The sequence below is a fragment of the Arctopsyche grandis genome, chromosome 6 (assembly GCF_051622035.1).
Source record: "Arctopsyche grandis isolate Sample6627 chromosome 6, ASM5162203v2, whole genome shotgun sequence".
Taxonomy (NCBI): Eukaryota; Metazoa; Arthropoda; class Insecta; order Trichoptera; family Hydropsychidae; genus Arctopsyche; species Arctopsyche grandis.
The window spans coordinates 34,218,585-34,341,195 of NC_135360.1; the positions used below are offsets into that span (position 1 = coordinate 34,218,585).

At 34.3% G+C, this 122,611-nt stretch overlaps 6 protein-coding genes across 8 annotated transcripts; 3 read left to right on the top strand and 3 right to left on the bottom strand.

Annotated features, from left to right (window-relative positions):
- Positions 1–3,464: 3,464 nt before the first annotated feature.
- On the bottom strand, positions 3,465–68,813 carry hh (hedgehog signaling protein). The gene is made up of 3 exons (XM_077432300.1): positions 68,512–68,813; positions 18,134–18,395; positions 3,465–4,850 (listed from the first exon to the last, which is right to left on the bottom strand). Exons 1-3 carry the CDS (start codon positions 68,797–68,799, stop codon positions 4,246–4,248), a joined length of 1,155 nt encoding a protein of 384 aa, XP_077288426.1. The 5' UTR covers positions 68,800–68,813; the 3' UTR covers positions 3,465–4,245.
- Positions 68,814–83,992: 15,179 nt separating this feature from the next.
- LOC143912866 (J domain-containing protein CG6693) lies at positions 83,993–85,520 on the top strand. The gene is made up of 5 exons (XM_077432302.1): positions 83,993–84,167; positions 84,320–84,589; positions 84,689–84,816; positions 84,895–85,051; positions 85,126–85,520. Exons 1-5 carry the CDS (start codon positions 84,074–84,076, stop codon positions 85,287–85,289), a joined length of 813 nt encoding a protein of 270 aa, XP_077288428.1. The 5' UTR covers positions 83,993–84,073; the 3' UTR covers positions 85,290–85,520.
- twr (signal peptidase complex catalytic subunit SEC11 homolog C twr) lies at positions 85,300–87,532 on the bottom strand. 2 transcript variants are annotated; one of them, XR_013260665.1, is made up of 5 exons: positions 87,083–87,301; positions 86,736–86,995; positions 86,487–86,661; positions 86,028–86,411; positions 85,301–85,936 (listed from the first exon to the last, which is right to left on the bottom strand). XR_013260665.1 is itself a non-coding variant. In XM_077432305.1 (4 exons), the coding sequence occupies exons 1-4, from the start codon at positions 87,128–87,130 to the stop codon at positions 86,361–86,363; spliced, it is 534 nt and encodes a 177-aa protein (XP_077288431.1). In that variant the 5' UTR covers positions 87,131–87,532; the 3' UTR covers positions 85,300–86,360. The 2 variants fall into 2 exon arrangements, 1 of the variants encoding a protein (XP_077288431.1); XM_077432305.1 differs by having other exon boundaries at positions 85,300–86,411; positions 87,083–87,532.
- A 5,395-nt stretch (positions 87,533–92,927) lies between these two features.
- LOC143912867 (B-cell receptor-associated protein 31) lies at positions 92,928–93,626 on the top strand. Its single transcript, XM_077432303.1, has one exon. It carries the CDS (start codon positions 92,928–92,930, stop codon positions 93,624–93,626), a length of 699 nt encoding a protein of 232 aa, XP_077288429.1.
- A 550-nt stretch (positions 93,627–94,176) lies between these two features.
- LOC143912865 (venom carboxylesterase-6-like) lies at positions 94,177–101,112 on the bottom strand. Its single transcript, XM_077432301.1, has 10 exons — positions 100,869–101,112; positions 96,771–96,879; positions 96,521–96,700; positions 96,215–96,400; positions 95,932–96,122; positions 95,689–95,857; positions 95,429–95,613; positions 95,188–95,338; positions 94,944–95,070; positions 94,177–94,863 (listed from the first exon to the last, which is right to left on the bottom strand). Exons 1-10 carry the CDS (start codon positions 101,076–101,078, stop codon positions 94,662–94,664), a joined length of 1,710 nt encoding a protein of 569 aa, XP_077288427.1. The 5' UTR covers positions 101,079–101,112; the 3' UTR covers positions 94,177–94,661.
- Positions 101,113–110,390: 9,278 nt separating this feature from the next.
- On the top strand, positions 110,391–115,697 carry LOC143912869 (E3 ubiquitin-protein ligase RNF25). Of its 2 annotated transcripts, none has more exons than XM_077432306.1 (6): positions 110,391–110,585; positions 111,719–112,025; positions 112,091–112,309; positions 112,383–112,622; positions 112,741–113,260; positions 114,901–115,697. In XM_077432306.1, exons 1-5 carry the CDS (start codon positions 110,563–110,565, stop codon positions 113,002–113,004), a joined length of 1,053 nt encoding a protein of 350 aa, XP_077288432.1. In that variant the 5' UTR covers positions 110,391–110,562; the 3' UTR covers positions 113,005–113,260; positions 114,901–115,697. The 2 variants fall into 2 exon arrangements, with proteins under 2 accessions (XP_077288432.1, XP_077288433.1); XM_077432307.1 differs by having other exon boundaries at positions 110,428–110,585; positions 112,741–113,256; positions 114,901–115,591.
- Positions 115,698–122,611: the final 6,914 nt, after the last annotated feature.

Below are 122,611 nucleotides of genomic sequence, written 5' to 3' on the forward strand. Positions count from 1 at the left end.
AAAAATTTAAAATTAAAAAAAAAAAAGGTTACTATTCAAGTTATAATTTTTTTCCCGTATAATGAATTAACGCATATCGAGTTTGACCCAAATGTTATTACTGTATCACTGTGTCTAGGTATATTATACATACATAGGTTGTTATACCAATGAGATGTTCCGTATTCATATCAATCGCAATTCGATGTGGCAATGTGTTATTTATCGACGAAATGGAATTCAAATTTAGTATTATATAATGTACTGGGAATTCTCTAGGGAAATTTAATGTATTATTATTGAGTTGATAATGTTTTTTTTATGTATGAAGATTTTTAAATTTATTATTTTACTAGCTGTATTACCCGGCTTCGCTCAGTATTTATAATATAAACCGCTTAAACATGACTAATCTAATAGTAAACATTTTATTAAAAAAAAAAAATTAAAAAAAAATTTTCAAAATTAAAAAATAATTAAAAAAAAAAATCTAATTTTTTTTGCCTTCTAGGGCTTCGCCCTCGGCGCCCCCCTGAGCCTTTGCCTTCTAGGGCTTCGCACCTCTGCGCCCTCCTTAGCTTATTGCCGTTTAGGGCTTCGCCCCTCTGCGCCCCCCTTAGCTAATGCCATTTAGGGCTGCGCCCCATAAGGCTGCGTCCCATAAGGCTGCGCCCCCTTCGGGGCTTCTATGAATCGAAAAAAAAATATAACGAATCACGTGTTCGATGACGTCACCGATCTACGGACGACGAGCCAACGAATGAAGGATACATACAAAGTCTCTTTCCAAATTATATATTAGATTACTTTTGTATTTTTTCAAATTTAAAACATTTGAAATGAAGTATGTACATATGTATAATACAATATAAGAGGATTGTAAAAATATACACATGTCGACTATTAAATTGAGACGTCTATTGATAATCTGTAGAAGCTTTGTTTCGGTTTGTAATAGTATGCTTTTGTTTACGCTAATAGATGTCACTAATAAATAATGTGTTTTATTAAATTGTATTTACATGGAAAATATTATGTGTGTTCATTTGTTTCCATAAAATAAAATAAAATACAGTGAATTTGATTTAATTCTTTATTAAATTTAAATATATTAAATTACAAAATGCATAAATTACAAAGGCAACGCCCATAAATAGTTCAAATAAATCATAAATTAAGGCACATAAGGCACAGCATTCAACAACTGTATAATAATAATAATAATATTATCATATATGTCTATCTACAATACAATACAAAAATTCGAAAGTCTTCTTTCAAACAGACAAAAGCTAAATGGTCATTTATCAAATAAATATTAAACACACTCAATAGATATTCAAATTTTTATACACACAACTGATACATATGTATACACATATGTATGTGTGAGTGATTAAGATTTTTGAAAACAAACAGAAAAGCTTAACACAAATACAAATAGTATGTATTGGAGTTGATCGTTTTTAAATAAAATATATGATACAAAATTTATATAAACTAAATTGGCACGATATTTGCTAAGCTTAATAAAATAACACATTGCCATTACAATAACGTGTCCTTTTTTTTCTCACAATACATACATATTAGAAACTTTAGTATACCTACCTATTTAAACTATTTACTAGATAATCTTTTCATCACATTTGTAGAGATATTAATTGACATGTAACGAAAAATACAAAATAAATACCTATACAGACTTGGCAACGCTGAAAGCAACTAACGTTTCTTTAAACGAATTTAAATTATAATAAATTCTAATAGTGTTATTGAAAAGTTAAATTAAACAATAATAATGCCACATAAAGTTAATATTATATGTGTTACAAAAAAAAAACAAAAACAAAAAAACCAAAAGAAACAAACAGTAAATGATGTGGTAAATAAATAAAATTTTGGAGTTATCATTTAAAAATTTGTTTGAATACAAAAATTTCAAAGTGAAATTTTGTCGACTATATTGGATTATTGTTAATTTATTTATTAGTATGTCCACAATTTAAAAATTACATATACATGTAAACATGTGGTTTGTTTAAGTTATAATATAAAAATATTTCAGCAAGCATATCCAATATATCAGTCAAGCCTTATAATATAATATATTATGATATGATAGTTTCAATTTACAAATCTCGTGTATGCACAACAAAAATGCATGTACTGAAAGTATCAAAAAGTAAGTACATAAATTTATCCAAAAAAAGGCACATGAATTATTTTCGACACATCCATGTATAATATACAATGTATGTATTATATAACATGTAATATATAGTCTATACAGATATAATAACGTTACAAATGATGTAATCATGATATCGTGCTCTTAGTGTTAGGAACATTTTTACAAAAATATTACATGCATTGAATATGTAAATTATCTTAAGATTACATACATATGTATTATGTACGTATATGGTTTAAACGATTGCATTAGCAAGTAGAAAAAAATAACATGAAAAGTCATATATACATATTATACATACATACATAAAAAAGATTATATTTTTATTAAATATGAAATATATATGTATATGTACTGTATTTGTGATATGGGTAATTCAGAACAATCTAAATGAAATATTCAAATTAAGATTTTAATTTTAATAGTTTAACTAAAAGATATGATAATAGCATTTATGGCTTATTATTTATATTTGGGATTCGAAACTATTATTAAAATTACAGACTACATATATGTATCGTAAGCTACGTTCCAAAAATAAATCTTATTTTGATTATAATACTGATTATAGACTTATTTATATTATTATTAATAATTTATTTTTCGTTTCGGCGCGAAAGTACTCGCGTTATATGTAGAGTGAACAGTTTGTTTGTGTGCTCATGTTTGAATAGTTCATATCACAAGTATGTATTACATTTCCTAAACTTTATACACAAGTATATAATATTATATATGTATATGTTTACATTAAAATAAATAAAATTAAGTAATGAAAAGAATCATGCGTCGATTAAATATAAAAATAAAAAGTAATAACAGAATTGAAAACTATGTCATTAAAAATATAACAATATCTACGGCAACGAGTGCATTCGAAAGGTAATTTGAAAAAATAATAATTTTATGTTTTATATTAATTTTTGTCAGACTATTAAAAATTTACGAATCATAAATAGGCATAACGTGTAAAATAATAAGTGTGGTCTTCCAGCATGCATTCGAGACGTATGTACGTGCAATTTTTCAATTTATAATATTTATATATTTAACGATAGTACGATTTTTAAGAACCATTAAAATCTAAAAGAAAGCTACAAGGTTTTTCGATAGATATACATACATATATGTATGTATATATTTTGTCTTTAGACAAATGAAAGCTATTTAATGCAATATTTGCTTTGCAAAACCATGTATGTATGTACATGCACGCTTAAAAGTTAAAGAGCGAAATCACAAAGGGAAGAACGGCACGTCGTGTGCTTGGCTACCCGCTTTGGGGGGTCTCAGCAAGGATACAGTTTCATCGAAAACACTCCAGGGGGGGGGGGGCGATTTTGGGACTGTGTGTGCCAATTTTTTTTCGCACGTTTAAACCTTATTAAAAAAAAACAACCATGTGCCATGCTGAAAGTGACTCGAACGAAAGTCGAAAGATTGAAATTTACCATGCATATGTACATATGAAGAGCGAGTAGTATATTATATAGTACCGTTTAACATGCATATACTCTTTTCGATCTTTCCACTTTCGATATTTCGACCTTCGTTCAATCCAGTGACCCAGTCCCCATTGCTGTGTGTCTTCGCCCTAATATTCAATCGGCTCGGCCGTTTTGAAACAAACGCACAATTTAAAAATAACCATAAGTAGACGTCGAACGAAGGATCGCCGAGGAGTAAAAAAACAAAACGGTCGCAAGCGATAACAACAATCGGGGGAGACAATTTAAAAAATCCTACTTAAAAATAAAATAAAATCAAACCACACTCTCTCGGTCGGGGGGGGGGGGACACACTTTCCACCTCTCCGTCCCTGCACACTTCACACACACACACACACACACACACATACACACATACATACACAATATACAAAGTTTCACTCTCATCGCGGATGGGGATCGGGGGGGAGGAGGAGTAGGAGTGGGGGAGGGGGGGTGGGGCGGGCGCCCTCCACAGAAGGACACCCCTCAAGACTAGACGTGATCATACATATAATATATGATAGATGCGCACACGCGAATGTGACGAATGTGACGGGTACGGTATGGTAGGGTACGGTAGGGCTACGGCGAGTGGTAGAACATGGATTTGGGCAGGAGGTGGGTGGCGAGGGTGTAGAGGGCGCGGACGTAGGGGTGAACGCCGCGAGTGGGGTGCGGCGTAGGAGCGAGGGAGAGCCAGGCGCGTAGGGGCGCTACGGCCCAGTGGGCGAGCCGTTGGCTGGCTACGGCCGCGTAGCAAGAGGCGACGGCGCCGTCGACGACGATGGTGCCCGTTGCCGTGAGCGGCGCGAACACTCCTCGCTGCAGCACTCTCGAGATGCGCACGGCTCTGGCGAATCCGCCGGGCACCAGGAGGCGGTCGCCGGGCCGGACGGCGCCCGCGAAGACGGCGGCGCCGGACGCGCGCAGCAGCAGGTGCGCCTCCGTGGCCGTGACGGTGGTGTTGTCCGAGAGGTGGACGCGGACAAAGGCGCGCGACGCGCTCTCGTCGCGGTCCAGGAAGGTGAGCACCTCGGCGTAGAGGAGGCGGCCGCTGCCGTCGGCCGCCGTGGCCAGCACGCGCTCGCCGGCCCGCAGCTGCGCCAGGGTGGTGTTGCGCCCCCCCTCCAGCCGCACCACGGACGATGCCGGGAAGCAGCCCCCCGTGCGCGCCGCCTGCGACGACTCTGCAATCAAACAACAAACAAAAAATTATTATATATATAAATGTATGTTACAGTGAAAGCATATTTCAAGTGAAAATATATATTCACTAGTGAAAATATATATTCACTAGTAAAAATATATATTCACTAGTAAAACTATATATTCACTAGTGAAAATATACTTTTACTAGTGAAAATATATATTCACTAGTGAAAATAGCCATAGTGATGACTTGGAGCTAAGCTGTAAAGTCACTATGGCAAATTTGTAAATAAATAAATAAACGTTTACTCTATAAATTTAACCCTAATGATTATTCTATATGTTACAGTGAAAGAATATTTCAAGTGAAAATATATTTTCGCTAGTGACCATATATTTTCACCAATTCATTCAGTGAAAATGTATCAAACAATGAATATACAACGTTTACTCTATACATTTAACCCTAATGATTATTACATATGTTACAGTGAAAGCATATTTCAAGTGAAAATATATTTTTACTAGTGAAAATATATTTTCATCAATTCAAGCAGTGAAAATGTATCAAACAATGAATGTACAACGTTCACTCTATAAATTTAACCCTAATGATTATTATTTATGTTACAGTGAAAGCATATTTCTAATATATTTTCACTAGCGAAAATATATTTTCACTAGTGAAAATATATTTTCACTGGTAAAAATATATTTAGAGGGTTAAATAGTCAAATACAAATACAAATATCATTTAGAGGGTTATACATACATATATCATACAAATACAAATATCATTTAGGGGGTTAAATAGCCAAATAAAAACGAAAACAAAAACGAAATCAGAAACTTTTTCCCCAGCTTTCAAAGAAAATCTTCAACTTTAGCGTTTTCGATTCAGTACTCTTTTCACTAAAGGCAACAAAAATATCACATGGGGTTCATCGCATAGATATGGCCAATAAAATACTTTTTCCCTTCCTCAAAAGACACGGTATATATGTGTGAGTTGAAAATAAAATTAAAATACAAATAGGATGAAATTAAGTGAGTAAGGACAAACAAAATATGTATGTATGTATGTATGTATATTTACCGTTTACACTAGACTATTTTGATTTGTCGACTGCCATTTTATTGGGCAGATACATACATACATACATAGTAGGCCTTTGGTAATAGAAAAGATGTGTAGCAGGACATTGTGCTCATGAGTGTATTTTGTTATCTGGTGGGTCAGGTTGGACTGTTGGAGATGGCCGATCTCTTTTTTTGGAGTGAATTAATGTTCCCGTTTGTCCCTTTGGTCCGTTCCCATGGTCGGCATATAAATAAATGAGCGACAAATATAAAACGGCCCTTCGGAGGGGACATGCCATAAATACATTAAGATAAAAGGCTTCGCTTTATTACGAGACCTACCGTAAACGACACACCTTCGCATTATTTATCCTCCCATTCTATCATCCCCCCCCCCCTCCCTCTCTTCCAAACTATGTATTCTTACTACATACATGTACATATGTACATATGTGATAATGCAGCGGTTCCCAAACGGAGTACGTGTACTGCCTTATTCTATTATGGCTTATTGAAGAAGCAATCTTTTGCCAAGTATTACTTTACTATTTACGGTAAATGATCTCAAATATACATATGTTCAAATAATTCGCATACAAATGTATTCTAAGCCCTCAACATGAGGCCAACACCCCCCCAACGAATACAGTCTAAGAGACCCTTTCGTCGGAGAACGAGACGGTTGTTCATGAATATCGCACATCACTGTTCTAATAAAAAAAACCACACTGTACATAACCAAGTACAAAATAAACAACAACGCATGAACACATAAAGCGCGCATGCGTTAGGAAATAATACTTGAAATGTGCCGTGCGAATGCACGCCCACCTCAAGTAAACATACATGTATGTATGTATATGCGTGTATAATAATATTAATATATTATCATAGAAATGTATAATAATATTAATTATTATATACTAGCTGAACCCGGCATGCATTGCAATGTCAGAATAAGGCCCGTTCTCGTTCCTATTCCCGTTCCCGTTCCCTTTCCCTTTCCCATTCCCGTTCCCGTTCTTAGTGATGGTTGGAGCTCTACTAACTTCTCTTCAACGCCGTGTCGTCATAAGCCAACTGGTAACGTGGTTACCAACGAACACATTTCTTTGACTACACAATGGCGCTTCAAACTTTCGCGTCGGTAAAGTCGTAACAACGAATATTATCATTAAAAGGTTTTTCCCGTTTTTTTTTCACAGTAAGCTTCCCGAACATGCATACAACAAATCCGGAAAGTTCCATCGTAATCGGTTGAGTGGTTTAGGAGCCTATACGAGACAGACAGACATTCAATTTTATATATATAAATATAGATGGGTATAATTTCTGACACCTGCCAAAGCGTAGGTACATACATTGGAAGCCACTCTAATATTTTATCTTATATATAAAACGAAAACGGCGTCTGTAATTCGTTTCTGATTGGCTATCGTCAATGTTGTTTCTGATTGGTTGGATTGGTCAAAGACGTTTGTGATTGGTCGGTCATTAAATAAGATTTTTTTCGATTCAAATAAATTTAATAAAAAAACAAATGAATATTTTTTTAATGCTTCCCCGGTATTCTCAATACTAGACTGCATTTCTATTTCAATTTACTTTTATTATATCCGTGCTAAAACGGAAAATATCGCCAAAAGTGTAACCGAGCGAAGCCGGGTAGCACCACTAGTTATGCATAAATGTTCATAATTTTGTTCAAAGTATATACTTGTACGAATTCACAAATACATTTAAACATACGTATATACTATGTAATGTAATTGCTTGTAGAAGGAAAAAAAATGCAAACTCGATTGTTGTTATTTTGTCAACTTGTCAATGTTCTCACTCACGAAGATTACGCAGAGATTACCATTATACGTATACAATGAACTACCTGCCATTTAAATAAACTCGACTTTGAAACCTTTAAAACGAATATTCCACAACAATACAGCACAATACTCATGCAGGTATTGTCAATCCTTTTGCAGTATTACTTTTTTTTTTCAAAGCAACAGAGTTTTTCCGTCAAAAGTAGTTTAGCCATAGGTATGTACGTAAGTACTCGTAAATATAATAAATATTATTATTATATACCTATTATATTATGGAAGATGTGTTCGGAGAGAGTTTCGAAGGCCATACTCGGAGGGAAATACCGAAGGAGAAAAAAATAAAATGATATAAGACAAACAATAATCGTGAGGGGCACCTCACGTCTAGTCGTAAATTCCTAATAGGGAAATTTTTCGAATCGTGCAATAAATCAGCGCAAAAGAGAGAACTGTTATAACGAGACTGTTATTTATGTCGGGACAGGCGAGGACTGATTCTGATCGATTGCTCGTTTTATCGATTCGCTACCAAACGGCATGTCGTAAAATTTATATTATATACGAGTGGGTACCTAATGCGAAAACCATGATGCATGTGATTTTTCGCATACAAGTGTGCGCGCATATACATGTGTATTATATGTATGTGGGTACCAATATACATAATTGAAGTTTTGTGTAAGCTAGTCGACGCGTGCAATTGAATTATTATTATCATCTGCAGGCGGTTCGTCTTTTGCACTCGAGTGATGACGGTATAATCTAAAAATACCGAGACTCTATCTCTCGACACTTCTCGGTATTGTTGAGCTTTCGACAAATATCCAGAGTTAATCCCCTTTGGCGAGTCAACGGCACGTAAAATTGGAAAATTGCCGAGTCAAAAGCTAGCTCTCTCTCTCTCTCTCGGAAGCTTCTTATCCCAGTCTGTGAAAAGCATCATTTTCAGTCTATTATAATATGAGTGAATTTGCAGAGGCAGAGTTAACAACCCCTTTGACTTTTTAAATACAATGAAACCATCGAAAATATTACAAAAAATATTGTCGAATGTCTCATACATGTACTGAAATTCATTCGATTGAAAAATAAATAGATTTTTCAGCTATTTGCTGTATATTAACATTAGAATGATATAATACTATAATTACTAACAAAATTAAATTAAAATTGTAAAATAGAAAACGATCAGTAGAGCAGTAGCTATTAAAATAGATATAAGATGTATTGTGAACATATTTTCGTAATAATAATCATTTAAAAATCAAATTCGATTGCAAAATAGGTTTTTATGCTCTTTCTCCTATTATGCTGTACATTAATATTAGAATAATATAATACTATGATTACTAACAAAATTAAATTCAAATTATAAAATAGAAAATGATCAGTAGATCAGTAGTTATTAAAATATATATATAAGATGTACATATTGTGAACATAATTTAGTAATAATAAAAATCGTTTAAAAATCTAAAAATATTGGATTGCAAAAAGTGCAGAAGAACTCAAACTATCCAATACTGGAGATGAGGACCTCTCCAACGCGTTTTTATTCTTCTACACTTATCCATTTAACCCAAGGGTTTCAAAACCCTTTCGGGTACTACTCCAAAAGAAGTGACAATTTTTTTCCTAAAATAAATCCACAAAACCATTAAAATCCATAATAGTCGGGACTCTAAGCTCGTTACTCGTTTTTGCGTATTATACATAATGCTTTTAAAGTAAAATTCATCCATCAACTCCCCCCTCATCATTAAATTAATATTAAGTCTTTTAGGTATGTGTAATATCTTACTTTTGCTTAATATTATACATATTTGAAAAAAAAAACTTATATACATAGGGGTGGGTGCAAATTTTCCCCTCTGCCTCAGGTCACCACTAACCATCTATTGAACTAAACATTTAAATAAACGCTCATCTTGTCTCGTAATTTAAGCCCATTACTGATTCAATTTAAGTTCAATGGAAGCCTTTGCAATATAATCGTTTGCCAGGGATCAGATGTTCCAATCAGTGTCACATGTTTTTGACACAGACAGGCCACCGATTAGATAGATATGTAGATTAATCTTATTCACATAAAATAAATAGTATATGCAGTGATGTAGTGCTACATAAAAAAAGAACCAGGTCGGTATTTAATTAAAAAAAATTGTATCCTAATATTGTTAGTTGAAATATTTATAAAAAAAAATCAAATAATAATTAACAAATATTCTTACTTATTGAAATTATGTTGTATTTTTTTTATATTTCATAAAAACTTCCATAATGCACCCTCTTCAAAATCTTTAATTTTGCAAAACCCGTGTTTGTGTGTCAACATTTGCTTTTAGCAATGCTAAAATCATATACATATGTATACATACGCAAGTCAAAAAACTATCAAATTTTAATATGTGAATTCAGAGATGACTATTCATTTAAGCTTAAGAGTTCCCTCATTGTATCTATCCTCAAGTGCGTATGGTCAACAGTTCAAAGAATGTTTTCTTTCGAAGTTTTGGGTGGTTTTAGATAAAAAAAATCCAATAAAAGTCTTTTAAGTTTTGAATATAATCAGATTACTATTCGATTGTGGTCATCGAACTAGAGTCTGCTCACAATATTTCGTATACAAAATTTTACATGAAATAAAAGCAAAAATATTTTTAATAATACTCAAAAAACAATTTTTATATCGAAGCACCAGGGGTGGCGACCTGGCTCAAAAATAAGTACCAGGTCGGCGACCTGGCCCGACTACACCACTTGGAAAAGGTTAAATAACCAACTGTTATATATTTTTGTATAGCACCACAATACCGAAAGATACAAAAATATGAGATGGACCGAAGCGGCTGAGATACAGAGAATATTCCCATCGGACGATTTACTTTCACCGACTATGGTCAAAACGAGTTTTATAATATTATAGTGTGTGTGTGTGTGTAGGTACCTACGTATGATTGTACATATGTAGGTATAGGTGTATGTGTGTGTAATTTTTTTGGTCAGCGGTCGAATGGCAAACAATGCGACGACATTCTGACCGCGAGAAGAAGACGAAGACGCAGAAGAAGAAAGGAGCCGCCGGCAATTTTGACGAGGTATTATTGTATTTAACGACTCGTGTAATAATATTTATAACGTAATCAATGCGGACGATCGCCCACGGCCTGCCACCATCTTTACTCCCTCCCACTACCTATTGTACATAGTATGTACATACAATATTGTAGCCCACACTTCCTTTCAGCGGATCGATTTCGAGCTGGAATTTATTGCCGCGTTCGCCGAATTCTGCGCTTCCGCTTGTCCCGGTAGAGCTGATGGTTACGTCGGTGGCACGGGGCCATGGGTGGAGTGGCAGACGAGGGCCACGGCCATTGGTCGAGGTGCTCCGCCCTCCTGGGGACCACCGGGAGCGCCAAAGCCCCGACGCCGCCCACTCCTATTCGACAGCGCTCGTCAACCATCATACCAACGCAACGCAACTACGTACTCCACAAAGGAAAACTGCCCCCTTTATTTTATTTTATTATATACATATATACCAGGAACCCCAATGCGCCTTCCTGGCCAACAAGTCAAAGCCATGTTGGATGAATTGAAATGGTTGGATGTTGGAAATAGTCTTAAATTAAGCACTTTAAAAGGTAAAAGTCGGAATTGTCAACCCTCTAGGTTAGGAAGCGAGGCTCGGTCGACCCGCTCCTTCCTGTCATTGGTTGCTCTTTGCGAGTACTCTAAGTATTGTCGTGCCCTGAATTAACTCGATGACATATACTGCCTGGTTCGCATATAATTTCGGACGGTTGGGCAGTGTACGGAAATATTGCACATATTGCGAATGTAATATACACGCATTCGTTTGTGGTTCAAAATACAAATTCATCTAAATATGAATCAAAACGTGCACGTGTTGTGCCAAATTGACGCCTCTTCTTTCTTTCCACACGCATCCACATATTTTCCACATTTTGCGTATGTGTTTCACTATCATTTGGATCCACGAAATAATAACCACTTTTACCGTAATTCGGAATGTTAAAATTAAATAATTAAAATTCAAACGCCAATGAAATGCTATAAAACCGCCCGTATATTCCAAAGCAGAAAACACTCCGCTAAAACAAAATTTTCCCACATGGTTATCACTTCTTTCAATTCGATATTCGAAAATTATAGCAGAATAAACGTATTACATGGCATCAGTATTTTTAAATATAATTATATTTAATGTTTTTTGAGATATCTCTCGAAACGAACAAAGGTGGACTTATGCCACTTTCAAATACAACGTCTCATGTGTATATTATGCATATGTATGTTCATTTATTGGTATATAAGACTAGCAAACAAATGGGGACAAGTCATTTTGTTACCACAATAAAATAACTCGTAATGGTACAAAGCTATAAAAAAAGCGATTTTAATTACATATGTATATAATATTTTTATAAAAATATGCATATTTTCTAAATTTGAATAGTTGATTTAGGAAATTGCGCATTTAAAAAAAACATGGTTAAATGTGTAAATGTTCCCAAGCTCTGTAAAACTCGGATTTTCAGATAGACATTGCAAAAATTCAAACTATGTATCCTAGCGGTTAAAAAATATAGCAAAACGCTGCATATGTACTTAACGTATTTTGGATGCAACAGTTAATAAACAAATAATTAAATAACTAATGAAAGTCTCATTGCATATAATGGATATAAATAAGATTCCAATAAGAGCGTCAATATGTACCAATAGATACCTAGTGGAAATATGTAGAATTCAGTATGACATGCGACTATTTGTGTTTATAATACCATAGAAAGTGCAAGTAACCTTTTAATTTTATGCAAAAATCAAAATGGATTTCGAAATCGAAACTTACAGACGATAAAAAGAGACTATAAATTAATTAATTATACGGATACTTGAGATAAAAATCGCATATAAGGTATGCGAATGTCTGACATTTTATAGGCGAATCACGATCCGAATTCGTACAGCAATTACTCGAGAACATCTTTTGTCTTTTTCGAATGGAATGGAACTAAAACAACAACAACAAAAAATGAGATAAAATTGGACATTCGCTTTGCATAAATACGCTATAGCAAATGACCGCTCTAGGACACGTTGACCTCTAATTTAACGACGGTAAATATTTGTATTAATTCACTACACATACAGCGTACGTACATACATGGGTGTGTATAATAAATAAATAAATAAAAAAGCAGTGGATAGGTAGGTAGGCAGTACAAGTATCTTGTTACAAACACATCTATTATTCAGTCTGGCCAGAATTGAAATGAATATCGTAATGGTATCTGAGTGGTCGGCATCTCAACAGAGGTAGAATAGTTACCGTTCCGAAACAGTGATGGATGAAATCTTTTATAAGCTGTGAAATCGCATTCAACTTAGTTACCACTATACATATGTACACCGTATAGACAGAATAAGTAGTAAGAGGAATGTGTAGTCGTCAATAAAACATTTCATCGGGGTTGTGTAAATTAATATACACATGTGTGTGTTCAAGAGAAAGGGATACCCTTCCGGGATGTGGTCTGCCGCACTGTTGAATTCGCTTTCGCGTGGACATCGACACTCTTTGCTAGCTCCGGCCCTCAAACTTTCATCTTCATATATGTAAATAATACACGAACATATCATTTTTTCGGATTTAGGGAATGTTTTAACGAATTACGAGATTGCAGGATAACAAGGTGCATGTAAATGACGTTTTAACAAACAAACTGTTGACTATCAATTACAGTGTCACAATTCTCAACATATAAAGAACACATTTTTTGTATGAAGCAGCAACAATTAAATTGTAATTGAAGTAAAGTTTTAGTTAAATAAAATGTATTGCAAGAAGTCGAGTGAGAAATGCGATACGCGTGAAGAGTATGGTTGCCAAGTGTCATGCACAAAAAAAGAGAACATTTAACAAAAACTGTTTATTATTTACAAATTTCTTTATAATTGTTCTGGTTATTATTAATGTGACATACCATTAGTTTACAAGGTAATCGTAAAATTACATCACTACAGGAAAGATTATATCTACATATAAGGCTAAGAATCATAATGTATACATATACATATTTTTATGTAGTATCAAATCCTTCCAAAAACATCACACACTCACACAACATTACAATCACATACCAACGCATAATAAAGTCAACCGGTCCATTAAAATCATCACAAAATCTCCCACTAACAGTACTAAAAATATAAAATTGGTGCATCCGTGTGAAATCCAAAATATAATACGTAATTTAAAAAATAAAAAGGCACCTGGGCGAGATTCAATAGATAACATCACAACCAAACAACTTCCATTTAAAGCTTTAGTCTCACTATCTAAAATATTCAACGCATGTTTACTCACCGGGTATTTCCCAGAATACTGGAAAACAGCCAACGTAATTCCCATACTTAAGCCCGATAAAAGCTCAAAAAACCCGGCCAATTATCGACCCATTAGCTTACTTTGCACGCTTTCAAAAATTCTGGAAAAAATAATCTACACACGTTTACTTAAAGTCGTAAATAAGAAATTAATAAATGAACAATTCGGATTTCGCACTGGACATTCCACGACCCAACAACTAACAAGACTAACTGAACACGTGACGAAGAACTTTAATATGAAGAGAAGTACCGGAATGGTATGTCTCGACATAGAAAAGGCCTTCGACACGGTTTGGCACGATGGACTCATTCATAAGCTCCTTATTAACAAAATACCAAACTACCTAATTCTCATCATCAAATCGTACTTAACTCGTAGAAAGCTAGTGGTTAGCGTAAATAATGAATTATCGTCTCCAAAAATAATCGCAGCTGGCGTTCCGCAGGGGAGCTTGCTTGGCCCACTCTTGTTCTCCATATATATAAATGACATACCTATTCCAAAAAACTGTCACATAGCCCTATATGCAGATGATACAGCTTGCTTCACAAGTAGCAAAAAACCAGACACTATTCTTAAAAATCTTGAATTTGCAATTAAAACAATGACTGAACACTTCACTAAGTGGAAAATTCAAATTAATCAAACCAAAACAGACGCCATATTCTTTAGTGTTAGAAAACATAAGCCAAGTTCAGATCTGAAAATCCCCTCTGGAGAAAGTCTGAAATGGCAGTCAGTAATAAAATATTTAGGAGTAACGTTTGATAAAAGAATGAGATGGGCACCTCACATTGAGGCAGCGAAATGCAAGGCGATGCGGGGTATATCCTCAATATATCCAATATTTAATCGCCATAGTTCTTTATCAACGCTAAATAAAATAAAATTATATCGCGCGCTCATATTACCATTATTAACCTATGCTTCACCTGTATGGAATAACGCCTCGAATACTAACCTTTCCAAGCTCCAAGTAATACAAAATAAATCCCTTAAAATAATTTATAATACACCCATATATACTAACCTGAAAAAACTGCATGCTATATATAATATTCCGTTTGTTACAGACATTACTAACAAACTAACCAGTAGATTCTATGAAAGAATCACTAATAACCATACTAACACACTTGTGAAGAGTCTCGGTGATTACAATAAAATGTCTATACCCTTCAGGTATAAACACAGACTACCTAAACACAATCTGCTTTAGGTCATCGACTTTAGATAGTCTTTAATTAATATTATGTATTAGATGTATTATGAACATTTATAAGGATTGTAAATAGGTTTTTGAGCTCTTTTTCCTATTATGCTTTAGATTAACATTAGAATAATATAATACTGTGATTACTAACCAAATTAAATTAAAATTGTAAAATAGAAAATGATCAGTAGATCAGTAGCTATTAAAATAGATATAAGATGTATTGTGAACATAATTTCGTAATAATAAAAAGCATTTAAAAATCAAAAAAAAAAATGTAGTATCAAAATAATTTTTAAAACAAATTTTGGCAAAAGTACAATTATCTCAAACGAATATTATATGACTTATTCCACTTTCATAATAATCGTAACATACCTATGTATGTATATAGTTAGGAACATGAAAAGTGCGCTTAAGAATTAATTGTTGAATTTAATCATCTTGATAGTCCCTCCCAATTTCATCATCTCTGTTGCTATATTTATCTACACTGCTAATTTGGTGCAAAATTTTCTTATTTACTTTTATTTCTTTATAAAATTCTAAACATGAAATATTTTTTAAATTATATACAACTTATTTCTTTCTTTAGTCCACTGTCTACTGATCATGGAAAATATTATTTCTATAATACATTGGCATTTTGGCCAGCTATTGCAAACGTCTCTCTACTCACGTCATATCTTGAGAGAGAAAATATAGTACGAACTGCGTCAAATTATTGTCAAAATTGAAAAAGAGGACATTTTGGATATAATAAAAAAAAGATACGGAACAAAAGAACTGTGTTAAAATAGAGAACATGTTCTCTAAAAAAATATAGAGTGAAAAAGAAATAGTTATAGGCGTTATATATATATTAAAATCTGTCAAAACTAGATGACGGCGAAAAGGGATATTCAGCAAGAAAACGCTGAAGCGATCGCAGTGGGCGAAAAATGCGACAGAACATTTTGGGCGATTAACGTCAAGCACATCTTCGTGGGAGAACTTTCAAACGCGTCGAATACGATATTTTTTCACCATCGTAATGATACCTTTACTTAAATTGATGGCCAAAATGATCAATATGGCAAAGTATGAAAACGATCAGATAAGAGGCAAATTTTTTTCTTTGAAACATAAAAGAGGTATGTAAAAAGAAACCTGTTGGCAACCCTAGTGAAGAGGGCAAAGGACCATTTTTGAGTAAGCGATACTTTGAAGGTGAAGTCGCTACCCTTTTGTACAACAATTGACCGCGTCGTGGATACAACTGACCAAACTTCCGGCACAATCGACCCTCCCCCCTTCTCCCCTTTTGTTTTTGACAATTAATCACATTAATTGCTCCTCCGGTGCTCGGACATTTACGTCACTTAATGAAGCTGAATTGGGTCGTGGGAACGCGACACGCAACCGACTTGGTTCACTTTTGCACGAAGCGTACCAAGAAATAATAATAATAATAATAAAAGATGGAGGAGCGTGATGCGAGATCGTGTTTATGTGTTGGAAAAGCGATTTTCAAAAAGGTAGACACTTATATGTATATGTATGTATGTATATCGTCTGTCTCGGTTCGACCTTTGCATTCTGGGGTCTCTATGATTGGGTCCGAAAATGACTGTGTGTGTGTGTGTGTGTAATGACCCCGAGGGCAGATGCTGGCTTGAGATCAGGGCCGGAGCATCTCAGGTCCAGGTATATCATATTATTCTGCGGGATGTTTAATGCGTGCATCGTGATGAAACCGGAGGTTGCCTTTCTTATAAGGACATTCCATACAGAAGTATGTGTGTACGTGCATATGTTCGTATGTACGACCATACGAGTCATTTTTAAAGCAAGAACCGTTTTGTTATAATCTGATTAAAATATTAAAGTATTTAAACTATGAGTATATTCAATCAGGTGAAACAAATGTCTGTAAAACGATACACGCTAGACGGGTATCCGGTAAAGTTGATTTTCGAGCAATTTGCCCAGAGCTCACGATAAGATGAAGATATGTTTGCAAATGTTAATTGGAAAAGTTGACGATCGACAAGGTGAAAGATTGAAACTAACCGAAAGCGTCACAGAATATGATTTTTCTAAGTGGAATTTTATTTAATTCTCATATAAAGACAATTTAATATATTATCCCCATTAATTCAATTCAGATTCGTGTAAATACGAGTAAATACTAGTATGAGCTTTTATCTCGCAATTTTACCGATTTAAAATTCAGCACACTTCCAACAAAACAAAAAATAGTGTAGCCAGAACACTATCCAAATAAACATGTTTCAATAGAAAATACTCAATATAAAATAGTATTAACAGTGGGAAAAAATCCCAAGTAAAAATACGTACTTTTGACTTTTGATTTCAACAGGACGACTACTTAGAGAGATTTTAAGGCTGAAAAGTACTATAAATGAAAGATAAAATACCCGACTATAGATTTCAATATTAATTTTGAACAGGAAATTGACATTTTGAGACATCGACCGAACAACACGAAGGTATAGAAAATCCGAATCTCCAGCGAATCAACATTTTTTATTACCAGATTCGTGTTCACTGGGCATAGATCTATAAGAAAAGTCATATCTCGTCTCTGAACCATTTTTAGTGGCGAATAGTGTTATTGGTGATTATGTAAATTGACCAAACCGCGCAAAATGGCAAAGTTTCAAAACGATCGGAAGACGGTAGGAAAAGATACTGAATCGATTGCGAAGTGAAACTTATAAAGAGCCTTTAGTAAAGATATTAGTATACGTAGAAGGGTTTTTGTATTGGCATAAGTACCTGATTTAACACTGCAATGTATGTGCGCCCTGGCCTCATAGTAGACCCAGTCGAATCCGGCCTCAACAGCCAATCTGGCGAGCATGCCGTACTTGGAACGGTCGCGGTCTGACGTAGTCACGTCTACTGCACGACCCTCGTAGTGGAGCGACTCCGAAGCCAGGTGACCCTCCTCGTCCCAGCCCTCGGTCACCCTCAAACGCACTCCTGGCCACTGGTTCATCACCGATATCGCCAGAGTGTTCAACTTCTCCATACATCTCTGAAAATTAAAATCAATAAACCGATTAAAAAACTAATCGATATAAACATACATATGTAGCTGTTGGGGTTGGATTTACCAACCCCATTCACAAATAATTACTTTCTACATTCATACATATGTCATTACTAATTATAACACATTTGTTCATGCACATATCTATGACATCAAATGTTTGAAAATAATACACAAAATAAAAAATATATATGGGTGCCAGTTTAGTATGCGGTCTACCTGCATATATCTACTTTAATATGCGATCTACCTTCACGTTTTTACTTTAATATGCGGTCTCACTGTCTCAGTTCTCGCGTGTGACACTGAGACTGAATAATACCGACTCTAACAACCTAATCTTAAATGAAAAGGGCCAACCTTAACTTAACCTAGCCTATCCTGACCCTTAAATAAATATATTTTGGCTGCTAAGATATATATTTTTTTAAGTTTTATTTCATCATTATTTTCACAAAAAAAAAAAACATATCTTAACATCCAACACCTATTTATTTAAGGTTCAGGATAGGTTAGGTTAAGTTAAGATTTGGTAAAGACATATGTATCGTCGTTAATGTACAAATAAAGTTACAAGTAAAAAACATAGTCGACTGCGATTCAACGGTAGATCGCATACTAAACTAGCACCAATATATGTATGTATTTACATATTATATTTACGTATATACAACTAGCGGCTGTTACCCGGCGTTGCTCGGGACTCTAGACAATAAAATATAGAGCGATTGTTTACTGATTACATGTTGTATAGTATTAAAAAAAAAGAAAAACGCACATTTTAAATTATTCAATTGTTTTTTTATTTTATTCTTAATAAATAACTCTTTGTACTGGTAATTTTTTTACTTTATCTATGTTTTTATCTTAAGATAAGCGTCAGATCATCTTATATAAACAGCTAATTACACGTATAGATTCTCTGGATTTCAAAGAATACTCGTGCAAAATTCAGAGAATTCATCGTTTGAGTTTTATTTAGTAAATTCAATGCTTTTCAAGAATTAATCGAATTCGTTGTACAATATGGTTTACTATTTGAAAAAAAAAAACATAATACTTGATTTTTCTTTTAGAAAAATCAGAATAGTATAACCTCTTAGATGAAATTAATTTTTCATTAAATATTTTTATACATGATAGTAGTGGAAGGCATTTTTCTTTAAAATATTTGCAAATTCTATAAATCTCATAAGATAATTTGATGACTTTTTACAAATATGTTGCTCAATAAGTGAGATGTATAATATATTTTTTATACGAAGAGATTACTATTTCTGCAGGTACTATTATCATATTGTTTTAAATTTTAGACAAATGATTAGACAAGGAATAATATGAAAATTCAAAGATGCATGTTTTTGGGATAGGAGGTTTGCACACCCGCATAAATCATGCACATTCTCATGTTGTTTTTATGCTCGGTCGTTAAACACGTTACAGGTAGACAATTTGGCACGGCGCGGTTGGGGGGGATGTCGATACGAAAATATTGAGAAGCTCAAAGAACAGCTACAAGTATTGGTAAGTAAGCATAATAGATTCAACGGAAATGGACAATGGGGCGCGTAACGAATTCCAATTTGAAAAATGTCACCTCACAAAACGCAATTGTCCAAGCTGTGTAAATATTGATGGAGGTGAAAAACATACCTATGCATGTACCTCCGCATGCCCAATATTTATATTTATGTGTTACGGGAATGTCGCACGCTTTAAACACACCTTTATACGTCTCCTCGGAACTTATTCATTACCCTGTTGTTACTCGCTTGCTAGCTCTCTTGCGTGAATGAAAAATGACAACGCAACTATTTTTATTTCTTAACAATATTGTACCTATGTTCAACCAGATAAGAACACTATTTATATTATACCTATTCATATGATGTATCGGTTTGATTTTAATATTGGAATTTGTATTATACGAACATAATATGACTTACATACGTACATACATACATACCGATCGGTCTCGAGAGAATCGAAAAAGAAGACCGTTGTATTAGTTACCTATTCAATCAATTGTTTTTTGGGCATTAAAGGCTGTTCACTAGTGACTATTGAATAGCAAAAAGGTACTGACCAGTCTACCGAATTCCAATTCAAAAGGACAAATTCCTATTTCGAGCAATGTGACATTCGAAAAACTTACCTAGCACCGTTAGGAAGAGAACCTACATATGATACTCTTTTTACAAAATATATTCCCGTTTGATTAGTAATTTAATTGACATCAACATTTTAATTAATAAATGCTTTTTATTATTACTAAATTATGTTCACAATACATCTTATATATTTTAATAGCTACTGATCATTTTCTATTTTAATTTAATTTTGTTAGTAATCATAGTATTATATTATTATAATGTTAATGTACAGCATAATAGGAAAAAGAGCTCAAAAACCTATTTACAATTCTTATAAATGCTCATAATACATCTAATACACAATATTAATTAAAGACTCTCTAAATTCGACGATCTAAAGCAGATTGTGTTTAGGTAATCAGTGTTTATACCTGAAGGGTATAGATATTTTGTTCTAATCACCGAAACTCTTCACAAGTGTGTTAATATGGTTATTACTAATAATATGGTTATCACTAATAACTTATTAGTGATTCTGTCATAGAATCTACTGGTTAGTTTGTCAGTAATGTCTGTAACTAACGGAATATTATATATGGCATGCTGTTTTTTCAAGTTTTTTCAAGTCGATGATCTAAATCAGATTGTGTTTAGGTAATCTGTATTATCAAAATTTTAATAAAATTTGTTCAATGAACCAAAAATCAATTGGAAGAATCAAATTCCGCCAAAAGAATCAATTGTCGAAATACATATGTATTTAATAAAGTACCACGAACAAGTGACCCAGTGAGTGTGCACACGGCATCTGGGAACTTGCATCTAATCTTCGGTATTGTTTTATGTAAATTTTAGCACGCTTTCGCAGAAGTAATAAAAATATCATAGAACAATGTTCGAAGTCGGATATTGAAAAGAAAGTGTCAAGTGTGGGTCTTTTTACGCGGAGTTGCAATTGTTTGTTTTGGTCGTTTGAGCCCTTTTTGTCCCATGTATAATATGGCGATAACAATGGGTCGACAGTTTCACACAAATGTGCAACAAACAAGTGAACTCCCGCCGGTTTTATGCATATTTTATAGTCGATGGTGGATCATTGTTGTCGGTTTGATGTGACGAATCGATTCACCGGTCACGTTCAAACCCTCACATGTACATATGTATCGCTAAACTCTTGTGCCAACTCTTCACAGCCTACGTCAATCACTCCACATGCTACAAATATAATACTCTTTTCGTTTCAATCTAAACAAACCACCATTAACAATTACAACTCGTGTAAGTATAAAAATGCACATATGTACACACGAGAACTAAAAGAAGACCGGAATGGGTTTATCAATAGCAAAATTATACCTACAAATTTTGGAGAAGTGAGAAACTGGATGGAAAAGATTGTTAATAAGCAATTAAAGTCCGAAAAAACAAGTGGAGGGAAGAAAATCAAACATATAAAGCTACAGGCTAGTGTCACATGGCTTGCTGTCATCGTCTCCGAAATATTTGCATTCTTAAACGTGTTTATTACGATTATTCACTATCGAACTATCGGAAGCGATTTAAATTTCTATCGGTGACCAAACCGCGCAAAATGTCAAAGTTTCAAACCGATCGGAAGAATATAGGAACATCGCCTAAACGATTAGCGAAGTAAAACATAAAGAAAAGGTTAATGTGTATGATTTTTGTCAAGTGTTTATCCAAGTTCACACGACTCGTATGCAAGGTCAAACTTACCATTAGTATTGGACAACCTCAAAATTCGTTAAACTTGTCTGTGCCTAAACTTGTCCCATTGTTGAAAACAATTTTGTCGTCATACTACAATGACATATTCGAGAGCGTGAGAACATTTTCACGCAGAGTATCACACAACCACCCCCAAGTGGTACGTTTTGTCTTATTTCAATAAGCCTATGGCTATTTAATGTTTTTTTTTTCCAACAATACCATCAAAAGACAATTTCCCGCCTGTGAGGCATTGTTTAGGTAACCATTTAGCACACTTGTGAGGTTTGGTTTGATATATATTCTAACAGTTTGACTCTCATAAAATAAACGCAAAAAAAAGAAACAAGGTTAATAGAACAGCCGACTTGATTTACGGCTGTCTGAAGATTTCGACAAGGTGAAAAAAAAATGTTGGAATTTTAAAATGGTTTCCGGTTATATACGTACATACATACATCAGTACCGACAGTTAGTGATACGCTTTAATTTAATTTATAAAAATTTGAATCTGTATTGCTTTTGTTTCGATCGACGAGAGGCCAGACAGCCCACATCCCAATTTATAAACATAAAAAAGTGATTCCGAGCTAAGGCTTGCCCCCTCTTTACGAGATTGGCCGTAAATTCGACGGTTAACTCCCCAAAAAGTCGTTTTGTAGCCAGGTAGGGACGAGAGTCTCACAAAAAGGATGAATTTACATGCGTAGGAGGAAACGTTTGTGATCCGCTAAAAAAAAACATGTGCCGCCGAAAAATAATTTCGAAAATATTCAATACGCCCGCTAATGGAAAAATGCTTTGACTTTACAGAGAAATCGCCAGAGCGTAATATCAACTTACGGGGATGTAAGCTCGTTTAACCATGAAAAGTCTATTGGGCGATTCGAATTTCAAAATTGCTTTCTTTTCAAAGTTAACGAACCAAACAAAAGCCGGTAAAGATCTGCTTTGGGTACCTATCTATCTATCTATCCGTCAATAATGCTTTGGTTTGCATGAAAACGTTTTAATTTGTACTATAACATAAATGTTGCACATAAGAAGCTTGCCGACACACTTACATACAAATGTATATTTCATGCTGTCCATACTATCATACATGTTTTTGTATTTATAAAAGTTGCCCAATTTAATAAATATTGAAATCGCGTGGATGTTTTTTTAGTAAGTTTAGTAGTTTTTTAGGGGAAGGAAAAATTATATACTAGAAAATAAGAAGTTGTAGAAGAAAACAGGTGGTAAAAGATGTGAGAAATACGGTAGATGAAAGAGAAGTTGGAATAGAAAGGTTATTATTCAGTTAAATATTTATGCCAAGTCAAGTTGCAGGTTTTAGATCTAACCATTCGTCGAAGTCTCTCTCTGATACGAGGACTTTTGAAATATTTTTTTGGAGACTTTAGCGAATGGTTAATATTGAAACCCACCGCCCTTAAATATTAAAAATCAATAATAATAATAATGAATGGTTGTAATTTTGCCTCGTGTAGACGATTACACTCATGTGTACTTGAATGGACGTGTTAGATGTTTTAAAATAACAAATGTAGATTTTTTTTTTGAGCGGCGCCGACTGAACAGAGAGCCGGCTATTCTAGAAGAGCAAACAACGGTCCATAGAAGAAGAAAAACCACATTATTGATGGAATATTTGACTTTTCGGCTCTCTTCCTTTCAGCACAACAAACAGTCACAATACACGAGCCCACAACCATGTTCAAATAAATGTTAATACACCGCAATATTTCACGTCCATTCTTGCGGCGGCATCTTTCTCTCTCTCCCTCCCTTTGGTCCCATTTGATCCCACCGGCCGTGTGTGTGTGTTCTGGATCAGGGGTTCGATACTATTGTTGTTCGCTAGCACACGGCGATCTTTATCCCATTGAACAACCGCAAACAGATAAACATCTTTCTAAAGTTCCGTCGTTGAATTGTTTTTTTTTTCTTTTGTATATCGATGGCATTTGTTAAAATTCGATTTTATTTTGATATCCTTTTGCGCTGACTTATATGTAAATGCAACATAAAACAAAAGGTTGAACTCCTCTATGCATAAGTGTGGTAATGTGTTGGACTCACGAGGTGTTAGCTTAGGACGAGACTCGGACTTGACGATACTTTTTTTTGACAATTTACAAACTATGACTAGGTGTTTTTTTCACTCTTTCGGAAAGCTGATATAATATTATACTTTTATATTAAATAAATATTCTATTACCTCACTAAAATGGCTGTTTCGTAAGTCGATATATAACTATATCTACTTATTAGAATGATATCTATATCTACAATATGTTTCATTACGATTATGAGATGCTTTTCAAAGCTAACAAAGCTACATACCTACATACATTTGAATGTGCCTCAATTGTCTGGTCACCTTTTTATATATCCCATATTAATTGTATTGAAAAAGTCCAATTAAAATTTATCAACTCCTTACGCTACCGTTTTCCTGTCTACGCTCATACTACTGTTCCCGATATTTTAAAACTCCTATCCTTAAACAATCTTTCTGTGAGGCGACGACGATGCTACATTCCGTTTTAAGCTCCTAAATGGTTTCCTTGATTGTCCCGATTTACTGAGTAAGTTTGGTTCCAGGATCCCAGTTAGGTATTCTAGACACGTTGCACTCTTTTCACTTAATCCTTTCAAAACCAATTCCCTAAAATATACCTATCTACAGAGTGTTTATCGTATGCTTAACGGGGAGCTGAATAACGTTGATCTATTCGGTATTTACTTTGACTGCCATTAGGAGAGTCTTGATTGAATGATCCATTTTCTATTTCTCTTATATACATATAATCTTTATCCAATATTTTATTCTTTTCTTTTTCATTTGTTTGTCTCTATGTACCATTTTATGCAATTTTTAAAAGTCTATAATTGGGCTCAGATATTATTTTATTTTTATGCATTTCTACATCTATTGTCTGTTGATTTTTCAACAAATAAATACACATGTAAATATAATATTAAAGAGAATAAGAACATAACGTTGCACTATTTTCACTTAATACATTCAAAACCAATTCCCAAAAATATTCCTATATACAGCGTGTTTATCGTATGCTTAACGGGGAGCTGAATAACTTTGATCTATTCGGTATTTCCTTACATCAAATCAGGACTGTCTATTATACATATATACTTTATCCAATTATATTATATCACTTTATATTTAATTATGCATTGTCCTATTTAGTCATATTTTAGTTTTTATGCTTTTCTTTTTTATTTGTTTGTCTATATATATATCTAATAGATATATCATCTATATTGTAAAAATCTATAATTGGGCTCAGATGCTATTTTGTTATATTGATTCTTTATTTTTATGAATTTCTACATTTGAGGCCTGTTAATTTTTCAATAAATAAATAAAGATTGCAAAGGTCGAATATTAAATATATTGTTTTTGTTTTTAATCTACATACATATCTAATTAGAATATAAAAAACGTAATAAAATAGAAGTTACGCATGTATGTATGTCGATATGATTTGGTAAATGTCTTTTTATTTACAAAAATATATAAACAAAAAGTAATTTGCATATATGTAGCTATGTATATATGTACGTATAATATAAATTGTTTTTCATTGAAATGCAAATGCAACCGTGCTATTTGCTTTTATCTAGTAAAATTAAATTTCCATTGAAAGTGTGACTACATATGTACATATGTATGTAGGTATAGCATAGCATACGTAGCGTGGAATTATTCAAATGTCTAAATTAGAATTGATTCATTGAAGTGCATTTATTGCGATAGGTCGTGGTGTTAAGAGGAAGAGAATTAGTTGAATTAGAACTGCGATTTGTATAATATGTAGATAGATGAATTGAATTAGCGTCGGAGGAGTGTGTGGTGAGTTGTGTTGGTGTGTGCTCGGTTTGGGCACTCGCTTCTTGGCTCCTCACAGCTGCGTCTCTCGAAAAATGGCACCTCTGGTGGGTACCTCTTGCGGGTCACCCATTGGCTATCGTGGCTTCGGAACACGCCCACCCCACCACACCACACCACACCACACACTGGCACTCACACTGGCACACACGACCGACATCACAAACCGTGCCGCGGACGAGTGCCGGCTATCAAAAGCAGTGCAACCCCCGCTCACCCCACCCCACCCCACCCCACCCCACTCAACATCACCCCCGCGATGGAATGCAAGCCTCATCTTCTTTCTTTCCATCATCGCCGACAGAAGGTACCTACAGATGTACCTATGTACATACATACATGGACACTTATGTATGCTGGTAGGTACTTATTGCAATTCCAATGCCCAGCCTTGGAATTATCCTTTAAATGTATTTTTCCATAATTTTATGAATTTACTCCGAAAGATGATCTTAACACATTCAATGCGGGACGGGTATTAATAACCTTTACGCCAACTGATAGTTACTTGCGGGAAGGGTATTTTTACTTACGTCGTGTAAAGTATAGGTAAAAGTCGGAATTGTCGACAGGGCGGACCCTATAGGTTCGGTCGACCAGCTCCTTCCTGTCATTGCTTGTTCTTTGCGAGTACTCTAAGTATTGCCGTGCCCTGAATATATCTGATGAAATACTCCGACATATGTATACTGCGTGGTTCGCATATAATTTCGGATGGTTGGGCAGCGTATCATATACATATATAAAATATCATATCACCTCTAAAATAGCCATAGGCTTGGCGAAATTTAGGAATGAAAATTGCATTTGTATTGTTGGAAATGAAAATCTCATCCGATTTCCGGGAAAAATCTCAATTTTCATTTAATTTAATTTTCCTATTGTAAAATAAGAAAAGTTCAACAAAAAGATGCAACTTTTTATAAGAAAGTAGGTAAGAGTAATTTTTAAGAGACAAAATGCGTCTTTTTTCTTCAATATTCATTTTTATGCATAATTTTTGGTTATTGCGACGATTTTGGAATATAATCAAATACGATATATAAATAATTACTTGTAAAATTTTATAATAAAAAATTAATGCAGATACTCTTTGAAATGCAAATAATTTTATGTAAAATTAATTACATATGTATGTACATATAATAGGAATCAACAATGTACACATGTATGTAATATGCGCTGCAAGTGGCTTTTTTATGATAAAACTCTTTTATTTGAAATGTATATAAAGTACTATTAAAATTTTCAAAGAAGAATATTCGTTGTGTGAATTTTATTCAAATTTAACAATTTTTTAAAGTTAAAAACTTTTTAAAAGTATCAACGCACAAGCATTCAGAATGATGCGTTAGATATTTTTTTAGCCGAATAAATATTCTCCCGAATATTTAATTTTTTATATATATTTTAACAAAGGGAAAATTTCACATTTCTCACACCATACCTATACGAGTCGTTATAATCTCATAGATCTATGGAAATTTTAAAATAGAAACATCTCGCAAATAAAGATTGTTTACCTTGAGAGTATCTTCTATTTGACCATACAAGTATTTATTTATTAATTTTTTATTCAGTATTTTTAAGTGGACTTTTTGAGATTGTCTTATCGACGAATGCGATCTCATCGTCCGGAATGGGAATGAAATCACAAACTATTATCCTCCAATGATATTTAAAATTACATTAATATAAGGGCCACGAGCAGTTTGAGAATCGGAGGTTGGAGTCATCGCCGTTGTCAATGACGTCTAGGCGATCATCAGGTGCAAACTGGTCAGGGGTGCTGAAGCATTATATACGTACAAATTATAAACGACGAGACCTCGTTTGCCTTTTTTCCGCCCCGTTGAATATCATTAGCATGAAATTATCATTCAAAAATCATCACCGTCGATTCTAAATATAGGCAGTATACTTATATGTATTTTAATAATTGAAAAAATGATCCGTTAGCTTGTAAAGGTGACAATAATTGAGCGACCGCTACAAGACGTTTAACGGCTACCTGTATATATGTACATATGTATGTAATCGCGATCGAACTGATAACAAAATTAACCATTTTATGTACCGCAGGTTGGGAAGCCATTTACATAATGGCACGTTGACGATGCTTGCATGGAAATGTGCCCAGCGAGAAAATTGATTCTTTGTAAAAGTGTCGGCAGGGATTTCCATAGTAATTTGCCACCTCGTTGGCTGGAAAATGACTGGACGCTTCAATACACCAATTATATACAGGTGTCTAAGTATACTGAACATTCACGTGATTAACATTATTTTTGGGTCGATTGGCAGTTTCTGATGTGGCACAAAAGGATAAATAAAAAATGGTAAAGGAGTCGAGGGCGAGAAGGCTCGAAAATATCGAAAACGAGTTCTGTGAAAGGCCGCCCTCCTTCCGATCGGATCGAAGCCAATAAAATCGAGCTTTTATCAAACACACGTTACTCTTCATGTCATCACGTACATATGTACATTTTAAAATTAAATTAATCTTGATAGAAAGAGTTCAAAAAAAGTTTCATAGATGGTTTTATATGAGGAAATATACATATTACCCCTATTTATTTCTCACTGCCTTTTTACAAGGTATGCTAGGCTTTGACTCACTTCATCTTCGAGAAGAATTATTGCCATTTCCAAACATCTCTTTGGAGTATTAAGAGGGCTGGAGACCAGCGCCTTGTCCATACAAACGTATTACACTTCTCCCTTCCTCAATTATGGCACTAGAGAACTTATTTTTTAATATGCTATGGATATCCACCATAGGCATGTTTCTGTCTTTTTATTTTTTTGATTAGTAATTTTTTATATGAGCTAAAAGCCACCAAACATCTATGAAATAGCCTCGTTTTTACACTCAAGAAAAGAGTCCAGCGTGCTAATTTAACGGTTGATAAAAAAATACGAGCACACATATCTTTCTCATACCGATGATGATTTTTTTTTTAAATTGGTCCATTTTCGGAGGAGAAAACTGGAGAGTACGAAACCTCCATTTTGTCGATTTAAAATAGGTATTATCTGGTCGAGGCGCAACTGTCGCATTCACTCAATATATATATTGATATATATTGCCGCATTCACTCAATATATATATATCTAAGAAAGGAACGGCAACAAAATTTCAAGGTTTCGGATATCCAGCCCTCTTAAAGACAACCCTTCGATTTTATTAGAATCAAAATTTTCGGCGTCTGAATGTGGTATATAGAGCTTTGCGTCATCATTTACTTTTCCAACCTATTCCGGCGAAAACGTCTGCTTTCCGGTTCCTTAATGTGAAAGATGAACATTTGAACCTGTTCAATTGTCATTTTTATGAGCTGGTCAGTTTCATGAGATTCAACGCAAGTCTATTTGAATGATTGGTAATTTTTATTGTTCTTTTCTTTTTTTGTAAGACTGGTGTGACACTTTTGGGCAACCTGTCAGGTCACATTGGTCATATTATTTTTATTATTATTATAAAAATAATAAATATAATACATATGTGTACACACACATTCTAGAATTTTATTCTTAGAGGACGTTCGCTTCCGATTGAAGCGTAGATAGTCTTTTTTTCTTCCACGGTTTTTTTATTCGATGACAGATATTCATATATACTGGGGTCATCAAAAATCACTCGGCGCCATAAGATGCGATTGTCAATAAAAGAATGCAGCGTCATGTGAACGTCCGGGATGGCCCCACGATAGCGTAGGTGGATGGCGGTTCCACGAGAGGTCATCATCATCATCAGCATCAATATATAAAAGTTGGACAACGATTCGACCCGTGGCCGTGTAGGCCGGCAGCAGCACCACGGACTCGAGAATGTCTCGAGAAGAGGAGAACAACGAAAAAAAGAGAAAAAAAAAGACATTAGTCATATTTGTCGAGCGGGCCCCAAGTTTGCATCTGTTTTCCCATGGGCGGGTTATTTATCGTTTATTTGAGATTCGTCGTACATAATGGACCTTCTTAACACATTGTTTGCCGATGAAATTCGATGCGCGCATCTCTCTTTTGCGCTAATAGTTTCGTAAAACAATGACGAATTCACTAATGGTCAGGTCGACTCCCGCATGTGTGCTTTAAGCTTACAAACATTCGCATTCCTCAATAATGTCTATACGTATTCAGGTTGATTATAATCTAATATATCTACCTATATTCAATAATTTCGAAAGATACTTTATATACATATATTTAAGTATGTAAGGTTTGGGTGGTAGAATCCGTGACGTTAAATGAATATATTCAAATAAATTTAATAAAATGTTTACTATTACATAGATAAGCCATGTACATTAACATTAGAATAATATAATACTATGATTGCTAACAAAATTAAATTAAAATTGTAAAATGGAAAATGATCAGTAGATCAGTAGCTATTAAAAAAGATATAAGATGTATTGTGAACAAAAGCATTTAAAAATCAAAAAATCAATTGAAAAAATTTCGTTGCAACACAAATAAACGTTCCGAGAAGGCCAGAAGATTTAACATGGAAACATTTATCGGCAGGGAAATCGAAATTTCTATTTTGTTTAGATAAAATACTTGGAGGGAATGTGTGACCTAATGTTTTGTGTTCTGAATAGATAATTTTTACGATCTCTAATTTTAAACAAAGCTCAAGCCTCTTGATTTTTAAATGCTTTTTATTATTACTTAATTATGTGCACAATACATCTTATATCTATTTTATTAGCTACTGATCTACTGATCATTTTCTATTTTACAATTTTGATTTAATTTTGTTACTAATCATTATTCTAATGTTAATGTGTAGCATAATATGAAAAAGAGCTCAAAAACCTATTTATGTACAATTCTTATAAATGCTCATAATACATCTAATACATACATAATATTAATTAAAGACTCTCTAAAGTCGATGATCTTTAGCAGATTGTGTTTGGGTGATCTGTGATCTGTATTATACGAAGAATTGTATTAAATCAATTTATTTTAATAATAATAACATTTCTGATAAGCGGAGTATGTACCAAAAAAAATAAAAAAATATAACAGTGGTAAGTTTGAATAAGATAAAATTGATTATAATGCGATTGGACTGAATAGAAAGAAACAAAAAAAAAAAGTATCGGAATTTTGGGCACGCAAAGTCCACGTACGAGTGTATGGGGTAACAGGATACGGATACGTTAATGGATCCATAATCCAAGTCCAATCGTCCTCTCGGTCCAGTCAACCGGTCACATCCCATCACGAACCGGGTGACGAAATCAAATCGCACCCGGTGTCAAACACGATTTTTATCTTAGCGGACCGAAACCGAATTCTTTGCGCCAGATGATGTTAACATGCCACCTACTCTTCCTTTGATTAATGTTGACGCTAACTCGAACCCTTCAACTTATACGCATCCCTGCTCTACTGCACACTTTTTTTACTACCTGTAATATACATACATGTATTATGTATGTATGATACTCAATTCACTGAGCAAATTGTGTGTTTTATTTGTATTAAGGTGACCATTCGTACTGTTTTTACCAGAACGGTATTGATAAAATCAGTACCCTTTTTATCTAAGAGATGAAATCAAATATAAAAAAACTTTCAGTGAAAATGATGTCTCTTACAAAATTATTTTGCACGACTGTAAAATAAATTACACGACATATCTATGTATATCAAAACGACATTTAATGCCAAATTAAATACACAGATTACCTAAACACAATCTGCTTTAGGTCATCGACTTTAGAGAGTGAGTGACAGTTAGATGAAATTTCACATCGGTTTTTATTCTAATGGCATCTCATCAATTTACAACTAATAAATTGTAATCAATGTTTATTTTTTATAATAAATTCACTATCAAATTTTATTTTAGTTACTGGCAACCCATTTGACATTTGATTTGAGCTATTTTAGGGGCACTCTTTTTATTTGCAGGGCGAAATGTTTTAGAGATGGCCATTTACATATAAATACCTAATTTGTCTGGAAATAGGACTACTTTGCCGGGCCGATAAATGTTAACCAAAATTATTGGCAAATTAGACGAATATTGTCTTTGTTTACCAGGAATATATGTATGTATCTACAGAATGATGTCTTTCATCGATGAACAATATGTGGCCCAGTGATAAAATGCAATATTGAATGTTAAAGCTTTAAAATGTTTGCTAATCGATAAGAATAATTTTAACCAGCTCTGTGCAGAATTTTATAAGAGCATTAAAGAAAATCTATTCTTTATGTTAGTGTTTAATAGTTGAAGTAATTACAAAAAAACATCAATTTGAAAAAAATGGTTACCTTACTGTTATGTATTTTACATTTTACGAGGTCAACGTGTTGAAGATATACATAGATACGTACCTACCTACGATTAAATTTTATTATATTATAATAGATATGGAGAAGCGACTTTTTTATTATGCCACATTAAATTCACAAACCTGAATATAATATGACACGAGAGTAAATTAGCACTTCCGATGTGTATAAATTCCTCAAATCCAACCATTCATAAAATATGCACGCATTTAGAGGCGCCATTTTAATGACACGTTTAGTAAATCGTGTTCAATTAAATATCTTATTTTCATTAACATTTTAGTTTCGGAATGTTTCGCACTGACAAAACCAGAATATCATACAACGGCTAATGCTCTTATGATGGCTCTTAGACACATACGATTTTTTAACTAAAACAGTATTTTAAACATCCATGATATGCGATTAATTTAAATTTAAATAAAGTCGCATCTTCGATATTATAGAAAGTTACACTAAATATAATCCAAGACCACTATAGAGTAGAGCATTTCTAATACATCCGTATATGTACCCATGTACATGATAGCACGTCGATCTTGATTATGAATCGAAGCTTGCGAAAACTTGGCAAACCCTAAATCAAACGTCTTCGATGGTGAGTTTGATATCTGTGGTCGATGTTTTGGGACAAAGTGTCCTACGAGTGGTATCGAATTACAAAGGTGGTTAGAGTTGTCTCGGCATAGCAGACATTCCTGTGGCTGGCGCTCAGCGGACAATGATCCCCTCAACACTTTTCACAAATCCATTTCACTCGTGAATTGAATCGATGAGCCCTATATATTTTACACCCTGGATGTACTCCTTTTTTGGATGATGGGTGTTGACATGTACGGTCGGATAGTCTGGTGAGCAACGCGACGGCCCGTGAATGATGTGTTGTGACACCTGGATTATGATATTATACACATATTTAATATTAAACCATTGTTTGAAACTGAACACCGAAATGGCGGATTTCGCGATGACAGGCAGCACAATGCGACTGCTAATTTATTTTGCATTTAAATTGAATGACAACGAGTAAATAAATATCTACAATATGATTTTTTTTTCTTGTATAGTTTCGGGTTTCGTCTCTCGACGCGTCGATGTCACACGGTGGGCAACTCGATCCCACGGATGCACTTTATCATGTCTTGGCAAGTGACTGAGTGTGTGTGTGTTCTTTGTATTGATAATCATGGGATTTATTGTGCGTATTTAGTGTTTAATTTTATTGCTTTATCCGTATATGATGCTAGTATACAGGTATGTGTGTAAATTATATTGTGCGTGTCAAACATTATTTACATTCATCCGCCCACCCTTTCTTTATTTGTCTGCTATTAGTAAATATTAAATAAATATCTGAACAATTGCATGAAATACAGTTTATTCCTAGCGTATGTACATATATATATATTAATTATTTTTCTATACGAAATAATTTAGAAAACGTCCGTAACAACGGCAAGATAAAATAGTCTCACTTTTCGTATTTGTTTTGTATTTTCATCTGTTCAACATGTACCAATAATAATGTGTTTATATGTACATATCTATAAAAAAAATACTACCCGTAAATGGCATAAAAAACCATAAAATAAAAGGCTTTGGCAATTGTATCAATATTTCTAGTGCAGTGTTCATAGAAATATAAAAAAATGTATACCTCTATGATAAAAATAATTATTTTTTTTATGATTATATATAATAACTTTATAGCATTTTATATAATATGTTACATTTCATGTATGTATGTACATAAATATGAATGTAGGCATATGTTAATACATAGGTGGGTATAGTTTGATTAAACCCGGTTTATTATAATAAACCTTAAATAAAATTTGTTTACATACATACACATTAAATTTAGGTTCTTTACTTTATTAACGAACTTGGCATATATCTATACGAATAAAAGTAGATATTGTCAACGCAATAATATTACATTAATTTAATATTAAAATGGGTTGCGATAATAGCGGCGCGTTGATGTCTCTTGTTTATGTCGTCGAATTTTCATAACAAAAATACTTTAATGTCATCATAAAAATAATCGCACGTTGGAAACGTAATGTTAATAAATTTGACATTATACGATGTGACTAAGTTTACACATAAAATCGTTTCGCGGTTTTACAATTACTATATATAGACCAAACACAATGCAACATCACTTATGGAAGCGCCTACTAAATAAAATAAATATAGCTACACATAATATTTACATATAGGTATTAAAAAAAAAATATATATATATCCGAGTACTGCAAGCCGTGGGTTGGAAACCCTTAAACGCTGAATTAAAATAATAATGTCGATCACGAGATTTATGTGACATTGTAAAATTGGCCGATTTAGCTCGTGCTAGGACTTTGCATTATTAACGCATTAACTACCGCATTTTTCACACATTTAAATATCAATGTGTGAACAACTGCGTAAATAAAACGCGGAACGAGCTACTGATGCAATCTTGCGATGACAATTTTTATCATCGTAATAACATGTAAATTTTCATTAATTTACATAATGAAATTTAATTATTACGATTTTTTTTACTACATACATATGTACATACATATTTCTTTAGTGTATATTTGTTTCATTTTAAATAATGTGTTCTATACAAATGTTCATATGTATGTACATATATATAAAAAATAATTTTGTAGTGATGTTTTAGAAATATTCATATTACGAAAATAAGTTTATTACAAATAAGGTTTTTCCTGAGGTTTTTCGGTCGAAACTTTCACATTTACCGCATTCACATCCCAAATATTCGTCGACTTCAACTATTCGAATATGGAATAATAAATTAAGAGCTATTCGAATATTCGAATATATTCGAAAATTAAAAAAAAGGTAATAACATATGTACTAAGCATAAATTTTAATGAATCGTCTTATCATAGTTGCCATTGAATTCTATCTCGTGTTTACAGCCAATAATAATTTGGCTGGCCGGTGACTTCTTAAATATTCGTATTGTTTTTCTGATGTTTTCTAAAAATTCGCAGAGATTATTATCGATCGAAAAGTGATTTTCTTCAAATATTTCCGTATTTAATTAATAAAAATCCGTTTCTTCACATGTAGACATTTCATTTTCTTCATTTTCATCACAATCATTCCCATTATATATTTCATTTTCTTCATAATCGTCGGCTTCTTCGTCATCACTCTTTTCATGTTGATTTTGCGTATTTAGTTCATAAAAAATATATACACGAATAATATTCGAATAGTTGATGAAATATTCGAATAACAAATGGCTGAAAAAGCAGATGAATAATTCGAATATTCAATTGGGATCCCCACTGTCGACATTTCAAAGGCATAAAATGTTACTAAGCAGTTGAGTTTTAGTATTATTACGGTCATGAAACACTTTTTGATTCTAAAATTTAATTTGACAAAAAATGACCAGAAATCATTTATCAAGAGGTTTGTTTCTCGTAAGAAGATCGTCAAACTGCAGACAGTCAGTTGCCTCCAGAAGTTTTCTAGACATAACTAATCTTTCATACATACATAGATACATAGATTGAGCACCACTTCGAGTTGAGTAAAATTCCCACAACAATCCATATCTTTATGGCCATTATGTCACATTGAACCAAAATTAGCCATAAAAAATGAAATGACGTGTCACTTGAATAAAATGAATGGCGATCTGCCACACCGGTGATAATAAAACGTTTATTTTTTCGCTGGAGAAATCAGTGGGCGGACGCGAGGTGCCTTCTTTATTTAACATGATAAATTACGAGAGACTCTCGCGTGATTTATTCCCGCCTTTTTCGACGTCATTACCGCCACCTATTTGTCAAAATTCCGATACATTTTCGAAACCCATCCGAGCAGCGAGAGGGTTAACGCAAAACAATACGGTTCGGGTGAGTACTCTCACATACATATGTGGACATTGAAATCGCACGGTTCCCAAACATTAGCGTCAACATCATTCAATTCGGTTTCCGTGTTGTCCCTCAAAGTGCATCTCTCCAGGGGTATTCAATTATTTACACTGCCCATAAAGCGCATAAACCACGTACACAATGGCCAATAACTCTCGCGTTGTAATGCTCGCTCGCTCCAGACACACCATCCGAGACACAATTCTTCCACTTCACTCCTACCGATCGATATACTTGAGCGAAATCCTTTTTTTTTACCAAGTTTTAATCAACGAGTTAATAAATTACGACGTGTACCTAATGCTTTTTATGCCGAACGACTTGATTTATTGAATTAGTGCAAAGAAACAATACCATTTTATAATATACTATGTAGGAACATAAGAGGCCGTTTGTTATTTCAATGTCTATTCTACACCTGTTCAAATAAATTTTGATGCACCTGTGTATATGTAAAATGCATGTATACACACCTAAGTTTTAACTTTGAATCTGTAATATGGTTAAAATAATATACGAAATTAGGACAGAGTGCGTTTGGCAGAATGAATACTGTTTTTTTTTTATATAAAACTTCAAGCAACTTTTGCCTGAAAGTAAAAACGAAGAAAGACAGAAAGTGAAACTAAGATGTGACTATTAGAATGAGTGAAGCGATTGAAGTGGAAAAAGACTGGTATAGTTAGAAGAATAAACGACAGACCAACAAAAAAGTGCTCGAATGGTAACCAAGAAAGTAAAATTTGCAAAAATTAAAATAGCTTGCTCAAAATAGAATATAAGCGTGCAGGAGAGATCGTCATCCAGCAGTGATGATTATGCTGATGATGATGAGTAAGTACGAGTTCAATACTACATACATACATACATGTGTTCAACAGGTGTAAGGTAGTCATTTCAGCATTATTAAATTTGAATGATGGCTGAGAAATAAGACCAAGTTTGTGGTTAGAGTATGCAAAGTGAGAGCAAATCCTATGAATATTTAAAATTGTTCTCAGTTGCGATGTAGGAATACGAGAGTTGTGAGTAAATTCCATTGAAGACATGAGATATGTAGTTGGGTATCTTGGGATTTGGGTCGTTCGAACGAAGTTGAAGCAGCTGCGTTTGCTTCTCTCATTCGCAGCAAGCACGCGTTAATTGAACCGAGATAATTTTGCTATTCAACAAGCCGTTAAGTAATATTAGGTATCCTATTGCTGCTATATGTATGTATATCTAGTTGGAGCCGATAAATCTTCAAGACTTGAAGAAAACCTACGCACTGGACGTTCATTAAAGATCGTCAATAATATTTACGGCTGATTCTGTCGTTAAAAATGGAGGAAAATTGATAATAATCGAAAGTGTCGGAATGTTAACGTTCGATAATATTTTGACGTGTGGAATATATTTTTTTTTTCAACGTGATATCGAATTGCCGTTTACGCGTATTTCGTATGCTAATCGCACCATCGCGATCGGCGTTTTTCTTTGAATTTTTAAACGAATAATACACCTCGTGTGTGTATCATACGTTATTGAATATTATATACATATTTAAATTTTCAATTTTGAGTTAGCGAACGGTCGAGCGAGTTTCGTTTTGTTAAGTGTCGCGTATGATTTACGAGACCATGACCTCTCTCTTGGCCACCGAAACCATATAAAATCAATGAGAAATTTTACGGTTTCGCTTCGCGAAATTTAACCATCCATGGAACTCCACTGCGAAAGGTATAATATTAAATTTTATTTCAAATTTACCGTACGCTTACATTTTTCATCTCAATCTAAGGAATATGCTTCATATGAATTATGAGAGGTGGCTTTAAATTTCAAAGACTAGTTATTTTTTTTAATTTGACAGATCGTACAGACATGTACAAACATATGTAATAGTAATGGATTGATGAATAATACAAATATTTATTTTTTATTAGATATATTGACGAATAATCTATGGCTCGAGCTAAATTCGGTGACGGGCAAGTGATAACTTTTTTGTTCGCAATTGGTCAAAATAGTATACGTACTATCATTTAAGTAATATATTTTTATTTCAAACAGATTACACAAACACAATCTGCTTTTGATCATCGACATTAGAGTCTTTAATTAATATTATGTATTAGATGTATTGTGAGCATTTAACAAAATTAAATTAGAATTGTAAAATAGAAAATGATCAGTAGATCAGTAGCTATTAAAACAGATATAAGATGTATTGTGAACATAATTTAGTAATACTTTTTTGATCAAGAAATCACACTTTATGAGGATGTATCACTTCCTACGGCAAATTTCATAGGCAGAGATTTATCAGCAGACTTGTTGGAGAATGACCTCGAGACACCCACACATTCCATTCTGTCTTTTCTGGAAGGAAAGTGTCTTAGAAAGAGCATTCCTTCACTGATTTTCCAATGATTTCGTTTGATAGGATGACATTGTGGTGCTAATAATAAAACTAATTAAATCGTGGCGATTTATAATAAGATCAAGCACACCAAAGAGTGAACATTAGAACGAATTCCAGTGTCTTTCATTTAAAACAGCGTGTAAGTTGAATTTTGTTCTACCTATTATGAAGAGTCGAGAGGCGAGGTGTGAGAATTGTGGTGAAATATTGCACATTATTAGCAATATTATTATATTTTTATTGCGCACATCATTCAAAATCAACACGGTTTTCACATTAAGCTGATAAAAAATAAATATATATGTACATAATACATGCATACATACATAGATATAAATAATAAAAAAAAATGAATGCTAAGTGCCGCGTGAATTCGGTTACGAAAATCCGGACTGCGCGTTTTATGGTTTTATTGCGATCGATGGATGGCTATTTTATTGAATATAATTTATATTAAAATATCCGATTAAATATGTATGTGCATATTATATGATATAAATATGTATACATATGTATGTATAGTAGGTATGCGAATGGAACGAGACGGCTATTTATTTAGTTGGAATTAATGAATTAGGTACATACATATATATTTTATTATATTATATTTAACGATTCATTCAAATTCTGATGTGATTAAATGGCTTCTGATCTGGCAGTCACGATCCGTGCGATAATGCACTCTTTCGATCAGGGGGATTATTCTTGTTTCTGTTTTATTTTATTTTAGACCAAACGATAGACTGTTCAAATTCCACGGTAGCACCCACTCGGATGAGAGACGGTGTCAAACAAAATAACAATTTACATAAATACATTCGTCTCGAAATGAGTCGATACGTTTCGTTTCATTTCGACGACTTATGAAACACTTACACAAAAAATATTCCCAATACATCAATATATGACCAACCGAAAATTTTTTGTACTTTGAAAGCTTTATTTTTTCTTTAAGAGATGTATGTATGTATGTACATACCAACCTACACAGAATACGGATGAAAAAATTGAAAAAAAAAATGTATATATGATATGTTTGAATAAACTACTTTTAAATGCTTTTTATTATTACTAAATTATGCTCACAATATATCTTATATCCATTTTAATAGCTACTGATCTACTGATCATTTTCTATTTTACAATTTTAATTTAATTTTGTTGGTAATCATAGTATTATATTATTCTAATGTTAATGTACAGCATAATAGGAAAAATAACTCAAAAACCTATTTATGTACAATTCTTATAAATGCTCATAATACATCTAATACATAATATTAATTAAAGACTCTCCAAAGTCGATGACCTAAAGCAGGTTGTGTTTAGGTAATCTGTGTTAATTCTACATACGTATGAGCAATGAATTGTACTACCAGTTGTAATAAGAATGCGTCTGTAAACTCCATAACATCTAACGTACATGTGTAAGTATAATACAGACGTTAAAATCAACTGTCAACTTTCTACACTTTCAAAATTGACTACTTTAGTAGTAGTAAGTCAAGTGAAATTATATTTTATTATAATTTGAAATCATTACATTTCAAGTCTTTGAAAGACCTGCTACCCACTACCTTATAGTTTATATTGTACGTGGACATTTTACGAGCGATAAATCGCTCAAGTAAGCTTGTGTACAACTAATTGCAAGGCGAATCTAACCGTTCCCATCTTAAATAACATTAGTGACTAAATGCAAGCAGGGGTGCTGCAGAATTTGGTTTGTGTGTGATTTAAGTACAAACAACACTCTGCCATTTGCATATGTAAAATGTGCCAGTGACAGAGTGTTGTCTACCTATTAGGGATCCCAATCGAATATTCGAATTATTCGTCCGGTTTTTAAGGCATTCGCTATTCGAATATTTCATTAACTATTCGAATATAATTCGTGTATATATTTTTTTATAAAATAAATACACAAAATCAATATGAAAAGAGTGATGAAGAAGAAGCCGACGATTATGAAGAAAATTAAATATGTATTGGGGATGATTGTGATGAAAATGAATATAATTAGGAAGATGAAATGTTTACATGTGAAGAACTTTTTCACTTTTCGATCAATAATAATCTCTACGAAATTTTAGAAAATATCAGAAAAATAATACGAATATTTAAGAAGTCACCAGCGAAATATACATTTTTAGAAGAAATCATAATGAAAAAAGAAAATAAAAAATTATTAATTGGCTGTAAAAACAAGGTGAAATTCAATGGCAACTATGAAAAGACGATTCATTCAAATTTATGCTTAGGACATATGTATGTATATAATTACCTTTTTTTTTTAAATTTTCGAATATATAAGAATATTAAAATAGCTCTTGATTTACTATTCGATATTTGAATAGTTGAAGTCGACGAAAATTTGTGATTCCTAGTCAACAGGCTGTTATTTTGTGAATCAAACGAATCGCTCCTCGCTAAGCTTAGTAAAAACGAGGTGAAATTCAATGACAACTATGATAAGACGATTTATTCTTATCATATTTAGTTTACGAAGAGCTTGAGCTCAAGAGCTATTCGAATATTTGAATAGCTTTTGATATCTAAACTATTTGATATTCGAATAGTTGAAGTCGACGAATATTTGGCATTCCTACTACCTATATAAATCAAAATGTTGAAAGTTGACACCTGAATAAACTCGATCATTGGACACACCTGTCATATATGCAAGTGTTCGAACTTGAACCAGTAACCTTGGCGTGATGTTAATCAAAGTGGAATGAAAAGCGACCGGAAGATGCACCCATAGGTATAATATTATAACTCGACCGTTAGTTTCTCGCTATGCATATATGTATATGATTTATAGGCTTTTCTTAACGAATCGACGTCGTCGTGTAAACCCATTGACCGCGCTTAATAGTCTCGAGAATGAGTAAAAAAAATGAATTGAAAAAAAAGGAGAATTGGAAGGAGACAAAGGCGGAGGCAAAGGCATGACACGAAGAGCTGAACACTGCTAAACACTTTAGATGTGATAAGGCAACGGGGGACAATAAATCCCCGGCTCCTCTCCCACGCTTCTTTGTCCGACACGAGTGTGTGCTGCTTTTTATTCTCTCGTGTTTCGATTTACCTTTTAATGTTTTATTATTGGTTTTGTTCCGTTTTTATGGGTCATACGTTATCCGCGCGTCCGCTCTCAAATCAACTGGCCGTTTTATTAAGTGGCCACACGGCTAAACACCCCCAGCCTCCCCATCAATCATGCTGTCAATTTATCAACGGCGGCGACACTTTGACGATTTGTCACCATTTTCAAAAATCCCCACTACTAAAAACTACATACATATACACCTACCAGTTCTATCTAACCACGGATATTTATTTGACCTATTTTTATTTTATTACATTTTATACCAGGAAGGCCTTACAGGTAGACCCCAATGCGCCTTCCTGGCCAATATAGCATTTTTATTATACAAGTCGCTGAATTACGAGACACTGAAAATTCACAAATTAACGAGACATCTATGAATTGTACATTAATCATACTCAAATAGTGGTGACATAGTGGGTAGGAAAGTTTTAGCCAACTTTTAATCGGGAACCGTTTCAACAATGAAATCAGAGAAAATTGGCAAACTCTGATAGGAAACGATCGACCTAGAGTCACAAATATCCAGATCTGACCAGCAGCACTACAGATATACTCAATTCAACTAAATTCTTTTCAATCGAGGTCAGCTCATGGTGTAAGGCAGAAGCTTAACGACTGAGCTATGCTGCTGGCTAAAAATCTCATATTGACCCGAAAACTTATTGTTTATTTAATACTACTATTGTGTCCGTTAATTTCAACGGGTGATTTTGGAACGGAATTGATACATTAATTAAAATAAGGTTATATATCATATATATATAATTTCGAAAGAGACTTTGTATTTAAGTAAATATTGTTGGTTGGAAAATGGTTGGGAACTTCTCTGCATATGTATGTATTGATCTGTTACAATTTCAGCTATTATAGTCATGTCTATGTATGGACTAGAAAAATATTAGTAAAAATTGAAAAAAGCATTGTTACCAGTGGTGTCACCCTAATGGTTTCTTTGAAACTCGTTATTTAATCTAAAAAATCATATAATTTTAGTTAAAAATTATACAAATCTTGAAAATTTAATGAACTTTCATGTAATAGTGCCTTGGACGAAAAAAAATGTATATATATATAATATATTAAAATATTTTCAAAATAAAATTTTTGAAAAACAAATTGGAAATTCGTCGTTCCAAAATTGGGGTGACACCACAGATTGTAACCAAGTGAAATTCCCAGTTTTCCACGTTTACGTGTGCAACAATGAGTAGATGTTCTCTTACGTATCATAGGTATATGTATGCAGATGTATTATAATAGAATGAGTGGAGTTCATTGACGGCGGAAAACGACATCGATGACGACACCACAGCCTTCGCCCGGGTCGGTGTAAATGAATCTCCGCAAGCATGAATGGAATGGACACAGTCCATTGTGAAACCATCCGAGTAAAGACCATCCGAAGCCTTTAAAATGGACAAACTGTGGTGTTTACGCGGCTATTTAGCGCGACAACACGCACTCTCTGTCTCCCCCGACAATCGCTACGCAAATTGGACAACTTTAACCGTCTGTTTGACCAACAAACACACACATACACACACACACACACATATCACATATCCGCATCCACCATCATTATTTTTTAATATAATCTCATTTGTAGCAGTTAAAAGTCGAGTTATGGCTACCCGCTCGACTACCAATGTGAATTCAAACTTTAGTAAACAGATACCGTCCATTAGATAGAGAGAGAGAGAGAGAGAGAGCGATTTATAAATAATATAATAAAATAAAAAAAACCGCACCGTGACTAAACGAGTGCGAGTGAAAAGAATATACGTATTCGAATGTTGGAACGGAGTGAGAGAGGAAAAGTCAGGCTCTCAATGAAAGAGGTGTTCAAGCCGTGGAAAACTAAATGAACCACTCCTCTTTACACTTTTTTTTTTCACCGAAAAAAACAGTGACTGTTTCGATATAAGGAAAAGCATTCCAATTTGGGTGTTATTATTCATATTTTTTTATAATGAGATGCAAATTGATTTTAAGTGTTGCAAATTGTACCTCTTTAGTTTTAGTTCTTAGAAGAGTTCGTTTAGTCATAATATGTATACAAGTCAATTCATATATATATATATATATATATATATATATATATATATATATATATATATATATATATATATATATATATATATATATATATATATATATATATTATATTATTATATTATATGTATATTATATTATAGGTATATAAAAACAATAAATTATGCACAAACAATGTGTACAATACACAAATACATTGGTAATAAATTTCTGAAAATATTTTAAGTTAGGACTTACATATGTATGTATGTATATCTAATATATAATTTCAAAAGAGATTTTGTATGTAAGTATGTATGTTTATTAGTATTTTTGGTTGAGAACTTCGAAAACAAAACAAAGTTTCTATGACGACAATTCAATCGGTTGAATATTATATTTTTTTCGATTCAAATAAATTTAATAAAAAAACATATGAATATTTTCTATTAGATTGGCCATGTTTAAGCTGTTTATATTACAAATACTGAGCGAAGCTGGGTAAAACAACTAGTTATTATATAAATACGTGTGCTCAAATAATGAAAACTTTTCGCTTATAGAATGAATTTAAAAATTAAAGATTTTTCACTTGTTTTGTCTCTTGATAGCAAAAATTCTATTGATAAAGAAATTTTTGTTATTAATCCACAAGAATAGTCGAAATATGAATTTTTCTATTTTATGAATTTTATTTAACTTTCATATAAAGACAATTTAATATATTATCCCTATTAATTCAGTAAATACTAGTACGAGCTTTTAGCTCGCAATTTTACCGATTTAATATTCAGCACACTTCCAATTAACCCTTTTAAACGAAAACAAAAAATAATGTGGCCCGAACACTATTCCAATAAACATGTTTCGATAGAAAAAACTTAATATAAATTAGTATTAACAGTGGGAAACAATCCCAAGTGAAAAAACGTACTTTTGACTTTTGATTTGAACTGGACGACTACTTAGAGAGATTTGAAGGCTGAAAAGTATTATAAATGAAAGATAAAATACCCGACTATAGATTCCAATATTCATTTTGAACAGGAAATTGACAGATTTTGAGACATCGACCGAACAACACCAAGCTATAGAAAAATCGTGCGATTTAAAAAACACACATATCTCCGAATCTCGAGCCACTCAACATTTTTTTTAATACCAGATTCGTATTTACTGGGCATAGATCTATAAGAAAAGTCATATCTATAGTCTCTGAACCAAAAAAAAAGTCGTCATTTGTCGAACAGTGTAATATCTGTAGAACTAGCGTACGGGCTCAGCTGCGCTCGTCTTTTTTCGTTATGATGTCATATAGTTTATTTTGTGTTGTTATTAATTAGCTCAAGAGAAATAGGTCAATGGATTCCATTGGTTTGCAATGCCTGAATCAAATTAATGCCGTCGTCGATCTGAACATCGCAGATGCGTATCATCTCGAGTGTCTGTGATAAAAGCCCTCAAGAAGAGGACCACAGGTAGACGGCAGACGACAGGGCAGACCCAAACGAATAAATTTTCACGCAAAAAAAAATGAAAACCCATATTTTTCGGTAGTGGTCGTCATCGTTTTATATGGTTTTTTTTTCTAAGAAAAAAATCAATTTTACGCAAAAGGCGTTCGCGAAATGATAGTAAAGAATGGACGCGTCAAATTTGTGCGAATTTATTACGGTCAATGAACATAAAGAATGAGTCAACATAATATTAATAAAATTAATATCGTTATTTTGATCGCTCAGATTGTGCTGAATATGAACTTAAAGTCATATTGGTATTACACCTTAATATAAAACGTATGAATTAAAATTGCTCCATTACCTACAACGGAATTCGTGTTTTTCCGTGAATTACATTGAAATAACATGATTCTGGGACAATATGTGTACAGATGTAATACAGATTAAAGCAGCATACTTATTATATTTACACACAGAGTGTTCCAAAAGTAATCTAGGGATTTCAAAATCGCATACTCAGAAAATTACTCAGCTAAACATCAAATAATTGGACAAGAGCCTGAAACACTGAAGATGTTTAGAATGTCTTTGCATCGTTAAAGCCGATTTGCACCTGTATTTTATTTTATCTTGTCCATTATGTCATATGATTTTCTTTTGTTGTTATTATTTATATTATACGATGTACTGAATTGGGCTTTTACCTGTATAAAATAAAAATGTATCTATAGATAAAAATGCAATTGGTACAGGACTTGAAATGAACGGAAACGCATGGAAACATCGGTACATTTCGTAAGTTTTGAAAAAAATTGAAATTCAATAAATATTACCGAAAATAATATTCCGATATTGCACTATTGAATCACAATCGTTAACTGCAAGTAAAATGCTTAGATGAAAAATTGTAAGACTTTTTAAGATACTCTTCTTCAAAAAGTGGCCCATTGAGCCCATGTACATCAGGTTTTCGCAAATATCCGAAAAAATAATCGTCTGTGGCGCATACTTTTTTTTAATTGAATATATTGAATTCTAATCTTAAAATATATTAACTGATATTTTAAATATTATACAATGCTTTTAAAGTACAAGTCATCTATCACTCCCCAATTAAATTAACACTAAGCTTTCTCTCAAGTGTAATATTATATGTGTAACATCTTATTTTTGCTTAAGAAATACTTATTATACTCCAGGCTCTGATATGTACGTATAATGTATTATAATACAATAGAAAAAATTAAAGGGATATTTTGAAAATAATCGAGCGCTCCCATTAGTGAAAATTTGTATTTCGAGCTCAGAATCAGTACGCAAACTTTACGTCACCTTTTAATGAATTTTCAACATTTCTTTGGGGATATAAAATATATGTACATATGTATAATGTAGTAAGCTCAAGAAAAATATCTGTACAGAAATTTTATGATATAATATAATATTATATGTACCGACTATGCGTTTGATGCAAAGTGAAAATCGCATTTAAGACTTCAGAATTATCATTTCTCCATACTAATTACATACATAGTTGGTTAAACATAGTTGAATTAATCTATAAGTCATTAGGGTAAAATGACTAATTTCAGCAAGCGAACACAATGGACACATACATATATGTATGTATGTATCAAACGACCGAAACCGACAAGGCAAAACTAACATAAAACCGAAATTGAAAGATGGAAAAAGAAAAAGTTTTCCAGGTGTAGCGGTAGCCCTGCGTAGGTGGACAACAAGCGCCGGTGTCCGTTGTAAATGATTCTTGTCCCCTCTGACAATTTGTAGTAAGTAGGTACCTTGTACCTATAGGTACATATTACCTTTATACATATGTATATGATATGTACATAAGGAGACATGCACAAAAGTGTCAGATTGATTTTCATAGGTGAATCGGGTGTAGGTATCGGTCGGTCGGTCGGTCGGTCGCAGGAAGTCAAAAAGTAAAAAGGCCGGTTTTTCGGTTGAAGACAACAACAACGACTAAACACTGCTAATAGTCTGTGGGGGTCTGTAAATCTCTCGGGTTTGGCGCTTCGTGTGGTCCCTCTCTCTGATATATGGTCCTTTAATACTTCGCTTCTTCACCTTTGTCCGCAGCGACACGACACCGCAAAAAAATCTATACACACTGCCAAGCCCATATATTATACATACATGTACATACCTACTAGATATGAACATCAGAGCTTTTCCAAAATCCAATCCAATTATATTGCAAGTTTAAATCGTAATAATAATCTTGTTGGTTGTCATGCAGACGTTTGCATGAATTGTTCAATTCCGTACCTACATGCAACATACTATACAATTACTTATGTACTAAGGGGTTGATAATTACAGGAAATTGTTTCACAGTTGTTAGAATTTGAGTCCACTGCTGGATGATGCTTCCACTCTCATCCATTTCACCCAACACATTTTCCTAAATTCGTCTACCCATCTTCCCTGCGGTCTTTCTTTTACCCTTTTGCATTCTCTCGGGTACCATTTTAGCACTTCTTTTGTCCAAATTTCGTTCATTCTTCTATCCATATTGCCTGCCCATTGCCATTTCAATCTCATCACACCATCCAATATATATACAGCCCTTGTCATACTTCTCACCCACGTATTCAGTTTCCTGTCTTTCCTCATTATGCCAATCATACATCGTTCCATACTTCTTTCATTGCATTAGACTTTGTGTAACAACTTGGCGTTCAATGTCCAAGTCTCACATCTATATATAATCACTGGCATATTAAACATATTGATCGAAGATCTTTTTCTTCAGGCAAAGTGGCATTTTTGATTTAAAAACTGCATTCATTCGTCCAAATTCACCCCACCCTAATTTCATACGTCTTTTTATTTCTTCTTCTTTACTACCGAATATATATAAATTATTTGACCTAATTATAAATAATTATTTACTACTTTTACTAGTGTTGTGCCCGATGGACTATCATCGCATGGACTTTGGCATATTAAGCTATTAAAAAATTAAAAGAAATGTGTCGGTTCTGTGTTCAATCCGCACGCGGTCGAATTTTTTCAAATACCTATTAAATATATTTAATTTAATATTTAAAATTAATTGTTTAGTATAGAAAAATGGTAAAAACTACCTACCTACCACATATAAACAACAATAAAACACCAATAGAAAAATTAATTAAATAAATTTTCAATGGATGGCGCTAAATGCTCGGAGACTATTTTTTTTATACATCAATTAATCAATTAATCAAGCACATTCGTCTAACAGATTGCTACAAAGCGACGAGTCTGCTAAACAGATTAAGAATGGAAAAAAGTACATGAAAATGCAAGTAAATTTAAAGTAATTTGCCTTGAGGAAACATTGGTAGCAAACAATGTAAATAAATTTTTTTTGTTGATCTGTTATTATGTTCGTATTATATTCGTACGTTTTGCTGGCAGTGTTTTAACTGTGACGTAAATATGTCGAATCGAAACGACTATTATATTACGCCAAGCGTTATCTTACACAGACACACAGACACCGAGAATAGCGATATTATATATATGATATATAGATCTATTTTAATTCGTGTATCAATTCCTTTCCGAAACCACCCGTTGAAATTAACGGACACAACACTAGTATTAAATAAACAATAGGTTTTCGAGTCGATATGAGATGTCAAATAAAAATCCAATATTATATATGATGATGATCATCTAATGAAATGCTATGATACATATTGAACATGAGTTTGGTTCGGTCTTATCTACGAATTTAATATGGCCAAGTAAAATGGTGTTGAGAAGCCTCGATTCGTTTGGAAAAATGTGGCAAAGATCGCGAGGCTGTCGTCCTTCGGGTGGAAACTATCGCAAAGAGGACAGCAAAAATTGATCGGACACAATAGATGCATTTTTGAGATTCCTTTTCGGCGAAGCATATTCGCGTATTAAAATTCCAAACGCATTCCCAATTAATAAAAGATCGGGCAGACAATCCGAGTCGATTGGAATAGTAAAAGGTGGATATGGAAGATGGTACATATGGGCTCACCCCCGGCAACTGGCAGTGGTGGTAAGAGGCGAAATGCCTTTTGTATATTGTATTGTAGTCGAGTGGTATATGTATGTATGTCCCGTGGTGTAGAGTGTAGAGTGTACAGTGTAGACCAACGCCTCTCAGCAGGCGATCGCCCGCCACAAATATTTACGTCACACCTCACTCGTTTGTCATGTTTTTTCTTTTCTTTTTTTTTTTCTTCTTTTTCTCTCTGCTCTTCTTTGACCTGATCTTCTCTTGTTGTAGATGTTCTAAGGACGTGCCGCCCCTCGTATCCATTACAAATATTATGAAATGTAAGTCAAAGCGATTCTCTATTTAATAAGCCGACCCTTTTGTGTGTGCGGTTTTGCGACTGACGCTCTTTTTTGTCCCTCTGCTAGCGCCTCATTCAACACAACCTCATTCTTTCCAACACACACACACACACACACTCTACCGCTCTGCCACTATTATATTTCATATGCACTAGTCTGCATGTGTCTTATTAAATTCTGCATTGCTAAAATTTACTTTTGAAACTTGTATGAATGTAAAGCCCACTTTAAAGGTCAAGGAATTTGACCCTTAAAGCCCTCAACATGAGACCCCCCACCCCCCAACGAATACAGTCTAAGAGACCCTTTCGTTGGAGAACGAGACGGTTGTTCATGAATATCGCACAAGATCTACCGCACATCACTGCTCTAATGAAAAAAAGGTTGTGGCTATTTGCAGGTATGCGCTATATTATAATTTCTTATAATTTCTGCCGATTATAAGTTCACGCGCATGCGCAGAAGGTTTTGCGCCTGTCGCAGATATAGTACCTGCAAATAACAAATAATTTGCAGATATAGTACCTGCAAATAGCCACAACCATGAAAAAAAACACACTGTACATAGCCAAGTACAAAATAAACAACAACGCATGAACACATAAAGCACACATACATATACATATGTAATAGATAGAGTATGTAATAAATAAATAGCTACTTTTATTTTTTGTTTCTTTTATTTATAAAATTCATCTTATTTATCTCTCACAAATTCAAGTTTATAAGCATCTCAAATTTGCTGATATTATAAAATGCTACCCCACTCTGTATCTATCATACTACATACACAATTGTTTGTAATTGGCCAGGTGCAGTAAAGTGCATTGAGGATTTAGTGTTAGGCTTTCCTGGTATACATATATGAATAAAATACTATATGTACACACAAGTGGCGTGCGGTGACTTTTCAACCAGAGGATCCTGTCCAAAACACGATCAGTTTATTTTTTTAAATTATATTTTATTCTTTCAAACATTGTCATATTTATATTTATTAAAATGTCTTTGATATGTTTTCGTTTTTGAATGAATAATCAATATTGGTGTGGGTTTTGGGCTCTTAACAATAATCTCTTTTTCATTATATAGTAGAGAAGCAAATGTCCTTTTTACTACATTTTTAATTAAACAATTTTAATTATTACTAACAACGGTGATAAATCCACTTGCATTGTTACTTTGGCTATTTATATTAAGGGCCATAATAAATAATAATTTGGGACGTAATAAATTACAATAAAATAATAAAAGTAATAACTAAGGACGTAACGTACGAAATATCAATCAACGAATCAAGCGAAAGTGTATACATAAAAAACGAATCAAGTCCATACATACGCAAAAGGAGATTTTGCTTCCAGAGCAAGTGTCGCCCGAGCGAGACGACTGTAGAGTCGTCTCACTCATGCGCATACGCAAGAGTGACAGCTCACTTGTGCGCATGCGCAAAAGATTTGTAGGGAACTTCAGCATCCATGGTAGCACAATCTTGATGGGAAACGCGCACCGGTCGCGCAGATGGCTACGGCCTTTCATCGGGAATGCTCGTTTATATCAATTTTGGATCAGACAAAAGATCGTATATATCATAATCATATAGTACATATAATACAGAAAACAAACGGTATGAAATTTTTTTTAACGTAAATTTTAAGGGATGCGCAGCATCCATGGACGGCACGGCACTGGTACACACATATGTACATACATACATATATTTTATTGCAACTTAAAAGATAATGCGCGGATCAAACGAGGCGGCTGGCTAATGATTTTACTGCCACCTGATGATGGTGGACCGCAATATGGAAAACCCCCAATATTTATATGGGGTTTTATTGGGGAATCAAAGGCTGCCGCGGATACCACCTTTGTGCCCCACATTTATAGTGATCGCCCGTAATGTTTGTTTTACCAATTGTAGGTAGATACTGATACTAATAGAGAACCGAAACAAAAACGTAATTAATTGAGTCACAAATATTATATAATGAAAATTACGCATTGTTTACTGGAAGCCACATATATTATATGTGTGTGTACATAGGTAGATAAGAAGAGCTCACGATAAAAAAAAATCAAAATAGTTTTAAGCACACACACACACAATATATCTTATTTATACAGCACACGACGCGTAGCTAGGTAGTATGAAATACAATATATGATAATGAGGCGCCTCTTACGAGATGAAATATCTCTACCGTGCTTAAATTACACACACACACACACACAATGTACATATAATAGGTATAAATAAACAGGTTCATTTACAAGTATGATCCTTATAATTCCCCATTCCGAAGTACGGGACGCATAAATATATATACGCCGCCTATTATAATATATAATACATACATACATAAATGCATAATGATCTGACTCAATTATGATCAATCATCATAGGTGGGGGATCATCAAGAATTTATGACTTCGCTAATACCTACGAGTCGGGGTCTCTAGTTTGTAGCGGCACCATTGATTGTTTGTTCAAGACTTTTACAAGCCAATCGGACTTTTATGGCATTTCACTCTAATTTTACAACGGCCTCGAAAATAAAACACATTTTAATCACAATGAAAAGCCGCGCTCAATTATGTACCTCCACTTTTTGGATACTAATGCGTGGGATTTTTTTTTTTACTATTCTTTCTGTCTTCGCAAACACACACACACACCCATAAAGCGAGCGGTCTCAAGAGAGCTCCTAAATAAACCCAAATATTTACACGTCTCCGATATTATAAAAAACCGACCAAGTTTATAAATTATTAAAGTGCGCTTTGACGGTCCGAAAGGTAAATAAATAAAGTCTGCGCCGTTTATGGGTCACTGGTTCAGTAGTGGTCATCACTTGAGACCTCGTTGCGAGACTCCAAAATTTGAATAGCAAATTATTGGGATTTTACTTATGCGATTCGATACGATGCGAGAGTTTTCATGTACATATATATGTACACATGCTTGTGCCAAAATTATGCAGTTTGTACCACACACATGTATGAATTATACATATTTATCTATTAAATATGTCAAAAACCGTTCTACCTGCTATGTCACAAATATCTGAATTTGATTTATGTACAATTTATGTAAAAATTTATGAACAAGTCTAAATCCAAAAATATCTGTTTGGATTAATTAATTGTTAATTTCGTGTACTTCAGCCTCTCGAAATACAGCGATTTATGTAATAAAATATGCTGCCGTGTTTGTAATTAATTGTCTAGGAAGGCACATCGGGGTTTACCTGTTAGGTCTTCCTAGTATTTATCTATGTATGCAAAAAATAAAATATGTACATTATATGCCAATAAATAATGGGAACCATTTAAACGTCCATTTTATAATATAAATGTGCATTTAAAAAAGCAATTTAAATAAATTTTGTACATTACAAAAAAATTGTTTGTATTTCTAAATGACGGATACAGATTGCATTAGAAGCTTTGCTTTGATCATTGAAAAAAACATTCGCCACTTAAAATGTGGATGTTTGCTATTTAAATGTGTATTACAATGATCAAAATACGAACCGATAACGACTAACGCTTCTCTCTACTGGATTCCTTCTTTTATACTCTTCGGCTTGTAACCTTCGACACCTACGACCTTGGCTTCAACTCTATGATCTGACATCATCATTCATATTCATACGTAATACACAAAAAAAAATGTAAACACTTTTGACAGTTGTCAAGTTGTCTATTCTAATGCTATAATCTATTTTTTCGAATGATCGTTTCATATTACGTCAAAATATTTTATTCGATTCGCAATACGAGATTGTTTAACGCACCGAAAATTTTTAATGCACAAACATTTTTTTTTAGATACAAATTATTTTTCTCAATGTACAGTTGCCATAAATAACGCCAATTTAATTTTTTATTTTGAACAATGACTTAAATCACTGCACGTATGATATACATATAAGATATCAGTTGATCAATTTTAATGAAAAAACTGACTCGTGACGGTTATCGATACTGTTACCACACTTACAAATATTTTGAATTACGATTACATGTTAACCATAATACCATGACAGGTGGCCCCAAATTGACACTATTTCCAAACGTGCACCATATATGAATTCAAATATGTATAAATAGAATGGGTACCTACATAGGTATTTGCCAATTGTATTTTACTTATGATATTTCTATAAAATAATACTTCTTTCATTAAAACTATCAATGAAAAAATTCGAGGTTCACATCATAACTATTTGAATTATTTTAGCAGAGAGGTAAAGTTCTCATCCGCATATGATGAAAACATTCTATATGAAAATGATAATAATGACAGGCGTTCTCATTTGAATATGAATTTGGATCGTTCGGAAGCTGCGCAGCTTTTGTACATACATAGGTACATACGAAGCTGGTATTGAAGACAATGAGAGCTTGTGGGTAAGGTAACATTGTCCCAGGTGACCTTTCAGAGGTCCAGATCCACAAATCACCTGTTGCACTCCACACACACACACACACACACACACCCACACAAACACACGCATCCAACGCGTATAAAGCAATCACACTTATGCCAATAAACATTCGTAAGTGTATATTGTGAATGAAGAAGTGACGTCATAGTGTATGTAGATTAAAAATCAAACGTTTCGAAGCTGAGGCGATATTGTTATCGGACCGTTATTGCAATCGAAATTTCGTTCGATTGTGTTCGCGTTGAACAATGGTGACCCACAATGATAATTTTTCATATTAAATATCGACGCTTGTGTTTATCACGTGCAAGCAGATATGTATGTGCATACATATGTACTTATTTTTTAATATTTTATTTCCACCACAGTTCAATGACAGGTTGATCAAAATGGTACAATACAAATGTAAATTGAAGTTATAATTAGGGTTGCCAACAGGTCTCTTTTTAAGACAACATGTTCTCTTTATTTACACAATTCTTTTGTTCTCTATCTTTTTTTTTTATATAATATATCCAAAATTTCCTCTTTTCCAATTATGACAATAATTTGACGCAGTCCGTACTATATTTTCTCTCATAAGATATGATGTGAGTGGAGAGGCTTTTTAGAGGTTTTTGTTAAATGATCTCTTTTTTTTTCAAGAAACTTGGCAACCCTAGTCATAATCAGACAACGCTGAAAGTAATGAGTAGGTATGAGCCAATTAAATCAAACAAATTGACAAATTCTCATAGGAAACGATCGACATTGATTTTACAATTGTTCAAGCTGATTACAGTACCACACACATCCGAATTTCAGATATTTTTTCGTACTCGATGGACGAGAGTTGCAATTTTGTTTTTGGAAAAGATCACTGTTGATGAGAACCACCACTTGTTCGATCGTAAAAGATTTCTCGGCATCACAGTGTGTAAATCAACAGTGTACTTATCGAAGTGTGCTTGAAACCTGTAAATGAATAGCCATAAAGGATACCTGATCGGTCGATTGTACCTACATATATACATGCATAAATGTGTATAATAATAAGCGGTCGAGGTCCCCATCTCGGAATGTTCAAAACTGAAGTCTAATTACAAGCTTCGTTTCTAAAATTAATCGTGTTTATGCAGATGCCGTCAATATTGACAGCCGACAGGCGAACGTCAAACAGAACGCGAGTGTGTGACAATTGCCGAAAGTGACATTCAAAATGCTAATCCATCGGATAATATAATTCGTATAGTACATATCTACAATGGCTAACACAATTATTATGCCTCCCAATTCTAGTAATAGACATGTCAAAACTATCTCTGGTTACATAAACACATATTATAGATCAGTACGCATCCATGTATAATAATATGGTGTGCAATTTCTCTTTTCACTTTTGTGACAAACCCATTTTTAATTATTTGTGACGTGGATATTTGTCGAATGAAATGACTCATGAAAGAATCCCAAGGAGCAAGTGAAAATGTAATAATGGCAATGGACACGTAGCTAGGACGCTACCCAAATAATAATTTAGAAATAAGGCAAATTAAAAAAATATATGTACCAATATGTATGTGAAAAATAAAATTCACATATTGAAAAAAATGTGATAAAGTTATTGCGATCTCTTTGCCAAACGTTACATAGGACAGGTTCAAGGCTCGAAATAGAAATGTTCACGAATGGGAGCGCTTGATAATTTTCAAAACATTTGTTACAGACATTACTAACAAACTAACCAGTAGATTATATGATAGAATCACTAATAACCATACTAACACACTTGTGAAGAGTCTCGGTGATTACAACAAAATGTCTATACCCTTCAGGTATAACACACAGATTACCTAAACACAATCTGCTTTAGGTCATCGACTTTAGTGAGTCTTCAATTAATATTATGTATTAGATGTATTATGCGCATTTATAAGGATTATAAATAAGTTTTTGAGCTCTTTTTCCTATTATGCTGTAGATTAACATTAGAATAATATAATACTATGATTACTAACCAAATTAAATTAAATTGTAAAATAGAAAATTATCAGTAGATCAGTAGCTATTAAAATAGATATAAGATGTATTGTGAACATAATTTCGTAATAATAAAAAGCATTTAAAAATCAAAAATCAAAACATGATTATGATTTTTTTATTTTATAATACATTATAATACATATGTATGTATGTATGTACATATCACAGTTGGTATTAGACATTTTGTCAACTGAGGCAAAAGGAAAAATTTGCGCCCCTATGTTTTTATTCCCAATAAATAAGTATCTATGTATTATATTTCTTAAGCAAAAATAGTATATTAGTAAATTTCACATACATATAAAACTTAAGGCAGAATTTATTCTTAATTTATTGGGTGGGGGGGGGGGGTTATGGGGGTGCCAGCCCTACCCCTAAATTAAAAAAATATTTATAATTATGACAACTTATGAATGTTTCATTTGTTCCCAAATATAGAATATTGATCTGTTACTTTTCGAACTGGCACTTAAGTCTAAAAGACTCTCATATGAAAGATACGATTTATGGAAACGAATCATAGAGCAAGGGGTCAAGAAAACTATCGAAACATTGTATGTAGATAAATGAATCTACAAGTAAATCGACGAGTCTAGTAGTATTTTCATTTCTGCAATTTTGTACACAATGTTCTATAGTACATACCTAGAGCGTAGGCAGATTCTATTCGATTCCGATATACGTGATTTTACCCGGCTTCGCTCGGTATTTGTAATAAAAACCGCTTAAATATAGCTAATCTAATAGTAAAAATGTTATTAAATTTATTCGAATATATGTATTCATGTGTTTTTTTATAAAATTTTTATTAAGTCAGGGATTCTACGAACCAACGATAGTTACATACATACATACAAAGTCTCTTCGGAAATTACATATCATATATATATTAGAATATTTATTTTAAATTTGATTTGATAATTAACTTGTGGTGAATATGGCACGAGCATATCCACAGGTAGATTGATATTCGTACCTATGTACATCGTAGGTACCCACGATGTTTCCCAACGCTGCACCACCGCACCGCACCGCACCGGTTTTCAAATGTCGCCACTGCAGTGGAGAAAGTGCATTCGTTGCACTCGCTATTATTTATTTATTATCGGTGAATCACATTGTTTCGGTGCACGGCGACCGCCATTAGCATAATTCAATGTGGTCGGAATTAATTGTCGGGGGAATATGGCGGCGTATGATAATCATGGCGGCCGCATTCGACGCGCCATCTAGCCGTGGGAAACTCAAAGGAACGCAGCTTCAGCTCCTTCGCATCTAAACCGGTCCATCGCATCGCATCTTAACCCTTCTCTGGTCGGGATCAACCCTCCTTTGCACTGTTACCGTTCCAATTCACCAATACTACAACTTATCTATGTACATACATAGATACTCGATTTATCCACATTACATATGGCTGATGGCCGATCATCAATGTGTAACTGTCGTGACCGATTCGTTAACACGTCTTCTTATTTAAATATTTACGTCGTAAATAAATTTCGATTTCTAAGCGCGTTTGGAAAATCGTTGAATTTTTAAACGCAAATTAGCGTCGCACACTGATTAACTTTAATGACTTTAATTGATATATCGCTGATTAAATCATCGCGGAGCTACATTATACATACATACATATGTATGATATTATGCGTCGATTCCCATTCAAAATTAGTGCTCTTTTGATTTATCTTTTTGTCTAATTAGGTATACCTACTACAAACATTTTGTATTATACGTAAAAAATACATAGTTGAATACTTAATAATAATAATAAAATGGTATTTTTCATAAATATGCTTACTAAAGCAAGTTATGTATCTAGTATCTACATACATATGTATGATAAAAGCACGTAAAACTTATTTTCAACATGATTTTGGACAAGTAGCCAACAGTATGACTCAGTGGTTGTGTTTATGTTAAGCACTGAGAAGTTATCGAGTTTGATCCCGTGCTAATCTTAATGCTACTGGTTAGACTTGAATATTTGTGACTCCAAGTCGATCGTTTCCTATCAAAGTTTGCCAATTTATCTGATTTCATTGTTGAAACGGTTCGTCCATCAAATTGGCAAAAACCTTCCTACTTATAAATTCGCTCAATTCAATGCTATTTTTTTTCATTGTATAAAAAGCTGCACCTATTTATGTAGTTAAAAGAATTGGAATTGACCGAATTAATTAAATAATATAGTTTTGTTATCTAAATGTAGTTTGTTGCTACGAAAAATAGTTGTGATTGTCGCTGTGTCAAATTGCTTGACAGATAGTTACGTATGTACGTTACGTACATACATATATGAGCCTCTTAAGTCATACACTAAGCACATTTATTATTGTTCGTAATGTAATGAAGTGTTCTGTAGAGGAAAGTCCTCTAGTGATTTTCCATCTGGAAAATAACCACCCCGAATCTGATACATTGTAAATTTGTTATACTCAAAATAGTATGCTACTCTAACAATGAGAACCTATAAAGTGAATTTTATAAAATACTACATAGCTGAACCCGGCATGCGTTGCAATGTCACAATAATGCATGCAATTCCCGTTCCCGTTCTCGTTCCCGTTCCCATTTGTCGGTAAAACGCAGGCAGCGAACACGTTGGTCGCGACGCGAAAACATTTGAAATTATAGCGTTGCAATGAGACTCATTCCCGTTTTTCCCGTTTACGTTCCCATTTTCGGCGATTTTTTTTTCATACTAATCTTCCCGAACATGCATACAACAAATCCTGAAAGTTCCATCGTAATCGGTTTTGTGGTTTAAGAGTCTATTCGAGACACACAGACATTCATTTTTATACATATACGTAGATAGAGTGAAAAAAGAAAAAGTCATAGGCGTTTAAACAATTATAATCTGACATAGCGAGAGGGTCAAACGTCTCTATTACGATAATTTTTCACCATCGTAATGGCCGACTTGATTTCCACATATATTGATGACCAAACCGAGCAAAATGGCAAAGTTTGAAAACGATCCGATAAGAACCCAAATTTCGTCAGACGAAATCACACGTAAAAATCGAAAGCGAAGTAATAATAGGCTAGTAACAAAAACAAAAATGTTTTCATTTACTTTCTCGAGGGCGCAGAAATATGTCAAATAATGAAACGACGATCATAATCAACGTCTATTTTTGTTTATTATTTTTAAGAGTGGTGGTTTTTGCTGATATAATTTAGGCACCGATCGGCACACCTCCGAGGAGAGTGCAAAAGCTTCCAGCTGAGGAGCGAAGTAGCAACCGGGTGGGTAAGCAGAAAGACAAGCAGGCAAGCAAGCAAGCAAGCAAGTAAGCAAGCAAGTATCGATGTCGTTGAACCTGTCGGTAGCTACGAGCGCACGAGTTTCGGCAGGTTCGTTTCATTGTCGGTGGCCCATAAATCAGGGACGGGGAGTGGTCCAAGATCTCCCGACATGAATCAAAAAGACAGCGACCGCATATCCGTTGCGGATCTCTCGCATAACGAGGGACACACACACATACTCGCGCTCGCGCGCGCGCGCGTGTACAATTCAAGATGGCCGACCGGCGAGTGTTGCCCGGCGAAAAAAGAAGATGGCTGGTCAGTGTCTGCGTGTGTGTGTGTGTGTGTGTCTGTATACCCGTTGGGGGTATTTCTCCGGCGTGATTTAGTACGTCTGACCAGCCAAAGTCTCGTACCCCAGACAGCTCTTGCACCACGCGGTTGTCGATCCAATAATGAGTTTCAGCCTTGCACCGACTGGTCTAATTGTGAGCAGCCAGTGCTGCCACCTGTCTTTATGCCGCGTGTCAGAATACTACTGCCCATTCAATTCATCCCAATACTCTAAATTTGTCATTTTTCAACGAAAATATCTATAAGGGGATGTAGCTATACCTTTACGGGTTTTTGAGCTAAATGTTAGTGGTATATAAGATAATCTCTAGTCATTGGCCGTGTAATAAAGTTTTAAAATTGACATACGAAATAAAAGATTATTTTGAGGAAATATGTTGTATAAATCAACCACTGGCATTCCTCAACAACCACTCAACCAGATTAGTATATTTTATATTGAAGAGGTCAATTTCACCAGAAATCCGGTTGAGCAGATATATCGCCCTAGATATAGGAGCCGTTGTCAACATATTTGTGCGAGCCACAGGAGGAACAAACAAATCACGATTTCTCAAGTCCCTGAATTTACTAGGTGCATTAAACCTAAATTCATTTAGAACCTGAGGATTGTGTATTATCCCATTCAACAGCTTAAAAAAGTGCCTTCCCAGTAACATATTCCGACGAGACTCCAATGAGTTGAAACCTAACGCCCCTAATAGGAATGCACTAGGATATAGCCAAGGATAATAACCATACTGTTTCAAATAAAGTTATCTGAGAAACCGTTTTTGGATTCTCTCAATCTTCAATGAATGAGTTATATGGGTAGGATTCCATATAATAGAAGAAAATTCTAGAATACTACGTACTAAATAGACCGGACCGGATAGATAGATAGGACCGGAAGCGTGCCGTTCATTGTTAATTGTTGCTGTGCTTTGTTCAATTTTATGAAGAACATTTTTTTTTTGCACTCTAGCTTTGTAAATGGGCCCAAAACGCCCTGATTCCTGGAAAAAGCACGCTTCCTATCCGTCCATTACTTATAATACTATTTAATCAAAATATTTATATAGAGGTGCAACTCAATATGTATGTGTGTAGTAAACATTTAATTAAAGGGTTCTTTGTTTAAATTTAAAAAAAATACTGCGATAAATAAATTTCCAAAAAATTACTGTTGTTGAAAGTCGAAATTTCTTCTGAATCATAAATATAATATTTTTAGTCATATATGTAGATTTCCAATATGCGTAAGACACTGTATTTATGTAGTTACCTACCTACTGACTGGCGTCAAAGCAAAGGTTAAATTCAAACAATATCAATATCTCGAAACAAAGCCACTTATCTTTGTACAAATATTGGGATAACTTTTTGAAGAAAACTCATACAACTATGTACTTTAGTATACATACATACATATGTATGTATGTACACAAACAAATCTCTGTACCGAGAAAATGTTTCTTTGAAGCTACAGACTTAAAATACGTACACTAAGCAGACATAAACGACGGGAAAATACGTATTCGACAGTTCACGTGAAAAATCATTGCGCATTCTAACTTCTGCGAATTTTCCTGGATTTTCAGCGCTCGATAAACAAGGATAAGAATCAATTTCCTGCTTTACAGAATTTAATCTATTTATACACATACCCAATCAATAAGCAAACATCCGATGACTTACATATCATATTATATATTTTTTTGTAAAGAAAACTTCACACTAGTTTTAACGCCACAAATACATACATATAATGATCAACTTCTTTAATACATATACGTATGTACATATGTAATTTTACGTAGAGGGCTCTCAACACTCGGCTCGCAAAATAAATTTGAATTTAATTTAATATGTATATCAATTACAATGTATAAAAAGAGTCAAAAAAAAAAAAACAGTATCAAGGTTGGTCAGAGTCAAGAATTTTTTAACGATTAGGGGTGACCTTTGCGAGCATACCTCGACCGACAGATGACGATAATGACGATGATGATGATGATGATGACTCGATGGCAAGGTGTCGAGATCGAACTGGGAGTTTATGCGATGCATTTTATTTGGTAATTTAATCTTTAAGCAATCAATTATATAGTGAGTTTTGCAAGTGGTAAAGAGGGGCCATTACGCACACGCGTTAAACATTTAAGTGCTTGTAAAATGCCAAAGAGAGATATTGGTGGCACTTTAGGACTTAAATGAATGGTCGGTTTATATATGTATTTTATATTTAACGGTCGGTAGTTTAATTAAATGGTCAGATAAGTTCTATTTTGTGCACATTGACTGAAAACACGCGAACTATTTTCCAATTTTATAGAATAGACATTCTGACGAATCCTATAAAGCAACTGACGAAATAAAAAATAATTATTGACAGTTTGATTATAAAGTTAGTAATGAAATCCGAATATTTGCACGCACCTAAAGAGATGGTAGGCGTTTAGCGACGATTCCACCCACTTTTGTCGAAGTGTGCAGATACAAAAGAGCTTTTTTACGAGGTTTATTATCTCTGGTCTCTCTCTCTCGGTATAATATGCTCATGAGAATAATACAAGAGTGGAAGAAAAATAACAAAAAAGATAGTTTCGAAAATGGGCGGTTGGTCCGCCCGCGGGAACCAATGACCGCTTTACACCCAACGCAACGCGAACCAACATTAAATTATTCACAATTACATATCTACAAATACATACATACATACATACATACATTCTTACTTACCATCGTATCAATCTATTGCACTTACATACATACATACATACATATCGCGTTTATTATAATAAACGCGAAAGATCAGCGTTCGAGGCTTTCATACTAAGTACGTACATATTCATTTTTATTATATATGTAGATATATTTTATTTTTTTAAAGACATCAATTAATCAAGCATACTCGTCTAACAGATTGCTCCAAAGCGACAAGTGTGCTAAAAAGAGTACATGAAATACAAGTAAGTACATGAAATACAAATGAAATAAATAGAAGAAAAGAAAAATAAATAAATATGACAAAATAAATTCTTAAAAAGTTCTCAATTGATCAACTCAACCGTTCTAATTGGTCGCGACTTCCGTAACTTATGAAGTGGTGCAGAAAATGACGAGAGATGTGACAAATGTCAATGGCACCATCCAGTGAATTTAAGAAACGGAGGCCACGAGGAATGGGAGAATTACTATAAGCCACAGTTCTAGCCAGGAGAGTGTGAAAAAGGGGAAGATGTGGCAGGTCCATATCACACTCTCCGGAGCATATCAGCCAGGATAGACAGACAGGAGATAAAGCCTCTAAATATGGAAAACAAGAACTTGATGAGGGCAACACTCCTCCTGTGTTCAAGAGAAGTGTAGCCGACCATACCCATTATTATACCAGGAAGGCTTGATGAGAAGAACCCAATGCGCCTTCCTGGCCAATTTTTTATTATTACACAAATCACTGTATTTCAAGAAGTTGAAGAACACGAAATAACAATTAATTAATTACAGAATTAATCTATGCATTTAGATTTTGTAAATATTTTTTACAAATTATACACACAATAAATACAGAAGATTTGTGACAACAGGAAAGATGACTTTTTCCCAATTTTGAGGAACCGTTTCAACAATGATCAGATAAAATTGGCAAACTCTGGTAAGAAACGATCGATTTGGAGTCACAAATATGCCCAAATCTAACCAGCAGTACGGCGGATTGAACCCACTGATCACTTGGTGCTAAACATACACGCTACCATTAAGCCATACTGCTGGCTTTATTATATACTAGTGGTTTTACCCGGCTTCGCTCCGCTGAGTATTTGTAATATAAACCGCTTAAAAATGAGTAATCTAATAGTAAACATTCATTTTTAATTTTTATTAAAATCAAAAAAAAAAAAATATGTTCAAACATCGTCATTTGATTTGTCTTTAAAGCTCCCAACCAAACCTAACAACCTTAAAAAGTCTCTTTCGAAATTATATATTAGATTTAGACATTTATAACGAAAATTATTAAAAATATATGTAAGGCACCTTAAAATGTTTCATTTTTATTAATGAAAATATCATACAAGTAGCAGATTGATATCACAAAAAACACTTTAGACGAATCATATTCACACTAAAAATAATAAAATTGTAAAATAAAATAATTGTAGACTTATCTAATATATAATTTCGAAAGAGACTTTTTGTATGTAACTATTGTTGGTTCGTAAATCCGTGACGTCATCGAACAAATGAATACATTCATATAAATTTAAATAAAATAAAACTATTCAAATAAATTTAATAAAACGTTCACTATTAGATTGGTCATGTTTAAGCGGTTTATATTACAAATACCGAGCGAAGCCGGGTGAAAACACTAGTAAATTATAATATAATAAGTTATAATCGCATCAATTTGCCATTTTCGCTAAAAAAAAATCGCATATTCGTCCGTCGGCGAGTTTGTATATGTACCATACATACACAAGTATGCCGCGTTAATCAAGTAAAATGAAAACACGATACGGATAAGAACTCATGTATATATCTAAGCATGTAGTTCCAGTTCTGTATGATCAATACAGAGGGTTTCATAAGTGCAAGGTGGATATGTACAGTTTAAATGTATATAAATAGAGATACATATTAAAAGCTAGATCAGTAATCGATTCAGAGTTGGAATCAGTCAAAATCTCGAGTTCGAATTTTCGCATGATCACAAAACTTCATCTATTGTGTTACTACGTACATAGATAAAGTAAAAAGATTTATAATAGGGAATGCTACATACGATATAGTGGAGGTGAATATTTTCGGCCTTAAAATTTGATAATTTTATAATTTCATGTACGTATGAATAAAATCACGATTGCACGTAAGTGATCACATCTAAATATGTAGTATGATGTACGAATAAGTCCACAATTCCGGATTTTGGTATGACGATCTAACCACGTATGTAGTTGTGCACGGACATACATATATGTACATACGTATATTTGATTAAAACTAATCATAAATGTACACATGCATACATACATATGTATGTACCCACTTAAAAGATGACGAACGAAACGAGCGAGTATGTTTAGTGCATAAACATGAGAAATGCTTAATTAATTAACTAACCATACTTTGGTTTGAACATTTGGCATATCTATGTACATACCGACTATATTTATGATAGTTTCCTAAATAAGAAATAGCATTACGTCTGTATGTTACATCGTTAATACGAAGACAAAAACGAATCCAGCATGTATGGATATTATACACATGTTACCATTTTCATGCATTATTATTTATTGTGCCATCAAAGAGATGTTAATTTGACGTCGAAAAAAATAAATATAAATAACAATAAAACAACAAAAAAAAGTCGGCACTGACTGGTAGAGACAGAGAGCTCGTATTTAAATTTTATCGCTCGTATAACATGTTATATATATTTATTTATGAATGTATTATTATAAATAATAAAAATGCCGATTGCCGTATGATTTGTTTCGCAGTGAAAATATTGTTGAACGAGATATGTAACGAGAAAGTTAACCGCATATTTTCAAATCTAGACTTGATACATATTGTTATATTAACAATGAGAGTGAGTGCAAGTGCAAGTGAATGCATTTGCATATGTATGTATGTACATCCAACATATAATATGAAGTGGTCAAATCAGCGAGCCAATTATCGCGCGTTTGTTCACATCGAATGGGACTTTTATTTCTTTTATTTGCTTTTTCTATTTGAAAAAAATAAGCACGCGAGTGATTTCCTTTGAAACGGCGACAAATGGATAAATAAACAAGCGCTCTTCTTGTTTACACACGCACTCTTCTATCCACATACATACATACATATTATATTATACACATCTACGACTATACATGCCTACGTACTTATTTCCGATAAGAAAAATTGATTCACTGTTTAAATATACCATAATGCATACACACATGGGTATACGTATGATGCGACGGCACTCACATCTAATTGTTACATTTTTTGTTTTTTCACCTCTATGAACCTAAAACTTTTCATCTGATTAAATGAAAGACAGAATACTACTCTATATATGTACATAAGTACCATTGCATTAATTTAAATAACACTAGTGTTGTACCCGATGACATTGATCATCGCATGGGTGTTGGCATATTAAGTTGTTAAATAAAAAAATAAATTAAAAGAAATGTGTCGTTTCGATCTGCACGCGGTCGAATACCTTTTAAATATATTTAATTGTTTAATATGAAAAAAAGGTAAAAAGTACCTACCTACATGTAAACAGTATAAAACACCAATAGAAAAATTAATTAATTAAATAAATTTTCAATAGATGGCGGTAAATTCTCTGCCAAGAAGAAACATTGGTGGCAAATAGTATATATATAAGTTTTTTATTTTTTTATTGTATTTGTATATACTTTTTGGCAGTGGTTTAGCTGTAACGTACATATGTATGTCGAATCGAAACAACTATTATTAGTACGGCGAACGTTATTTCAGACAGACAGACAGAATAGCGACATTATATATATATGATATTTTAAAGGTCAGATTTTGTCAATACAATATTATATATGAATGGACGCGTAATACTGAACGTTTTTGTAAAACAAAAATTCGGTATATTTTCTTTTTATATGTAATGCAATTAAACTCTGCCGTTGTGTTAGTCTATTTAAATTTGTTTCAAACAAAATGGATTTTAATTAAATATGTAGATGCATGTGATACAGTTTCATAGAAGCTTCGACTGTATACTATTTAATCAAAATATTTATGTATAGGTGCATAGATATGTACGCAGAGTATGTAGTTAAGGCTAAATATAATTTTAGCACAATTTTCCAAACAAAACCATGTCACTCATTGTCATTGCATTATTAGTTTTAAATATTGACAATATGTTTGAGAAGAGAACGGTCATGAATTTGAAGAGTCGTCGAACGCCATTGAAAAAATGTGAACAATGCGACACTCAGCTTGCAATTGCACATTATGAAATGCGTCCACAACACAATACCGAAGTGATTTATTTCAGTTGAGAGTGAAAAAAAAGGTTAATAAGGTACTTATTTAGAGAAGTCGGGCACGGGTGAGCCGAGTTGTTTGCAGACAAAATGTCAAAACAATCGTCCCCGATCCGCATGCAACAATACGACTTGGCTTTACAATTATGTACAACAACTACGGTAGCTTTCGTTCCGATCCGATCCGATCCGATCCCATCCCATCCCATTCCACTTGATTTACGAGTGTCAAACACAAAATAAAGTAAAAATTAGCCCGGCATTGTCCGGGTGGGACAAATCGCACAGAATGTGAACAATGTCGGGGGGGTATTGATTGCGAAGAAGCCCCCCCGCAAAGGTATAACAACACTCGTCAAATTAACAAAACGGTAAAATATACGATATGTGGACGAGCGTGCAAAACTTTTATCATGGGAATCCAATGGATCCATAAAATGTTGCATAAATTTCGACACGTTTGACAGCTATGTATGTATGTATGTAGTGCATAAATGCATATTAGTAATGCTCCATAGTTTTGTTTTTATTTAGATACGATATACATATGTGTGTTCATGTGTAAACTTAGTGTGATAATTTTTATATCTGTATTCAATTGCATACAATACCGTGTATGCATGAAAATAACTGCGTTCGCTAGAGATTCGAGTAGGCACAATAGATAAAATACAAATAATTTGAATTATATTTTGATAATATATTGCCAACGAGTGGTTTTACCCGGCTTCGCTCGGTATTTGTAATAAAAGCCTCTAAAACATGGCTAATCTAATAGTAGACAATTTATTTAAATTTATTTGAATGGTTTTGTTTTATTTAAATTTATTTGAACATATTCATTTGTTTTTTTTATTAAATTTATCGTCACGGATTCAAAACTTACAAAGTCTCTTTCGAAATTATACATTGTATATAATACTGGTGTTTTTACCCGGCTTCGCTCGGCATTTTTAATATAAACCGCTTAAACGTGGCTAATAGTAAAAATTTTATTAAATTTATTTGAATAGTTTTATTTTATTTAAATTTATTTGAATGTACATATTCATTTGTTTTTTTTTTTATTAAATTTAATGTTACAGATTCTACAAACCAAAACTTACATTAAAGCTTACAAAGTCTTTTTTGAAATTATATATTAGACTAGTGATTTTACCCGGCTTCGCTCGGTATTTTTAATAAAAATCGCTTTATTTTTTTTAAAAAAATTTTATAAAAAAATATTTGAATATATTCATGAAATTTAACGTCACGGATTCTACGAACCAAAACTTGCATTAAACCTTACAAAGTTTCTTTATGTTGAAATTATATATTAAGATGACGACAATGCGTATTGCACAAAAACGCAACCAAACTTCAGCACTTCAATGGAATCATTCATAAAAGTAAAACACTGAAATAAAATTTTCCGGAATTTTCCCTCATCTACGGCGTATTATACATATGTAGTCGCATCCGTCGGAAAAGTCGGAACTTAACAGTGGTTACACCCTCGTGAACAAATTAAGCTGATACTATCGATATCATTGGGTTTGAAGTTTACCACCACACTTGGCGATTTTGTCGGTGTTTAGTCTGGTTTTTCCAGATATTTGTGGAAAAGATAGAGATGATTTTTCAGGAAGTTGGTTGGGTTGGGTGTAGGTGTAGGTGTACCTGAGTCATGAGCCTGTCGGCTCCCGTTCCCTCCTCGTCTTTGAAGATGATGTCTTGGTTGTAGTTGGGGACCAAGTCCCTGAAGCGGGGGTCGCTCCTGGTGACTCTGCCCTCGGCGGCCCCCGCGGCTGCTGCCGAGAGCTCGGCCACGTTGGGCATGTGCTGGGAGTAGACGAACGGAGTCAACTTGCGCTGCTTTGGTCCGACTCCTCCGCCACGACCGGGTCCGCACGCGCGCGCCAACGCCAGCAGCGCCAACAGCGCCACCGACACCGACGCCGCACGCATGCCAACTCAACACTGCGCTTGTGCACTCCACACTCTCCGCACTCCACACCCCACACTCCACACCCCACACTCCACACTCCACACTCCACACTCCACTCCACGCCACGCCACGCCACGCCACGCCACTCTCTCCACACACCGGACGCCCAACCCCCGACGCGGCGCAACTACTACTACCATCCCGCCATCGCCATCGCCATCGACATCGACATCGACATCGACATTGCCATTGCCATCGCCATCGCCTCACACTTCCAGCGCCTCTTCAACTTCACCTCACCCCACCCCACCCCACCCCACCCCACCCCACTACTACTCTTACCTGGACACACTATTCACCACACTCTAACCACGATTTTGTTATGACTTCTTTGAGGGTGTGATTCCGACGAACCGACAATGCAAATCTAATATAAAATTTCGAAACAGACTTTGTACGTATGTAACTATCGTTAGTGATGTTAATTTTAATTTAAAAAAAAAACAAACAAATGAATACATTCAAATAAATTTAATAAAATGTTTACTATTATATTAGTCATGTTTAAGCGGTATAGATATATTACAAATACCGAGCAAAGCCGGGTAAAACCACCAGTCTAATATATAATTTCGAAAGAGACTATGTATGTAAGTTTTGATTCGTAGAATCCGTGACGTTAAATTTAATAAAATAAACAAATGAATATTCAAATAAATTTAAATAAAATAAAACTATTCAAATAAATTTAATAAAATGTTTATAATATTAGATTAGCCATGTTTAAGCAGTTTATATTACAAATACCGAGTGAAGCCGGGTAAAGCCACTAGTAATCTAATAAAATTCATCCTGCGCGGGGACTTCAAGTGGAGGAGATGGGGGATATTTTAAAAATAATTCGATAATTTTCTGCGTTACAATTGCGAATTTTTTGTGAAACACAGTTTGAAAATCGCTGAGAAATTAAAAATTTTATAATAAAATAAAAATTGTAGGGACACTGGATTGCTAAAATGATTTTCATTCAATTTAGAGTGAAAAATAAATCTTTTCGTATATTGTTTACAGTGGCGTGCGGTGAAATTCTCTATCTTTTTGTCGTACAATCTTACTTAATGTGCGCGAGCAGGTTACAAGGAGCACAGCCTATTCCTCTTGTATTCTGCTCGCGCACATTAAGTAAGGCTGTGCGACAAAAAGAGAGAAAATATAACTGCACGCTATTGATTGTTTAGGTACATACTCTATGCATAAGTACATGCAGGGCCTGTTAAAATTAATTCTGGCCAAATTAAACCCCCCCCCTCTCACCCCCCTCATTTACCCCCCTTCCCCTCTCGTCGGCCCTGAAGATATGTATGTAGATTGTAGAGTCTCACCTGAAAAAAAGCGTACGTTTAACACTAGCGATCTCCTTGTTTACACGTGTTATTTCACATGTGTTTTTTGTCTTTCAACATTTCTACAGAAAATCACTTCTTCTTTGTGTGCCAAGTTTACGAGTGATGTAGATATTATGTATTTTGTGTTATAAACAATTTGAGCCAAGATATAAAACACGGCGATGAATTAGCGAAGCTTTCTTTGTGTAATTTAAGCACACGAACATTGTTCGAATACAAAGGGGTTAAGTCGATCCTTTTCTTTCGGGTGAAACGATCGGTTAAATGCTTATTAAGATTACCAACAGAATAAACTGCGTGGGAAACGGTTGAAACAAGTGTTTGCAGAAATGGATGAATGCCTGCTTATTGGAGATAATCCTCGACATCGTTTACAGGTATTTTACTAGATAACCATTAGGGATCCATTACTTTTGCAAAGCCTCGAACAATTGCATTTGTCATTATCGGCCGCCATTCACGGAACTGTGAAACCAATATCAAGATATTGCACGCCATTCAAATTTGTGAATATTGCGTAATTAAAAAATCTAGTATATACATACAGGTACCTGCTTCGAGATTGCCGATCAAAAATATCAGATAAATCGCACGGAACCATTGTATTTTTAGATTACATTAGGTACATCTAAATTTAATATTCAGTTGTAATCTTAATAAATATTTGGAATGCTTTGTGCGTTTTGTTTGATAAATAGTACCGAAATATATTCGATATGTTTATATTGTACCCATGTACATATGTACATATATGTATGTTCGTTCATTGAAATATTATTATGATTTGTTTTTAGCAAACTTACCTACGCGTTTTTGTGTTTATTTTAATCTAAATATTCCGTAACAATATCATAATGATATTTTGTTTTACATAATATGGATATCGAGTATAAAATTATATTGTACCGCACTTATATAATATAAATCTGCTTCTAATATACAAAATATATATATTTGTGTATAAGCTAATGTATGTTCAAATATTGTAAAATAACAAAAAGTAATTCAACAAAATGAAACGTTGGAAATTCGATGAAAATATCAGTTTTCACTTTTCTTAAACTTTTATCTATGAAGGGAGAAGCGCACTGCAGGCGAATTTTTTTTTTACAAAAAAATTACATTTAAGTATACATAGGTATACATATATGTATTTACATATATGCATTTTCGTCAACATTTCACATGAAATTGTTAAAATTTTTATATGGATAATTTTTGTTCGATAAATGAAATATACTGTCGAAATGTAACATTGAATAAGCAACATTGAAATTAAGAGGCGATTTAAATTACATATATATATAAATATATAAAAATAATAAATAGAATATGCTTACAGATAAATTATCTCCGCGAGTTAAATTAAATCTTGTATCTTCTTGAATGCAACCTTAAAAAAATATAATATTAAAAATTAGCATATATACAGGAATAACATATTATATAGGAATATAGAACAATGTGAAAATTCACCAGCTGTGTGCAGTTTCCATAACAATAGTTTTACAGGAATTGCCAATCATCTTCTAGAATATGCATTCGATGAGACCAATGTACTAGTAGACCTAATTTAACAACCACTGATATTTACTTTCGATACGATTGAAAATTACTATACATATACATTATGCAAATATAATATATTTTTTAAAATTTAAATTCAGTTTATTTACCAAAACAAAAGAATTTCACACGCAAAGGAAAATTTCAACACAACTAAATATTTGAAATTATTATGAAGAACATGAACTGAGACGCAATATGCAGCTACATGTGTATATTTACAAATGATTACTTATATCAATAGATATTATATATGTAGGTACCTAATATTATCTGAGCAAAATATGCGGACTTGTGCGTCAAAATAAAAACTTGAATTATTCCAGCATCTATTCGATACAAATTCAAAAATGGACATACAATATCTGTGCACCAAGCCATCAATATACATATATAATACATAACTAAAGGTATGATGTGTAGTCGACACTTGAAATGAAATTTGAAATTTATATTTACGTGCAATTTTTGCTTAACATCCGTTTTTCATCGACTGAAATTAAATCAAATTAAACAAGTGAATTACATTTATTAAATTCAAATGCACATTTAAATACGTGCAATGTCATTTTTCTTTTTGACGCTTTTCTTAACTATTGTTTGATAATATAATACATTTGTACACCCTATATACAAATATACTAAGATTAATATTTGACAAAAACATAAAAGTTCTGCCAGTGTAGGTCTACATTCTACAGTGTAAAGTTTCTTACAACTAAATACAAAGTTGTTTTGTTACTTTGTATTTAATTCATTACATTGAAACCTCTTTCGGAACTACATTCTATAATTTTTGCAATCCTGCTTCTAGCCTGTAAAATACTATGAGGCCACTAAATATTTTTGATCGTATGCTAGCATTGAAGTAGACATTATACTTCAATGTATGCTAGATTATACTACATATATGTACATAAATATATATTCATTTTAAATTTCAAAAGTTTTTTTTGAGTGCTGGAGTGGCTAAAAATAAATCTTAACTAACTCCACTCAAACACACCCCAGCTCTGTTCAAAGTATTTAATACAATTAAATTTATACTAAAAAGAAAAATCCCAAATTACAATTTTAACCAAATGTTGAATGTTTGTAACTGAGACTTTGTATTATTATAATATTTCCATGAATAGTGGGTATCTATAGTCTAAGAAAAAAAGGAAGATGTCTTTAAAAATGTATCGGACGTTCATCTTTTTCGATAAGGTTCGATAAGCAAATGGCAATATAATGATTAGAGAGAGAAAAGCTCACGTTTTGAAACCGTGCCGAGGTGAGATTTTAGCAGTACCAGTATCAATATATTTAATATAGGTAGAAAAAAACCTTTTTCGGAATTGTTTCAGTCGATATTGTTATATAAACCTAGCCTATCTACCTATATCTGTGAGTCATCATAAAGTGCGACGCCGTCTGGACTGTAAAAGTTTATTAGTGAGCAACCATTCATTCATTCATTCAACTGAAATTCAGGTGATAAGTAGGTTTAGGTATATATTTGTGTAATACAACTACCCAACTTTGCTCACCAATGTAAGTACTAATAATAATAAATGTACTATGTTGGGCCTGTATTTATCATTTTTCGAGTTTATGAATGAACTGTGACGTTTATCAGTGTTGCCGATGAAAAAATTTACAGTAGGTGGCTAAGTGCTTTGTCGTTTATCGAAGAACGATTCAACAAGAAATGGGAGCGATATTTCAAAAGAAAAAAAATAAGGTAACCGATATTTAGACATGTGTAATGTAACATCAAACAACGAATTAGGATTTCGTTGAAAAATTCGGAACTGTGAAATCTTTTTCTATTGATTAAATTAAATTAATAATAACCTACATTCAAATCTTCACAATTTGCTGTTTATGATTGCAAATCATAATATTGTAAATTAAGTGTAGTTCACTATATGATTAGGCCAGTCAATCGTTTACATCCATTTCTCTTACGTACATATGTTTGCCAATTTATTTTATGTTCAAAATTGGCCTAACTATTTTGATGAACATTTTTTTCCCACCTATGCCAATATATGTACAATATGTTTCGTGCACAAAAATAGGTCACTATTTTGACCGAAAACTCATTTACTAGATTAAATTGTGAAGTTCTACCCGTAATAATTGAATAAAAAAATATATGCATATGAATTAATATAAAATTTTGAGTGCCTTTTGATCTTCCGAATATTATGAATGAAATTTTTCAAAATAATTAAAACTACAAGTGTTTTGCTATTTTTAGTATTCTTAAAATTAGTATTTTTAAAATTCACTAAAAAATATTCAAAAAAGTAAAATCCAGTTTTCTCTACTCTGTCGCACGATGAAAAATTCGGATACGACCAACCCAAGAATTAATGTACATATTTGAGAAATATAAGAAGTGTAAAAAATAAAAGTCGATGCGAAGTTAAAGCGCTAATGTAGGGAAAAGCACACAAGTCAAAACTTCAATTTCTGGATTTTTTTCAAATTTTTTTATCACTAAATATAAGAATACAGAAATGATTTAAAAGGTCAAAATAAAATATTGATTTATAATAAAAAAATCACTACTTCCAGTTTTTGAATTGTAACCAAAATCGTATAAAGTTAGTACACAAAGAATATAAATTTTCAGCTCGATACGTTCAGTAGTGTGGAAAAAATCATGTGGTCACAACATTTTTGACTTTTCTAAGTGGAAAAAATTCTACTTCCGGTTAATCGAATTTATTAATCTTTTTTTGTTTATGTACATAGCATTGATACAAGGATTAAACTGGATTTTTTTCGTGAAGAGCATACATATTTAAAGGGTCGAAAAAAATAGTGGAAGAAAATTCGAACAAGAGTAAGCTGTCACTTCCGGTTGAAAAAAAAAACGTTATATCGATAAGTATTTTAGTACCCGATACCCGAAGTTTCAGTTCCATAGGACTACTGATCATATTTTTCTAAACCATGAAAATGTGATCAGTAGTCTTCGGTGTTGATTGGGTGCTTGTCATATAACAATAGACCGCTTCATTAGTTTACAAAGAAAAATAGCAAAAAAGCTTGGTTGACAATAGTGAACCATTTTATAAGCCAAAAACATCGTCCCATTGCCGATCTTTGGTGATCAGTGATCGATACTTAGTTCGAATCAGTCAAAATCTCGAGTTCAAATTTTGACGAGATCACAAAACTTCATCTATTGTTACTACGTAAGTACGTATGGTACATAGGTATATACATATTTTATGATGGATAATTAAATTGAATAAATTTTGGAACCGTGGAACGCTTTTTGAGTGTCTCAACACTTAAATGTGATAGGTAGGTGTATGAGTACGAAGGTACATCCGTATGTACCTAGATTTGACAGGTAGGTAGTACTCGTAGGTACCTATCGCCACCGACGACGTCTTTCACACAACGCGAAAAGAGATTATTACGGGAAATAAATAAACAGATTCGACGGCTCTTGAGTCAACATCCGGACCGGAAATGGCGCCTCACCAAATATACACCGATTAACACCACCCCTAAACCTCTAACATTCCAACGTAACCAACCATATCTACCCAATTTCAACTTACCAAACAATATTCTGCAATTCAAATCCTTACGAAACTTCTTCATCAACGCATCTCGCGCAGACTACGAAATTTGGTGTAGCGAAAGACCCTTCTATGGCTGTGTTGGACTTGACAGATTTGTATTTGCAATGAAAAGTGCTAGATTCGCCATCACCTTATCTATGTATTTACATTGTAGGTGATGGCTAGGGTTGCCAAGTGTCATGGACGAAAAAAGAGAATATTTAACAAAAACTGTTTATTTTTTACAAACTGTTATTATTAACTGTTGTTTAAAGGATACCGATCAGGTATCCTTTACGGCTATTCATTTACAGGTACATTCAAGCACACTTCGATAAGTACACTGTTGATTTACACACTGTGCTGCCGACAAATCGTTTACGATCGAATACTTGTGGTGGTTCTTATCAACAGTGGTCTTTCCCAAAAACAAAATCACAACTCTCGTCCATTGAGTACGAAAAAATATCTGAAATTCGGATGTAAAAAATGAGATATTTAAATATTTTCATTTTCATTTTGGAAAATCAATTTGAAACATTTTTAGGCAGTTGAAACGGCATTCCCAATGACGATATTAATACACAACTTCAATTGAAAAAAAAATCGAAAGATATGTGATAATCAGCTTGAACAATTGTAACATCAATGTCGATCTTTTCCTATGAGGATTTGTCAATTTGTCTGATTTAATTGGCTCATACTTACCCATTACTTTCAGCGTTGTCTGATTATGACTAGGGTTGCCAAGTGTCATGGAAAAAAAAGAGAACATTTAACAAAAACTGTTTATTTTTTACAAATTACTTTATAATTGTGCTGGTTATTATTAAAGTGAAATACGTCCTTTTAGGGTACCAAAAATACTATTATTTTACAAGGTAATCGTAAAATTCCATCAGTACAGGAAAGATTATATCTACTTATAAGGCTAAGAATCATAATGTGTGCATATATTTTTATGTAGTATCAAAATAATTTTTAAAATAAATTTACGCAAAAGTCCAATTATCTCAAACGAATATTATATGACTTATTCCACTTTAATAATAACCGGAACATACTTATTTAGTTAGGAACATGAAAAGTGCGCTTAAAAATTAATTGTTGAATGTTTAATTTCTCTCAATTTCATCATCTATGTTGCTATATTTATTTACACTGCTAATTTGGTACAAAAGTGTCTTATTTTCTTTTATTTCTTTATAAAATTCTAAACATGAAATATTTTTGTAATTATATACAACGCTTAAAATACCCCGGATAGTTATTCTTTACAACTTATACAACTTATTTCTTTCTTTAGTCAACTTTCCTGATCATGGAAAATATTCTTTCTATAATACATTAGCATTTTGGCTAGATATTGCAAAAGCCCCTCCACGCACGTCATATCTTATGAGATAAAATATAGTACGGACTGCGTCAAATTATTGTCAGAATTGAAAAAGAGGACATTTTGGATATAATATAAAATAGATGGAGAACAAAAGAATTGTGTTAAAAAACAGAACATGTTCTCTAAAAAACGGACCTGTTGGCAACCCTAGTGATGCCGAAACATCATCTGAAGCAAAATAGCAAGTATCTGCCTACCATTCGTTAAATTATTTTTCTATCCTTTGTCTGCTTTTTTATTTGACCTTCTTGTTTTATTTTATCTTTAATTTATACCAGGAAGGCCTAGCAGGTAACCCCAATGCATGACCACAATGTTCAAAGCATTATAGATCATTTAGATCATGAACTCATATAGATCATGTAGAGACAATTCAGAAGCCTTGTCTGCGCCATTTATCCCATAAGACTGGTCTTGAAAGATTGTTACCAACTTATAATGACAGACTCTCTTTTTTCAAGATCGCAAGTTTGTCTCATCGCAGAAGGGTTTCTGATTTGTTACTTTTATACAAGATTGTTAATGGTATCCATGACACATCTTTTTTGAACGAAATTTATATTAACGTTAATGCCCGATTCACCAGATGTAAAAATCTTTTCTATCCACCAATTTTTCATAACAACACTTCATTTAATAGTGCAATCGCACGTATATGCCGTCTTTACGATGGTATGGATGATTGTCCCGACCTTTTTGCTGACTCTTTCAGTACTTTTAGGGCTAATGTGAAGTTTTTTAATATTTTCATTCATATTCGTATATTTTTTGTCACACTGTACTGCTTTCTTTTTTATATTTTATTCTGTATGTGTGCCAATTTAAATGAAATAATATAAAATTAGGGTTGTCAGATTTCATGCAAGTCAAATCGGGACATCCCTCCCTCCCCCAAAAAAATCAGATGTTTAACTTTTCTATAGATATATTTTCAATCAAAGTGATAATATTTAGAATATCTATAATCCCTTTTATTTTTAATATATGTAAATGAAAAGTGTTACAATTACAATGAAGAAACCAAAGATAGACTTCACTGAGAGGATAGTGAAAAAATTGAATAAGGTTTTTGTGGCTTTTTCTTCAGTTAAAACAAGATTTAAAATCTTCAAATAGCTTTAGAGTGCGTTCTATTGCAGATAATAGTGATAGATTTTTATATTCAATATTAGCAAAATCACAGAAATCTTTTAGTCTTTCTGTTCTGACGGTGTCTATTCCGTGTCTGTGTGTGATGAATCATTCCGAGTGTGAGAAAATTATCGATTCAAGATAAATTGATTTATGCCTAATAAACACTTTTTGTTTCCTTTCTACACATAGTTCTCCAGAAAGTATAAGACAGAGACAAATAGTTCATTGTTGGATATTGCTGCAGTGTTTACCAGACTGTCTGGTCCAGACATCGAATTTTTGTTTATAGTTTATGTTAATTCAGAGTTAAAAACTTCTGTGAGAATTTAAAAAATAGTAAACCGGGACATTTGAGCGTCCCGAGAGGTTTGTTCGGGACACCGGGGCACGAGACTTAAAACTGGTGACAATCCCGATTAATCGGGACGCCTGACAACCCTAGCTAAGCACAAGTCTATTCTGCTGGTTTTTACCATAGGCTTTCCCCAGACTTTTTTGCATAGGTAGGTACATTTAAAGTTTATACCCCTCGGGCGCATTTTCGTATGAATTTGTAAAATGAAAAATTGCACTTAAAATGTTGACCGGTGAACGTCCCGTTATATGTAATTGGTGGTGTTTGGAGAGGAGACGTGCGATGCAAATTTGAGGGGCAATTAGCACTGGAGTGTTTTAATTGAAATATGTAATACATACACAGAGATATGTATATGTATAGAATTTGGAGACATGGGTTCGGTTGAGTTGGTGTTTTGGTTGACTTCAAAGGCCGTGTGGGGCCGGCTAATGGCTCCATCCCGACAAGTGTTAACTCAACACCTGAACGGCGATAGTGTTTTAAACTGTTTACCCAGCCATAAAGCCCTGAATGACTTTGCTCTGCCCACGGCTCTCGGATGGACTTGTACAAACAATGACACGGGAAAACAAATAAAATAATGTGAAAAATTCCCAAACGCAACTCGAGGGCCATCCACTGGACCACAATACGAAACGTAAACCGCCCTATCGCATATTTACCACCTTCTTCTCTCTAGGGACGCTTCAAATGCTTACCTACCTACCTACCTACCTACATACACATGTATGTAGGTACCTATTTACATACCAGGCACTTGTTTGTGGAAGTTTTGCGACCGACGCTCACTTGTGTAAGTACCAATTTTTATTTACAAATCAATGGGATGTTTTATTCAACTACTAGCTGAACCGGACATGCCTTGCAATACCACAATAACGCATGCCATTCCCGTTCCCGTTTCAAGTGATGGTTGGAGCTCAACTCAGTGCCAGTTTTAGGGGGGAGGGGTTGGGTCGGGTGGCGCCCGAGGGTGCCAAATAAGTTAGGGCGCCGAACGATGCGCCAAAGGCGCTTTAAATTTTAAAATTAGAGCGCCAAAGGTGAAAGTTCTTTCTAAGGGTGTTTTAGTGTAAGGCCAGCACTGGGTCAACTAACGTCTCTTCAAAGCTGTGTCGTCTTAAACCAACTGGTAACGTGGTTACCAACGAACCCATTTCCTTCACTTCACAATGGCGCTTCAAACTTTTGCGTTTTTTTTCACAATAAGCTTCCAGTACATGCATACAACAAATCTTGAAAGTTCCATCGTAATCGGTACATTGGTTTAGGAGCCTATATGGACAGAAAGACATTCAATTATATGTATATATATGTACTTTCAACTTGTACCTTGTTCTGAATGTATCAAACACGCCAATCTAAATCTTCGAAATACACACAAAATGACGTGCTATCCTATGCAAAGCTGTCACATTTAATGAAATTGGTAGAAAACGTACCGTAGTACCGTGTGCTTTTATGTGCACGGTTGATTGTCAGTGGGTAGGTACCATGTTTTTACTGACATTCTCTAATGTTTTGTGACATTCTTATTTACTTCTGTTAAGTCCATACATACTTTTTAGAATATATGTATATATCACAGTGAAATAATAACAGCAGGGAAAATATATTTTTACTGACGTTTCAGTCGAATCATAACCAGTTAAATTTTCAGGGTTGGTTTTATTCATTTAAGATTAGGTTGTTAGGGTTGGTATTATTTAAAGATTAGGTTGGGTTAGGTAAGGTTAAGTTAAGGTTGGTTTTATTCATTTAAAATAAGGTTTTGGTAGTACGTTGTAATGTCATTGTTTGATATATTTTCACTGTTTGAATTGGTGAACATATATTTTCATTTGAAATATGCTATGGCTGTAACATATATATGTAAGTACATATCAATGGAGTGCCCTGGAAATCTCCCTGATTTTATCACACAAATTTAGGGCGAAATCACACAGAGAGGCATGTGGCACGTGGTTTTTTTTAGATAATTTTAAACATACGAAAAAAAATCTGCATCCTTTCATATATTCATGGCACACAGTCCCAAAAATCACCCCCTGGAGTATTTTCGGTGATATTTTGTCCTTGTATTGATATAAGCTTGACAGTGATTGATACCGGCTAATCCCATATTTGAAGAAATGTAGGGAAAACTTGTCGAAATAATAAGATCGTGCGAATTAATAATGAACTGGGAACGACCTTTCTTCCTAGTTGACATCATACCGAGTCCCCCTGTATCCTGCTCGCACACACTTAAGTAAGTCTGTGCGATATGAACAGGGAGATTTCCACGGCTAGCCACTGGTACATACATATGTATATCACGTGATTTTGAAATGGGTTCTTCGAATCCAGAATATTTCTTCTGCCTTTTTCTTTAATAAATATCAGTAGTATGATTTTATAATCATTTTATTTAGACTTCTAAGAGAATAATAGATATCTAGGTATACATATATGAATGTACTAAGTGATTTAAATATGTATGTACATATATGTAAATTATACTTCCAAGATTCGTTCGCAGTTAATGGTTCTCACGCTATCAACCCTCAGGTTTTACAAAAAAAGAATATGTTTCTGTTCCCATTCAGCTTTGATGATTCAGTATATGCATCAGTATAACTTAAATTTTGGTTGGAAATTCCCGTTAAAAAAAATCGCATGACTTTCCTCATAAATATTTAGCTCAGTGGTTAAAAATCGATGGTGAGATTGCTTACATTCAAATAAAATGTCATGTAAAAGAAACCCTTTTAGTTACATGGCTTTAAATGTTTCATTTATGAGCCTGTTGAATGTCAATCAATCGATATGGTATAATAAATATTATCAACACGCGTTAAATAAATTTATTGGTAGGGGGTCAACTCAAATTTTGTAAAATGTTCTCAAAAAAATTGGCGTCGTGTTTGTAGATCTAAAACTCACATATGTACATACATATGTAACTAAACAGCATCGTAAAATTAAACAAAACATTTTAACAATACAATTTAAGAAAAATTGTTGATTAAAAAAAGTTATAATATTAACATTTATTAATATAATATTAACATTTATTAAAAAAAATATAAACATTTATTAATATAATATTAACATGTATTAATATTATATGTATATGTACATATAGGTATTAACATACATATGTATGTATGTATGTGCATATACATATGTATACAATGCACACCTGTATAAGAAACTCTGATTGACGTCAGAGTTCGCTTGCTTCAGACGAATTTTCTCAGAATTAGCTAGTGATTCGTTGATTATACCTACATACATATGTATGTACATATGCATTCGTATGATCAGCACGTTCACATACTCATTTGTAGGTATATTTTACATGTACCTACAAAAATGATGTATACTGTATATTATGTCAACTTTTTTCACAATCCAATAAGAATTTTGAATGAATAAAAATCTTGTAATTATTAGTCTTATGAGTAATTAGACGATTGACCTCAAACGCCCTCGTTTTCGTGGGAAACATCTAAAAACAGTCGACACTCATCGACAGTTTATGTTGGTCGTGTTTAGATTAAAAGTTTCGTTGAAAATGAAAAGCATCGATGGTTATTATTATAATAATAATCACACGAATCATTCCCTAAATCCCCCTTCCCCTGCGATTCTGCTTCCGAGTGCTTCTCGTCACTCAGCGGCGACAAGATGGCCAGTCTAAACATCATTCGATCATCGTTTAAAACGGGGAATTACAATATTAGATCAACAAAAATCTAACTCAAAGCCGATTCATTGGGTTCACTAATGCGCGCTACGCCACAGTCGGGATTTCAGTGGGTAGCCACATATAATAAAATAAAAAGCACAAAAGTGTGCGCTTTTTGTGAAAAAAATAAAAAGATGAACTTTTCCAGATGAAGTCCGACAAACCGAGACCGAATACCTGAGGCCGGTCCTACAAGTGTCATCAATCGCCGTCAGCGCATCGTCTGCTCTCATCAAACAAAACCGTTTTGACCTCGTCGCATTTTCAGATCAGACTATGGAATTTTTGCAAATTTTATTTGATCCGATTTCATGTTTTCGAATACCTACGTTAACATACATACATACATACGTATTGTGGGCAAAAAAGCGCCGGTGTTTGATTTTGCGTTTCGATATTATTCCTAATAATATAAATAAATGGAAAATAGAATTTAGTGTAACGCCTGGCAGCACAGACCACCCCGCCAGTGCTGCCCGCTAATTGACAAATTGGAATCTTATTAGAAGGTAAAAAGTGGGGACGCGTGTAGTGGCGCGTGCCACACTTGGGTGGTCCACACGACCAGTTGCCGCCAACCCTGGCCCCAAACGCATAACCTAACTCCTCTTTTCCTCAAACGAAAACCTTTATTTTTACCAAAATGCTATGTATATACTTCGAAACATCAACCATTATTTTTATTTACCAAAAATAAAATATAATACTTCTCTTATTTGAGTAAAAAAAAAGTAACTCTGTGTCTTTTTGTAAGATTTGAATAATTTTAATTGCCTATGTTGAAAACGTTACATATCTTTATAATTTGAATGTATGTGTCATATCCGGTGTATTTTAACAGCATTTTCGTCAAACCTGTGGGATGACTAGCAGTGCCAGCCTTACACCCTATGGCGCCCTCAGGCAATTTTTTCTAAGCGCCCCTAGAAAATTGTGACATATTATTTTGTGACATTGTAGACCGGAGATAAGTTTCAATTTAAGTTTCGCCTTTGGCACTCTAATCTAAAATTTTTTAGGGTCTTTGGCGCCCTAATTTTAAATTTTAAAGCGCCTTCGGTGCATGGAGTGGCGCCCTAACATACTCGGCGCCCTCGAGCGCCGCCCGACCCAGCCCCCCCCCTAAAACCGGCACTGATGACTAGTCTCCGGCGCTGTGATGCGACAGCTCGAAATAAATGGGTTCCCTTTGTCAATTTTTATTGTTAACCTTTTTTTTTGCTCTCTAAAGAGCAAAAAAAGTCAGAAGAATAGTGATGGCTACAGATCAATGGGCTCACCGTTGTCAATTTCTATGGTCAACCTTTTTTTTTTGCTCTCTAGCTTTGTAGTTTGACTCTTTCCTGGAAAATAGCACGATCGCGCCGATCTCTGGTGATGACCGCAAATTTGGAACGTTTATTTTTATTTTACAATAGTTTAATCCATTTCATTTACAAAAGTTCACCTCCACATTCCATAAAAAAGCTCACACTAAGATTATGTTTTCGCAATGATCTTACTCATCTATTTTAGTATTTCAATTTATTTTTTATGCAATTCCAAAAATTGGTCATTGGTAATCAACGTCGCACATGTCCAAGGTATTTTGACAAATATCTCATGACGAGCTATTTGTGGATTATTCTGAAGTAAAAACTCACGTTCATCGAAGGAAAATATTATCAGTATGTACTTGTATAGAAACGTTCACACATGAAAATATTTTACCTTTATAGGGCTGCCAGGCGTACCGGTATTCCGGGTTTGTTCCAGTTTCAAGTCTCTCGTCCCAGCGTCCCGAAGGGACTTTTCGGGACAGCTAAATGTCTCGGTTTTCGATAGCTGCTTATTGGGCTTTCATTGTTCAGAAATACCGACCCCCCGCAGTTAAGAAACTGCAAAAAAATGCACGAATTTCAATTTCGATGTAACGTTTAAGTCAGTTGTTATAATTATTGATATTTAATCTAAACTGAGGTAATAATTAATTGTTCTGTGTTAGTTAGCGGAGGTAGATACGTACATTTGTAGTGTGTTGATGCTAGCGAAAAGATATGTTGAGAGCGTTGTTGGTCATTGCTCGTTGGACGCGTATCGGTTGGTAGACGTGGCTGTCACTCAGTCTCCCGCCAAGCGGTGTCAAAATGCCCGCTCTGCTCAGCCTTTGTCTCAAGTACTACAATTCGAGGGATCTCTACGAGGTCCTGCAGGTCGACAAAAATGCTTCGGAGAAAGACAGTTAGTCCTCGCATAATTTACTTTCATTTTCATCTACCGCTTTATTTATTTTCGTTGTTTTTCTACGGGAATCTACATGTGTATGTATTTTACTCAGTAGACACACTCCGACATAACCCCAATCCCTGACTTTGCTTTCATTTTGATTCCAGTCAAAAAGGCTTACCATCGACTATCGTTAAAAGTTCACCCAGACAGAGTGAGCGAAGAGGAAAAGTTGGAAGCTACGGAAAAATTTAAAGTTTTGGGTAAAGTACATTCTATTTTGAGCGATCGTTCGAAGAAACTCGCCTATGATGAGACCGGAGCGTTCGACGAAGAAGAAGATGAAATATCCGAAAGAAACTGGAAGGACTATTGGCGAATGCTCTTCAAACCGATCACAGAAGACGACATTGTCACTTACGAGCGAAACTATAAAGGTATTTACTTTAGCGAAGTATATTTTGATTTGATTAGGTTAGGGCGAGTAAAATATCAACCTTTCATTATTTAACTTTATTTAATCATTTATTTCTAAGGGTCCGAATTGGAAATGAAGGATTTGAAGAAAGCCTACTTGGAAGGAGAAGGCGATATGGATTACATTACCGATAGCACACCCTTCGCTCGTGTATCAGATGAACCTCGGCTCATAGAAATTCTCCAAGTACTATTAAATTAACTCATAGATCGTTTCAAAATCAACAGTCCATTTTCAAGTACTTAATTGTGTTGATATTTTCAGAAAATGATCGACGATGGGGAAGTTCCTGAATACGAATTGTTTATAAATGAGCCAGAGAAGAAGAAAGCCACGAGGCACAAGAAAGCAGCTAGGGAAGCTCAAGAAGTAGAAAATCTAAATAAAATGATCGAAATTCAAAATCAGGAGAAAGGAAAAGGTATATTGTTAGCTTTTTTTTTTACGGCGAGTTGGAATATTTCTAGTTTTATTTGATTTAATATGTTTCCGTAGAGAATGATCTCGCTATGATGATTCGTAAACGGCAGCAGGGTCGTGCCGTCAAGATGGACGACTTTTTCGATCAACTGGCTGAAAAATACGGCGGAGGCGCCAACAGCACGCCCCCGAGGGGCAGACGTTCGAGCGGACGCTCCTCGGCCAAGAAGAAGAAATGAAACAATCGGTTGTGTGATGTTACACGTGTTTTACTTTTATATTAATCTAAAACAATACTCGTTATAAATACATTAGTTTTAAATATTGTAATTTATCTCTTGAGAAACATGTATGAAAATTTTCGTTTCTATTTCCCCACATTAAATTGTTCCTCTGGTTGTTCATGTGTGATTTTGTGTATTATTTTGTTCGCGAATTTTTGCAAAAAATAAAAAAATAGAAACCCTGATTATTCAATTGTACTTAAAAATTATTCTCAAACAATTTTTAATATATCTACAACTGAGATTCACAGTTTTCATCTTGATCAATAGAATATCAATGTTTGAGTTGAAGTGAATATTCTAGTTGTAATATATTTTAACTAGTTGGAATATATTCCGTCTAACCCATGTAAGATGATTCATATAGCGAATTACATTCTAGTCGGTCAAAATGTACTACAGCTGAAAATACAGTTCAACTATAAGTAAAACGCATATGTTAGGTTTTCGTGAAAACGTCATTCGACAAGAAAATTGAGTTGGAAAGTCACATTATTACACATACCTTTATTCGTAATATCTAGTATATATTAACGCATTATTGAATTCTAAAGCATTCGTAAAAACTTAAGAGCTATCAGAACTTAACTATTATATTACAACTGGCGAACATTGTTGAAAGTGTATTTGCATTTGCAGATATATAATTTACCAGCTGAATTGTATTAGAAAACGCCAGTTGGAATATATTACAACTGAAAATACACTTCGACTGTAACATCGATACTTGATTACGAAAAGTTTATATCGAATTCTGTGGCTGTTGTGCAATAAAATTCCTATCGTTGAATTACAACATATGGAGTATTTTTTACAGCATAGCACGAAGGAATTCTACGATGATATACATACATATAGAATTTATTCATATTTTATTTAAAAAAGGTTTTTTTTATTTTAATGAATTGTTTATATAAATAAAAATAAAAGATATAGTCCAGTGTTCATCGAGTGAGTCTTAACGAGATAATTTGTAATAAATTAAACAAAGTAAGAAGTCTTATGAAAATTGGATATCAGTAATCATCATTCTCTATGCACCAACACATACACGGCTAGACAAATCAAAACTATATACTGAAACAAAAAATAAAATACGTTAGCGAACGGAGCTAAAAGAGAATATAAGATTTCAGTGTGAAAAATTGATACCTTTAGTTTCGGATACTCGTTCATAAAGATGGTCACCATCCCGACATACGGTAAGAAACCTCGCGCTCGTCCAACTACGTCCTTAGCGTGAAGCCACAGTTGACCCTGAGCATACAATCCTCGATCGTCGACGCTATTATTATCACCTTTGGTTAGAAATTTGACGGTGCCGTTGCTGCAATCAGTTGCAAAGAACAATGTTAGGATGGTGGAGGACTGGCGTTCGCATCCAATGTATGGGTGACTTACTTTTCGTGCAACTTTAGGACTCTGTGTACGATAGGAATGTCTCTGCCTTCCACTTTGAAGACGACGATTTCGCCGACTCGCACCGGCTCTTCGGGGTAGTTGGTGAGGAAGAGCAGGTCGCCTCGGTGGAAGGCGGGCTCCATGCTGCCGGAGAGGACGACGACTATGGGACTCTCGCTGCCGGTGACCACCATCAAGCCCTTCCATATCATCAGAGCGGACGACACGATCATGCCGACGCTCAGTATTTGGTATATGAGCTGAAAGTAAAAGTGAGCTGCTGTAGTAGAGTTGGAGCGAAATCGAGCGAAATCGAGCGATCGTACGGTGGGAGAATGGGGCCCGACCTGTCGCTTGTTCATGCGGCGCAAGCCGTCCAACGCGGCCTCCAGCATCTTGGCGGCTGCGATTCTTCGCGGTTTGGAAGAAGTGATCAGTCACCGTTCACCGTTCACCGGTCAGCAATCGCAGTCACAAATCGACGATGTCAGTTTCGGACACCGGTGGCCACACGTCACCGCTAGCCGTTCACGGTGGACCAGTGTTGACAATCTCACAACACTAATGCACAACACACTTTATATTATAGAAAAAGTGCAAAAAGCATTTCTTCGTTTTCTTTATAAGAAAGAGTATGGGTACTACCCATATCTCTATCCTACTCCTTTCCTTTTGGGCATGCTTGGGTATGATTCCCTTGAACTTCGGAGAAACTTAAGAAACTCGTTAATTCGTTTCGTTATCCAGCTATTGCGTGGTAATACGTCATGCCCGTTGTTGCTGGAACAGTTGGGACTTTATGTCCCTAATAATTATGTGCGTGGTAGACATCATCATTTGATGGTTGTACCTGCTGCTCGCACACTTCTTTTTCGAATGGCTCCTATTCCAAGAGCTATTCGACTTCTCAATGAAATCGTTGCTGCTGTCCCTGAATGTGATATTTTCCACCTTGGGGAGCGTAGATTGTCGGATATTATCTTAACATATTTATCTGGTAACCTGCGCTCATCATTACTTTCTTAATTTGAATGTGATGAATGAGTGGAATCTTAATCTACTCTCTTCCATTTGGGCCTCGCTGTGATTTTATTTTTTATTCATATTTTGTTTTATTTTATTTTACTTTTTCTTTCTCCTTTGTACATTTTTATATACTATTGTTGCGTACGGGGTGGGTGGAGGATCCAAGTAAAAGACCAACAGTCGTATCACAGCATTTATTGATGATTAAGGAGATACACGCAGTGTCACTGCTAAGTCCAGGATCCATGATATCGCCTACGTACCGCCTTATAAAGGGTAGATCTCTCAGTGCGCCTAATCTGTTTACCTGTTGTATAGTCACGTATTCGGATATGTATTTCCACGACATTGGGTCTTCCCGTACCGATTCTGAGAAATAACTAATAACGGTCATTGTTTAGCCTAAATGCACTTAGAGTCCAGATATAATCCTGGAAGTAAGTGCAAGCACTTACATAGTTAATCCAATAACAGATAACCCTTGAACGGTCACATAGTCTCCGGGATTCTATTCGCTTAATTCGCGGCGTACGTAACACTATTTTATTTTTGCTCAGTGTAAACAAAGAATGGGATTTATGGATTTTATTTTTAATTTTTACACTTTTGTTATTTTTTTTTCTCTCTGAATGATGTACTATTTTCCTTTTTACTTTTTTTTTTTATTATTTTATTTTACCATGTTTTCTGCTTTTGCTTTTTTCCTTTATTTACAGTTTACTTGTTTTTATATCATGTTTTTATATATTTTTCAAATGTAGGCCATTGTGGCGCATTAGGTTCTTCCTGTAATGCCACAATGGTCCAAAACTATTAAATAAATAAATATTCCAATTTTATTTTATTCTATTCTATTCTATTCTATTGAGCAGCCTTTAAATTATGGTAAATGGATTACTTCTCAAATGTAAATCGCTAACAGGATAACCGCTCGCTCGGATCTCCTGTCGTACAAAAATCGGTCGCATAGGAAAATTACCACACAGAAAACTGCCCAAACATTGCTCAGAATATGCTTTTTTTCTACGAGATTTTTATTATTTGACCAATATTTGGGCAGTTTTACAGGAAATCCGCGCGAGCGGTTATTCTGTTAGCGATTCACATTTGAGAAGTAATCACCAAATTAACGATACATACATACAAATATAAAATGGTATTTGGATTATTAGATACATTACGATCGCCCAAAAGACAATTTTTGCCATGAACATCGCGAATACGGAATATTCGGCATTCGAGTTCTCGTTAGTGTGATAGTTATTGTTAGTATGATGGTCTTTTCGGCTGCCAGATGTTCCGTTATAGAGATTTTAGTGACTTTTGAGCGAACGCTTTGTGACCAATAATCACCGAACCATGTAAAATATGAATATTGGCGAAACATTATTAAGGTCTGTTCATACTTAACAGCACTGCACGGCTTCAGCACTGCACGACTCCGTTTCAAATATGTCATTTAATTACATTTCTATTCATATCTACCTACACGTCACGTTTACAGCAATTTAGCCGAGTGCAAGGCAAAATCGGCTTACTTATACATTAGAGGCCATGACGATACGGCGCAATATTGCTTACGTCGTATTGTCGAGTACTTGCAATATGAATGCATACACGTGCATTCGTAGCTACGCGTCAGAATACAAGTCAGCAAAAATGTTTCGACGTTTATCGAACGAAAAATTATGTATAATCGCGCTGTTGTTGGAAGAAGAAGCTCAAGAAGGCAACAAAAAAGCACTCTCGCTCGGATCTCCTGTCGTACGAAAATTGGTCGCATAGGAAAATTACCACACAGAAAACTGCCCAAACATTGCTCAGAATATGCTTTTTTTCTACGAGATTTTTATTATTTGACCAATATTTGGAAATTTCTTTGTGGAAATTTTTCTATGCGATAAATTTTCGTGCCACAGGAGATCCGCGCGAGCAATTTTCGTGCGAGCGGTTATTCTATTAGCCATTCACATTTGAGAAGTAATCGCCAAACTAACTATACATACAAATGTAAAATGGTAATTGGATTATTAGTTACATTACGATCACCCAAAAGACAATTTTTGCCATAAAAATCACGAATACGGAATATTTGGCACTCGAGTTCTCGTTAGTATTGTGGCGGCTAACATGCCAGTCGTCTCATTCGTTAATCCTCTATAGTATGCTTAAGCCCGCTTTAAAGGTCAAGGAATTTGACCCTTAAAGCCCTCAACATGAGGCCACCACCCCCCGAACGAATACAGTCTAAGAGACCCTTTCGTCGGAGAACGAGACGGTTGTTCATGAATATCGCACAAGAACAACCGCACATCACTGTTCAATTAAAAAAAACCACACTGTACATAACCAAGTAAAAAAATAAACAACAACGCACGAACACATAAAGCGCGCATGCGTTAGGAAACAATACCTGAAATGTGCCGTGCCTCTATAGTATGATAGTTATTGTTACTATGATGGACTTTTCGGCTGCCAGATGTTCCGTTATAGAGATTTTAGTGACTTTTGGGCGAACGCTTTGTGACCAATAATCACCGAACCATGTAAAATATTTATATTGGCGAAACATTGTTATGAGTCACTTTTTTTGTATTTAATCAAAAATACATACGCACTAGCTTAGTACGTACTGTTATACACAAAGTTTTAATTCATAATTTTACAAATCACAATCGTCAAAATACTGACAACCAAATTATCAATAGGTTTAGAGAAATTATATGTGATGTATGAGTGGAATCTTAATCTACTCTCTTCCATTTGGGCCTCGCTGTGATTTAATTTTTTTATTCATATTTTGTTTTATTTATTTTACTTTTTTTTTCTCCTTTGTACATTTTTATGTACTATTTTAATTGTATTATTATTTTCCTTTTGTAACTGTTTTATTATTATTTTATTTTACCATGTTTTCTGGTTTTCAATTTTTCTGTTTTTTACTAATTTTACTTGTATTTATATATTTGTTAAATGTAGGCCATTGTGGCGCATTAGGTTCTTCCTGTAATGCCACAATGGTCAAAAACTATTAATTAATAAATAAATTGTTTGTAGTTTTTTTTATTTTTTATAATAGGATCGTTTATAAGAACATGAGAGTTAGATTCGCACCCTCGCGGGTAACTATTACGTGGGCACCCTCGTGGTCAAGATTTTAGTTTTATTTATTTTTTTAATTGGTTATTTTGATTGTAACCATTTCAATTTATTGAAGATGTTGCCGATAGGGAGTTTAATGCCGTATGACGTATGAAATGAGATATCCGCATCTTGGGTCGAGTACTTATGGGCACTTATAGAAACTTTTCACTTTAAATGCACCTCTTTTAAAAATGACAAAATAATAATAAAATTAACTTGAAGTATATTTCAACAATACGACGTTCATAAATGGCCAACCTCTGACGACTGCACAAGTACCATAGGCTGAAGATAAGATTATGCAAATCGGACCACCTGCTCTCATCTTTCTTCTTTCATTCATTTTTATCACCGAACACTTGAGTCCGCAAAACGAATAAAAGTCCACCGTACGTGCCGTGCCCATACTCTTATTTGTCTCTCATTTACTTACCAAAGCAACGGTCGAAACCAATTATTTCATATACATCGCCCACACTACCTTATATTTCTTTACATTTATTTTTTAAATAGAGTTTTGTAACGAACGGTTTTACGCGCGCTTATCTGATCTCGCGGGGGAAGATCTAGAGGGCGTTTACGTCGTTCTTCTTCCAAGGGTCGGGTTATATGGAAACGTGGACTAACTGGTCGGGAAGCTGGCTCTGTGGTCCTCTGGTTGGTCGGTCCTCTCACGGCTGAAGTTTCTCCGGAAACGGCGTGAGGAATACAGGGGACGTTGGGCTACTCTTGGGAGGGAGTGATGCTGCACTCGACCTCACAGCGGTTCTTCAGCAATATGGTGGATCTCTGGGCCCCGTCTCCCCCTGGAGACGTGCACAGGAGAGATCTTTCTTCGTCGGTCGATGGCGGGTGAGAGAGCTCGCTCTTCATGCGCGCGCGCCTATAAGACTTTTTCCTGTGTGGCCACTCGAAATAAAGGGTGAGTGCTGCCCTATGGGACGATGGGGAGAACGTCACGTTACAGTTTATTATATTTTCCCACCACGGATGACAGAATTTGACCACTGACCAAGAGATTTTGTTTATAAACCCTGGGCCCGGAGATCGACCGCCAAACCCGGAATCTCACGGGTCAAAATGATTGTGTTAGAATTTCGTGTTAAATTGAAAAAAAATGTCAATTTTCAATATGCGTTCTATGCCTTCCACCATACAAATGGCCGTTGTATGGTGGAAGGGTGAAGGTGCCCCCTCCGGCGCCTTCGCCCCGGCGCCTTTGCCTCTGGGGACTTTGAATTGAAAAAAATCGAATCGGCGTTTATGAATCGAAAACAAAAAAAATCGAATGTGTTGTCTACGAACCAACGAACGAAGGTTACATATATACATACATATATGCAAAGTCTCTTTCAAAATTATATATTAGAAGAGATGTGGTGCTCACTGTGGTTCGGTGATTACTGGTCACAAATTACTCGTCACAAAGTCACTAAAATCTCTATAACGGAACATCTGGCAGCCGAAAAGTCCATCATACTAACGATAACTATCATAGTAACGAGAACATGAGTGCCAAATATTGTGTATTCGCGATTTTCATGGCAAAAATTGTCTTTGTGACCACCCCAATGTGACGAATAGTCCAATTACCGCTCACTGTATGTACATGAAATATAATATTTTCGTTTATATTTGTATATTTTTTGTCTCAGTGTACTGCTTCTTTTTTATATTTTATTCTGTATGTGTGCCAATTTAAATAAAATCAAATTCAATTAAACTGCAGTAGGTAATTGTTAAGCGTTTATTACCACTTTTTCGAAAATTCTGTCGAGACGAATCGATTCAGCGGAGACACAGGACAGTGTAATTGAAATCGACGAAGCTTTCGACACAACGAAAATCCGAAATCGGCATATTTCGCTCCGGCGTAGAGTGCACGTACGCGTACACGTAATTGAGGCAGAGCACGCATATTCGTCGACAGGTTTGACCCTTGACGTGTGGGTCTGCCCGTGAGTTGAGTCAGCGCCGGTTCGGGTGATCGTTGAAAGTCACACTTGTTTGCGGCAATCCAAGATGAGTCTCCAATGGGCGCTGATCGCGGGCTTCCTCTACTTCGAGATAGCCATAGTGCTGCTGCTGGTGCTGCCGGTCGCCTCCCCTCGCCGCTGGCAACGACTCTTCAACTCGAGACTTCTGCAGTTCGTGAAGGCGCAGGCCGGCGTGTACTTCGGCGTGCTGCTCGCCATCCTGGGTCTGTTCCTGCTGGACGCCATCAGGGAGATGCGCAAGTACTCGGGAGCGCCCGAGCACGGAGACCCGCACCACCAGCACTTGGACGCCGAGATGCAGGGCAACATGAGGCTGTTCCGGGCTCAGCGCAACTTCTACATCTCGGGGTTCGCGCTCTTCCTCTCCCTGGTGATTCGCCGTCTCGTCATCCTCATCTCGGCTCAAGCCACTCTGCTGGCCCAGTCCGAGGCTAATCTGCGCCAGGCCCAGAGCGCCACCACGGCTGCCAGGAGTCTGCTGGCCCAGAAAGGATCCGGGGAGGCCGCGCAAAACGACACCAACGAAGCTCACGACAAGGAAATCACCGCCCTCAAAGCCAAGGTCGCCTCTCTGGAGACCGACCTCGAAAAGGAACGCAAAGACAAATCGGCCGTCAAGTCGCAGGCCGAGGGTCTCAACAAGGAGTACGACAGGCTGACCGAAGAGTACAGTCAGCTGCAGAAGAAGATCACCATCGGTTCGACAAGCAGAAAAGACGAATAATTCCGAATCAAATTGATTTTTTTTTTTTCTATCATTTTGTTTGTTCTTTTTGAGTGCGTTTTTTTCACATCGCTTACACTAATTCTTAAGTTCTTAGATATTTTTTGTACCCGATTTTTTAACCGAATTTCGTATGATTAGAACTATTGCGTTATGTATCCATTATATTTATGAATTACGATTATTTGTAAAAGATGATGTAATGATGTGTATTATATGTGTATGATTACACTGTGTGTGTGATTATTAATCCAATAAAATCATATTTTTATACTGTTAACCTGTTGACATGTTGTGATAATTTAATAGATGTTATGATCAGAAATAGATTCTCCGAAATGCAACAATAAATACTGTCCATGTTTAATTGATTTAATAACAGTTTCTAAAATTGAGATTTCCGGGAGAGGTATAAAATGCATATTTTTGTATGTGTTATTTATGTATGTATACTGTTTGGCTGTTAAGGGATATCCTTGTATTGTAAATATTACATATTTAAAATCTTTTTCGTACTAATAAGACTGGTTTTTTTTCTTGTATTTTTATTGTATATGGAATCGAGTATACTCTTTGGGGTGCTAGTTAATAAAGTTTAAATCGTTACTAATTGTTTTTCATTCGCCCTTTTGTCTTTCCTTGATGATTTCTCCAAAAATTATTGACTACTTCTTGACAATTAATGACATCGTTGATTTGATTTTGTATTATGTGTAACGTTAACGGTGAACGAGAGCACACAAAGTTCCAGTTACGTGACCTATTAGATATCATCTTGTTTTATATTTTACATGAATGTAACGAGTCAACACTAAACATTTGTGTGAATTGGAATTTAAATGCATGTACATAAGTATTATGTATGTTAGGAACACATTTATTCGTGAAAATGTATATATATTTTAAAATAGATATTATGGTTTATCATCCCCGTAAAAAATAAACATTACTATACAATTATCTACGTATATAATATTAACATATTGATATTAAAATTCTAATGTGAAGATTTTTTTTTTGTAATTAGTATAATCACTATAAATCATCTCTACATGTCGTGCACTTTGCTTCAAAATTTTCATTCTCACTCAAAAATAAAGACTTCCAGAGGTCATTTACGCTGCGATTATTGAACTTTTTCATTGTCTGCTTGTTGGGACCTTTGATCTCCAAATAATTAATTTCATCAGATTTTGAATCGACAGGTAACCATTCCAGAGTTCCCACGTCAGGATTTCTGAAAATGTGTATACAGCATAAGTTTCAAGCATTGTATAATATGTAATATCAAGAAGCACATGCGTATGAGAAACATACCCGTGCTTTGCAAATGTGCTTATCATTGTTATCATGAATTCTATCATTTTCCTATCTTGAACAGTCTTCGTTGTATCCATATATTCAGCATCCAAACAATAACCAGTATCGTCACCGTGACTCACTCCTGCAAACATATTCTAAATAAATAATAGTTACATTGCACAATACATATGTATATATACATACATATACGTAATATAATACTCAACAATCATATACATACATATGTAATTTAACATACCATAGTTTTCGTTTGAGTGACTTAAAAACTTCCCCAAGCTTTCTTCACCAGAATATGCGAATTGATACAAATAAACTGGTTTTTTATTGACTGAAGCTTGACGACGTACACATTTTTCTACGTCTACTACGAAATGTCTGTCGCTTATAGACTGTAAATAGATTAAACTGTGTATGAAAGTATTGTATGAATGTGATATTTACATTTTTTTTTTACAATGTAATTAAAAATGTAATCTAACGTCTATGAGACTTTGAATTGTGTCGATCGATATGTCTTGGTCACCAAAGTAATGTTTTTTTATTATATCTGCTGCGTTTTTGTGCTCTTCGGCCGGTAAGGTATCGTTAAAGTCGTACAAGTGTGGAACTAATTCAGTCCACTTGGAATTCAGTTCTTCAATGTTCTTGCGATTTTCCAGAAATACTAAAACATCGTATTAATAATGGTCATTTTCATTTTCTATTTATACAATCGAGGGGTGGGTATGCATATTATTACCTGCAACAGGATATAACCCTTCTTGAGTGGTCAAGGAGTTCAACCAGGGAACGTCCTGTGTTGCTCCTTTACGTATTCTGTGATAGGGATGTTCGGTTAAAAATCCACCATCAGTTTTAGATGGCTCGATCACCGGTGCGAATGGAGAAAATGGACTGTGTAAAAATGGCTAAAATGAACAAAGGAACTTTAAATGAGAACCAAACAATTAATACAGCAAACACTCGGTATAAACAGGCTTGCCATGAATAGTTTCACAGTTGCAACTATGGACGCGGCGGGACGGTTTCTTAAACATTCGATCATCTTCTTTGAGGATTTGGTTGGACAACCGAGTTGATTTCCGATGAACTGAGCTTTCTCTAGCGGTCTCGTTTGAAGAGTCCACGGACAGCAAACTGTTCCACTCTGAGATATTCCTCGATGAAATAAACCTGGATATATGTACATACTCAGGTTGTGAAGAATCATCATTGCTGTGTACAATGTACATATCATACATAGATACTTCTAAAGTAATTGATACCTTTTGATAGCGGCGATAGCATGTGATAGTGTACGCTGGCTCCACCAGCTGACATTCCCATAATGGTGATACTGTCAGGATCACCTCCAAAGGAGCGTATGTTATCTTTTACCCATTTTAATGCCATGACTTGGTCTTTCATTCCATTGTTACCCGGAACTACTTCGTCTTGGGTGCTCATAAATCCTAATTTAAAATACATATTGTTTTCAACATTGTATAATACTACTTTCATGGAATAACAATTTTAGATATAAATTGTGAATTCGATTATTATTTGAACTACATATATAAATTACGAAATACCTAGAGGTCCTAATCTGTAGTTTATATTTACATAAACAACATCTTTATCCATGATGAATGTTGGTTGGTAAGTTACACCAGTGCCGAAGATAAAAGCTCCACCATGAATGTATACTATGACGGGTAGCTTTGCAGACAAATTAGGTGAATAAACATTCAAATACAGACAATCTTCATCACCTGTGGACAACGAAATGAATTAAATACACGACAACACTATAAATCACTAAATGGAAATGTAAATTTTTACCAACTATACTGTTGTAATCATCTCCAGGTATATGATACCATTGAATACAAACTCGTGATAAATTTTTCGCTTGTAAAACTCCTTGCCATGGCTTGGCTGGCTTAGGTTCCTGAAACGTTTAAAACAGGACATGTACCTACATGCATGTACATATGTAATAATCGATCAATTTTAATATATCGCTTTAAATTACTAATATGTAATTCTTATCTATCGATACTTAAAGTTTATTAATCGATATATGTGGCTTTTTACACCATGTGGACAAGGTTAATGTTTTAATTTATGGTTCACGTTTTTCTTGTAAATTACAATTTATTATATTGGGCTTGCTAACGCAGTGCGAGTAGGTATAACTATGCCGGAAATTCATTAGAATTACTAAGCTATAAATTCGACATTTTTAAAAATATGTTATGGCTTTTAATAATAATTAATTACACGTTTAAATAATTAAAATGAATATACAGTAATTTGAGACTTAGATATTGTTATTTTTTTATTAAAACAAAACCAATATTAATATCTATTGAAATAAAACTACTTTATTACATGCTTTTACTTAACATGACCTATGTGGACCCGGGTTCTTGCAATTACAATTTTGATCTACATATGTATGTATTTACACTGATCTAATTAACTTGAAATTCTACAAACATAAATATTTCCATGAGTGATAGAAGATATGTACATATTTAAAAAAGAAAATGGTATCTGTTTACATGGTTAGTATAACTACATATACATGTACATATGTATGAATCAATTAATCAATTATATAATCAAAATTAATTACGCGTATTGTAGTGTGTGAATATTTATATTCCTCATACTATAATGCAAATACAATCGTTGTGTTTAACAATTCGACATACATATGTACATTTGAATATGTCTTATTTTTTAATAGTCGAGAGATCAAAATGTAAACATTTTAAGTCACATAACTTAAAAAGTATTTTTACATAATCTTATTTTCAATATACAAAGAAATACAAGGTCAAAGAGGTTACGAATTGAGAAATTATAACCTGTTCTCAGGTAGTTCAGATACATACATGAAGTTAAGTCCAAGTTATTTTAAAAGAATTCCGTCTTAATGCGATGCAAATACAGAGGGTTTCGGAAAACTTTGAATGAAATTATTCGAAGCTAAGCTTGGCCCGTGGTTTTCCAAATTGTGGATAGTGAATTTTGTAATATTTCTTGTAAGTCGCGAAATTTTATCGTTCAAAAAGTGGGTCACCGTTCGAAAAAGTTAAAATTTTTGTTAAGTACATAAATACATAGTCCTCCAACTCATTTTAGAACGACATTTTCACATTTAACATTCAAAGTTTTTTGTGTTGCAAGACGTTCGTCGTTTTCTAATTTAACAGTAAACTCGCGAATACAATTTTATTATTGTGATAGAAATCATGATGTAATCCGAAACTATCGTATTTACATACCTGACATATCAATATGTAAATATGTGAAATCAATGAAATCAAATCTCAAAACGCGGAAAGTTACACTAAAATTCTAAAAAAATTATTCGATCTCGAAAATTTCCAATTTATATACGAATGTATTATATGTATATGGATTCCAAAAAATTTAAATATCTATAGGAATGGTTCAATTTTGAATATTAACTTCATTACTTTTTCATTCTAACAAGTTTTTTTATTAGATACTAATATATCAAAAGTTTATTTTTTGGATATTTTGTATTTAGATTGCACTACAAAGAGAAATGAAAAAAGAAAGAAAAGAGAATATGAAATGTGATAAAATTTAGAATAATTTAATTATAATAATAATTACACATATTCTAATAAATAATGAACATTTTACCATATTTTATTTTACTAAAATTAAATTAATTAATCCAATTTTTCCGGAATGTGCTTTTGTGTTGCAATATTTACTAGTTCGTACATTTTATTGTATATGTATATGTACATATAAAATAATAAATACACAAAAAGTCATTCGTATGCAGAAAATTTAATAATAATATAAGTGGCTTTAGGCGTTATATTGTTATTAAGTGACGATTGTCCACAGATAATTTTAGGATCAGTCGTATTTGATGCTTGGTGCTCGACGTATGTCCGATAAAAACTTCTCTGTTTGTTTATATCAATCGCAAGATGGGCTAGCATCATTAAAAATTGCACAATGCATTAAAAAACACACAGTAAACAACATGGGATACATTTTTATAAGTAAATTGATCTGATTGTATTCCGTGCATTGTAGCGTAGTTATGGAGACGTACCGCGTAATATTGACACAATTTATGTATTCGTAAGGGCCCTTCTATTATTATAACATTTCTCTGTACGTATGTATGTATATAAGAAGTACAAAAAATTCGACAATGACGTATACATACACATTTACTCATACTGACTATGAATTATAAATAGGTTTTTGAACTCTTTTTCCTATTATGCTGTAGATTAACATTAGAATAATATAATACTATGATTACTAACCAAATCAAATTAAATTGTGAAATAGAAAATGATCAGTAGATCAGTAGCTATTAAAATATATATAAGATGTATTGTGAACATAATTTCGTAATAACAAAAAGCATTTAAAAATCGAAATCAAATACTGGCTATGAGAACATTTTCGATACAAGTTTCAGCACTAATGAAGGGAAACTCTAGTAAGACAAAGATCCTACTTCTGGCTGTAAGATTTTGTTAAAAAAAATTACTTAATATCACCATTAATGAGGGATTTATATGTCGAAATTAAAAAAATAACGTGATATCGATAAGCATTTCAGAAACTAAACTGATAAGTTTCAGTGTGATAGGACTAATGGTGCCCAAATTATCTCCAAAATAGGTTTACCACGTTCCACCGACTTGCAATATCTCAATACTCGTTTTCCCAACTTTTTCGTCGTCGAGTTTTTATTATATATAAAAAACACTTATTCGAAAATGTTATACATAGTGAAATACTTATTTTACGAGATAAACACTAAGCATTAAAAAAATATAGTAAGAATAGATTTTTTTACGTTTTTTTTTAATATTTTAAAGGTGTGTTAATAGCTTAAAAATCTATGAATGATTACAATATGTCTCGTATATTAAAGATATTAACACATATGTATATAAAAAAGATTTTTGTAGACAATATACAAACTCTTATTTAAGCAAACGAAAAGTTGAAAAAACGAGTCTCGAGATATTGCAAGTCGGTTAAACGGAGCTCCAAAATACATACTAATACACTAGCACACACACAATTTTTTTCCAGATCATGAAAACGTGATCAGTTATCCAGTTATCGATGCTGAAGTCGAATCAGTCAAAATATCAAGTTCGAATTTTCGTATGATCACAAAACTTTATCTATTGTTACTACACACACACATACATACATCTGTACATATGAAGATAAAATAAAAATATATCCGAACGATTTAAACACGAAATTGGAGTCAGAGTCCTTTGAATTTTTTACTACTTACTATTATTTACAGCTCAAACGAAAAAAAAATCAACGAATCCGACTTCATAACTCTGCTTTATTTGATAGTTCAAACGAAAACAGAATATCATGTTTTTTATATTTTAAATAATGTAATGAAATGTACAGGAGGTATGTAAAAATGAAAATGTGGCGGCTCCAAAAATTTGTATTTTTTTATTTTTCGCTGTTTTGACCCCAGACCCAAAAAGGTTCATGACCATTGAGGTTAAGCCGATGCGACTGGATTTCGTAAAACATTCGCAGGAATACCTACACATTTTTAAAAATCACAAATACTCTACATCAGCCAAAATTTCGAAGTTGAAGTTTTTTTTAATCGCCAGATAATACATTTCAAATTTGACAAGTATGATTTATATAACATTATCTATACAACGCGGTGATTACAATCTCGCAGTATTAGTAAAGATTAAAATTTGCTTTTCATTTCTTCACGATATTATATTACATACATATAAGACATTCAGGAAAAACAAAAGGTCAATTAAATCGTTCGATAAGCATTGGGATTACGAACGAGCATGACCTGAATATGCAGAAAATTTCAACATTAGTGAAATGATCAAGAATGCAGAAGAATGAACTCACTTTGAACCTTCTATCGCCAACAGGCGGCTTTGCAAAGGGGATACCTTCGAAAGCAGCATACTTTCTTCCGTTCAGAGACTTCTTCCAATGTCCTGCCAACTTTCCCTGATCAATTTCCAATCGGACATCATCTTGTTGTTCCACTATTTGCCCCTGCACGAGAACAAAGATCACTAAGAATAACGATGCCAAGCGGTACATGTTCGTCATACGACGACTCGACACGAATTGAGCATGCTGACCGATAGCTGATCGTTTTTAAGCTAAAACCGGTATTTCACCAGCTTATTCCAAATGTGTATTTGATTTTGTATACACTAATGAGTGATTTTCATTTACCTGTGTTTCCTAATTTGTTCTGGCTTCTGGCCCTTCACAAATCTGTATCTAAACAAGACGACCGTGTGGCAGGATTCCAACCATGTACATACATACACATCTATAAATCTACTCCAAGGTTCTTCTGGGCAGGGGGTTATCTAAAGAGTTCAAATCAATTTAATTATCGATGCTGATTATTTAAATCATCAATTTACAAATAAACAAAAGCAAAACCTCGTGTCACGAAACATATCCGATCTCTACTGTCGAACATTGAGTTGAGGAGGGGAATGTCTTAATAGGTATTTTCGGGGCTGATCTCCTTCAGACGGGGACCCCAAAAATCTGAGCGAAAATAAATGAGGCCCCAAACATCTGAATTCGGATACTACCTGCTACTCACTACGACTTTCACTCCGATTCGTGGAGATCCTTCCACTTGTTCGTGCTACACCATCAGGCCCAGATATAGGAGGGGTGGGGGCAAAAATTGGTATAAAGAAAAAAAATTATAAGACATGAACGTCTCGTACAATTTCAAAACTCCGCGGGAATTGATAAATAATAAATCTTCAAATTGAATTAAAAAAAAGTAATGGTTTCAAACTTTAATTAGGATCGTAGCTACAGTCAAATTATTAGCAAAAATAGGTTGAGCATTTCGTGGACACAGATATAACAGGGCTGACGAGAGGGAGGGGGAGGAGCCGGGGTAAAGCTTCAGGGGCCTGAAATAATGCCTGTTATATCATACTTACTTATTCAATTATTTAAAAAAAATAGCATCTTTAAAAGATCTTTTTTTTAGTTTGTCATAGGGCCAGAAATTATTTAATCTCAAGGCCCGGTATTCCTCTCGGCGACCCTGGATATACATTTAATATTTATATATTTAGAAATTGCAATTTATCAAAAAATAATATTTTTTTAAACTTAGTCTACATAATGACGAAGGAAATTTAAGTTGTATATTGTATAAGGGTAATATTTTTTCTGATATCTTTATTTTAAAAATATGTATGTTAATTCATAGTTTAAGTATAAGTCATCATCCTACATTAAATTAAAATTAGGCCTCCCCCTTAAGAATAAATATTTTGCGACCTCCAAAACGCCCATGCTTTTTGACGGGTCTACGTGACGAGACAGAATGTTAAACGACAGAAAACGCAAATATCGGAAGGCAAAGATCGAAAATCGAAAGATCTTAAGTCGAAAGATCTTAAGTCGAAAGATAAAAAAAAATGGTGCATAGTAAACGGTACATACTCACTTAATTTGCGCGAGCAGGATACAACAGGAACAAGAGGAACATGCTTTTCCTCCCGTATTCTGCGCGCGCACATTAATACGGGAGGAAAAGCCTGTTCCTCTTGTTCCTGTTGTATCCTGCTCGCGCAAATTAAGTGAGTATGTACCGTTTACCATGCACCATTTTTTTTTTATTTTTCGACTTAAGATCTTTCAATCTTCGATCTTTGCCTTCCGATATTTGCGTTTTCTGTCGTTTGACATTCTGTTTCGTCACGGAGACCGCTTTTTGATATCCTAAATGACATCCCTGGGTGAGGGGAGATTGTATTTTTTGTCATGATTTTTTATATACATACGTTATTATACGTTATTATACGTTACATATATATTTTTTTATATTCATACGTTATTTTATAATAAGGTTTATAATTTTACAAATACCTACAAATAATCCCTGTCAATAATAAATATGTATGTATTATATAGAAGGGGGCAAAAATAGTTTTTGCCCAGGGAGGCGAAAAAGCTGGATCGAGGCGTACATACACATGTACGTTGATTCTTACGTACATTTAATGTACATGAGTTGGTATTTTTCATAAAGAAACAAATACTTCCATTATGAAGAAAATTAAGTTTTTTAACGCAAACCCAATTTCGAATATGGCTGACTTCACCATGCTTGTATTTGTACTATTTTCCATTTGGTTAAGTAATCTTGAGGAAGGTTTTTATCTCTAGACGTTTCTAATTTGTCTTTTTTTACCCTTTAACTGCTACGATATATCGTTGTTATGAAAACGCCGAAAACTGCAATTCGAATACTTTCTGTGCGCCAATACGTCAGGGGTGTGAAACAATTTATACATATACAATTGGCATATAAATATAGCATATAAATTTTAGCATTTCTCGTTAGGATTTTAAAAAACATCGTAACAGTTAAAGGGTTAAAGAAGAGTTCAATGACAAAACATTTAACGAAAAAATAGTCTAGAAAAAAGTGTTCGAAAAAAAATTGGACTATGAATTTTGTATGGAACCGTCTATCTGGATTTAACAATCGATTGATTTGCATTTTGACTATCACATACATACATACATATGTACATATGTAGGTCCTAGATCTTGAGAACAACGAGAGACAACGAATAAATATTTCCCTGTATGTATGTATGTATGTACATGCATATGTACTTTGTGACTTAATGAAGATAATAATGATAAAAGTTCGGAGTCATATTATATTGAATATATGTAGGTACATATGTACAGCAGTTTATAAAAGCGGAAAAATTCTATATCTACCTTTATCTGAAAGACTGAAACTATCTCAGAGTCAGGACTTCCAAGAAATTTCTTCTAATGGGTGGTCGAAACCTCTAATTTAAGCAATATATTCATAATCATTAGAGCAATCTTAAAATATAACACACCGTTTCAACAGTGTTCAAAGCAAGAAAAGAGGTTTTTCTACGAAATTAACAATAGCAAAACCATCTTGCAAATTAGATAGAGTAAAGAGATTGAAATGGCAACGGACGGGTCACGTGGCTAGAAAAATGGATGAAAGGTGGACAAAAGAAGTGCTCGAATGGTACCCGAGCGGAAAGGGTAAAAGGAAGACCGCAGGGAAGATGGGTAGACGAAATTAGGAAAATTTGTGAGGTGAGATGGATGAGAGTTGCGCAAAACAGAGACGAGTGGAAGCGTGTTGGAGAGGCCTTCATCCAGCAGTGAGTGGCTGTAGATCAGTGGTTCTCAAGTGCGGCCACCAGTGGATTTTACTGCGGCCACCAGCGACTTAATAGTAAATAATACTAATATTTAAAAAAAATATATATTTTAAAAACTACAAAAAAATTAACTTAACAATAATAGAGACATCATTGACAAACTAAAAAATATAGCGAAAAGCCTTGTGACGGAAGTTGAAAATGATAATTTTTCAATTTTATCTTCTGTTAGTGATTTGATAGATAAGATGACAGACACAACTTCAAAATTAAAATTAAAACTTATAATAATAGAGTGTCTTAAATCTCTGAATCTGGAACTTGATAAAAGGTTCGAAGAATTGAATTTTTTTTAAACTTTCTTTTGTATCTTCCCCTTTTATTATGATGACAAATGAAAATTTCATAGTACTACAAAATAGATTAAAATAATTTTCAGTACTGAGATTAATTAACTGGGCTAACGTAAAATATGCATTATTAGAAATTAGTCATGATCAAGTACTTAATAACCATTTTAATAACATTTCGGTTCAAAAATTTTGGTTGGAAATATACGTTGACAATGAAACAAACCAATATAAAGATTTGGCAACAATTGCTTTATTAATATTGTCTATTTTTCCCACTACCGTATATTGCGAAAGATCATTCAGTGTAATGCACTTTATTAAAAACAAATTTAGAAACCAGCTGACAGACGCAAACTTAGAAGCAGCAATGCGGCTTGCACTGGAAGAAAGGAGTATTGAGCAATTTCCATTTGCATCATTATTAAATAAATAGATACCAAAATGTTAAAATTTCTTTTATTTTATGAATAAATTGATCCATTTTTTTGTAACTTAAATTTATTTGACTAAATTTGGTGCGGTCACCAGACATTTCCATGGGACCACTATTATCACCTGTGCGGCCACGGTAAAATTTCGCCTGAGAACCACTGCTGTAGATGATGATGATGATGATGATGTACATACATACATACATAGGCTATAATGTTTGTATCCAGATTCATTAAACATATACATATGTACATACGTACATATGTTGATAGCGTGCTTGTACAAACGTTGGATTTTGAAGTGACTTATTGGAATTGGGAAAATACACGAAATATTAAAGCTGTAGCTTAAATTACTGGAACTATTATGAAAGTATAACGAAGCTTTTATGGATTTGCATTACCGGTTTAATTGACATTCCTTAGTAAAAGTAGCAGTATGCATAATTCATTTTTCAATAATATGTAGATATTCATAATTTTTATATATGTGTAGTATGATATGTATAATATGTAATTTTAAATATATTTTATACAAATTTTATGAATTATATAATCAGAATACATTCATTATAATGTTCACTTTTAGCATGTAATACTTACGCTCTAATTAGTTATTGTAGGAATATGTCTGTAGTTTACTAGGAAAATTAAAAATAATTATAAAACAATACATTTGAATGTGGAAATTAACATGGTATATATGTACATATGTAAATATGTATATGTACAATGTACATGTAGGATTACGTTTTTAAATCGAGGAGTGATTAAATAATTATGATTATTAAGTGATTAAATTGATATGCTTGGATCGAGTATGTGTTATGTTGATATGCTGCGTAATAACGCGATCAACGAAATTTTAAATTTTTAGCAAGGCCTGGAAATCATTTTTCATTTATAATAATCATTTATAATTTTATATTAGTTTCACACCGTTCGTAATTTCAACATCAACCTGTACGTTAATTCGAACATACTTTTATGAGAATTTCAGGTTTTGGCGTTTCTTATTTTTTATTATTTTTTTATCTTAGTATCGTCTCTAATGCGAAATGCCAGTCTTCAGCCGTTGAATGGATATTGGTTTTCAATTGGTGACGATCAAATCAGGTAAGGGCAATAATCGGACATTGAAAAATCGTGATGCTATTCAATCATCAGAAGAACCATACTCTGACGGGCTACGTAATCAGTGCACTATATTGATTTTATCCTAATGGAACCACATCTCTGGATTGTGCCCCCCCAAGTCCACTATAGCAATATTCTCCTCTATGTATGTCCATCTACAGGAGATTTAAGGCACCTTTTTTGTGCCGGTAACAACTAACAGCGAACCTCGTCATTCTCGTCGCAAACCATTAGTCAGTAATTAAATATTAACTGTATGTACATATGTATTATACATGGTCAAAATAAATAAATGCGATCAAAATTAAATAAATACGACTAAGATTTCAACCAAAAATCCACAACTCCGACACCGATTCCACAGCCCTAATTTTAACGTAATTACATATGTATGTGCCTTTGGTACATCTCAGATATTTATGAGTTTTCTTGTTATAGTATGCGTAATACAGCACCTTTTCCTTGTGTTACAATCTATAGTAAAAAAGAAATTCCGATGTGCCCAGCCCACAACATTATTTACATATGTATGTATGTATTTTATTTTTATTTTTATTTTTATCTTTAATTTATACCAAGAAGGCCTGACAGGTAACCCCAATGCGCATCCCTGGCCGGAATCATTGTACATTTGATACAAATATTATTAGTATTATACAAAGTACATACTAAATACATATCAATTAATATCCACAGAGACATTTATGGTCAAATTTTTAAATTTGCAGCATTTTAAGTTATTCAGTAAATATATATCAATTAACATCTACATATACATTTATGGTCAAATTTGTAAATTTGCAGCATTTTATACAATTCAGTGAAATGAGTAAGGTTGACATTTTGTTGGAACCGTTTCAATGAAAATCAGATAAATTGGCCAACTTTGATAGGAAACGATCGACCTGGAGTCAGAAATCCAAGGTCTGGCCAGCAGAAACCAGTTGGATTTGAACCCATGATCACTCTGTTCAAAGCATTATATTTTTATTTTATTTTATTATACATCATCAATTAATCAAGCACACTCGTCTAACAGATTGCTCCAAAGCGACGAGTGTGCTAAAAGATTAAGAAAGAACAAAAGGAAAAAAGTACATGAAATTTTACAATTAAAAATACTTAAATATGGCCATCTACACTTAAAACAGGTAGTGGATTTTTATACATCGCGAAAAACTTCCGTATACGCCTGTTTTCTAGACTTATCCAAGGCCTTCGATCGAGTGGATCATGATCTACTTTGGTCCAAACTGTTAAAAAGGGGAGCTCCAAGTCAAATCGTGAGGTTTTTAGCATCCTGGCACCGGAATCAGTTCAGCCATGTACGCTGGGGGAATTCATACTCTGATCCCGCTTCTTTGAAGTGCGGGGTTAGACAGGGTGGGTCAATGTCTCCTGGCTTATTCAACCTTTACATGGATGAACTTTCACATCGCCTTCGACAGACTGGAGTTGGTTGCCACATAGGAGGAATATGCAGTAACCACATCAGCTATGCGGATGACATGGTGATCTTGGCGCCTTCTCCGTCAGCTCTGAATCGCCTCCTGGAAGTTTGCTCGAGTTATGCTGCAGAACATAATATGCGGTATAATACGAGTAAATCCATGGTATTGATTTTCCGATACGGTCGAGGTCCTCATTTCGTCCCCAACATTATTTTAGATGAGCGTAATCTTGAAACTGTTAGGGAAGTCAAGTATCTGGGACACTTGCTGACGGAGGATCTATCTGATGACCGTGACATCGAAAGACAAAGAAGAGCCATTTGTGTAAGGGCAAATATGCTGGCTAGACGATTTTTCCACTCCAGTGTAGAGGTTAAGAGACAATCATTTATGTCCTTTTGTACTAGCCTCTATACTGGTGAATTATGGACCAGATACAAGCGGGAGACGATGAGGAAGATAAAGGTACAATACAACAACTGTTACCGTGCTCTTTTCGGGTTACCTAGGAGCTGTAGCGCGTCGCAAATGTTTGTAGAAGGGCATGTGCCCCATTTTGAAGCCATTCTCAGGATGAGAGCGGCCTCTCTACGTCTTCGTATATTTTTATCGCCTAATTGTCTTCTTGCTGCTGCATCTTCTCATTTGCATTCTTCATTGTATGTTCGATGGATGGAACTGCTACACCGACCGCCTTGAATAGACATAAAATTATTATTATTTATTATTATTATTTATTATCAGTAATATTTATATATTTACTTATGTATTTATTTATTTATTTTTTGTTTACTATTTTTCAATACTTTTTTTTTTATTATCTATATATTATTTATATGGGCGTTGGGGATTGCACTATTCTCCTCATCGTCTGGAATAAAAGGTATTATTATTATTATTATTATTATTAAATAAAGAAAAGACAAATAAATAAACATGACATAAAAAATTCTTAAATAATTCATAACTAAACAAACTATGATAACCACTAGTCTATTCTGCTGGCTATGTACCAGGCGCGAAACTACCATGCCGCATGGGCATGCGGTACATGCGGGTACATTGATGATTGGCAATTCTTAAAATTGAGTTGGATCTTTCTGGCAAGTTTAAAATGGCAAAAGCCGAGACAAAAGTATGAAATGAGCATGCGCCCGCTTGGTTTGCAATCGTTTGCAGCGCAGGGAAAAATTGTAGGTAATCCAAACAAACCATCCAATCCATAACTACGCTACAACGCACGGAATACAATCAGATCAATTTAATTATAAAAATATATCCCACGTTGTTTATTTTGTGTTTTTGAATGCATTGTGCAATTTTTAACGATTCTTGCCCATCTTGCGGTAATATAAACAAATAAATAAGTTTTTATCGGATATACGTCGAGCACCAAGCATCAAATACGACTGATGCTAAACTTATTTAGGAATGTCTGTGGACAATCGTCACTTGACAACAATATAACGCCTAAAATATCTATCAATATAACGCCTATCTGGTCACCTTTTTATTTATCCCATATTAATTGTATTGAGAAAGTTCAACTTAAATTTATTAAATCCTTACGCTACCTTTTTCTTACCTATACCCATTCTACTGTTTCCGACATTTTAAAAATCCTTTCTTTTAACAATCTTTCTGTCAGGCGACGACACACTGATGCTTTATTCTTCTTTAAGCTCATAAATGGTTTCCATGATTGTTCTGATTTACTGAATAAGGTTAATTTTAGAATCCCAGTTCGGTACTCTAGACGCGTTGCACTCTTTTCACTTGATCCTTTCAATACTAATTCCCAAAAATATTTTTATCTGCAGCGCGTTTATCGTATGTTTAACGGAGAGCTGAATGAGGTTGATCTATTTGGTATTTCCCTACATAAATTCAGGTCTAACATCAAGAGAATCTTGACCGATTGTTTCATTTCTTCTCCTATACTATTTTTCCAATATTTTCAATATTTTTATACTTTAGTTTAGTTATGTAATGTGCTATTTAATCATATTATAGCTTTCATTCTTTTCCTTTTCATTTATTTATTTTGTATTTACCTTTTTCATTTGTTTTATATTTGTAAATTTCAATTTCTTCTTATATTCTATGCGCCCCCTTTGGGGCCCCATGGGGCTGCGCCCCGTGAGGCTGCGCCCCCTTCGGGGCCCCATGCGGCTAAGCTTCATAAGGCGGCGCCCCATAAGGCTGCGCTCCATAAGGCTGCGCCCCATAAGACTGCGCCCCATAAGGTTGCGCCCCATAAGGCTGCGGCCAATAAGGCTGTGCCCCATAAAGCTGCGCCCCCTTTTGGGCCCCATGGGGCTGCGCCCCATGAGGCTGCGCCCCCCTGGGCCCCCTTCGGGGCCCCATGAAACTACTCGCCTTGCGCCCCCGCGGGGGTGAATCCATTGAATCGAAAAAAACAAATCGGCGCCCATGGATCGAAAAAAAAAAAATCGAATCACGTGTTCGATGACGTCACCGATCTACGGACGACGACGACGACCAAGGATACATACATACATACATATATACAAAGTCTCTTTCCAAATTATAGATTAGATTTTAAACCTTTTCCAAATAATTTAATACTATAGTTTAATTATGCAATGTTCTACATATTTTGTCATGCCTTTATTATTTACTTTTTAATTTGTTTTCCTCATATTTATCTTTTTCATTTTTGTAAAAATCTATTATTGGACTCGGATGTTACATATATTATTTATTTACTATTTGTTTTTTATACATATCTATGTACATCCTGTCTGTTGATTTTTCAATTAATAAAATAAAAAATAAAAATAAAATAAAACCACTTCTATTATTATAACATTTTTGTGGGCTATGGCCGTTAACGGCGCTGTGGGGGCCCCCCCGTGGCAGTCGGCAGATAGATTGGTATTGGCAGATCGATACCGGCTGGCTGCTGTCGTTCTCTTCGTTCTCTTCGTTCTCTTCGTTGTCTTCGTTGTCTTCGTCGTCATCATCGCTGTCAGGTGGCGCTCCACATCATGGCATCTGTTCCGGACGAGAGGTTACCCAATATTCCACACTCGTCCATCTCACATCCCCATCGCACATCAGAAACACCTACACCTACCCCATTATCAATTCACTCTGCCATTCTCAAAACTTCTTCAAACTTCTCTCTCTCTCTCCACTTCTATCTCTATCTCCATATCTCTACAGATATGTATTTATGTTCTGTCTCGTATTCGTCCAGTGTCCTGAAGAGCATTGCGCTAAATTGTTGACCATCATACTACCAGCGATTGGTCAAAACGTCCATGTTTATATGGCCATGTTTATTCGAATCGGAAAATCGATACGTATTTTTGAGGCTTTTGAACTTTGCAAATGTAGACAACAAAGACGCCTTACAAATATATACACTCGCATTCGGTTTCATTACTACGACTTTGATCATCTGCAACTAGTTATACAATCACAAACAATAACTCGCACACCTCTATAAACAATTATCGTATTTTTGTTATCAAAATATTGGTAATCAAACATTGTAAACCAGATTATTAGATAGTATGCGATGCAGACTTACAATAGATTCTATTCAATCGCAAAGGTACTGAAATCTAAATACACAAATCTATCACAATTGGATAAATTCAAAATCAAGAAAGCCACCGTCGATTATAACGTAAATTAAAAATATTTGCTCATTGATTTCGTTAATTTTTTATTTCTACTTTTATCCACTCTGAACCTGATTTACCTGGTCATTCAAAGATTTGCCGACCACCGCTCTAGACTGATTATATTTGACATTATTAACTTGTACGGACATACGCCACACGGTTTATGTATTATACAATTGTATGTAACTTAATGTATACTACTGTTATTTGTAATTTGGATAAATAAATTGACACATCACCAATTCACCAATCAATCAAATCTAAATCAGAAAGGGTTATCATCTAGCGAATTAAACAAATCGCTTTCTTTCACATCCTCAAAATCAAGTTTATTGGTTGTCAATATACATATACGATGTAAAGTGTATATTTTATCGAATTTTAAAAAGGCATCAGCTTTGGAATCACGATTTTTCGATACATTTACATATGTATAATAGATGCATTTCGGCTTCAAGTACATATGTATTGAGATTTAAGTGCGTTTAATTATCAATTTAAATTATTTCAGGGTTACTGACGAAATTGAAGCTCTAGAAGCGATACTCATAGACGATGTTATCATTCACCGTAAGAATTCAATTCCGACTGTGATCGAAACAGTCGTTCATCCATCCACAGGAGATGACACTGATCAACAATATGTCTGTGTCACTTTGGAAGTCTTGTTGACGTCAAATTATCCAGACACGAGTCCCAACGTGAAGCTGAGGAATCCTCGAGGGTTGGACGACTCTGTCTTGGATACTATTAACGCACAAATTCAAGACAAATTATTAGACTGTTTGGGCCAACCTGTCGTTTTTGAATTGATTGAGGTAAGTTGAGGTACGGCATTGACGTCCAATTGCGGCATTTTGTAAAATTTCATTTGAATTTACAGCTGATCCGTGAAAATTTAACCAACAGCAACCTTCCCAGTGGACAGTGTGTAATTTGTCTGTACAGTTTCCTCGCTGGAGACGCATTCACGAAGACTCAGTGCTATCATCACTTTCACAGTCACTGCTTATCTAGTCACTTGGTTGCCGGCGAGAGAAATTATATTGAAGAATTGGAAAAATTGCCTCTGTGGCAAAAACAACAAGCTCAACCGTACCAAGTATGTGTTTCAGCTATGAATTTTTTATATTATTCTAAGATGAATGTTTATTCAGATGTTTTGTTTATGTTAGCCGACTTGTCCCGTGTGCCGTGAACCTATCAATTGTGATGCGACATCTTTGGGAGGTGCTCCACCGCCACGAGAGCTTTCCGAAGCTCGTAATTTTGAATTAACTAGCGAACTACGAGATCTCCAAGAACGTATGGCAACATTATATCAGCACCAACAGAGCCGGGGCGGTATCATAGACCTTAAAGCCAACCGGTCGAAACTTTTACTACTCACCGGTGAAGAAGGAGCCGCATCTTCAGTTAGTATTAGTCACTTGAGAATTGAGTGTTGTTATGTCTGTGCAAATTGCTGTCGTTCAATTTGAAATGATTAGTATCGAATTTGGGTAGGTTTGATATCGTATTATTCTGTTGTAGGCTGACGCGCTGTCGTCCAACAGTCCAGAAGAATTGGAAGAGGTGAACGGTGAGGTCCCACCATTAGAAAACGACGAGGGTCGAGGCTCGACTTCGTCCAGTCCTCAGAGTCAACGGGGAGCGTACAGAGGTCCATTCCGTGGATACAATCGCAACAGGGGCTTCGGTAATCGCAGAAATAACAATCACAACAACAGCAGTAACAATCAAGGACGCGGACGCTCCGTGAACGGATCACAATTCTGCACATCTGCCACTAGATGACGATGGCTTCCCGAGAATCTAGCCGTCGTGTCTGTCGTCACTTAGCAGACGTCTCGTATTCGGTCGAAATCCATTATGGGGCCTCTCGTTCGTATATCCAACCCCACCTCCAACCCCTGTTTTTAATATTATTATATATTGTATTAATCAATTTTGATATGTAATAAATATCCCTGTTATAATTAACGACTGATTGTATATCAAATGATTTTGGGACTATCTAAGTACATACATGCATACATAGGTACATACGTATGTACACTACCGTCCATATGTTTAAGACCAAAGTGTTTTTGGAGCATATTTTACACAATTTTGGACCAATTTAAGAAATATAAACTCAGTTATGTTCAAAAAATACGCATTTATTAAAATAAATAAAGATATTACAACAATTAATAAACATAAAATTATAAAAAAATAAAAACGTCAAACTGAACTTTCGTCAAAAAACCCACCCTTACTTTTAATCACTGCTGCACATAGTCTCGGCATTCTATTTATTAAATTTTGAAGTGTGATGTGAGGTATGGACTTCCAACTTTCCTGTAGATGATTCCAAAACTTATTTATGGATGTTGAGCGATGGATTCTGGTTCGTCTGTCCAATTCGTCCCACAAAAGTTCTATTGGGTTTAAATCGGGGGATTGAGGAGGCCAGTTCATGATTTTTAAATTATTTTTTTCTTCTTCTTGTTGTAAGAAGTCCATGCATAGCTTTGATTTATGTTTTGGGTCATTATCTTGTTGGAATATAAAATCATGCCCACATAAGTTCCGGCCGCACGGCAAAACTTGTTCTTTTAAAATTTTCAAATACCCTTCTTTTTTTAAAATTCCATTAATTTTGATTAAATTCCCAACTCCAGCTCTTGAGAAACATCCCCATATCATTATGGATCCACCACCATGCTTGATTGTTGGCAGCACACAGTCTGGCATCATTTTTTCTTGGGGAGTGCGCCGGACGTAAACTCGTCTTTTCGAACCGAACAATTCAAACTTCGATTCATCGGACCAAATCACTTTTGACCAATCTTCAATTGACCAATTACGATGCTGAAGAGCCCAAGCTAGTCTTTTCGCTTTATTATTTCTTCTTAATAATGGTTTTCTTACTGCTATGCGCCCTCCCAGCTTCACTTCCATCAGCCGACGTTTAACCGTGGTGACCGATACTTTTTTGAAGGCTGTCTTTTCTATGTCAGAGGCGATTTTTGGTGCCGTTATCCTTCTATTTCGCTTGCTCAATAATATAATTTGTTGATCCAATGCTTGTGTTGTGATTCTGGGACGTCCTGATTTTGATAAATCCATAATGTTGTTAGAATTTTGGAATTTTTTTATCGTCTGTTGTACTGCAGTCTTCGAAATATTCAGATTTTCGGCGATATATCGTTGGGTTTTTTGCTGTTTGTAAAGAGCAATAATGGCTCCTCGAGTTTCCATGGTGAGATTTTTATTTTTTCCCATATTTCTTCAAAAATTTTTGTCCTCTTTATGTATTATAAATTTTTCGCTAATACGACTTCAAAGTCTGACTGGTCAGATTAAACTGAACCAAATTCATTTAGGGTTTATTATTTTGAACTGTTTCGATGTCATATCAGCAGGATAAAATAACAAAAAAAGTTCGTAACATAAACTGCGTATAGTAGAGTTGTCGAATTGCAACATGTGTCGATTCGTCACGCGGTGTCTTTGAGCCCATTTTGAACCCTTATATAAAAAAAACAACAAACCAATGGGATAATCCCTGCTTTTTTTTGCTCAAATTAAATCCAAGGGTGTAGGGAAACAAATGATACCCATTTCTTTGAACTATTTTACGCTAAATTATTTTAATGGACATTAGAAATCGAGTTATAGGTTTGGTCTTAAACATATGGACGGTAGTGTATGTATGTATGTATGTCGGTGATGAAAATGCCACATTCGTAATTTTGTACGTATATTTAAGTTTGATGTGGACGATTTGTAAACGCAGTGATCAGACAGCTCAGCGAGCCAATCGAAAATATTGGACTTTTAAATATGCAAGCTTTCTATGTATGTATATGTACATACATATTACGTCGATAGCTAGAATAAAAAGTTGACTTACAATGTGCACAATGCAGTCTCGAAATGTATCCGAAAGATGCATAATCTTATGCTATTACTAACCGCTGTGTGTGAGCGATTTCAAGTACTTCTTTTAAGAAAGTAGTGAAAAATAATAACATCTTTTTAACTATAAATGCATACGAAGATTTGATTTATTATTGTTTGGTTAATCTATAAATGAATAAATGAAATATGTTTCCATCCTTTTGGCATTAAGATTTGAGCTAAGTGGCACACAATGGGAAAACTTTTGGGTAAATCATGCTTTCACATATCTACTTTAGTATGCAATCTACCTTCTCGTTTTTACTTTAATGTGCGGTCTCAGTTCTCGCGTGTGACAATAAGACTGAATCATACCGACCCTAACAACCTAATCTTAAAATAATAGGGTCAACCCTAACTTAACTTAACCTGACCCTTAAATAAATAGGTGTTGGCTGCTAAGATATGTTATATGAAGAAATAAAACTTAAAAAAAAAAGATATCAACACCTATTTATGTAAGGGTCAAGTTAGGTTAGGTTAAGTTAAGGTTGGCCCTATAAAAATCAAAAATTATAATAAACAGGTCGTTGCTACGATACAAATAAATAAATAAAAATAGTCGCATTGCATACTAAAGTGGCACCAATCATTTACTATAGAGAGATTGAGTGAAGCGAGTATAATGCAGTGATACGTCCAGTGCATTTTGCACAAGGGGTTGCACTTTCTCCAATCGTATCGTATGCATTGTGTATATGTACAATAATTAATTTTAACAGTTTCCGTTCAATCAATATCCATTTTATATAGTTGGATATGTATTTCCCTATTGCACGATCGATCACATTGTATATGTATATGTATGTATGCACATAAAACTGAATAACTTGTGTAAGTACATCCATATACATATGTACAGATGTGTAGCGTGATTATATGTATTATGATTATTATACGACCTGGTGCTCCGTATTGGATTTTTATCAATACTTTATAACTCTATATTATAAAATTGCTGTCTGATACATTCCTAGTCATTGCTAGAGTTAAAACTTTAGCAAATATTTACCAATAAAATATTTGTCATACTTATTGATATTAATCTATAACGATTCATTAAACGTTTAGAATTAATATTATAAAAATACATATATGTAAATGAATGTGTTTGCATTATTATTATATTTATTATTATATACATATATGTATGTCGAAACGTAACATTTGTTTTTTCGCTTTTGAAACCGACAATTTTTTATCGATTGTCACTTTTGTATCGCATGTTTCATCAAATATTGTTTTAAAGAGTAAACATAAATAAAATCACACCATTATAAATATTTTATTGAATTTACACGTTACTGCAGTATGTACAATTTATTTTGTATTTTTTCAATATTATTATTATTATATAAGTGTTTTTGTATATATGTATATTATTGTCATTATACGTTTTTATTTTTGCAACCGTCGTCGTCGTCGCCGCGCTTGTGAACACATTTAGTTTGTAATATTGTAATTATTTTTAATTTTTAAAACATAAAAGATTATTTATTGAGTCTAATGGTTGTGAAAATGATTGCATCGATATTCTAATTACAATTTTTTTGTTAGATATTTATTTAATTTGTATCTAATCGATGATCAATTGATTGCTGCGCGCTGCGTATATTACATAGGATGCACATTCTTCGCATTTTCTTTAAATATTGTACTTATGCTTTATTTATTATTGCTTGTAATTTATATATTAATTGTGTACATATATAAAATTATGTTCGTTCTTCGAGCAACACCCTCGATACACAGTTTAAACTCATAATGTGTAACAATTTATTAATAAATAAATAAAATTGATTGAATACATATATTTTGATATTTTCAATCAACACTTCCGAATCCAATAGATTTGACTGCTCCACATGTGTAGAAATCTACCTTATTTAAGTGAACAAACAGATATATGTATCAGTAACAGTGTCAGTTTTTTATATGCATTCATATATTTTTTATATTCATTCATTGTTATATGTTTTGTAAGTCGATTCACAAGACCATGCAGGTTACGATGTGATGTTACAATCATACAGCTAGTATGATTGTAAAATTTCGATGCGTTTCTTTGGATGAGCCCCATCCTCGTGATTGATTGCAGGTTTAAAGACAAATATTCTTCTAAATACATTAGACGCACTGATACCACTGATGCACTAACTAAGTCAATTTACTAATGTTGGAAGCAAAATAATTGGACTCGAGATGAACAGAGCGAAAGCAAAGATTATGATAGTGGATGGACTCGTGAGGACGGATGCTCTTATCTGATCTTGGGTTTGTGCACGAGTTCATTTATCACAGGTCAATCCTATCAGATGACTGAAGGTGAGATAGGCGTAATGTCGAAGCTGAGTAAAATTTGGAAGGATCCAGGCTTCACCATGTCTACGAAAATGCGTCTGGTCCGAGTTTTGGTCTTTCCGAAGTATACGAAGTGGAGACATGGACGGTACGAGCTCGAGAAGGGCAGGGAATAGACGCGTTAGAGATTTGGTGAAGGAGAAGGGGATGTTTAGAATCCCCTGGACAGCAAGAAGAATCGATGCTTCGATCTTGCAAGAGATGAGGGTTGATGATGGGCTATCTTCCGTATGTTTTAGGCGTATCCTCCAGTTCTTTGGACGCATCGCGAGGTTATACCAGGACAGTCTGGAAAAATTGGTCGTTCTGGGAAGCGTTGAGGGAAACATGAAAAGAGGATGAACTCCAACAAGATGGATTGACCAGGTCAGGAGTACCATTGGGAAAACGGTTGTCGAAAACTGCGAGCTTTGGAGTGTCGAGAGTGTCAAGTTTATGGATATTACAAGACAGGAAAGTCACGACCCTCAGACATGATGAAAGCGAAGACTAGTGTTGGTCAGAAACATTCAATCTCCACAATTAGCTATTTGCAGTGGTTTAACACTTAATCCACGTTTTTCACTAAATACGACGAAAGAAATGGAATTAAAATATTTTGAACTAAAGTATGTAATGAATGTGTGTAAGTTGGTATCTGCTTTTGCAGCTAGAACTACTAGTACCCATTTTTTTTTTTAAATTTAAATTTAAATTCCTCGTTTGTGAGTTAATACTATCAGTAACGTTACGTTGTAATGTACCGTTAAAGATTCTTTTGCGAATCTCTAACTTGAAAAAGGGTCCAGTACCCAATCTTCTTCTCCACGTGCCATGTCTAACTAAATTTCCCATTCGTACTTTATCAATGGCTGCTCAGAATCAGCTTCGGTGCTGTGTACCCAATTGGCCATGGCTATTTTAAGAATATTTTCAAATCGTTAAATTCAGAATTAAGAGTCTCATCTAACTTCTAACAGTCTAGTCTAACAATAGTTGAGTAAGTAAGTCTTTGTCATGTTTTTAAATTAGGAAATTGGCTGAATTCCCCTCACGTACAAAATCAGTTAGGCCATGAACACAAAAATAACTCTTTTTGTTTCCATAAAATTTAATTCATCTATATATGTATGTATGTGTTAGGCAGTCTCTCATTTTTGGAATCAATCAAGGTAACTCGTAATGCACCATCTTTGTTTTTGAAAATCTCCAGCACTGACTCCTATTCGATCTTCTCACTGACTCCTATTCGATCAATTTCAATACAAAACTGTCCAAATAACCTCTCATTCAAGTGATTATGATTTTGTTGATTGCTTGAATCACATAATGTGCCTAACGACCTACATATGTAATCATCCACTCAGATTTTTGGCGAGGAAGTGTTGACAATGAATGATACAGTGTACATACATAGGATAGCTAATACACTCAGCAACGAATCTTTTAAATAAGCCAGAAACCACCTGCAACACTCTATCGTAGCTGTAACAACATTAGTAGCAAATGACAAGATATTATTGTGAAAAAATCAAATCACTATGACTTAATTAGCTCTTTATAACATATGTATGTATATTATACATACAACAGATGAAATGATAAAACAAGGCCGAAAGGTTTTTCATGATTTTCCTAGTTTATCTTCTTTCTTACATAACTACTGCATATTTTATAGGTACATAAGGGTTTCTGGACTCGAATTGAACCGGACCTACATAAACCCGGGTTTTAAAATCGAGTACAATAATTCCATTGATAACTGGCTGACTTTTTGTTATTAATCCACAAGAATAGTTGAAATATGATTTTTCTAAGTAGAATTTTATTTAATTATCATATAAAGACAATTTAATATATTATCCCTATAAATTCAATTCAGATTCGTGTAAATACGAGTAAATAATAGTAGCGAGTTTTTAGCTCGCAATTTTACCGATTTAAAATTCAGCACACTTCCAATTAACTCTTTTATACAAAAATAGCCCGGCTATAGCTTCCAATATTCATTTTGAACAGGAAATTGACATATTTTGTAACATTTACCGAACAACACCAAGATATAGAAAAATCGAGCGATTTATAAAACACATATATCTCCGAATTTCGAGCCAATCAACATTTTTTATTACCAGATTCGTGTTCACTGGGCATAGATCTATAAGAAAAGTCATATCTCGTCTCTGAACCAAAAAAAAACGTCGTCATTTGTCGAACAGTGTAACTAACAATTTGGCGGGCCGCACAAAAATTCAGTTTGCCCAAGCCTATATATATATCATCATCATCATCATCATTTACAGCCATTCGCCATCCACTGCTGGATGAAGGCCTCTCCAACACGCTTCCACTCGTCTCTGTTTTGCGCAACACTCATCCATCTCATTCCGCACATTTTCCTAATTTCGTTCACCCATCTTCCTTGCGGTCTTCCTTTTACTCTTTTGCCTTCTCTCGGGTACCATTCAAGCACTTCTTTTGTCCACCTTTCGTCCATCCTCCTAGCTACGTGACCCGCCCATTGCCATTTCAATCTCTTCACTCTATCCACTATGTCCACTACCCTTGTCATATTTCTCACCCACGTGTTCCGCTTCCTGTCTTTCCTCGTTATGCCAAGCATACAGCGTTCCATACTTCTTTGAGTGCATTGGATTTTATTTTGCATCTTGGCGTTCAGTGTCCAAGTTTCACATCCATACGTCATCACTGGCAAAACGCATTGATCAAAGATCCTTTTCTTCAGGCAGAGTGGCATTTTTGATTTAAAAACAGCATTCATCCGTCCAAATGCACTCCACCCCAATTTCATACGTCTCTTTATCTCTTCATTTTTACTACCAGACATGTCAATTATTTGACCTAAATATAAATAATTATTTACTACTTCTACTGGTTTATCATCTAAGGGGATGCTATCAGGCATGCAATAACTATTGAACATTAGTTTAGTCTTATCTACGTTAATTTTTAATCCTACTTTTCTACTTTCCCTGTCCAGCTGTGTTAGTCTGATAAGTAGGTCAGCTGAATCACGAGCTACTAAAACTATATCGTCTGCGAACCGAAGGTGACTCAAAAAGCGACCATTGATGCTTACTCCGGCTGTATCCCAATCCAATTTCCTGAAAACTCCCTCAAGCACCGCATTGAATAACTTGGGCGAGATTGTATCTCCTTGTCTTACTCCTTTTCCTATGCTAAATCTATCTGTACCTGAAAAAATTTTAACTGAAGCTGTGGCATTCTTATATATTGTAGCTAACAGTCCCACATAGGGTTCCGGCACTCCCTGTGTTTTTAGAGCGTTAAGTACTGCATTATGACTAACTGTATCGAAGGCTTTCTCATAATCGACGAAACCTAGGCACAGTGGCCGTTGATATTCGTTGGCGCGCTCGATTAGTTCGCCAACTACTTGGAGGTGGTCCATTGTGCTGAAATTTGCCCTAAACCCTGCCTGCTCTATAGGTTGGTTCTCGTCGAGGATATTCTTCAGCCTTTCTGTAATAACCTTCGTGAAGAGCTTGTAGACCGCTGAAAGTAGACTAATGGGTCGGTAGTTCTTGATATCGCTTTTGTCGCCTTTTTTGTGTATTAAAATGATAGTTGCGTTATTCCATCCTTCTGGTATAGCTTGGTTCTGGATGCATTTGCTGAAAAGCCTAGCTAAGATATTAATTAGGGGGGGGCCGCCACATTTTAGTAAGTCGATGGGAATATTATCTTCCCCTGGGGTTTTACCATTCTTTGCAGTTTTTAGCGCGGCCTCTACTTCGCTAGGCAATACTGCAGGAACCCTTTGGCCGTGTGTCGAATCCAGAGTGGGGAATTGGCCGTTGTCGTTCTCGTATAGTTTTGCATAGAACGTGTAAACTCTGTCTATGATTTCTTCTCTATTCCTAATTATTACTCCGCTCTCTGATCTGATTGCGATCATTTGGTTTTTGCCTAAGAAAAGATCCTGTTTGCACTTTTTCAGGCTACGGTTATTCTTAATGGTATTTTCTATTAGCTTGCTGTTAAAATCCCTGACATCCCTGACTATTCTCTTCTTAATTTCCTTATTTACTAGATTGTATTCTTGCTTATTATTATCCCTATCTAAATTCCTTTTATGCTTAATTAGGTTTTTTGTTTCCGCTGAAATTTTGCTTAATTTAATCTGTTTCCTGAATCCACCTAATTTCTTACCTGTTGAGGTTAGAACCGAACTAATTACAGTGTTCAATTCCTCGATGTCTGCTTCTGGGTTTAATTTCCCGTATCGATTTCCAAGTTCGAGTTCGAATTCCTTTTTCCTAGACCTTAGTTGAGCGAAATCTGGAGAGTTACTGCATCCTTTTATTAATTTCCTACGTTCGCAATTTATATTAATGGCCATCTTGGCACGGACTAATCTGTGATCGCTGCCTATATCTACTTTACTTAAAACACTAACGTCTTTAACGGAGTGCAGGGCATTTGTTAGGATGAAATCGATCTCGTTTCTGTCTCCTTTAGGACTCTCCCAAGTCCACTTATTGTTGGTGTTTTTCCTGAAAAATGAATTAGTGATGAAGAGCCTGTTGTGTTCTGCGAATTCTATGAGGCGATCGCCTCTGTCGTTTCTTTGGCCGGTACCAAAATTGCCTACTGCTCTTTCTGTGTTTGCCTTTTGTCCTATTTTTGCGTTAAAGTCGCCCATGATTATTTTAAAGTGGTGGCGGCTATTATCGTATGCGCCCTGTAGTTTTTCGTAGAAGTCTTCTATTTCCTCGTCTGGGTGGCTAGATGTGGGGGCGTACACTTGGAAGATTTGACAAGTGTACCTGCTCGAGATTCTTAATACTACATAGCATATACGTTCCGATATGTCGTTTATTTCTATAATATTTCTTTCTATTCTCTTATTGATAAGAAACCCTACTCCTCCTATTCTACCATTTGGTAGCCCTCTCCAGTAGAGACAGTTACCACTTTTTAGGATTATTTGGTTTTCCTGTTTTCGTCTTACTTCGCTAAGTCCTACTAAATCCCATTTGATACTTTCTAGTTCATTCTCTAATGCAAGCACACTTCCTTCACTCGATAACGTTCTTACATTGTACGTGGCTAAATACAGGTTTCTATTAGC

Bases quoted from the DNA above. Each gene is read 5' to 3' on its own strand.
- LOC143912867 (XM_077432303.1), top strand. From the start codon at position 92,928: ATGAGTCTCCAATGGGCGCTGATCGCGGGCTTCCTCTACTTCGAGATA.
- LOC143912869 (XM_077432306.1), top strand. From the start codon at position 110,563: ATGGCATCTGTTCCGGACGAGAG. The intron at 110,586-111,718 runs GTTACCCAATAT...AAATTATTTCAG, and splicing joins GCATCTGTTCCGGACGAGAG to GGTTACTGACGAAATTGAAG. The intron at 112,623-112,740 runs GTTAGTATTAGT...ATTCTGTTGTAG, and splicing joins AAGAAGGAGCCGCATCTTCA to GCTGACGCGCTGTCGTCCAA.
- LOC143912866 (XM_077432302.1), top strand. From the start codon at position 84,074: ATGCCCGCTCTGCTCAGCCTTTGTCTCAAGTACTACAATTCGAGGGAT. The intron at 84,168-84,319 runs GTTAGTCCTCGC...TTTTGATTCCAG, and splicing joins AAATGCTTCGGAGAAAGACA to TCAAAAAGGCTTACCATCGA. The intron at 84,590-84,688 runs GTATTTACTTTA...TTTATTTCTAAG, and splicing joins TTACGAGCGAAACTATAAAG to GGTCCGAATTGGAAATGAAG.
- LOC143912865 (XM_077432301.1), bottom strand. From the start codon at position 101,078: ATGACGAACATGTACCGCTTGGCATCGTTATTCTTAGTGATCTTTGTT. The intron at 96,401-96,520 runs GTATTTCGTAAT...ATTTTAAATTAG, and splicing joins CTACAGATTAGGACCTCTAG to GATTTATGAGCACCCAAGAC. The intron at 95,071-95,187 runs GTATGTTAAATT...ATATGTTTGCAG, and splicing joins TCACTCAAACGAAAACTATG to GAGTGAGTCACGGTGACGAT.
- twr (XM_077432305.1), bottom strand. From the start codon at position 87,130: ATGCTGGAGGCCGCGTTGGACGGCTTGCGCCGCATGAACAAGCGACAG. The intron at 86,996-87,082 runs GTCGGGCCCCAT...TTTTACTTTCAG, and splicing joins GCCGCATGAACAAGCGACAG to CTCATATACCAAATACTGAG. The intron at 86,662-86,735 runs GTAAGTCACCCA...AACTGATTGCAG, and splicing joins GTCCTAAAGTTGCACGAAAA to CAACGGCACCGTCAAATTTC.
- hh (XM_077432300.1), bottom strand. From the start codon at position 68,799: ATGCGTGCGGCGTCGGTGTCGGTGGCGCTGTTGGCGCTGCTGGCGTTG. The intron at 18,396-68,511 runs GTACACCTACAC...TTTAATTTTCAG, and splicing joins CCGACAGGCTCATGACTCAG to AGATGTATGGAGAAGTTGAA. The intron at 4,851-18,133 runs GTACTTATGCCA...GTTTGATTGCAG, and splicing joins ACATTGCAGTGTTAAATCAG to AGTCGTCGCAGGCGGCGCGC.